Raw genomic sequence first — 144,179 nt, 5'->3', positions numbered from 1 at the left:
CAGAGGTCACGGCTCCCTAGACCTTCTCCAGAAGCTCCCCCTTTGCTGGCCCCCAAACACCTGTTCCTGTTCTGAATTGTCCATCCACACCAGCGCGTCAGGCACGCTGGTTAGTGACCTTTCCTCTGACTCTCCTGCTCCCCTACCACATCTTCATTTCCCTCAGCAACTCCACAGTTGTGGAGGTCAAAGTCCTGTAACCAGTCCCCACCCTACAGCACACAGAGTGGCTCTGCTTCCCTGACTGAATCTCGTGACTGATACTATTACAGCAACCTATGCATTTATTCGTCTTTTCCATTCTTCCTGGGGGAAGGAACTCTGTCCTTCCACACAGTGTCCTGCACAGTTCCTGACATGCAGACGTTCAATACGTGTGTGTTAAATTTTCAAATTTTTTATTAAAGTATTCCTGACATACAGTATCTTATTAGTTTCAGGTGTACATCATAGTGATTCAATATTTGCATACATTATGAAATGATCCTCATGATAAATCTAGTTACCATCTGTCACCATACAAGGTTATTACAGTCTTGTTGACTGTTTTCCCTCTGCTCTACATTACATTCTCATGACTTATTTTATAACTTGAAATTTGTACCTCTTAATCCTCTTCACACAATTTACCTGCCCCCCCCAATTCTTCCCCACTTTGGTACCAACAGTTTGTTTGTTTTGTTTTTTAGATTCCACATATAAGTGAAATACTATGGTATTTGTCTTTTGCTGTCTGACTTAGCTCATTTAGCATCATGCCCTGAAGGTCCGTCCATGTTGTTGCAAATGGCAAGATCTTATTCTTTCTCATGGTGAGCAACATTCCACTGTGTATATATGCCACATCTTCTTTATCCATTCATCTATTGATGGACACTTGAGTTGCTCTCATATCTTGGCTATCGTAAATAATGCTGCAATGAACATAGGGGTGAATATATCTTTTTGAACTGGTGTTTCCATTTTTTTCCCCCAGATACTCAGAAGTGGAAAAAATTCCTCTTTGAAGACCTAGTGAAAGCCCCTCCATTGAACTTAAGATATTAAGAAAGTCCTTCTCCAAAACTGGAAGGTTTTATTCTCCAGCTATGGCTTAATTACACCTGTGGGGTTATTGTTTATAACACCATAAGCTCTATATCCTGGGATTTCTCATGTCTTTTGAGTCTTGCAAGAAATTCTGAGAGTTACTATATTTCCTGGAACCTCTGGGGTAAGTGCATGATAAGGTAGAATAATGATGGCATGTTGGCTTAGAAGATGTTGGTGGGGGTCTCAGGACTGTAACTTGCTGGCAGCATGCTCTTAGGTAGAGGTTTCTTTAAATTTCAGTTGAGGACTACAAACACCTAGTTTATAGTTTTGATGTGAGGCTCAAAAGAGTAAACATGAAAGTTTTTATGTTAAAAATGTTACACACGCTAGTTACTAATTTACCTATACAGATATTAGGTAAATATATAAAGTACTTTGGAGTTAGTGAGTTTTATAACTAGTTAATTCCTACTATATATTTTTATATAACCAAAATACAGTTATTAATAATTACCAACTTGATACTTACTTGTCTGTAGGTTTTTACAAAATGGGCTATGCCATTACACCCCATCAAATGCCCTGCTCTCTGTCTCCACTGAGTTGACTTGACATGTACTTAGGTAATTATAAAGTTTTTACCCAGAATCACCATGAAGCTAATCAGAACACACTTTCTCCCTTTTGAAACTGGAACAGCTTCTCCCCATCTAAAGTAAGTATAGATATGTTAGGGCTCAGATCTGCCATGTTATTATTTGTATTCTTTTTGTTCCTTTGGTTTTCTGTTCCTCTGTATTTTTTTAAAAGATTTATTTATTTATTTATTTTAGAGAGAGAGAGAGTATGCAAGTGGGCAGAGGGGCAGAGAGAGAGAGAGAAGCTCAAGTAAACTCCGTACTGAGTGTACAGCCTGATGCGAAGCTCAATCCCGCCACCCGTGAGATCACGACGAGAACTGAAATCAAGAGTCAGACACTTAACTGGCTGAGCCACCCAGGTGTCCCTGTTCCTCTGTATTTTTTTCATGCTTTCATGTGGGCTGCTTAAAAATACTTAGATTCGATTTACCTGTATATTTGTGAACATACCACTTTCCATACTTTTCTTACGAATTGCTCTAGGTATTACCACGTATCTGTGCATATATATATATATATACCATTTACTTCCCTACTTTTAAAATAAAATTGTCTTAAGTATTTTCTCTATATACATTGAGCATACATCTCATCTTGTTATAATATAAATAATACAAAAATAAAATGTGATTGAAAAGATTCATGAGATGAGGATAGTCTTTTATGTTTACTTTTATTTTCACCCATTCTGTTAACCCTCTTTTATTTATGGTGGCTCCAGACTGCTTAGTAATTGTTAACTTTCTGTCGGAGAGCTTCTTTGAGCCATTCTTGAAGGGTAGGGGGACCGCCAACAAATTCTCTTACTTTTCCTTCATCTGAGAATGTCTTTCTTCCCCCTTCGTTCCTGAAGGATAGTGTTGCCAGATACAGAATTCGGGGTTGACAGTTACTTTTCTTTCCACATCTGCAAGAATGTGGAGGCACATCATCTGACTTCCATGGTTTCAGGGGAGAAATCCACCGTCATTTGAATTGGTGTTTCATTATGCATAATGTGTCTCTTCTGTCTGGTTATTTTTAAGATTTTTTTCTTTGTCTTTAGTTTTAAGAAATTTAATTATGTTGTGTCTTCATGTGAATTTATTCATGTGAATTTATCGTATGTGAAGTTCATTGAGCTTCTCGAATCTGTACGTTTGTGTCTTCTGGCAATTTTGAAACTTTTGAAGTCATGATTTTTTTAAGTGTTTTTCCAATCCCACACTCCTCCTCCTGGAATTCCACTGATACAAATATTTGATTTTTTTTCTTTGTTATTGTCCCAGAGGTCCCGGAGGCTCTGTCCATTTTTTTCAGTCTATTTTTGCCCTCTGTTCAGATTGAGTACATTCTATTGATCTGTTTGCAAGCTCACTGATTCTTTCCCCTGTTATCTTCACTCTACTAGTAAGTCCATCCAGATCATTTTAAATTTTGGTTATTTTATTATTTTAGTTATATCTTTCCATATTTGATTCCTTTTTACAGTTTTCTTGTCTTTGCTGAGATTGGCTATATTTTCCTTTATTTTTTCCAGGAGAATTTGTAATTGACTGTTAAAACATTTTTATGACAGCTGCTTTAAAATCCTTAGATAATCCTAACACCTGATTCATCTCAATGTTGGTATCCGTTGATTGTCTTCTTTTATTCACATTGTCATTTTCTTGGTTTCGTGCACAGGTAATGCTTTGTTTTATTCTGGACACTTTGGTTATTATGTTAGGAGATGCTGGATCCTATTTAAATATTCCGTTTTAGCCAGCAGTAGCTTTGTTCAGGTTTATTATTTTAAGTTCTAACTCTATTTTTATAAGCTTTATTTCCAGTGACGAACACGTCAGTGTTCAGAACACTTGCAATGTTGTCTCCTCCTCATCTTCCTTCTCTGTCGGTCCTCCCCCCCCCACTTCCCCTTCTTCTCACGCCTCCTCCCCCCTCCCACTTCCCCCTTCTTCTCACGCCTCCTCCCCCCTCCCACTTCCCCCTTCTCCTCACGCCTCCTCCCCCTCCCACTTCCCCTTCTTCTCACTCCTCCTCCCCCTCCCACTTCCCCTTCTTCTCACGCCTCCTCCCCCCTCCCACTTCCCCTTCTTCTCACGCCTCCTCCCCCCTCCCACTTCCCCTTCTTCTCACTCCTCCTCCCCCTCCCACTTCCCCTTCTTCTCACTCTTCCCCCCTCCCACTTTCCCCTTCTTCTCACTCCTCCTCCTCCTCCCACTTTCCCCTTCTTCTCACGCCTCCTCCCCCCCTCCCACTTTCCCCTTCTTCTCACTCCTCCTCCCCCCCCCACTTCCCCTTCTTCTCACGCCTCCTCCCCCCTCCCACTTCCCCCTTCTTCTCACGCCTCCTCCCCCCCCACTTCCCCTTCTTCTCACGCCTCCTCCCCCTCCCACTTTCCCCTTCTTCTCACTCCTCCTCCCCCCTCTCACTTCCCCCTTCTTCTCACTCCTCCTCCCCCCTCCCACTTTCCCCTTCTTCTCACGCCTCCTCCCCCCTCCCACTTCCCCCTTCTTCTCACGCCTCCTCCCCCCTCCCACTTCCCCCTTCTTCTCACGCCTCCTCCCCCCTCCCACTTCCCCTTCTTCTCACGCCTCCTCCCCCCTCCCACTTCCCCCTTCTTCTCACGCCTCCTCCCCCCCCCCCCCTTCTTCTCACGCCTCCTCCCCCCTCCCACTTTCCCCTTCTTCTCACGCCTCCTCCCCCCTCCCACTTCCCCTTCTTCTCACTCCTCCTCCCCCCTCCCACTTTCCCCTTCTTCTCACGCCTCCTCCCCCCTCCCACTTCCCCCTTCTTCTCACGCCTCCTCCCCCCTCCCTTTCCCCTTCTTCTCACGCCTCCTCCCCCCTCCCACTTCCCCTTCTTCTCACTCCTCCTCCCCCCTCCCACTTTCCCCTTCTTCTCACGCCTCCTCCCCCCTCCCACTTCCCCTTCTTCTCACTCCTCCTCCCCCTCCCACTTCCCCTTCTTCTCACTCCTCCTCCCCCCTCCCACTTCCCCTTCTTCTCACTCCTCCTCCCCCCCCACTTCCCCTTCTTCTCACGCCTCCTCCCCCCTCCCACTTCCCCCTTCTTCTCACTCCTCCTCCCCCCCACTTCCCCTTCTTCTCACGCCTCCTCCCCCCCCTCCCTTTCCCCTTCTTCTCACCCCTCCTCCCCCCACTTCCCCTTCTTCTCACGCCTCCTCCCCCCTCCCACTTTCCCCTTCTTCTCACTCTCCTCCCCCCTCTCACTTCCCCTTCTTCTCACTCCTCCTCCCCCCTCCCACTTTCCCCTTCTTCTCACGCCTCTTCCCCCCTCCCACTTCCCCTTCTTCTCACGCCTCCTCCCCCCCCACTTTCCCCTTCTTCTCACTCCTCCTCCCCCCTCCCACTTCCCCCTTCTTCTCACTCCTCCTCCCCCCTCCCACTTCCCCCTTCTTCTCACGCCTCCTCCCCCCCCCACTTTCCCCTTCTTCTCACGCCTCCTCCCCCCTCCCACTTCCCCCTTCTTCTCACTCCTCCTCCCCCCTCCCACTTTCCCCTTCTTCTCACGCCTCCTCCCCCCTCTCACTTTCCCCTTCTTCTCACTCCTCCTCCCCCCTCCCACTTTCCCCTTCTTCTCACGCCCTCCTCCCCCCTCTCACTTCCCCCTTCTTCTCACGCCTCCTCCCCCCCCACTTCCCCTTCTTCTCACGCCTCCTCCCCCTCCCACTTTCCCCTTCTTCTCACTCCTCCTCCCCCCTCCCACTTTCCCCTTCTTCTCACGCCTCCTCCCCCCTCCCACTTCCCCCTTCTTCTCACTCCTCCTCCCCCCTCCCACTTTCCCCTTCTTCTCACTCCTCCTCCCCCTCCCACTTTCCCCTTCTTCTCACGCCTCCTCCCCCCTCTCACTTCCCCTTCTTCTCACTCCTCCTCCCCCCTCCCACTTTCCCCTTCTTCTCACGCCTCCTCCCCCCCCACTTCCCCCTTCTTCTCACTCCTCCTCCCCCTCCCACTTTCCCCTTCTTCTCACTCCTCCCCCCCTCCCACTTCCCCCTTCTTCTCACTCCTCCTCCCCCCTCCCACTTCCCCCTTCTTCTCACGCCTCCCCCCCCCTCCCACTTCCCCCTTCTTCTCACTCCTCCTCCCCCCTCCCACTTTCCCCTTCTTCTCACGCCTCCTCCCCCCTCCCACTTCCCCTTCTTCTCACTCCTCCTCCCCCCCTCCCACTTCCCCCTTCTTCTCACTCTTCCCCCCCTCCCACTTCCCCCTTCTTCTCACTCCTCCTCCCCCCCCACTTCCCCTTCTTCTCACGCCTCCTCCCCCCTCCCACTTCCCCCTTCTTCTCACTCCTCCTCCCCCCCACTTCCCCTTCTTCTCACGCCTCCTCCCCCCTCCCACTTCCCCCTTCTTCTCACGCCTCCTCCCCCCCCACTTCCCCTTCTTCTCACGCCTCCTCCCCCTCCCACTTTCCCCTTCTTCTCACTCCTCCTCCCCCCTCTCACTTCCCCCTTCTTCTCACTCCTCCTCCCCCCTCCCACTTCCCCTTCTTCTCACGCCTCTTCCCCCCTCCCACTTCCCCTTCTTCTCACGCCTCCTCCCCCCTCCCACTTTCCCCTTCTTCTCACTCCTCCTCCCCCCTCCCACTTCCCCCTTCTTCTCACTCCTCCTCCCCCCTCCCACTTCCCCCTTCTTCTCACGCCTCCTCCCCCCTCCCACTTTCCCCTTCTTCTCACGCCTCCTCCCCCCTCCCACTTCCCCTTCTTCTCACTCCTCCTCCCCCCTCCCACTTTCCCCTTCTTCTCACGCCTCCTCCCCCCTCTCACTTTCCCCTTCTTCTCACTCCTCCTCCCCCCTCCCACTTTCCCCTTCTTCTCACGCCTCCTCCCCCCTCTCACTTCCCCCTTCTTCTCACGCCTCCTCCCCCCCCCACTTCCCCTTCTTCTCACGCCTCCTCCCCCTCCCACTTTCCCCTTCTTCTCACTCCTCCTCCCCCTCCCACTTTCCCCTTCTTCTCACGCCTCCTCCCCCCTCCCACTTCCCCCTTCTTCTCACTCCTCCTCCCCCTCCCACTTTCCCCTTCTTCTCACTCCTCCTCCCTCTCCCACTTTCCCCTTCTTCTCACGCCTCCTCCCCCCCTCTCACTCCCCCTTCTTCTCACTCCTCCTCCCCCCTCCCACTTTCCCCTTCTTCTCACGCCTCCTCCCCCCCCACTTCCCCCTTCTTCTCACTCCTCCTCCCCCTCCCACTTTCCCCTTCTTCTCACTCCTCCCCCCTCCCACTTTCCCCTTCTTCTCACTCCTCCTCCCCCCTCCCACTTTCCCCTTCTTCTCACGCCTCCTCCCCCCCTCCCACTTCCCCTTCTTCTCACGCCTCCTCCCCCTCCCACTTCCCCCTTCTTCTCACGCCTCCTCCCCCCTCCCACTTCCCCTTCTTCTCACGCCTCCTCCCCCTCCCACTTCCCCCTTCTTCTCACTCCTCCCCCCTCCTCTCCTCCTCCTCCTTCTTTTCCTGGCACTGATGGGTCTTCTGATTCAATCCCAGCTGGGGACATGTGCAGGGGGGGAAAGGCATTTACCTGAATTACCCGAGTCACTGGGCCACCTTCTGTGTGTATGTGGTGGGGGGGGAGGGCAGAAACCACTGGATCTGAGTGTCCGATGTCACTGGGTGGAGATCAGGGAGACACAGGCTTCTATGCTGATGCTGCTGTCATCTGCTCGCCAGTGCCTCGTTGTGGGTGGGAATTGGGATGGCCTGGGATTCTCCGCTCTGGTTCACATGGGTCAGACCCACTTGCTGGTTTAGAGAGAGATGGAGAAGGGCTTCTCTTTACCAGTTTGTTTGTTTGTTTTTCTCTTTGTCTGTGTGGTTCTCGGTTGTGGTCCTTCAGAGCCCACACTGGGGTATTTGGGAGACAAGACTATAACCCAGTGAACTCACCACCTTTTTGTTCCTCATTCTTAGGACTGCAAGCCAGTCCACCTTCTTCTTTCCAGTTTTCAAAGTCCTTTTATCATTGTCTGCTGAATAATTTCCAGGGTATTAAGATGAACTGAGAACAAGGAAAACTGAGTCTTATGTCATCTTTTCCCAGAACTGAAGTCTATCCAATGTACCACTTTTGATAAGAAAAAATGTTCATTATGTAATAAGTGAACTTTTAAGGTTGGAGACAACATGTATGATATGGGCCTATTTTAAAATAGGCAGGTTCTACTCACAAATATGCATAGAAACTCGTTCAAAGAAATACATAACAAAATAGTAGCTTTTTTAGAGTAATAGAGTTACTGGTGATTTTTATTATGTCTTCATGTTTATGTGGATTTTAAGATAATTTTTACAGTGAACATTTACTGATTTTATAATCCAAAAATAAAAGTTAGGTCTTATCACTTAACTGGTCATTGAAAAAAGATTATACTGACTGGCAAGTGAAACATAATCATAGGGATCAGGTTCTAATTTTGACAAGAGACAGCTAGGGGTAAGTAATACATTTGTGGTTTTTAAATCCTTAAAGAACTGTCAAAGTAAATAGGAATTACACTTGTAATATACTTCTCCCAAAGGCAAAATTTCAGAATGAGGACAAAAATTACAGGGAGGGACATTTTGGCTTAATTTAATAGAGAACTTCTGTGAAAGAAATTTTGTTCAACAATGGCACGATCACTTGTCCAGTGTACTATGGAGAGAATGTTCTGTGATAGGAAGGTCCTCCAAGGTGACAATGTCCTTTCTGCCCAGAGCATCTCTGACATTCTAATTATCTAGTATAACACGTGAGACTGCCTTGCAGGAACTTGGCTGTTGATTGGAAACCACATTTGTCTTGTTTGGAGAAAGGTAAGTCTAAGAGAGCGAACATTTAATATTATGGCCTTCCTATTTATCTTTCTTTTGAAAGGACCATATGTCTCTTTGATTTTTTTTCCTGGTGCCAATCATGCAGATCTGACCTGTATGTTGGAAGTGAGGAATGGTAGAAAAACAGCTTTTGTTTTTTTCACCTTCTCCCAGTTGTGAAAGAAGAAAAAAAATCCTCCCTGCCACATCTTACTCCTGTCTTGTCCAAATCTTTGTCATTTCGGCAACTAGATGAGGAGTCTTTTCCTGAACTTTCCTTTGTGCTTAATAATTTTAAGTTACTTAAGAAGGTACCCTAAATTTCAGAGGCGTGGAGGAGAGGTAAGGCAGTGGTACCGGAAACAACCCTTCTGGGAAGGGTGCTGTGGCCCCCTTCCTGTATGCCACGGAGTTTTCTACCCAAATCTCTCCTCAGCCAGGCCCGTGGGAGATAATCCAGCACAGGAGCCATCCAGTAGGTGTTTGGTGTAATAGCAAGTAAGTGTCTGAATCTGTAAAAGACTTGTGGTTGATCTACGCTATGGTTTTTCAAATCCCTTGCAGTGGACCTGGGGGTCCAGTAGATTGTTTCAGGATCCTTTGCAAAGAGAGCAAAGAAGCTGCAGAAAGAACTTTGGATTTAGTGCTTTGCTTAAACCGACATACAAACAGAACCACGTGGCAGAGGATCAGCTTCGGAGAACTGCACAGAGAATAGGCTTCTCTGGTTCATCCCAAACAGAGCTTTAACAACTCAGCCTGGAGAGTTTTCCATTTTGCCCCTGAACAATTTAAAACATCTCCTTTAAGAGCCAAACGGAGCCAAGGCCACATTTCAATATCAATAGAAAAAAATCACAGGCCTTGGTGAAGAGCCTGCTAAGAGCTTCCACTGTATAGACTTTGTCTGAATCAAATAAAAAGATCGAGTGTACTTTAGAGACACATGCACCTTAAAATCTTTTAGTTCTCATGATGAACTTAAAGTGTTCTTTCCGTCTGCTGGGCACTCCAAGAGCTAGAGCCAGCATCCTCATGGCTTGGATGAAGGCGCCTAGGAGAAAAGTAGAAGTTTCCTGCCCTTTTCCCAAGGCTGCTGGCCCTTTCTCTTTGCTTCAGTCCTCATGGGATCCAGCCTGCATTCCTTCTTTTGTTTCCACAAGCTTTACCCTTGTCTTTGCTTTTCTGAAGACTTTGAAAACTTTTTGACATGGAATCAACTTGTTAAATTTTCACAAAGTGACCTCATCCGTGTAATCCACACCCAGACCAAGAGAGAGCCTTTCGGAGGACCAGTGTAGCACTCGCTGGGGCCCTTCCCCTCCCAACAGCTTCCTGACTACATCCTGGACTGACCTGTGGCACAAAAGCTTAGTTTTCCCAGTGTTTGAACTTGGTATAATTAGACTCGTAGAGTAGGAACTGTTTTCTATGTGACTTCTCCTGCTCATTATGTTTGTGAGATTCATCTCTGTCTCGGTGTGTCCTTGTGGGGTTGTGTGTAGCACCTTCTCATTGCCATATGGAACGCAGCTGCATCGATATGTAAGGTTTATCTAATATCCTGCTGTGGATGCATATCTGGGTTGCTTCCACTGGGGCTGTCGTGAATAAAGTAGCTGTGAATATTCCTGGACGTGTCTTTCAGTGAATGGCTAAGAATATACCTAGGAGTGGAATTCTTAGGTCCTGGAGGAGTTAGCTTGAATCAGTCCTACTAAAGAGTTTCCAAAGTGAACTGATTTGCATTCTCATCAGCAGTGTATGAAAGTTCCTGCCCCCCTCACAACATTGGCAGCACTTGGTATGGTCTCTATTTTGTTGTAGCCATTTGGGTGTGTGTGAAATACTATTGCCTTGTGCTTTTAGTTGGTGTTTCCCTGATGATTAATAAACATGAGTCCTTTTTACTTTTATTTTTTTTTTGGCACTTGGATATTTTCTTTTGTGAATCTCCTGTTAAGTTTCATTGTCCTCCCCCTTTTTCTTCTGTGAGGTCATCTGTCTTTTAAAAAATTGTTTTACTGTAGTTCTTTTTATTTTCTGGATAGGAGTCCTTTGTATATACACACGTGCATTTTGATATATGCAAATGGGTACATTCCAGTAGTGTTTCTGTGGCTTGCCTTTTCACTCTCATGATAGAGTGTTATAAACATAAATTCTTAGTCCAGTGTGTCATTTTTTCTATGATTAGAGTTTTTTTTGATATCATATTTAGGAATATTAGCCTACCATATGGTCATAAGCATATTTCCTATGTCTTCCTCTTAAAGTTCTATTATTTTTGTTTTACCTTTAGGCCTATAATATATCTAGAGTTGATATTGTTTCTAGTATCACATGGAGTTCAAGATTCACTTGGTCCCATATGGCTATCAATTCATGCAGTACGTATCTTGTAGAGAAAAGACCACCCTACTCCCATAGCACTGAAACGTCTCCTCTGTACTAAGTCCGGTGACCATCTAAAGCTGTGCTGGTTTGGGGGAACTCTCTTTTCTTCCATTATTCTATTTGTCTCCCACCAGTTGTTTTGAAGAAATAAAATATCACAGAGACCCTTAAAATCTCATGTTTCCATATTAAACCTATTTTTTACTCCTTCTTTCCAGAGGTATCCATGATCCTGAACTTCCTTCAAATAGGTGTTGATATTTTTACCGCTCACGTACGTATCCATAAAGACATATCATATTATTTTGTATGCTTTTAAATTTTTATAAGTGGGATCATGTGGGGCATATCCTTTTGTGACTTGTTAGCTCATTTCCATATAATGTTTTGAGACATAGCCATGCTGATATACGAAACTTTGATTCATTTAAATTTTAACTTCTATATATACTGTAATGAATAAACATATCGTAGCATTGATTTATTGTTTATCTTTTTTCTTTCTAATAACTAATTGCTGTGCTTTAAACTTTTGCTTGTTATTATAACTGATGCCGTATTGAAAATTCTCCTTATGTTTACATGAGCTTTTTCCAGGGTAGATATCTAGAAATGGAAATGTTGGATTGAAAAGTATCTGGACCTTCAATTTTTCTAGATATTTCCAAGTGCTCTCCAAACAGATGCACCAATTTATGCTCCATCAGCCTGGTATAGACACTCCATCAGCTTGCTAAGTCCATGTAGACAGTGGCACTTGCCAGTGTTACATTTTCACCAATACCTGTTTCTGTTAGATGTTTTAATTTTTCTGCTCTGATTTGTGGGAAACAAGGTCCTGTTAGTGTTTCAAATTGCATTTCCTCTGGAAGAGTGAGATTAAGCAAGTTTTTAAGTATTTACTGATGATTTGGGTTTTCTCCTTCAATTGTCAGTTTGCTTGTGGTTTTTACTCTCCCGTTAGGTTGTCTCCTCAGTTTGTAGGCGTTAAAGAGCAAAGGCTCATGCTGAATGATACATTTAGCAGTTGTCAGAAGCACTTTGGCAACAACAGAACAAGAGTTCTTTTGGACACGATTATGGCCTTTTTAGTAGCTGTCTATGGAGGTGTTCTTGTTTTGTTTGTTTTTGGTTTTGGTTTTTAGTTTAATTACTATATCTTTTATTCAAAGATTGATAATGACTTTATATAATCTTTTTAAAATCTGTGTTTGTTTAGTAATTTGTTTGCTAATGGATATTATCCCTTCATTTGTCTCTGGGAGCAAACGAAAATTAACTTATTTTAAACTCTTTGGCAGATGGTTTTACAACATTGGTGTCACTTTGAATTTGTTCATTTTCATTGGTGGTTTCTGTTAGACATGTTATCTTGTATATCTGGTTTATTTTGTAATTCAGATGTGTCAACTCATTCTGAGTAGCTGGGAAACTTGGTTTTCTTTTGTGTGCTGTCTTCCCCTACTCGCCACATTCTCCCCCACCCCCATCATCCCTTCCTATAGAAAGGAAGGATGGGGTGCCTGGATGGCTCAGTTGGTTGAGCTTCTGATTCTTGGCTTCTGCTCAGGTCACGATCTCAGGGTCCTGGGATCAAGCCCTGGGTCAGGCTCCATGCTCAGCACAGAGTCTGCTTGTCCCTCTCCCTCCCCCTCTTCTCCCCTCGTTAGCTTTCTCTCCCCCAGCCCCAAATAAATAAATAAAATCTTTTTTTTAGAGGAAGGACAGGAAAGTTATTTCAGTAGGAATGGCCTTTCAATGAAGAAGACAGATACAAAGAACCCATGGTGATTAGGAAAGAGACACCAATATTATAGAACTTAGCAAGAAAAACAAACCTCTTTATCATTTATATTATAGAAACCAGACTGGGGTAAATGTAAACGCTTGTAGTACTGGGAATTTAGACTCTAACCTGATTCTTTTAGTGAATATTTAGTAGTTCTCAACAAAGGAAGAATATGAAAATAAGGTGATTATCATGTTATAAAGAATTTACAAATATATAACACTGCTCTATTCTGCTCCCCAACCACCTACTTATACTATTCTTCTTCTCCACTGGGGAAGGAATAGGCAATCTGCATATATATATATATATATATATATATATATATATATATATAACAACCTGCATATATATATGTGTATATATATATATATATTTTTTTTTTATTTTTTTTTAAAGATCCTGACCCATGAGGAAGAAAGCCCCATGCAGTAGGATGGGAACAGGATTTGGATTCCACCACACTGCGCTTGACTGCCTGCCATTCACTGACTTTTTACCTTGGGCAACAACTTCAAAGCTACAGTAGGGATTTTTAAGAGAAGCAGAAACACCAAACATCATAAGAGGACTACAGAAGATTACATTTGACAGGTGTTTGATACCCAGGTGAACAACAAATGTTACCTTTCTTATCTATGACCACACTTTGTGGGGCGATTCAGTCAATTTCTTTAGATCCTGCCATCTGCAAAAGTGGGAATCATATCTAAATTACAGACTGATGTCAGAGTTAAATAAAATAACCAGGTCTATGGAAGTGCTTTGTAAACTGGAAAATGACTGAAATATAAGAGGCACTTTCTCTCATCTAAATTAGCACGGCTGCCAGTCTGTACTCCTAGCCTGCTGTTTTTCCTCATAGTATTTATCGCTGCTGAAATTGATTGATGTATGTATTTTTATTGTCTTTTTCCAAGAGGGCAGGAGCTTTATTTATTGTTAGATCCCGGGAACCTCTTGGCACATAGTGTGTACAAGAAAAATTTGTCGAATGAATGAGTAGTATATGGTTTCTCTGCTCTTCTTGCTATTGCAAAATTGAATTATTTCTGCTCTTACTTTTACAGTGGTAATCTCCACTCTTCCTGCTACTCAGAGCCTCACAATCTACGATCTCCTTCTGCCTGTGTTTGATTCACTAATTTCTGTATTCGTTCACTATGCATTAAGTGAATGTATTAAGTGAACAAGATTCTCCTAAGTTCTTCTTTGCTCCTGTGAGGTCAGCACTTCTGGGATGCTTTCTTAACATCAGGTAATCACAAAGGCATTGAAACCCAGGCTGCTTATCTCATCATGACTATCTACCGGCCCATGAACTTGAGCAGGGAATTAAATATGGCAAATTTAACACGTAACTGCACAAGAAAGCCATTGTGATCTGTTGATTTGAATAGATATATTTGCTCTTTCATTGTTCCCAGCTCTGTTGTTATCACGTCCGAGCCATTTCCAATTCTAGGCTTTTACTTATTTGCAGGGTCTTCTGCTGACTCGGGAACTTTGGCAATAATTATATCAAATGTTATCCAGCATGGTAACCAAGAGTCTTTTTAATCAGCATTATAATTCTTATATTGAATATAACTTAAAGCAGATTTTATCTTTTATCTGAAAGAAAATGCAACTTCATAAATATTTAACCTCTTGGGAGACTTGTCCGCACTAAATAAGATAACATTGTGTGTTAATAAACTTACTGTGGAATCTGTGCTCATTTCCTCTTGGAGAGAAAAATAATTAAATTAAAAAAACTTAAAAATTGCCCTTAAAGTCAGGACTACTCACTGTTCTCCATGCATAACATGGCATTTTCTACTTCCATAACATTGCCTTGCTTTATTATTTGTGCAAGCAATTCCCTCAGCCTCAAAATGCTCTTTTTCCTTATCTTACTATAGATTGCTTACTGGTCTTTTATAGTTAAACATCATGTCCTCCATAAAAATTTCTTCAGTGCTTCAAATGGAGTTATTGTCTCCTTCCCTTATGATTATATAGCTCTTCCTTTTTTTTCCCAATAATTAAAAAGAAAAGGCTTTTCATTGAAGAATCCTTTCTAGGCAAGAGTATATAGGGAATCCATCTAGGCTAAACACATCATACATTTTAACTATTACAGTATGTGTCTCAAGGGCAGCCACAGTAACTGTGCTCATAAGACTAGTACCTGAAAGTTGATAATCATAGGAATTCATTTTTAAAGCAGTTTACTAGTCATGAGGTGACTAGCATTCTGTTTGTCCCCTGTCATTCTCAAAAGTGTCCTAGATTGGAGCTGCACCATATGGTGTTATTACTAATGCAAGAGCCTTTGCATAATGTGTATTGTTTAATTGGTTGGCAGCTTAAAGTTAGAAGTTATGTCATTTCATATTTTCTCTCCGTGTCAGATTTTCATGACTAACTGCTTTAGTCATTCTGGGTGGTAGAGCCAAGCCCCTTATTTAGCCTTGTCGGTGAGAGAAGCCCACATCTATGGATACATCAGCATCCTTGGTGGGGGGAGTTTTGACACCCCCTTGCTCTAGACACTGCACACCACATTGGCTCAGTTTCCTCAGGTGTGAAAAAACACAATAAAGGCCACCTCTCAACGCTGTGGGGAGTATTTAATGGGATAAAATGCACATGAAAGACACACTATGAACAGGGAAATACTCTCCAGTGTGGGCTACTGGTAGCACTCCAGAGTGTTCGGGTGAGTTCGTGCCCTTCTTCAGATCTCAGCGTCATTTCTGTTTAATTACACATTTTTAGAATGATCAAACCTTACCTTTGCTACCTGCTTCTTTGAGAGAAGGATGAACAGCCTCTGCATGGTCATGTGAGAAAAGATGGTTTTAGATTCAGAGGATGTTCTAGGGGAATGGATGTGATCCTGAGGGCCGGCAAGGGGCAGGAATGGAGAGCCAGGTGGGGGTTGTGGCTGCTCCATCTGGAGGGAAGGCACACGGAGGCGGGAGTGGGGTTGGGGGGGGGTGCTATGCCATGACTCCTGCTCACCTGGTAAGGTGGAGTTACTTGCTGGCTCACATGCTGATGCACGCGGCGTGGTGCCCCCCGGGGGACTAAGCTGCAGCTCGAGCCGACCCACTTGGCTCTTTAAGCAACCTTTCTCACCCAGCCCTGGATGGACACTGTACCTAGGACAAAAGCTGCCTCTGAACCTTTCATTATTGAGGGTTATTTTCCTCTCTGGGAAGAAACATAGAAGTCCCAGTTTAATCATCTCTTTGGCAGGTAGGGCCAAGCTTTCCCGTTAATTAATCTTTAATGTCATTAATTGGCTGTCTGTGGGGTGACAGGGAAAGGAGTAAACACTGTTTGCAAATCAATTGAATTCTCTTCTGAACCAGCATTTAGTTTTCAGGGTGAATAAAAACAATTTCAAGCCTTTCACTGGCTGGACTTCCGGTGCCTGGCTGATAAGATTATTGAAACCAAAAGGAGAAAAAAAAATATTCAGACAAAGATCTCTGTTGCAGATGTGCTAATTGAAGGTTTTCTTTGCCACCAGCGCCTCCTTTGGAAATTGGCTCATTGATTTTCGCCTCTGTGGTCTATTTAAATCGAAATCTCTATCCCATGCAGACTTACTGATGAGCCATTGGGTTGGGGTCACCTGCTGTCCCAACCCCCATGGCAGGGACTCAGTATGGTGGGGAATAGCAGTCCCCAAAGTGGGGGCCCTGGGCCAGCAAGGGCAGCATCACCTGTTGTCTGTTAGAAACACAAATCTTTAAGCCCCACCCCAAGCGAGCACATCAGAACCTCAGAGGTGGGGCCATGATTTGTGTTTTAATTTGTGTGGGAACCGCTGGTGTAAAGCAAGGCTGTGTCCACTTCATTTGAGCAGGAGGGCATTGTTCACTCTCCCCACTCAGGGAATCTACTCGATGAGGGGAAATGTAAGAGATGACTTGTTTAATGGGGTGACTCTACTTGTCTCCTTGATAAAATGTTGTGAGAAGTAAATTGCTTTTTCTCAGCCTCAAATACCCCTGTAACATTTGGCCTTGAGAAGTTTCCGACCTCTGGCAGTGGAAATGGCCATTGCAATTTGTTCAATTTCTGATGTAGTTCCTAGTTTACTGAGGCAAAGAATTAGGGCCAGGGAGGTGGTCTCGAAGGAGACAAGAAGCAGAGAGCAAGCTGCTCCACGTGAAGTTGAAAATTCTCCCAAATTGAAAATGGCGCTCTGCCGAGGAAAGAAGAGGGGCTGAGTGTTGACCTTGGAAAATTGTTAATACTTCCAGGTCCATGTGAGAGGTGGCAAAGATGCTGAGAACGGCACCTTGCTGGCTCGAGGTAGAGACTAGAAAGGAACAGAGCTTTTGCACCCTGGCTAGGAGGAATGAACACCTCTCTCTGGGATGATGCATGTCACCTTAGTGAGTGAAGTCCGTCTGGAAAGGAACAGATAGAAAGCCCAGTAGAATCAACTCTTCTGTCAGGTGAAGAAACCAAGTCTCAGAGTTCACCCCACTGCTCTGACTTCCCTCAGATCCTTTTCTAGGCTTGTTGAGCTGTGTTAACATTTGTATCTTTGCAAACATCCCAGCACCCAAAGCCAATGTCGTGTTTACAATTAGAAAGCAGTGACCCTTAACCAATAAGACTATTTCAGACTCCTAACAGGCAGGGACAAGAGTCACATAGTTCTCCTGATTAGAGGTAGATAAATGGAGAACCTGGGGCATTAGAATTAACTTCAGTGTTTATCTACTCCTTGTAACTTATTAAGAAGCCAAGGACTGTAGGGGTGGAGTGTGAGGGATTGTATGACAGATTGTTGAAAGGGATATATTAATAGCAAATGAGAACAGGTCATTTTGAATAGCCTTCTTATATACTGCTAAATTTAGGATCTTGAAATTTTCCTTCTTCTCTTCCTCTTTTCTCCCTCACTTCTCCCTCTTCTTCCTTCTCCTCCTCTTTTTTCTTTAATTGCCAAAGCTTTGCATGGATACAAACAGATAAAGGTAAGGCCTCTATAAAACCTCCTTCCAGGGAAATAGATTGCTCTAGCCTTATATTGGCATAGCTTATAAATATTTCTTCGTAGAACATGGAAGCCCACTTAAAGGTATGTATCCTGTGGCAGATCCTTTGATTAAATATGGGAAAATCAAATTTATTTTATGATAGCTCATATACCTTAGAAGGAGTCCTCACTTGGAGAGTACCATGTTGAATGAAATGTGTAAATGTCAGAAAGGTGTTCTTGCTTCGCATGGTCTTGTGATTGTTGATGGCACTCTGAAGCCGGAGTGAACCCTACAATAACAATACCCCAACAGTAAGTAGTTGTTGGGTGAAGTCTATACTTGAGATGGGGCATAACCTTGAATGAGCAAGCTCTCACTGGCTGAGAGTAATTCCTGGAGAATTCACACTTCAGCTGACATTAGGAAATGTACCTTGGCAGCTGGGAGAAAGTGTAACTCAGTCTTAACGAGGGTATCCTGGTGCTACACCCCAGCAACAACTACAATCCACCTCCACTGCTTGGATCCATTTGCTGTATGTAAGTTCAGCCTATCTGGGAACAGCTTCTCTAGGATTCTGGTTGATCTCCTTTTGTGGGGAAATTTCTGAAGGTAACATTGATGGCACAAATTACAGCCCCCATGGCTACGATGGTGCTTGGGGCTACAACTAACGCTCTTCATCTTCCTCCTGCATGGTCCATTGTGACCCCCCTTGTTCTCTTCTAGAACCTCCTCTATCATGGCCTCCCTGATAAGGTGACCCAGACACTCATCCCTGAGGGTTCTGAGCCATGATTACTATGTTCTTCACAGGCCATGAATGCTTCTCTTGCCCATTTAGCATTACAGTTGGACAGGAGATCATTAAAAACTCCAGTGGATCAGCTAGGTTTCCGGCATACTTCCTCCTACCTCCATTGTGTAACAATAGTCCAACATCCTCCTGAAGATCAGGGTCAATTATTCCTTTAGCATAATGAACTTTCCTTGCAACCTGGTCTCTCAGCACAAGGAACCTGAAGTGATAGGGCAGCAGCCAGAGCTTACTGTTGAATGGGACTCTCACTGCATCTCCTGGTAGAAGCATCCTCCCTGTGGGAATCAGATCTTCTAGACTCAAGAGCTACATTTGTGTGGATGAGAGAGAAAAACTCCTCAAGTGGCTCACTGGAAGTGAAAGGAAGTAGATTTGCTCCTACTTTTACTCCTTAGTTCTCAGACTTATATATTCTGCCTATTGGAGCACAGAACCAAACCATGGATGTAGGGCATATATGAGGTCTTGGAGGGTGGTACCCATCTTTGAGTGTATCATCTTCAAGCCAGCACCTTAGTTGTGTCTTCAGAGGGTTGTCCCATGGCTCTATTATGCCTGCAGTTTCTCGGTGGTGTGGTATAAGATAGACGGATCCTATGATTTCATGTCAACTGTTTCACCCCCCCTTTTTAAAAAATTTTATTTATTTGTGAGAGAGAGAGAGAGAGAGAGGGAGGAAGCAAAAGGAGTGGCAGGCAGAGGGAGAAGTAGGCTCCCCGCTGAGCAGGGAGACTGATGCAGGACTAGATCTCAGGACCCTAGGATCATGACCTGAGCCGAAGGCAAATGCTTAATTGACTGAGCCACCAAGGCGTCCCTGCCTCACCTCCTCTGCTGTAAAGTCAGACCTTTGGTCTCATGAAATGTTGAGGAGGATCCTGAATCAGTAGATCAAACATTTTTTTTTTTTAAATCATCATGTATTGGAGCTACTAGACCCTGCAGTCAGAAGGGTAAACCTACACTCAGAATGTGTCAATTTCAGTTACTATGAATGAAAGGAATTTCAACCCTCATTGGAGCTCCACTGTAATTATAGTTAATTCTTGAGCTTGATCCTCAGGCTTTTCTGCCACCTGGCTACAGGAGTGGTGCATTTTTTTATATGCTGCCAAGGAGGTCTTCTATCTTTCATTCTTTGTCTTAAATTAGTAATTACCATCAGCTTTTTCTTGTCTTTCTCAGGTTCATCAAGAGCCCCAGCAACAATCATCAAGTTTCATTGTTTATAATTGCTATCTCTCAGAAATCCTCAAACACCTGTGATACTGTACCGACCTTACATTTACCATGGACACCAGTACATTTGCTTCTGCCTGCATTCTATCCTGGCTCACCCGCAGTGAAGGTTTTAACAGTCATCTCATGACAACAAACAGAGAGAAGAGACTACTAGTTCCATTCCAACCCCCAGTGATGTTACCCTCATTACCAGCCAGCAGGAAAGCTCTGTAACTCCAAAAACCCCATTTTAGTTTCTGTTTCCCAGGACCCATCCTGGCAGCAATGCCACATATCGGCTCCCCTGGGAAAGTCTTCTCGGAGGCTTTGAAATGAACATCTATGTGCAGATGGTTTATTGGATAGTTTGCTAAGGAATATTACCTGTGAGGGAGTGAGGGATATAAGATTGGGCAAGAGAGAGGTTGAATTGCACTGTAGGTGCAACAGGTAATTTTCCAGAAGGAAAATTCAACCTTACCAACAGAAAAGGGGATTACTGCTAGGCAGCCCAAAGCAGCAAATATCTAATAACAATCTTCCCTAAGAATACTTTCCATTTCATCTTCTTGAGAAGCATCTTTTATACAGGTTATAAGTTATAGATACTTATTTACCATTAGCTCTTCCGTATCACGATAGATGGGCGTGTGTGAGTGTGTGTGTGTGTTTGTGCGTGTGCATCTGCTATTTACATGAACATCAAGCCACCTTTTGGATTTCAAACCAAGTGGAAGCAAAGCACTTTGGATTGGAGTTTTTCTATTTACTTGTGTTTGCTTGTGGGGGAAGACTCTCTAAGTTAATTACGCTTGCTTTTCCAAGAGAATAATATGCTCTCAGTCTGGGATAATTAGGCAGCTTAATTAACCTTTAAAAAAAAGCAAAACATAGCTTTATAGGAGCTATACCCCCTTCATTAGGTTAGTTTGGCTCGTCTTTACTGGCATAGTTAATATTGCTGATTTGCATATCTTTTCCCCTGGTATTTAGCACCATAACTTGTAATGAAAACACATTTTAGAGTGCACTAGAGATTGAGTTAATGGACTTGGCTATATCACAAGCAGAGATTCTTCCAGTGGCTATGGTTCTATCTTCATATTTACTACAAGGCGCTTAAAGGTATAATTTAAAGTGGGGAAAGCTTTTTGAGTAATCACCTTTTTAATAATTAGCTTAAGAATAATTTGGAAACTATCTCTTGCAGCACTTTAATAATGTAAAGTAAGCTATTTCTGGAAATGTTAACGGAAAGTAAGCTCCTTGGAGATTGCAGAGTTAAAAGATCTGTAAGAATGGCTATTAATTATGGCCCAAAGCCTTCTTTCTGTTATTAGGCAACAGTTATAAAGCAAGATAATGCAACATTCAGAATTCACAGTACCTTTCCCATTAGACACAGAGATAATCTCGGCTAACTCGGAATTCAGGCATTGGTAAAAGCAGGCCTGTCACAAATGGAAGAAATTTTTCCCTATACCCCTGCTGTATCTGCTTGCAATTTCCTTTGGCTTAATGAGGGGGCATGCAACAAATACTTAGGATTAAATTCGCAAATACACCCTATTCAATCATTCCAGTATTAAAACACTAAAATTACTATACTTTTCAGGACCTACTTTTCCTTTTACTATATCAGAGAAAAGCACACATTTCACAGTATCAGTGCAGAAATGCCTGTGAACTCTTGGATGTGCACCTGCCCACTTGTGACAAGATGGAAGTGTTCTCAGCCTCAACCCTTGTCTTTCCCCGTCCCCCATGCATCCTGGTTCCATATAATCATTCTCTCCTTGAACAGAATTCTGAGAACTGCATTTGGGATGCATCTTAAATATGCCCAATAGGTCCTGTCTTTTGTTTCCATCTCCTGCACAAACAAACTTGCGATAAGACATCAGTTCCCAGAAATCTGACGGATTCACCCACCGTGGGCTCCCCCGACCTTTTGTTTTGACTAGAAGCAGGAGTATATTCTGCTTGTGGTCACAGGGTGTTTTTGACGTTGGTCTCTCTGCATCTTGGTTTTGACATATCATTGGAATCACAGGTGGTATCTAACAGAGCTATTTTTATACAGAGCTTCCTGCCTAAGTGGGCCTTGCTCATTTCAAAGAAATGCTCCAAGTGATCTGCTAAAGCCTAAACATTGTGCAGGAAAAATATATTACGGTTTAATAGAGAGTCTGTGACAAATATAAGACAGCTGTGAAGGCAGAAAAGAGAAAGGGTCTGACAACAGCTTTCAGACTGTTCTGCTTATCTATACCTCCAACTATTTTAAAATAGTAAATCCTTCTGGACACACTTCTACCTGCCATTTGGCCTCTCCATAGGTGAGCTTTTTTTTAAACAAGAGGGCTCCTTTATGATCAACTAATATTTGTTCTTCCTTCTTCTACTTAGTGGCACAAACTCCAGAGATTCGTTATTTTAGAAAAGTTTTAATAAGTTTGTCAACAACAAAGGCATTGCCTAATCTCATTGCGGACGTATCAGTGGCTGTACATGTGTGAAATTAAGTCGATCGAGTTGATTCCTGCCAGCCTACCTATTTTTATCTTTAGACGACTTTCCCCATCATACAACCCATTAATGGCTACTATCAAGGGCTTACTGTGGTATATAAGACACCGGCAGTGTCCCTTTGATAGCTCTTCAAATGCTCTGGGCACCAGGATCAGAAAGGCAGATTTAATTGTTTATAAGATTTATCCCAAGCAAGGGAAATCTGAGTGAAAAAAACCTTGTAATCTTGGTGGAAAAGAGGCTTTATGGTATCACACCAGGAGCTCTTCCAGCACCTGCTACAGAAGCACCTGTAAATGTATAGTGTGCATTAGAATCAAGAGTGATTCAGGACAGAAATGAAAAGTGAAAAAACCAAAAATGTCAGTCCCTCAATCACCATCAAGAATTGGTTAACTGAGGAGCCCTTCTCAACTATCCTTTTGGATTGTTTGAAAACAAGTATATACGACCTTGCTGTTGTTTGAATAAAGGAGAAAGCACTAGGGGGAGGGAAAAAAAAAACACCTAAGAATCTCAGTTGTTGATAATATAGATGCACGTTTACATAGTCAACCATGCGGCACCTACTGTCTTCCAGATGCTGAAGATACTATAGCGAGTAAGACACATAGGTCTCAACTTCTGAGGAGTTTAGATTCTACTGAAAAAGAAAAACAGTAAAGCAGTAAACATTTAACTAAAGAAATGGAAATGATAAGATGCTATTAAAAAAGAAGACCTTGATATGATCAAGAGTAACTGAGGCCGAGGTGGGAAACACATCACTCGTAGCAACGCCGTGTCTACAAGAGTAGGGAGCTGCTCCTAAGGCATGCTTTCTTCATTTCATGTGCATTTATGGAGCACCAACCATAACATGAAAACAAATAAGGAGCAGTTTTGGGTTGCCGAAGAGGCCTTGATTAGCTTCAGGAACCTTCCTTTGACAAATGTTTCCATTCTTTGGTTGGGTGGGGTTGAAAATAGTCAGAAATTCCTTTAAAAACAGGCACACACAATTGGTTTTGCATGTCCAAGAAGAGTATGATCCGGTTCCTGTCTTCTAGGAGTGAATCCGGCTATGTAAATGCATAATTGCAAGAAGAACTAGTGAGAGCTGCGCACAGGAGATTTGGGAAGAATTGAACGCTCTCAAAGATTACCACTGGAACTGGGTTTTATGTGGACATGTTGTCACAACCATGGAAGCAATCTTGCCTATTTGTATAGTATTATAAACGCTCATTGCACCCTGCTCATAATGAAATTATGCACATTAATATGGAAGGCTAATTTGTCTTTCCTAGCGTATCAGAGGTCTTTTAGAGCATACCGTAATCAACAGCATCATGAAGTGCTTGTTCATGTCCTCAGGGCGGTGAAGAGCAAATGGTCCAGACTTAAGAATCCTGATCTTTCTCCACAAGAAGTTGGTGGTGCAGGCTATCTGTGAATCAAGGTAGAGTCTTTTCTAAACACTTAGGGCAAGAGAATAAGTGAAATCCCACAATCCATGTATCGACTTATGGGGAAGTTGTATATCACACTAACAAATTTGACAAATATGCCTTCACTGTGATAAAATATGTGTACAGGTATGTTTTTATTTGACTCAAAGTCAACGAAGTATCAAACAACTGAACTTCATTGTTGTATGTTTGGGTGTTGTTTTGAAGAGCCAGTGATGTTTACATAAACAACTTTTATTGTGCAAAATGTTCCTCTGCAAATTTTTTTTAAAATTTTTTTATTGTTATGTTAATCACCATACATTACATCATTAGTTTTTGATGCAGTGTTCCATGATTCATTGTTTGTTCATAACACCCAGTGCTCCACGCAGAATGTGCCCTCTTTAATACCCATCACCAGGCTAACTCAACCCCCCAACCCCCTCCCCTCTAGAACCCTCAGTTTGTTTTTCAGAGTCCATCGTCTCTCATGGTTCGTCTCCCCCTCTGACTTACTCCCCTTCATTCTTCCCCTCCTGCTATCTTCTTCTTTTTCTTTTTTCTTAAAGTATGTTGCGTTATTTGTTTCAGAAGTACAGATCCGTGATTCAACAGTCTTGCACAATTTACAGCGCTCACCGTAGCACATACGCTCCCCAATGTCTATCACCCAGCCACCCCATCCCTCCCACCCCCAACCACTCCAGTAACACTCAGTTTGTTCCTGAGATTAAGAATTCCTCATATCAATGAGGTCATATGATACATGTCTTTCTCTGATTGACTTATTTCACTCAGCATAACACCCTCCAGTTCCATCCACGTCGTTGCAAATGGCAAGATCTCATTCCTTTTGATGGCTGCATAATATTCCATTGTGTATATATACCACATCTTCTTTATCCATTCATCTGTTGATGGACATCTTGGCTCTTTCCACAGTTTGGCTCTTGTTGTTCCTCTGCAAATTTACACAGTTATTGTGTATGCTGCATTAATTCATAAAAATCTCTGAAATAAAAAATTAAAACCAAAAAGAAGCAAGAAATTGGATGCTCAACACTAGTGGCAAAAGAGAATGCATTTCATTCATTTCATTAGGGTTCATTGTGTTTCTTTTTAAAAAATATTTTATTTATTTATTTTGAGAGAGAGAGAGGAAGAGATAAATAGATTGTGGGGGGAGGGACAGAGGGAGAGGGAGAGAATCTCAAGCAGACTCCCCACTGAGTGTGGAGCCCAAGGCTGCGCTCGATCTCATGACCCTGAGATCATGACCCGAACCAAAATCAAGAGTCAGATGCTTAACCAACTGAGCCCCTCAGGCACCGCAGGTCCCATTGTATTTCTATGTGGGGAGACAGATGAGACTAGTTGTTTTGTCTTTCCTCTTACCCAGGCTTCTTGCTTGTCAAATCTTCTTTACACTCCAAAGCAGCCCATCTCCAACTTGAGAAGTGACATAACCCAAAAACTCTACAGAATTTGAATGCAGTTCTTCTTGTCTGGGCACAGGGCAAGCGATGTGGAAGAGCATTCTTCTGGGCCCAAATGATGATAGGCATATAAGCAAGCTAATTAGGGTTGTGAGTCTTTCTATGCAAATACTATACACCAGATCCACAGTGACAGACATACATATGTATTTTTTAATAAATACATTTTTTGGTGTGTTTGTAATATGTGGATCCCTCTGAAGAACAGACCACACAACAGGGGACCCTCTTGTCTGATCTAACACCACTCCTGAGGCAATTGAGTGCTATCATCATTAAGAAAATTGACAAAATATCAGCGTAATCAAAATTTGGTGTGTACTGTATGTTCTTTTTAAAAAAGATTTTATTTATTTATTTGAGAGACAGAGAGAGAAAGAGAGAGAGAGAGAGAGAATGAGCAGGTGAAGGGCAGAGGGAGAAGCAGACTCCCTGCTGAGCAGGGATTCCCAATGCAGGACTTGATCCCAGGACTTTGGAATCATGACCTGAGCCAAAGGCAGATGCTTAGCTGGCTGAGCCATCCAGGTGCTCATGTGTACTGTATATTCTTATATATAACCTAATTATTGAGTAATATGTTTTTAGAAGTGTCCAATTCTTTTTGAATCATTCTGTATAAGGAATAGTCCAGTCCAAAAGAGGCAGTGATGCCTGTGGGAAGGTAGGAGGGTTTCTCAGGGAACATGACCCTTGGACTGTTCCTTTTTTTTTTAAGATTTTATTTATTTGAGAGAGTGAGTAAGAGATAGAAAGAGAGAGAGAGCAAGGGGAGGAGCAGAAGGAGAGGGACAAGTAGACTCCAGGGTAAGCGTGGAGCCCAACATGGGGTTCAATCCTATGACTCTGAGATCATGACCTGAGCCAAAATCAAGAGTCAGTTGCTCAACAGACTGAGCCACCCAGGCGCCCCCGGACTGCTTCTTGAAGGAAGAGTAGAAGTCAGACTAGTGGAGCAAATACAGGAGGGCATTCCTGGCCAAGGGCAAACAATAAACGGAATTCCACGGAGGTACATCCGAAGAAGTGCAGGTATTTTGGTGTGGTCGAATGCACATAGATGAGCTGGAAGAGGAAGATGAAGGCTAATGGTATCCAAGTGAAAGCTGACAAATCCTGAATTGAGGCAGAGGCAGGGGGAAATGCCACAGTAGTGGCGGATGGACAGATGTTAGATATGAGGGACTTGCAGCAGGTTCTGGTTAGAAGGGCTCTGTAGTGCCCCACGCTCTTCACCTCTGGTTGAAGCCAGGATAGACTTGGCAATACTGCAGTGAACAGATTTAGGTGCATACTAGTATGACCTCACCTTAAACCCTTGTCAGTAAGATTCAGTGCAATTCAGTGTGTTAATCAGGAGAATGTACAGTCCATTCACAACACAGACCCAAGGCATGAATGGAATTTTTCAAAGGCAATAGAACTCCATACTAGGTAGCCTTCATGTGCTCATTCTGGAATGAAAAATTAATAACCTGAAATCATTCATTATCAGATTTGAGTAGAGAAAAGATGATTAAATCTCCAAGTGATAGAACTTGCTGATTTCTCAGGTTCAAAATGATTAAGATCATCTGGTCAAGGACATGAGAAGGACTCCTACCTTCCCAGAGGGAAAGTACCCCTCTGTGGCTGCCTGCCTGCCTGCTTGGCTGAGGATGTCTTTAGGGAGACTTGGAGACAAGGACCCCACCTGGCCACTCACCCTGATGTTTGCTCCACGTGGAGCACTGAGCATGGGGGTGCTTTTGACTTTAGTGTTGCTGCAATGCACCACAGCCTGGGTTCTGGGCCGTGCACTCACCATGTCTCACTTGAATGCCTTCTTTGCTTTTTTAAAGAGTAAAGTATAGGGACACCTCGATGGCTCAGTCGGTTGAGCGTCGGACTCTTGGTTTTGGCTCAGGTCATGATCTCACGGTCCTGGGATGGAGCCCTGTGTTAGGCTCTGTGCCTAGCGTGGAGTCTGCTTGACCCTCTCCTTCTACTTCTCCTTCTCTCTCTCTCAAATAAAAGAAATGAATAAAATCTTAAAAAAAAAGTAAAGTATAGCCAAAGCAAGTTGGGAACTGTATAACCACAGTGGCTGCAATTCTGAATACAAAAGAAAAAAAAAATAGCAGAATGTCAAGAATGAAACTATTGAAAAGACTCACCCATACATCTTGATTTTCTTCTAGATTCTTCCCAATCTGTGTCAAGGATTTTTGTAAAGGCTCGAACACCTTGACTCTTTTATTCCATCAATTCCAACGAGATGTTTCACTCTGAAGGCGGGGTGATCCTCTGTGTTTACTGTTGTGAAGGAGGAGGGAAAGGCCTTTTTCACTGCGAGGCTCATTTGTAGGAACAGAGGAAAATAGCATCCCCTTCCTCATTTTCCAGAAGCTCTCTTTCTTATCTCCCCCAGGTGGGTCTGCTGACATCCCCTCCTCCCACAGACCCCACTCCCTCACTTTCCCTGTCAATGTCATCACGCTTGGATGTGTTATGATGACACCCTCCCTTCCCCACAGAGAAGTGGGAGCTTAGAAGAAAACACAGACATACCCGTATTAGTTTTCTGAGGCTGCTTTAGCAAAGTGCTACAGACTGGGTGGCTGACACAACAGACATTTCTTTTCTCACAGTTCTGGAGGCTTTGAGTCAGAGATCAAAGTGTGGGCAGAGCTGGTTTCTCCTGAGGCCTCTCCCCTTGGCTTGTGGAGGGCCATCTTCCTAATGTGTCTTCACATGGTTTTCCCTCCTATCTATCTGTGTCCAAATAGCCTCTTCTTATAAGGACACCAGTCCTATTGATGAAGGCCCACCCCTATGACCTCATTTTAATTTAATCACATCTTTAAAAAAAATCTTTTTGTTATGTTAATCACCATACATTACATCATTAGTTTTTGATGTAGTGTTTCATGATTCATTGTTTGTGCGTAACACCCAGTGCTCTATGCAGAACGTGCCCTCTTTAATACCCAATACCAGGCTAACCCATCCCCCCACCCCCTCCCCTCTAGAACCCTCAGTTTGTTTTTCACAGTCCATCGTCTCTCATGGTTCGTCTCCCCCTCCGATTTACTCCCCTTCCTTCTTCCCCTCCTGCTATCTTCTTTTTTTTTTCCTTAACATATATTGCATTATTTGTTTCAGAGGTACAGATCTGTGATTCAACAGTCTTGCACAATTCACAGCACTCACCATAGCACATACCCTCCCCAATGTCTATCACCCAGCCACCCCATCCCTCCCACCCCCCACCACTCAGCAACACTCAGTTTGTTTCCTGAGATTAAGAATTCCTCACATCAGTGAGGTCATATGATACATGTCTTTCTCTGATTGACTTATTTCACTCAGCATAACACCCTCCAGTTCCATCCACGTCGTTGCCAATGGCAAGATCTCATTCCTTTTGATGGCTGCATAATATTCCACTGTGTATATATACCACTTCTTCTTTATCCATTCATCTGTCGATGGACATCTTGGCTCTTTCCACAGTGTGGCTATGGTGGACATTGCTGCTATAAACATTGGGGTGCACGTACCCCTTCGGATCCCTACATTTGTATCTTTGTGGTAACTACCCAGTAGTGCAATTTCTGGATCGTAGGGTAGCTCTATCTTCAACTGTTTGAGGAACCTCCATACTGTTTTTCCAGAGTGGCTGCACCAGCTTGCATTCCCACCAACAGTGTAGGAGGGTTCCCCTTTCTCCACATCCCCGCCAACATCTGTCGTTTCCTGACTTGTTAATTTTAGCCATTCTGACGGGTGTGAGGTGGTATCTCATGGAGGTTTTGATTTGGATTTCCCTGATGCCGAGCGATGTTGAGCACTTTTTCATGTGTCTGTTGGCCATTTGGATGTCTTCTTTGGAAAAATGTCTGTTCATGTCTTCTGCCCATTTCTTCATTGGATTATTTGTTCTTTGGGTGTTGAGTTTGTTAAGTTCTTTATAGATTTTGGATACTAGCCCTTTATCTGATATGTCATTTGCAAATATTTTCTTCCATTATGTCGGTTGTCTTTTGATTTTGTGGACTGTTTCTTTTGCTGTGCAAAAGCTTTTTATCTTGATGAAATCCCAATAGTTCATTTTTGCCCTTGCTTCCCTTGCCCCTGGCAATGTTTCTAGGACGAAGTTGCTGTGGCTGAGTTCGAAGAGGTTGCTGCCTGTGTTCTCCTTTAGGATTTTGATGAACTCCTGTCTCACGTTTAGGTCTTTCAACCATTTGGAGTCTATTTTTGTGTGTGGTGTAAGGAAATGGTCCATTTTCATTAATTTAATCACATCTCTAAAGGCCTTGCCTCCAAATACAGTCACATTCTGAGGTCCTGGGCTTAAGACCTCCACGCATGAATTTTAAGGGGACTCTTATTTCCTCCCTCTCTCTCAGGCATCTATTGATAGAAGGCTTGGAGCTGGTCCTTTGGGAGAGTTCCTTGGCCTTCAGTTTACCTTTGAGTCTCAGCCAATGGCTGTGCTTCTTTCAGCCAATCACTGTGTTCTACCAGGTCAGCAGTCTCCCTTGGACTGAGTTTTCATCCAATGGTCTTGTCTGGGATGGAAGTTTCTCTTCCGAGATGCCAACCCTTTTGACAGGTCTTTGGTGCCCAATTAATGCTCACTCTTCCCTTTTCTGGATTTGTCCCTGCATTCCCAGTCTCCTGGAGTCCCAGGCTTTAGCTTCCCATGGCCAAGTGTTCCAAAATAGCAGATCCCATCCAGTACCCCCTCACTGGTGGCCTTGGTTTCCTGGGAATTCTGTTAAGCCCACTCAACCAACTGAATGCTCTTGGCCAAATCATTTTGTAAAGGGCTGGGGCTCTAGATCTACAGAAATCTTCTTCAGAGGTTAATGTCTGTGGAAGATAAAGTCTCCCCACTCCCTCGCCTCTTTCCTTAACTCAGGGAGTAGATACTATACTTTTGCTATCAGGATCTTAGGTCTAAGATGTAGGATGAAAGCTCATAAATGTGTGTGTGTGTGTGTGTGTGTGTGTGTGTGAACAAAAGATGCATTTCAGTGGGAACTTGTCCTCTGTTTTTCTGCTTCATTATATCCTCTCTGCTGTCCTTTGCTAAAGAAGTGAGATAACTCTAGCATGCATCTCCCAGTTGGTGAAGAAGAATGCATGGATGGCTTCCTACTCATGTCGGTCTCACATTCTAGAGCTTTCTGGCAATTTGAAGAAGAGAAAATAACACAGAAGGGGTTATATGGGTTAGGCCAGTTCACTTCACCTTGGTGCTCTTCAATCTCCTCATCTGTAACGAGAGTTAGTTAATGCTTACTTTCCCCAAGTTGTTTCAAGCTCTGAATACTGTGAGTGAAAATCTCTGTAAACCATGGAGGACTGTAACAAGTCAGAGTTTTCAAAAATGTATATTTATGATTGAAACAACTGTCACCATATGGTGTGGGAAGAAAGAAAGGGTTGAAAGGGAAACACTGAATTATTATCCCCAGGAATTTTTAGCTTTGCGAGAAACACGCATTAAGAATCACAAGGGCAGACAGATTTAATCAGGAGTCCCTACAAAACCAATCAAGATCAAATGAACTGTAATTACAGTAATCAGTTCGTGAACTTTAATGCCACGTTCCTAATTTCAAATATTATGAAGTCCTGTATAGTGAATAATCTGTCATTGCAAAGATAATAAAATTTTCATGTCTGATGGGATACATTCTGTTTGACTGAAAATTTGTCATTCTTTTCATCAGAAGCCTCATTAGGGTCACTATTTTTATAATTTTAATTAAAGTGAATGAATCCTATGAATATATCTATCATCTCCCTCTCTGTCTCTTTTCTCTCTCCATCTCTTTATTTATTCACATATGCTTAAAATAATAGATTTAATATAACTCGTTATACTTATACGACTCCCCTTCAAATTTCACCTTAAAAGTTATTTTCTCCAAGAAGTCCTCCCTGGCCCCCATTAAATCAGGCTCTCTGATTATAAAACCCCACAGTGGGCCAAAGTCTTTCTCTGCAGTGTGTCCCAATCTGTAGTTTGATCTTTACTTTTGTGGTTATGTGTTTAGTGTTTGTGCTTCATGGTCCAGACTGGAAAACTCAGGAGGGAAGACAGAGTGACTGTGTCATCCACATGGCCCAGGGTGCAAATTTTAGATCAAATCAACCCCACTCCCTGTGGCCTATGAGGTGCTTTGTGGATTGATGTCTATTTCCCATGCCATCTCTTTTTCTGTTTTTCAAAATCCCCAGCATATTTCTATTCCTGGCCTGTTATACTTGAAGTTTTCTCTGCCCTGAATCTCTCTTCCTCCAGATTTTGCCTGGCTGTCTTCCATGCAAAATGTCATCCAAATGTCACTCTCTTAGCAAGACATTCTCCGATCTCACACATCAAAACTAGAGATGTGCTCCTCTGCATGCATTCTTAATCTTATTTCCTTCTTTTTTTTCTTTTGTGCACTTGCCACTGTATGAATTATCTTTCTTACATACATATCTATGTTCTTATATGTATTTTTGTGTATTTATTACCTGTGTTCCTTCTAAGATATAAGATCTCTGAATGCAAAGCTCTATTTGATTTATTTCTGAATCACTAGGGCCTAAAATGATGCTTGATCTTAGTAAATACACAAATACCTGTTGTATGGATAAATACATGATCAGTAGGTGTTCGAAGGTATATTTTGGATGAGTGAAATGATCAATCAGTAAGTGAATTTTATTATAACAAATTTATTCAGATAAGCTTTTTAGAAAAAATTACAACCCATGCTTTGTCATTCCATTAAAAATAGGGTTCTGTTAGAAACTAATTTGCCTCTGGATGTTAACTTGTAAAACCAAACAAGACTTCTCAACTAGATGTGAATTCCATTTAGAAGTAGGTGAAAGGTATTGATGCCACTGGGCCCAGGTGTTCCTCAGCTCCTTTTGGTTCCTGGCCATGCATGAGGTTGACATGGCTCCCAATTTCCTAACTGGAATCTGTCTTCAGAGTTCTGTCCTTGAGAAAAGTCTACTCTGAGCCACAGTCCACAGGATTCTCCACACATAGCTTATTTGTGAGGAGAAACAAGGATTAAAATCAATGCCTTTGAGGAATGCATGGGTGGCTTAGTCGGTTAAGCATCTGACGCTTAATTTTGGCTCAGGCATCGATCTCAGGGTCGTGAGATGGAGCCTTGTGTTGGGCTCTGTGCTCAACGCAGAGTCTGCTTGTCCCTCTCCCCCACCCTCTCTCTCTCAAATAAATAAATAAAATCTTTAAAAAAAATCAATGCCTTTGGGGCCAGATAATTGTTCCAAATGGATTCATTGTGAATCCAGGTTTCATGTTAACGCTGAGCTTTGCCCTTTGCATTCTCTTTTCTTTGATTATCTGGGGCCACTTGGTCTTTAGCTGAAGAGATGGTCCTACCTAGACTCTGGGGCAAATCCTCTGGAAGGTGTGGACATTTACACTGCTTTAGCTCATCACTCCAGACCCCAGAAGTAAGTTATATTTTCCACTATATTTCTTGACTTTGAGGTCTAGTCTGGTTATAGGATCTTCAAGGATTCCATTACTTTCCTGTGATTATTGTTGACAATTCACCACTTGACCCCATGGAAACTTCCTGAAGCCATTGCTTTGCTAGTAGCCTTTCTTGATATTCTTCCTGCAGGGCGTGCATCTCTTGTTCCACAGTTGTCTTTGTTTATCCCATAACAGCACTTCCACAGTAATTTTTTTTATTGCCAGTCATTTAAAATTTCCTTAATTTGGATGTATTTTATTAGCAGTAATATACATATATTACCCTTTTAGTAATCTTGCTAAAATTATTTAATATGAATTAAATTTCTATATTCATTTTATAGGCTATAACTGTCATGGATTGGAATTCAATGCCTCTTTCTTTTTCTCTTTCTTTCTTTCTTTCCTTCTTTCCTTTTCTTTCTTTCTTTCTTTTTTTTCTCTTTTTCTTTCTTTCTTTCTTTCTTTCTTTTTTCTTTCTTTTTCTTTCTTTTTCTTCTTTCTTTCTTTCTTTCTTTCTTTCTTTCTTTCTTTCTTTCTTTCTTTCTTCTTTCTTCTTTCTTTCTTTCTCTTTCTTTCTTTCTTTCTTTCTTTCTTTCTTTCTTTCTTTCTTCTTTCTTCTTCCTTCCTTTCTTTCTTTCCTTTCTTTCTTCTTTCTCTAACAGCAGCTTTATTGAGATGCTATTCTGTGTAGTAAGAAATTTGTCCTCTCCTAAAGAGAAGTCTGAATTTTGTCCTGGGAATTCTGGCAGGTAATTTAGAATCTCTTTTAATTTCCCCAAGGGTAAGAGTATCTTTGTTAATCAAGGTAGGTCACTTGGATCACATATGGTAGTTTATGCTAAGGGAGATGCTAAGTTATGCTAAGGAGATGACACTTGGTCATGCCAGAAGGACCAACCAAGTGAGAAGAGGATTGGGGCTTTGAATTACCTGATATCATCAGCCCGACCTTTGGGCAAGGAAGAAGGCCTGGAAATTGACTACAACCATGTGGACCATGATTCAGTAAATCATGCCTACACAGTGAAGCTTCAACAGAAGGTCTGGACTCTAAAGCTGGGTGACCTTCCTTGACTGGCAATACTTCATGTACATTGTAATATATTGGTGTTGGGAAGATAACACATCACTGAGGATGGTAGAAAGTTCACTTTTGGAAATCTTTCAGACTGCTTCTTTATTTTTTTTTAAGATTTATTTATTTACTTTAGAAAGAGAGAGTGGGGGGAGGGGCAGATGCAGAGGAAGAGATCAAATCCTCAAGCAGATTCCCTACTGAGTGCAGAACCTGACCTGGGGCTCAATCCCAGGATCCTGGATCATGACCTTGAGCTGAAGTCACACATTTAACTGACTGAGCCACCCAGGCATCCCTGTATTTGCATTGCTTTAATGGCTATTGACATTAAGTATCTTTTTGTATGTTTATTGGCCATGTGTATATCTTGTTTGGAGAAATGGTTATTCAAATCTTTACCCATTTTTAGTACAGTATTTGTCTTTCTGTTGTTGAGTTGTAGGAGTTCTTTATATATTCTAGGTACAAATCCCTTATCAGATATAAAATTTGCAAATATATTCTTACATGTAGCCTCCCATTTTGTAGGTTGTATTTTTACTTTCTCATGGTGTTCATTAAAGTATAATTTTTAAAAATAGGATGAAATCCATTATTTTACATATAAAATATATGTTCATATATATTATGTTAGTATGTAACATACATAGTTATACATAAATATATATAAACATATATGATTTTATGTGCTTTATAAATTTTATAATTTATAATATATAATCTATATGTAGTTATTGTGGTTGCTTGGCCTTTTGGTGTCCTTTCTAAGAATTCATTACCTAAGCCGAGATCATGAAGATATGCTCCTATGTTTTCTTCTAAGAGTCCTACGTTTTTAGGTATGACATTTATATCTATGATCCATTTTGTATTAATTTTTCTATGGGGGGAGGTGTGAGTTAGGGGTTCAACACCATTCTTTTACACATAGATATCTAGCTCTTCTTTACCTCATTAAATAGCCAAACTTGTCAAAAATATATTGACTATAAATGAGAGGTTTTATTTCTGGACTTTCAGTTCTGTTCCTTTGATTTATACGTCTACTTTGTGCCAGCACCATACTTGCTTGATTCCTATGGCTTTGTAGTAAGTTCTGAAATCAGAAAGTGTGAGTCCTCCAACTTTGTTTTTCTTTTTCAAGATTGTTTTGGCCATTTTGTACACTTTAAATTTCTGAGTTAGTTTTAGTATCAGCTTGTCAATTTCTGCAAAGAATTCATCTGTGATAGGGATTATGGTGAATCTGTAGATAAATCTGAGTAGTATTGCCATCTTGGTCATTTGGTCAATCTAAGTTATTTGATTCATGAACATGGGGCATCTTTCTATTTATTTAGCTCTTTAACTTCTTCCAATGATGTTTTATAATTTTCAGAGTATGAATTCTATGCTTCTTTGGATAAATTTATTCCTAAGTATTTTATTGTTTTTGATAATATTGTGAATTGAATTTTTTCTTTAGTTTTAGATTATTTATTGCCAGTGTATAGAAATATACTTGATTTTTGAATTTTGCTCTTGTATCTATAGTGAATTCTTTTTTTTTTAAGATTTCATTTATTTATTTGAGAGAGAGAGAGAGAGAGAGAGCCAGCATGAGCAGGGGTAGGGACAGAGGGAGAAGCAGCCTCCCTGCTGAGCAGGGAGCCTGATGTGGAGCTTGATCCTGGGACTCCTGGATCATGACCTGAGCCGAAGGCAGATGCTTAACCAACTGAGCCACCAATGCGCCCCTCTATAATGAATTCTAATGCCATATTTTATTGTTTGGAAACCCTATATAGACCATAAACCCTTTTTAAAAAATTTTTTATTGTTATGTTAATCACCATACATTTCATCATTAGTTTTTGATGTAGTGTTCCATGATTCATTGTTTGCATATAACACCCAGTGCTCCACGCAGAACGTGCCCTCTTTAGTACCCATCACCAGGCTAACCCATCCTCCCACCCCCTCCCCTCTAGAACCCTCTGTTTTTCAGAGTCCATCGTCTCTCATAGACCATAAACCCTTTGAAGGCAGAAAATCTTTTTGGTTTGTGATATACATTTATAAACTGGTACAGCAGTGAGCATATAGTTGGCACTATAAAAAAGTGGTAGTTGTTGAATGAACAACTTTATTTTTATTTTTGTCTCCCATTTTTATAGCATACTATGAGAGGTTAAGGGGAACATAAATAAGTATAAAAGTATAACTTCTCTCTTAAGGGTCTTAAAACTTATCTGTAGTTATATTTTGCTTAGGACAAACACTGAATAAAATTATAAAGCCTATCCAAATCCTTTTTGTGTCTCATCATTGTTCTTGTTTCCCCTTCTGGATTGCATTGGCTGTGTCTTTCCTGAGGCATTAGTAACTTTATGCAACTTTGGTTTTTTGGTCTTAGATGTTCACTAATTGACATTAGAAAACTATTTTCTTGATTTGCTACTGGTCTTGGTATCATTTGCATTTTTAGATTGGAAAGCCTATAAAAGGTAACGCTTAACTCAAAAAGTTGAATGTGGAATTAGACCCCTAAGATAACTTCACCTGTAGTCTTCCACAAATATTACAAGAATGGAATATCAGGTATGGCTGTACTTCAGCCAAGGGTGTATTTGGTTTTTAGGAAGGCTATTTATCATTTTTGGAATCATGCAGTGTAATTAACCATCTGTTTTACCTATAAACATAAATTGTATTGACCCTACTTGTCCTTTGTATAACTGTCTTTCCAAACATACCCAGAGCCAATGCAATGGAGGATTATGCTGACCTGCTCTCAGTATCGTGTTGAAAGTTTCTCCCTAGTACAGATTTGTCTCTATACATGTTTTAAAAATTTTTTTAATTTAAATTCTTTTTGTTTGTTTTTAAGTGCTTGTAGATGTATGAATGACAGATGTTTCTTTTTTTCCTTTAAATTATTTTATTGTTATGTTAATCACCATACATTACATCATTAGTTTTTGATGTAGAGTTCCATGATTCATTGTTTGTGCATAACACCCAGTGCTCCACGCAGAACATGCCCTCTTTAGTACCCATCACCAGGCTAACCCATCCCCCTCTAGAACCCTCAGTTTGTTTTTCAGAGTCCATCGTCTCTCATGGTTCGTCTCCCCCTCCGATTCCCCCCCTTCATTCTTCCCTTCCTGCTATCTTCTTCTTTTTTTTTTTCTTAACATATACTGCATTATTTGTTTCAGAAGTACAGATCTGTGATTCAACAGTCTTGCACAATTCACAGTGCTCACCATAGCACATACCCTCCCCAATGTCTATCACCCAGCCACCCCATCCCTCCCACTCCACCCCCACTCCAGCAACCCTCAGTTTGTTTCCTGAGATTAAGAATTCCTCATATCAGTGAGGTCATATGATACATGTCTTTCTCTGATTGACTTATTTCACTCAGCATAACACCTTCCAGTTCCATCCACGTTATTGCAAATGGCAAGATCTCATTCCTTTTAATGGCTGCATAATATTCCATTGTGTATATATACCACATCTTCTTTATCCATTCATCTGAATGACAGATGTTTCTGATGAAACATTTGATAAATTTGTTCTATATTCCATGAAAATGAATTAGCATTTGAATAAAAGCCTTGAAAGGCAAAGCCATCCTTATTTATTATTATTATTAAGTAAAAGGCTGATCATTGGCTTGATTAGATCTTTCCTATCACCTAGAGTTATTGAGACTAATTTTCAACTCTCCTTTTCCAGTTTGAGTATGCCCAATGCCGCATAATTTGCCATAGAAAATAAAGTCGCTGTACTAATCCAAATCAGAACAGCATTTTATTTCATGGGGGCCACAAAGAAGTATTCTGGAGGATGAATAAATGTGAGAATGAGAGAGCTGTCTGAGGGTTACGATCGCAAAAATCTGCACATCCTAAGCGAGGAGATGTGCAATACTATGAGTGAATATGTGCTGAAAGGATGTGGGAACATCTAAAACTGTAATTAAGGCTTTCTGGAAGTTATCTCAGAGAGGTAGTATGGAACGGATGCCAAAGAAACTCAGCCATCTGAAATCTCATTACTCGTGCTTCCTCTGTTTGGAGAAAGCTCATGGAAAATACATGGTTCACAGTTACAGAAGCATAAAATAAAGAGTACCAGATCGTGGGCAGCGTTGTAGGTCTGCACCAATAGATAGCTGTTCTTGGCTAAGCAGACTGATGTGTCATGCTCGTTTTGGCTGCATTATTCCTACCAAATGTGGGGCTCCCTCAAGCCTCCTTACCTGAGAAGCAATTGTTGAGAGAAGCTGATATTCTCTGCTTGAGTTTCCTATTTACTGACTAACAATGATTTTCCATTTCGTATTTTCTCCTTGTAATAAGGGAATGAGTTTCTGAGTCTTATCATCTGAGAATGGCGGTGTTTCCATCTTAAATTAATATGTTGGAATTCTGTTTATGTATTTATTTTTAAAGATGTATCTTTTAAAGATTTTATTTATTTATTTTAGAGCTAGAGAATGAGAGAGTGAGCACAAGCAGGGGGAAGAGCAGAGGGAGAGGGACAAGCAGACTCTGTGCTGAGCATAGAGCCCGACTTGGGGCTCGATCCCACCACCCTGAGATCATGACCTGAGCCAAATCAAGAGTTGGACTCTCAACTGACTGAGCCACCCATGTGCCCCTGGAATTCTGTTTAAATATGGCCTTGTTTCTGGGGCGCTTGGGTGACTCAGTCGGTGAAGCATCTGCCTTCAGCTCAGGTCATGATCCCGGGATCCTGGGATCAAGCCCCCTGTCGGGCTCTCTGCTCGGCGAGAAACTTGCTTCTCCCTCTCCCTCTGTCTGCCACTCCACCTGCTTGTGCTCTCTCTGTGTCAAATAAATAAATAAAATCATTAAAAAAATATAACCTTGTTCCTGAGAGACAGACCTGCTTTCGGTGTTCCAACAAAGCCTCCCTGATCATTAGATTTTTGACCTTGGTGAGTTCATTCTGCATGTTCTTTCTGAGCAGCTGTCTGGCCTGCCTTAGGTGACATTTGATCTTACTTTATTCACTTGAGATATACATCAAAGCACAGGCCACTGCTAGGAGAAATTAGACAGCAAGGCAGGTTTGTTTTCTGTACTTCTAATGTATCTGTTCTGTGCCCAGTTCCTCAGTCTCGAGTCCTTTTCCTTACCTGGGCATGCAACAGGTCGTTCTCATCAAGGTGTAAGTGACCGAGAGCACCATCCATCTTGCCATCTACATGCTGATGTACTCTAGACTGGAGTGAACGATGTTGGAAATTCAGACATCACCAAGCTATGTGTGTTGTGGGAGACACTTCTGGTGTTTCTTCATATCCACTCTGACTCATATTCTGGTGCATGAGAGGATGACATTTCCCTGATCTCCTCTGCAGTTGGCGTCTTATGACAAGTTCTGACAGTGGGCTGTGAGTGGAGTGATGTATGTCTCTTCTTTTTTTTTTTTTTTTTTTTTTTTTTTTTTAATTTTTTATTGTTATGTTAATCACCATATTTTTTTTTTTTTTTTTTTTTTTTTTTTTTTTTTAATTTTTTATGATGTATGTCTCTTCTGATCCCAAACATTTCGTGCTAGGGCAAGATCCCCCAGAACTCTCTCTCCCTTCTGGGCAAAAGAGAAAAATCTCATCTTTATGTCTGTGAGCAAAAGGACAGTCCCTCCAACAGCCTGGGTCCCTGAGAGACTGTGGGGAGTACAGCCCCTTCCCCCCACTGGGTTTGTATGTGCATCATGTGGTGTCATTTTTGGATATGAACCATGAATAAGAAGGTGACTTCTTATAATATTTACTACCAAAAATTCAGAGTTTAGCTGTTATCTAAGCCTCATTTGGACCAGTATGGTATACTAGAAATAGAATGTGAGCCACATAGGTAATTGTAAACTATTTAGTAGCCACATTAAAAAGTGAAAGTAAATAGATGAAACTAATTATAATATATTTTATTTACCCCAACATTTTCAAAATATTATACTTTGAACATGTAATTAATGTAAAAAATCACTAATGAGATTTTTTTTTATCATACTGAGTCTTTATTTTTTATTTATTTAATTTTTTAAAGATTTTCTTTATTTGTCAGAGAGAGAGCATGGCCAGGAGCACAAGCAGGGGGAGCTGCAGGCAGAGGGAGAAGCAGGCTCCCAGCTGAGCAAGGAGCCCCATGCGGGACTCAATCCGCAGGACCCTGGGATCATGACCTAAGCCGAAGACAGACACTTAACTGACTGAGTCACTCAGGCATCCCTATCATACTGAGTCTTTTAAAACCAGATGTATTTAGCTGTAATTCATCTTATTTCAAACCAGTTATAGTACAAGGGCTCAAACTCCACAGGTGGCTGGTATTTGGGTGGTACTATATTGGACAATGCAGATCTATACCATCTTGACTAAATATATAAATTCTGTAAGCATAAATTATAAATCAACTATGACTTAGGGTCCCGAGATTTTTATTTTCACAAAATTAAAGGATGTTTTCTTTCATTACCTTTAACTTCTGGACATTTCTCTTTGCTTTGTATATCTTCCCAACTGTTTGGGAACTTTAAGGGCTACCTTTGCTGTGTGAGTCACAAACTGTGGCTCTTCTGAGGGCTTCTTGAATTGTGCAGTACACTGTGATGTGAATATATACAGAACATTTTGCTGTGTGCATGAGACGGCCACAGGGTTATAAAGTTTTACACACTGGCAATATTGAGCTGTTTACTCTGCAGGGAAGGCCGCCAAGTAATAACATCCGATTCATGCAGACACCTGCCAAGATATTGATAATTCATCCATCTATTCTCTGGATGTTGAAAGAAGAGAGAAAACATAAACAGACCCAAATCCTTGAAGCAATACTTTCAATTTACTTTAATACCTATGTGTGTCTTAGTTCGGATTTCCCTAGAAGCCCTGAGAGCAGATTTCAGTACAAGTAGTCCATCTGGGCTGTGCAGCATTGGGTAGTGACACAGGGAAGGGCGTGTGCCCTCGTAAGCCAGCTGCCACAGTGGGCAACTAGTATTCAACTCTGAAAACAAAGTCTGGAAAGTGGTGTAGAATACAAGGTGTGAAATTAACCCAATCTAAGGACAAGCAGGCCGGGAATTTATACACCAACTGTGAGTCATGGGTCTTGGGTGTTCCTGTAGGATGTCAGTTCCCTGGTGCACCTAGGCAGCAGCACCTGCAGCCCCAGAGATTTCAAAACTGGCATTCAGAGCTCACCAAGACAAATGAAATGGTAGGTTTGACAGATATGGGCGACACATTTGCAGAGGCTGCTCTGATAGGACATTCATTTCAATATTGGAAGAAATCAGAATTATAGAGTCACACTTGACTAATGGAGCCAAGGAAGAGATTTTCTGAGGACAGATTTAATGCAGTGTCATAAGTTTGGGTTATAAGGGGGAGAATTTGAGTGCCAGTAGTATTCTTTAATGAAGAAATTGAGGTGTCAGAGATGAATGTGGCCTCAGGTCTTACTCTTGAGATACAGAAAGGCACAAGGCATTGCTAAGAGTAGACAACAGTTTTGACTGTGCAAAGATATGAGGAGGGGCCAACCACTGTTTCTGGGAATCATGGTGGAATGGCACCTTCATTGATGACCTATACACTTTGCAGAGGCTACTCAGGGGAATTGGATTCCAGAGACTGATTCATACTGTGAACATTCACCTGGCAAATTAGCCATCCTGCTAATTTGCAAAGGACATTTCCTCTTTGATGATTTTTTTCCTTGATGAATTTTATAGCTTTATCCTAATCGGTCATATTTTTCTGAAAGCACCCCATAATTAGATTAGTGTATCACTTTGATTTTTGTCAACAAAGTGTTGAGCAACAACCTGGTCCTAGCTTAACATACTCAGTAACTATCAATCTTTTTGATTATGGCAAAACTTATGCATTTTATATTTCAGACTTAATATTAAATATTGAAGTTCTGGTAACTAATCTTGTTCCCAAATTCCAAAAGTATATCTTGTTGAGGAACTGTAGCTCCCTATGTAAGGTGATGAGTGCCTTTATATTGTCAAGCCAATGGAAAGTAAGCCATTTTTTTTCCTTCGTAACTTGTGTCCTATCCAGAGAATTAAACAAAATTCAATGATCAATTATTTATTTAACACCCACTTTTTCTAAGTTTTGGACAGAAGGAAGAGGGTAAAGACAAAACAAAAATAGATAAGATTCTTATAACTCTAACTCAGAAGATATTAAAGTCATTCAATTCAAAAATATTTACTGTAACTATCCTGTGTGTCAGGTTTGGGTAGGTGTTGAGGATACCATATCAGTGAGAGAGACATGAGCCTTGAGCTGGTGGGGAACCAAGATGAGTCAGAAAGAAATTATAATGCAGTGGGATGTGTATGGTGATAGGGTAACAACAATATGTCTCGGGAGTTCAGAGTTTTTCTCTCTTTGCTGTTAGCCATTCTATGGCCAAATTGGATGAGGATTTTAATGTTAATACCCTGCAGGAAAAAAAAAGAGAGAAATCTCCTTCAGTAGCAATAGAATGATGATCTAACAACTGACTATGAGCTGCATTTTAAAAGCCCAAGGTTGGCGATTAATTCTTGCTTTGGCACTCAATTCTATTTGCCAGTAGAATTGGTGTCCAGAAACATTCTAAGAGGCTAGGTCTGTAGAAGAAGAATGTTCCCATGACTGCAACTCTGTGCTATTTTTTAATGGAAGAGGATTAAGAAAGAATAATGTGAACATATTTTTTTTTAAAGGTAAACATGCCAAATGGTTGTGGGGATGTTTTCCTGGTATTTGTAGTGGGATCTCTGGTTGGGTCTACATTGTCTCTACATCTGAGTCTGGCTGGGCAGATCGGTTGGGCTTGTGAGGCAGGTCCATCAGGAATCTGTTTGTATGAGAGTCTCCTAGTTAAGAACTTATTTCAAGGAAGGTCGGAGTCAGGCACAACCATACAGTTGGAGGGGAGTGATGAATAACATTTCAGTTAGAGTCCAGCTCAGCCACAAGGAAGGACTCCTGTTTTCATCATAAGAAGAACAACAACGTTCAAAATAAAAACTGACAATGTTATTTCACCAAAAATGTGTGAGTCAAGGTAAGCCAATATTGTCATATCAGAATATGAAGGGGAAAGGTAACGATTTTCCCCTAGACCTCTACCCAGTGTAGGCACCATAAGGGTCTGATGCGCTGGAGTGGTATTGGGAGGGAGGTGACAGAAGTTGTAGCTACCTCTGATGGAATTCTAGAATATGTGGAGGAAGATGGCAGGGATTTCTTAGCAGTGGCAGCATGGTCAAGTGTAGCAGATTCAACCACTGGTAGTGTTCAACGGATGGCAGTAGCAGGGTACCTAGCAGAGATGTTCCATGGATGCTGATGGACGTGGACCTGAGCACTTGGGAGACATCCCCTCGGAACTGCTAGGAACCATTGGTGGCAGACGGAGGCTTTATAAGGAATAGAGTTCCTTGTATGGCGCCACCATATTCTTTGAAAGACTGTCTCCTGACATTGCAAGCGAGATGCTATGGGGTCTTCATATAGTTGCAGCTTCCTCCTGTTGGTCCTTCGATTCTTTAACATTTCATTTTCCTTTCTCCCTCTCCACAAAAGCTCATGATTAAACTTGCTATTTTCTGCTGATCTCTTTCCCCACCTTTTATTGTTTGATTCCCTACCCCCACCATCGAGGGTCTCAGATAGATATTGCCCTTTCACCTTAGAATCGGGAAATTTCTCTTTCATCCTTTAATTTGTGGGCAACTCCTCCTCTGATTACTTTTACCTAAAAAAGTCAGTATAAGAGCAACAAAAATGGTTGGGCACTTCAGTCATCTCCACTAGAAAGTGAAAGTAAACACATCCGGTTATTGATTTCAAGAGGGAGGGAAGATTGTCGGCCCCACTAGAACAAAATGGAAGCCCATTTGTGCCCCCCGACCCGCCTCCCCTGGCTGCTGACTGCTTGGAATCCTTGTCTTTGAAAGAGCTACAGAATATGAATTCTTGTGACAGCTTGGGAAGTTTAGAAATTTTCTAGAGATAAAAAAAAAACTGAGTTCATTTAGCTTGACAATCATTAGCAATTTATTTCAGTAGGTCTGATTATAATAGGTGAGTGAAAATTTACGAAATAAACAGCCCTTTCAAAAAGCCTTGGGAATGAGCATGAGAATTTGTCTCTTTCTGCTGAGTGACTGATATTAAACATTCAAATCACTCCTCACATTCATTATGTGGGGTTTGAATAGATTCATATAATCCTAACCTGCTGTGTTCTTCACTTGCTAATCTATTCCAACACCAGTGGAATATTAATGACTATGGAGCCATAACACTTTCCATAACCTTTGCTATTCGTTCTGTGACAAAATTAAGTACTGTCTGTATTTAATTACTCAGCATTGGACTTCAGCAGGAAAGAATTCAATTTTGTAAAATAACAAACTTTTGGGTAATTGCATGCATAATCAACGCATACTCTGTCCATTCAGTGGCTATCTTGAGGGCAGTCATTATTTCTTGCCCTGCTTCAAGGAATGTTACACTTTTAAGGTCACTGTCCTCATTGCCTTCCTTAATTAACAGCAAGAAAAAAAAATGAATTGAACTCTGGACATTCCTTTTCTGGTTTTAAAATCACCTTTTTGCATATAGCATTAAGGTCACAGATTTTTGAGGCCAAAGCAGGGTTTTTCCCTGGATATTTTTCTTGGACCACTTCTCTGTAAGAAGTGGTAAAAGGTAGCATATTTTGTTTTTGTCAGAAAAACATATATATAACTGTGTTATTGTCCAGGGCTTAAAGCAAAATAAAAGCCCAGATGACAAAGGACAACTCCTCCTTGACACAAGAATACATTTCTCTGCTAATAAGGTGACTATTAGCTATAGGGGCGCCATCTGGTTCCTTACAAGCATTTATTTGGTGAGGAAACAATAGGTACTGGAACTTTGCTTCAGGCCCTCAGATGTTGGTGTTACCCTATGTGTCTGGTTTTGCCTCCAAATTAAAACCCGAGTTTTAGCAGTGGCCCTCCAGGTCCAACACGATAGCATTAATCTAAGAATCTTTCCTTCTCTTCATTTTTTTTACTACTCTTCATTCCCTCCTTCTCTCACTGCTCTCAAAAACAGTGTACATGTGCAGGATTCCTCTCAAGTCAGGAGGTGGCCCCTGAAAATAGAGCCTTTTCATTTTGGTTCGCTCTGGGCCTCCTCTGAAGACAAGCACACTCCCAGTTTGTCAGCTGAGAAATTGGATTAAGACCTAAAGTTGGGAAACCATGGGTGGAAGGACAAGGGGCTGGGAGAAGGAGTGTTGAAGGGGGAGTTGAAGGAAGGGTGAGCTTTGCCTTTTTCCTGACTTTTCAGCCTTGATATTTGGAGGAATGGGATCAAGGGGAAATACCTAGACCAATTCTACCAAGTTGGGAAAAGTGGAAAGCTCAGCCTCTTCTCTGTATCTCCCCAAACTTGAAAACCACTTCAGAAGCCAGAAGTGCTTCATTTTATAGAAGTAGAACCTGGCATACTTCTTTTTGTTCAGCTTCTGTGCTCAGAAATACTGGGTGACATACTCAGAGCTACAGACCTAAGAGGAAGGGGAGCTCTTTTGAGTTTTAAGTCCACATGCCAGGTGCGCACATATCCATCTACAGCAGCCAGCCCACTGCAAAGTCCGAGGCAGCCCCATATAGCTATACCATAGGCACAATCTGAAGAGAGACAGTTGGGTTTATGGCCTTTTTTTGCCTTTGCTTGAAGAGCACACAGCTGGTCAAAAGTGAACCATAGGTAACATAAAACTTGGATATCCTCAGCTGTTGGCCAGTTGTTTCGTTTCAAGGTTTATTGGTTCAAATTCCTATAAAATTAGATCCAGTCTCCACCCTTGTCCACCCCCAGCCTTCTCTAACTGCTAACCTTATTCAAGAAGGAATCTCTGTGTGCAGCTGGTTACATTCTCCTCCTGCCCCCACCTTCCACAGTGTTAAGCAAGAAACACAAAACACATGGATGCTCATGAATAATTCAAGCCCCCGAGAGAAGGCTATTCCATACTGACCCAACACAAACCTTTCCCATCAATCTGCATTTTTTAAGCTAACCCTAGGAAAGCCAACCTCCTTCAGACGTGCTAATACAAGGCAATTCTGATTTGCAAGCCTAAAAGGTCCTCAAGTAAGAAAATCAATTCAAACCCAAAGTGACATTTCACTTCTATTAAGTCAGTGTTGTCTGGCTTGCATTATTTAATAGGGTGTATCTATTATGACCTCTGAAGAGTTAAATCTCATGAACAGTGGGGCAGAATGCTATCTGTTATAATTTCAACTTTAATGATTGGAAACACAGAATTCATTATTCTGCTGAAGTAGACTCTGAAATGGTTTTCACTTTAGTTCATTCATCAAAAAGGAACGTGCCTTAGAAGATTTTATTGACCTCATTTTTAGTCGGGTGACCCATTTGTTTAAACATTTAGAATTGTCACCCAAAAGGAAGAGCATTCAGGGACATTCTGACCAGCCCTGGTTTCCAGGATTGGCAAGGTGAAGCACTACTCAAAGACAATAGCCAAAAGCCAAAAACATGAGCTAGTCTCAAGGACTTCCTTTCAAGATGGATACAGTCAGAGTCTAACAGGAAATACCGGTATGAGGAGTTGCTTGCTTGAAAGCTGTAACTGAACATTGTAACTCTTTGGGATTAAATTTAAAGCTACTGTAGTCACTGGAAAAATTCCAAATTCCAAATTCAAAAGCAGTTCTGGGGTTCAACTTACATCTGCCAATTTATGGGTTGTTTTTCTCCCCAAAATTATACTGGCTGATTGATTGGATTATCTAATACATAGTTTATTCAGAGGTAAGACACTTTCTTCATTTTGAAAGTGGATATAATAGCAAATGAAAATAAATAGATATTTATAAAATTTGAGTTGGAATATAAAAGAACAAATCAGACCAGTGTTTGACAAACTATGGCCCACAGGCATAATCCAACTCACCTCTTATTTCTATAAATAAAATTTTACTGAAACACACTTGTCCCATTCATTTTCAAATTTTCTATATCTGCTTTCACATTACAGTGACAGAGTTCAGTAGTTTGGGCAGAGTTGAGAGGTTTCAAAGGACATCATCAAGCCTGAAAAGCCAAAAATGTTTACTATTTAGCTCTTTTACACAAAATATTCATCAATCCCTAAGTTAGACTATAGTACTCATGATCCATGAGAAGCAGAATCTACAGAAGTCCTCCGAAAGAACAGGATATATATTTAAGTTCAAAAGATCTGATGGAGTTGGCCTGAAAATATAATGAAGGCTAAATTGCCAAAGAAAAATGACGGTTCATGACATTATTACAGCTGAAGAATAACTAGGTGACAGGTAAGGAGCAAAAATTTGTTTCTGGTACACTAGTGAAGGAAATCACCACATCCAGAATTTATTGACACCCTTATCTTGTCCAAGTTCACGACACTGAAATCAAGAGGGATGGAACATGTATATTTCATCAGGTTTTGCTATGGTGTAGATCAGGGGTAGGTAAAATTATTCTATAAGATCAAGATAGTAAGCATTTTAGGCTTCTCAGGCCAAGAGGCAAAGACAAGCAACTCTTCTTGGAAGGCGAATCCATTTATCTTATTGCTGGCCATACACAGACAGATGAGGCGTAGTTTGCTGACTTCTGCGTTAGAGGAAAGACTCCTTACTACTCTCACTTCTTTTTGTTCTGCTTCTGTGCTCATTAACTTTCCTTTTATTACTAAATAGTAAGTTGGTATATCCTACTGAGAGACCGAAAAAGTACTGGAAATATTGACTTCCAGCAAAGCAAAGAACTACCCCCGACACCACTAGAGTGTCAACACATTTGGATCCCCGAAGCCTAGCCCAGTGCCAGGCATGTGATGAGTATTTAATAAATATTGCCGAAAGAAGGATGATGTTGCCAAGGCAGTTCTGCCCTGTGAGGGCCCATCTGGACACACAGTCTGTTTCCATAGATAATACTTCTGCTTATAGATCTCTGACTCTAACAGACATGTGCAAACCTAATTTAGCAAATATGTGAGGTGACAACAAATTTGTTCTTTTGCGTTATTGCTGACACAAGAGGTAACCTGGTACAATTGACCTGGTTGCTGTTGGTCTTTGGGTAGCTTTTATAGCTTTCTTTAAAGTCAGTAGGTGGTTTAAATAAGGGTCTTTTCTACCACCTTATTGTTGAAGGAACTGTTTTTGACCAGATAGCACTTCCTCGAGGAGTACTCACTTTGAGAAGTATTGTCTAGATTTGAGATACTTTTTATTTTATTGGGAAAATATCTTTCCACTCTAGACCATCACTCTTCACCTTTATGGAAAAATGCAGAGGAAACCTTAACTCCCTCTTTCTTGAGGCTTAGGCTATACCCTCTTTCTAGCTTTCCTGTTTTTGTTTGTTTTCTGGCTCTGTTGTTGTCCTTCCTTGTTTATCAAAGATTTTGGCACCTGACTCCAAATATTTCTCTCTCCCCACATCCCTGCCATGATCCTGGGGGATTTCAGTTTCCACATGGATAAGTCACACCGTGATCTCTCATTACTTTGACCTCCTCAACACCAGGGTTATATCTCCACCCCTTATCACATCTTGGCACAGGTCATCATGTGAGCTCTGATTCAGTGATCCCATTATCTGCCCGAAACTTCCTTTAGCTCGGTGTCTTGTTCAACCTCCCGGCTATAGCCATTCTTCAGACACATCAGGATTCCCGGTCCTTGTATACCTCTACCTTCTCCTAATTATTGATCCTGCTTTATTTATTTAGTTATTCCTAATACATTTATTATTTATTTATTTATTCCTAATGCAACTTATATTTATTTCTTCAGCTCCTTTCACTTAAAGCCATTGATTAACATTTCTTTGGCTTTAAAAAAAAGGCCCACTGGATTCCTATTTGTCAATGTTTATATTATGACTCTTTTGAAAATTAATTTCAGAGCTTTGGCACATTCTATAATAGTAGGGTAGGGCAAAAATATGATTTTTGGAAAATTTCTTACTTTCTTTATAAAGAAGTGTCCCTTAAAAACAGCTGTTTACTCTCCTTGCTTTATCTAAAGGGTCCAGCTGTGTTTTGAACATTTCAAGATGTATCTAGATAAAGCTAGTAATATTGAATTTTCTACAAATTTTCTCCAGTAAAATCTGGCTGTGTAATTACTGTCTTTCTCAGAAATAATCACATAAATTGAATTGACCTTCTGGTATTGAAAATCTGAATTAAATGACCCAGGCCATGAAGGAAAATAAATACGGCAGGATTCCTCTTAATCTCTTGAGTGTGTTTATGCATATTATTGGACTATTCTGCTGTTAATATAATAGCAATGTGTCATTTGGTATAACTCTAAGCAATAAAAACAAATATTTTTAAGAAATAAAAGCAGACCAAATTCCATGCCTAAGGTGGTAAATAGACAAACAAACCAAAATCAAAACCAAAACCTAAAACATAGCTATTGAATCATTGGCACCTACACCTAAATATATGCATAGCAGCTTTAAATAAGAATAAATAGTCACTCATTAATTGACTTTTCTGTTTTCATGAGCGCAATAGTTTTGTTTTTATTAATTAAAATAATGCCTATGTCACAAAAGAGGAAAAATAATTTTCTTTTATTTATAAAGGGATTTTTCCTTTTAACCAATTACAAATGTTATAGAAATTACTTTTAAAAGAATGTTTTGACAATATTCTTCATTCTCCTCCACCCCATCTCCTAATTTAATAAAGTTTTTAGACCTAAGGGAGAGCTTAACTCTAAGAGTAGTTTAGTGGGAAGAATCTTTCTGCCTTTACATTTGAATTACATTTTGTCAAATAAAGAAACTTGGAGGTTAATTTTAGTAATGGAGGATTAGGTAATTGAAACCAAACATTTTACTGAGGGCAAGAAAAAAAGCTGCATAATTCTTTAAAAAAACGTTTGCTTGAAGGAGTTGACAGGAGAGTGAGGGCCAGAGCCTCAGGGGCTGAAGCCCAGAGAGCTGAGCTCATCCTTTGAGACCCCTCTCAGAAGAGCAGCTAGGAGGCTCCTTAGCGTTTTGACAACCTTGCTGGGATAAGTGATAGGATTTAATAAGATTAATAATGAGTTTAGTGCATCTGCTAAATGGAAAGTCAATACAGAAATTACATTTCTATATTATAGCAACAAACAGAAAATGAAAAATAATTATTACAAGACATAATCTATATGTATTAAAAGATTAAGTATGTTGGAATAAACCCAAAACATGATGTTCAGGATTTCTGCACAACAATGAGACACTTTTGAGAGAATTTAGAGTGATGAACTGGAATTTGCCAGGTCTTCACAATAGCTCAGCTTCTAATAGTCCCTAAACTGTGTGGATCATTGATCCTAGATCAAGGCAATCACACTTAAAATCTTACTAGGCTTTATTTTGTTTTGTTTTTCAGTGTAACTTGACAAGCCAATTCTTTCAAAGGGCTAAAACACACTTTAAGAAGAAAAATGAGTGGGAGGATTATTGTAATATATGGTAATTAAGAGATTAATATATAGGTGCAAAGATCACTGTTTGGCCGACACCATTAATAGTATAAAAAGGAGACCCATATATATATGATAAATGATTCATGATAAAAATAGCACTTCGGAACAGTGGAGAAAGGATGGTCTTTTCAATAAATGTTGTCAAAGTAATCAGATGTCCATATTGGAGGAAATGAAATGTGATTCCTATCTTAGGGCATATACAAAAATTAATTCCAGGTGGACTGTAGACTTCCAAATGGCCAGTAAATGTGTGAAAAGCTTCTTAATAGCATTAGTTATCAGGAAAACACTCATTAAAAGCATAGGATACCATTACCCAGCCTCTAGAACAGTGAACATGTAAAAGGCAGGTAACACCAAGTATTAGAAAGGACATGGAGCAAGCGGAACTCTCATGTATTGTTGGTAAGAGTTAGATTGGTATAACCATTTTGGAAAACACTGTACCACTATTTATTAGAGTTAGGATAGGCAAATCCTCTAATTCAGCAATTCTACTCCAAGATATATTCTAGAATATAAATGCATGCCTAGGTACACAAGAGACACATAAAAAAATATTTATTGCAATATTATTGTAAAAGCCCAAATGTGCAGATGACTCCAATTAATGTTCATCAACAGTAGGGTGGTAAATCATGGTATAATTCTATACATACCATATATGCATAAAATGTAATATTACAGAGTAATGAAAATAAACAAAATACAGCTTCATACAATATGAATAAAAACAAATAAAATTTTTATTAAAGAAGTTAAGTACAGAAGAATATATATTATATGAGCCCATTTTTAAAAAGATTTTATTTATTTGAGAGAGAGAGAGAGAGAGAGAGAGAACGAGTGGGGGGAGGGGCAGAGGGAGAGGGCTCTGCAGGGAGCCCTACATGGGACTCGATCCCAGGACCCTGGGATCATGACCTGGGCTGAGGGCAGATTCTCAACCAACTGAGCTACTCGGGCTCCTACTATATGAGGCCATTAAGATGAAGTTCATAAAACAGGCAACCGTATGCTTTGGGTGGTAAACTATAAAGAAACACAAGTGTTACTTAAAAAAAAGTTAAAGATATTAGTTATCATTGGAGAATATACATATTGGGCATTTATTGGGATTTGGTATATGGGGGGCTTCTGTGGTGCTGGTAACATTCTATTTCTTGATCTGGGTGCTGGTTTTATATATCACTGATCTGGATTTTTTTTTTTTTTGGTGCATTTTTCTCTGTTTTATTTTTTCATCATAGTAAAGAAATAAATTTTGATGTTTTTCTTTTTACTTATTAATTTTTTATGTAAGATGACAAGTGCCTTACCAAGAATAGTTTTCTTTTTTTTCTCCAAGTAATGATAACTTACTGTTTGAATTAAATTCTTGAACAAATAATTACTGAAATATTCATTTTTTATCTCTCTGAAAATGATTTTGTCTCTACATTAGCAAAGACTTTCATAATTTTATTAGATATTGAATTGAATTTTAATTTGCTATTGGGAACCCACCAGGAAAATGTATTTTTCATTAAGAATATAGGCTAAGTTCACCATGTGCTCACTCTTTTCCCTTTTTTTCTTCTTTCCTCCCTCACTCCTTCCCCTCAGCTCTCTCTTCTTTCCCTTCCTTTTTTCCTTTCTTCTTTCTTTTTTAAGAAAATTATTTTATTTATTTATTTGAGAGAGCGAGAGGGCACGAGTGTTGGGGGGGCAGGAAGAGGGAGAGGGAGAAGCAGATTTTTCCCTGAGCAGGAAGCCCAACACAGGGCTCCATCCTGGGACCCTGGAATCATGACCTGAGCTGAAGGCAGATGCCTAACCTACTGAGCCACCCAGGTGCCCCTCCTTCCTACCTTATAAGCACGTCTGAATTATTTTAAGAAAATCTAAATAGTGAAAATTCATGCCTAAAGTCAAAATATTAGTGATGAGTGTCACCTTGTAAATGACTAAAAATATTATTTAACATTAGAAAGTATGTTTACCTTGGTGGAAAAATTCAACAGAAATAGTCTGAAACAATACAGCCTAATAATTTCAATTAGTACATTTTTCACTGTCAAATTAGTTTTGCAAAACATGGTCCACCTATTATCATTCCACATCACTATTTTGGATGACCTGGAAGGTTCTCTATGTAAATTAGTGAATAATCAGAATTATAGGATATTCAAAAGAAATACAGTTTTAATCCTTTACAAAAATACAGTAATAATAATCCTAAATCCTAACAATGCATCCTTGATTTAATGAATAAAGAAGATTCTTTCTTAATCGGGATTTAATTATTTTTATGTAAATGAAATCTATTATAATACTTGAAAATAGTTCTCTTAAGTTGGTTAAACATTTCCCTCTGAAATTTTGTTTATATTACACCTTTGGTTAGCAAACTGTAAAAAAAAGCTAAATGCCGGGCACCTGGGTGGCTCAGTTGGTTGGGTGACTGCCTTCGGCTCGGGTCATGGTCCTGGAGTCCCGGGATCGAGTCCGGCATCGGGCTCCCTGCCCGGCGGGGAGTCTGCTTCTCCCTCTGACCCTCTTCTCTCTCGTGCTCTCATTCTCTCTCTCTCTCTCAAATAAATAAATCTTTAAAAAAACAAAAACAAAAACAAAGCTAAATGCCTTTTCAGTCCTGTTTAATTTGCACAGAGACCAAAGTAACATATCCCAATTTAGCAAAGTTTTATTATGTACATTGTGAGATTTTGGTTGACATTTTATTGGTATTTCAGTTTATTAGTTCAGATACGCAGACTTTATACAAGATATTGATTATCTAAAGTCCCACAGGAAGATTATCTTTATCAGATTTATCCACCCACATTTTACAAAACAAAGTGATCATAGTTCATAGTTTTTGAAAGGAAAGTAATCTGTGGCACTATATGTAGACTAAAGAATTTATATTTTATATATTAGGAAAGAATAATTTCCTATGTAACTGCAAATATTAAAAAAATCATGGCTGTCTTTTGCTCAGAGTATACACCTTCTTGATTCAATTAATCAACAATTGGGTTTTTTTTCTAGTTTTGTTGAGAGATAATTGACACACATCACTGAACAAGTTTAAGATATACAGCATGGTGGTTTGATTTACATATATATTGTGAAATGATTACCACAACAGGTTCAACCAATATCCATCTTCTCATGTTGATAAAATAAAAAGGAAAGAAAGAAGAATAAAGGAAAAAAAATTCTCCTGATGAGAATTCCTAGGATTTGCTCTCTCAACAACCTCCCTGTATATCCTATCCTATAGTCATCACGTAACATGTTAACAGCCCTAGCACTGACTCATCTTATAACTGGATATTATTTTCTTTTCACCTCCTTTCTCCAATTCCCTGTCCTCCCCACCATCTGTATCTGGTAACCACTAGTCTGATCTCTTTTTCTGTGAGTTTGGTTGTTTGTTTCACATTCCCCATTTAAGTGGAATCACACATTATTTGTCCTCTGACTTATTTCGCTTAGCATAATGCCTTCAAGGTCTATCCATGTTGTCAAAAGTGGTAGGATGACCTATATTTTTATGGTTGAATAATAATATATAAATATATATACTAGATATAGATACATATATATGGATAAAAAAGTGAGACATATAGTGATAAATATTATATAGATATCTATATATATAAAAAATTTGTGAGACATATATCTCTCACAACTTTTTTATCCATATATCCATTGATTTATGGATTGATCCATTTGTCCATATATCCATTGATGGCACTTCGGTTGTTTCCGTGTGTTAGCTATTGTAAATAATGCTGTTATGAACGTGGGAGTGCAAGTATCTTTTTGGATTAGTGTTTTTGTAATCTTTGGATATATTCCCAGAAGTGGGGTTGTTGGGTCATATGGCAGTTCTATGTTTAATTTTTTGATGATCCTCCACCATGGCTGCACCCATTCACATTCCCACCTCAATTTATTTATGATCACATTTTTCACTGAATAAATTGCTTCAATTGGTGAAGCCTAGTGCTTGGTGGATACTATAAACAATAGTGTGAGGTTCTTGTTTGGGACCAGCATTTACCTATTGTGTCCGGAGAAATGAATTATTTTTCACCTCTACTTTTAGATAAAAGGATAACAAAATTTGCTTTATTTTAGTTTTTCTTGTGTCTGTGTTTTAGAAGAATTAACCTGAATTCTCTGAGAACTGAGTAAGAATGAAAGATTAGCTGGGATGGTGGTTGGCAATGAGACAATAAACTGGTCTAGGACCTCTGAGTTAGTAACTGAGCTACTGATAGAAGTCAGTCTTGTGATGTGATATGAACTCAGCTACTTCCAGATATTCCCCTGAAGATTCAGTCTATAAAGAGAATAGGTTATCAATTTGGGAAGTGTATGGATGGGTTTTGGAGCCATATCCCCATCTTCACTGTCTGGTCTTGGGTGAACCACCGAAGTCTAGTGATTGTATTTGCACAGTTGACAACATTGCATCCATCCAGCAGAGTTTTTATGCAGATGTCTGGAACGCAGTCAGGTAACTAAATAAATGAAAAGATATTATCCCAAAAAAGTGCCCAAACCATTAATTTTATTGTCAAGGGACCAACACCCATGAGGACAAGGAATTTGCTCAAGATCACATAGCAGAACTGGACTAAAACTTAGGTCTTCTGAGATCTAACTAGTTGTTCTTTCCACCACCTTTTTTGCTTCCCAAATCATAATGAGCCTTGGCCCAATAACTTACAACAGGAAAAAAAAAAAGAAAAAGAAAGACAGAAAAGAAAAGAAAAACAGCTATATCGCAGCCCACTTCTCTAAAATTTCCAGGCTAATTTTATAGATTTAATTGGATTGGCATGGACAAGATTTGTCTTAATAAGAGAACGCATTCATTAAGTTGTAAAGTACAACCCCGAGCAGGAGACAGCATGTGACAAATTACAGAAATAACAAGGCTCCGAATGGTCGAGCAAGTGCACCTGCAGCCTTCCCACCTGGGGCTGTGATTTCATTACCCTCGTAAACCAAGGCAAGGTCAGGCTTAGTCAGACTTCGATTAAGAGGCCCCCAAGGAGATCCCAGGTGCAAAAGGAACCAGCATAGATGCAATGAGAGATATGTGAGAACTTCTCTTTCCTGTCCTGAAGCAGGCCCTGTTGGGACAGCTAACTGATGAGGTTTAGTCAACTAGGTGCAAAGAGCTGTCACATGGGGCGGTGGGCCAGAGGCCAGAAAACTTGGGTTAGATTCATCTTTGGCTTTTGTTAGGCATGGGGGCTGAGGTAGGTTTTCAGAACCTGCATGAGAACCTAACCTTGCAAGTTTGTTCAGGTGCAGCTGTTCCTCTTCGGGGGCAGGGAGAGTAAATCTGTTCCTTGATTTGCTGCTAAGTGGCCTGCATTCTATGAGCTGATGCCAGTTGGATGAGAGTAAAGCCAAAATCCTTGAACCTTAGGGATGGTGTATGAAGCCAGTTGACCTGGCCACATTTCAGGTCTCCCAATTAGATCTGCTTTTCTAAGTGGCTCCTACAGTTTCCAACTTTCCTTCTCAGAGTTGACCACGCAAAATGATCCTGCTTATGGAATGCCTCTTCAAACACCACTGGGCAAAATGCCTTGGGTCAGGCTTGAGGCAGAGGTTGCACGGAATGGTAGTGCCAGGCTTTCAAATGTGTTCTGTGTGAGGTTGTCTTAGGGCTTTCTTGGGAGACAATGTGGTTAATTCAGCCATGGTTGGCTTGGGGCAAAATGTTCTGTGGTCTTTAGGTTATGCATATATCCTAGCAAAGTCTGAGTTTTCCATTCCACAGTGTCCAGAAATTACAGCGGGCCTTGAGTGGGAATAAATAGAGGTACTTCTTGACTGAGAATCAGGTTCCAAAAACTAGATTTGAATATACATGATCTTACCATGCCCCCATAGGTCACTCACATAGCTTCTGGCATCTAAGGTCTATATAATATTTTAAGCAGCTTTATTCATTCCATATCATGGGTAAGTGGTAAACCAAAAGGCTGGAATGTGGCTTCACAGTGATCTGATCAGGGCACATGGATGGAAGAGGTGATCCACAGAGATTCTTGGTTTGAAGGGAGCTAGTTCAGATGGGGTAGTTACTGGAAAATACCAAAGACTGGAAAATCAGAGGATGTGTAAAAGTTACATTGAAGGAGCCTCAAGGGCTGATGGTGGGAACAGTAAATTTTGTCTTAGTAGAAAGACCAAGTTTATGGCAGGGAATGGGAGCCAAGTCCAAGAGGGTCTGAAACAATGTAGATATTACAATGATGTGGAAGGATAGGGGAGCAACCCACCAGACGCCTGAGATATTGGTTTTTTTTTGCTAGGGCTGGGGTTCTCATGCCTTTATTTCATTTCATTTTTTGTTTTGGTTGGCTCTGTGTTGCATGAATATACCCACTTCAAGTTCTTTATTAACTTTCTTGAAATCTGCTTGGATTTTGTTGTTTTTGCTAGAATCACCCAGACAAATGATTCCAAAGTACACCTTGAGGCTCAGTTATTGATTGATTTGGCAAGGTCCAAAGCCTGTTTTGTTAAACCTCAATTATCTAGTTGATTCATGTCCACAAATACAGTTGAAGATTTTTCACCAGGGGAGAATATTGTGAAAACAAAATAAACTGCTCTTCAAAAAAGAAAGGAGAAGACAGGGTGACTGCCAGAAACTTTTTGTGACCATAGCTTGGTAACACTGAACTCTCATGAACCTTAATAAAGATGATTATTTTTGTGCCAGTGTTGACCTAAAAGGGGAAGCCATTGGCACAATTCCCTGAGGATGAATGAATGTCCTCCAAATATCCAGAAAGCAGATGTCAGCTCTGCTTCTTAAGCACTTGCCCTCCTTCAGTCTAGTAAAGAAATCTCCTGGGGCACCTGGGTGGCTCAGTCAGTTAAGCAACTGCCTTTGGCTGAGCTCATGATCCCAGGGTGCTTGGGCTCGAGACCCACATTAGGCTCCCAGCTCAGTGGGGAGCCTGCTTCTCCCTCTGCCCCCTGCTCATGCTCTCTCTTTTGCTATCTCTCTTTCTCTTTCTCAAATAGTAAATAAAACCTTAAAAAAAAAAAAAAGAAATCTTGTGAACTGTGGTCTCCTTCCCTCCTTTCCATTCTCTCTCTGGGTAGGAGACTGATTCTAACTTGGCCATGAGTCTGAGATGAAGAAACCTTACTGATCTCAAGAAGCACCTGAAGCACCTGTTTCTCTATAAAGTCTGGGGGACCTGGCTAATGTGTGGTGTGGCACCTGGGGGGGTGGTCTAAGGACAGTTGGGAATCTGCCACAGAGAAGCTCCCTTCAATGTTATGCAACTGAGCCCACATCAAACATTCTCCCATTAGAGGCATCTTGCAAGGCTCTTGGAGAAAGATCTGAGGCTTCTGAGCAGTCATTTGAGAAAGCCCTCAATGGTGGAGGTGGAAGCAGACCACACTTAGGGTGATGTGGGTGGGAAAATGAGGCCCCCACTCCTGGGATCTGGGCCATCTGAGATGCTGCAGGCTGGAGGGGGATCATGACCCTCTGAGCACTCAGGTGGCAGGAATGAGGATAGACATGGAGATTTGATCCTTCTCTGGGCCTTAGGGAAATGACCATTTTGAGAATGAATTTGGACAACGTATGTGAATATGCTTTCTAAACCAAAGTGTCACTAGGTATTGTGGGCATCAAAAAGTGCTGGGGAAAATATGGGTTTTCACAGTATATAGACCTGGGTTCAGGTCTTAACTCCACCACATCTTGGGCGAGTGTTCTAATGTAAGAGTGCTTAACATTGTTTGGTATCCTCATCAGTAAAATGGGCAACATAATATGTAGCTCCTGTGCCTGAGGACTGGATGAAGTAATGACACCCAGCAGGCACTCTGCATATCTTTGTTCCTTCCCTCTCCTTCCAGCCCCTTGCTAAAGCTGTGGATTCCCTTCAGCCATCATTGTCTGGCAAGTGCCAGTGGTGATTGGCCACTGGCTTCAGTTGGGTCATGAGGAAGCTGTGTGGCCATAATGTCTTAGCTATCAGGCAACACGACCTCATTGACCTATCCACAGGGAAGAGTCAGGACTTAGCAAGTGGTTGCATCAGCAGAGAATCTGTAACATTGGTCTCACTTTTCTGTTTTCCTCTCTTCTCATGACTCCTCCTATTCTGGAAATGGTCTTAAGCAAGTATGGCACAGATGATTAATAGAAATAATAACAACTGATGTTTGCATGGCATTTTATGGTATTAAAAAAAGATTCCATAGATCTCAAATATCACGCGAATCCTATCTTATTTATTGCTTACATGTGGGCCAGGTGTTCCACTGTATGCTGAAGTATAGTGGAGAACCAAGTATTGGAGAGAAAAATCACATAACATGCAAGTGTCTGCACATGTGTGTGTAGCTATAATTACTATTATAATAGCGCTTAGTGTTGTGAATCTAGTAAATAGAGTGTTTAAAAATCAACAGGGAAGTGACAGTGAAAGCCTAAGAACTGGCAGTATGAAGAGCAGTTGAGGCCCAGGCACCACTGTGCATGATGGCATCAAGGCAGGAAAATGCAAGATGTTCAAGGAAATTGAAGGGGAGCAGTGTGTGCCTGGACCATGATGAGCAAGGGGTGAGACATTCAGGAGGAGACTGGAGAGGTGGATGGGGCCAGTCCTTGCAGGGCCTTGAAGATCATGATTAAGGCCTTACTTTGGTCAAGGTCATGGTTAGAGATTTTTATGAGCAATGTGAAACCATTGGCATGTTTTGGGTGGCAGAATGGAATTAGATGTGTATTTCTAACTGATTGCTATGGAGTAAACAGTGAGGATAGTCTAGTCTAGTTGCACCAGGGCTCTCCCTCTCTCCAAGCAATTCCAGTTACTAGGTTCCTGGCATTTCCTAGTTCTCTTATAAACATCTGGTGCAAAAGCCCATAGTACTTAACGCATAAGTCACAATGTTTATTCCTCATGCAAGACTGCTCTCACACTTGCTCCATAAAAAGGGAAGCCAGTGTGTCCAGCCACCTGAGTTCCATCGGCTTCTCAATATGCTGGGAGAATGGAGACCTGTGTGCTTTGCTGGCCCTACAGGCAGTGAGTACCAGCCTAGACCAAGTGGTGCTGGTAGGTGTTCTCCTACATGCTGTGCAACAACAATCTCACAGCTCCTGTACAGAACATGGACCAGAGAGGGGTAAGCAGATCCCCACCTGGGTAGGATGAATAATGAGTCTGAGTGAGGGACAGTTTAGGGCTGAATTGTTGTCTCCCCCAAATTCATATGTTGAAGTTCTAACCCCCAGTAGCTTGGAATGTAGGTGTATTTGGGAATAGGGCCTTTAAAGAGCCGATTAAAGTAAGATGAGGCCATTAGGGTGAGCCTTCACTCAATATGACTGGTGTCCTTATAAGAAGGGGAGTCTGGACTCACAGAGAGAGACAACAGACACATGCATTCACAGAGGGAAGACCGAGTGAAGGTACAGAGAGAAGGTAGTCATGTATAAATTAAGGACAGACACCTCAGAAGAGACTGAATCCTTGATCTTGAACTTCTAGACTCTCTCCAAGCAAGCTAATTCAGGGCTCCAAGTCAAGTAGAGCAGCAAAAGGATAAAAGCTAAGAGGCTAACATGAGCCAAGAAGGATAAAGACAAAGGCTGTGAGCTCAGTGAGGAAATCATTAATGAGGTCCACCACATTCTTCTAGTTCTTTTTTGGGGGGCACAAGCCTGGATTATATTTCCTCCACTCTTTGAAGATAGTGGTGGTCCTTTGACTTGCTTTGGCCAAAGGAATGTGAGTGAAGGTGACATGTGCCCTATCCAGACAGAAACTTCAAGTCCAGTGTTCTTCACACTCTCCTTTCTCCTCCACCATAGTAATGGACAATGTCTCCAATAGTGGCTGCTCTGTTGGCCTGGGTTAAAGAGTAGGGTGATGGGAAACAGAGCTCCTAGTGAACCTGTGAAGGATGTGTAGTATGGCAGAGAAATAAGCCTTTGTTGTTCAAGCCACTGAAAAATTGTCACCATGGTTGAACCTGACCTATCTTGAGTGATAGAGTCATACCACTGAGCTCCTCCACTAAGGTTTGAGGAAAAAGCAGAAGAAAGCCCATGCTGAGGAACTTCAGAAAACACTCCAAAGCTATGACGCACATGTCAGCAATACACTCACCCAAGCTTTGCCATGCCAATCCAAGAGGCTGGCTGAGATACACAGGGATTGTGACTCTCTTCATACTACTTACAAACACAACATTTGCCTATGTGCTAGATAATATTGTCCATTCGTGTCATGTCTCATGATAAAACTGTGATACTCCATGTTTGTTTGATATTTCAGTTATTTCAAGGAGCTCTTGGGCAAGAGCAGGAAGACCAAACTCACAGTGTTCCCTGAGCCTCGTGATGGCTGAACACGTAAGCGAAAATGCACTCACACAAATAGTATAACAAGATTAATTTGAAAGGAATAAGGTATAGAAGCAATTATAAGAAAAAAGCCCCAATAATATAATATAGCAAACCTAGGGGTCAAAGTAGTGAATGCAGTTGAAGATAACACTTGGTCGCAAGCATCCTGGCCTTTGCAAGGAGGAGGAAATTATGGTTCTTAGAACAACAGAAATAGAAGTCTAGGTTTGGATACAAACAGATCTGGATTCAAATGTGAGCATTCTTACTAACTAGTTATGTGATCCTGGACCAGTCACTCATCTCAACGAGCCTCGGTTCTTTTGTGGGAGAAATGGGGATGATAATATTGATGTCCCACGGCAACTGTGAAAGTAAATGAAATGATTTGTGTAAAACATCCGCATGCTGCCTGGATCAATTAGAGTTGGTTTCCTTCCTTCTTTCCTTCTTTCCTCTCTCCCTCCCTTCTTCTCTTCCTGAGTGGAGAAAGGGATGTACTGGGGAGAAGACGGTTCTCAGAGCAGTGAACAAAGTACTCTTCTGGTGTCGTGACTCAGTTCTTTTCCAAGAACCTCCATGTTCTCTTTCACCTTCATCTTTCAGTGTAACATGAACAAGACCTGCTCCTGGTGCCTCTTTGTTATGTTAGTAACAGATTACATAAGACCATCTTGCACGTGCCAACATTCTGGGTTATGCTCCTATTCTCTATTTTTAAAGGAAATCATTTATGAAAATCCCCAGTAATGTGCTGGCACACTCACTCCATGTGCAAGGACTGATACTCATTCCATGAAACAAGAGTTATTATTTCATTCCCATGGCATTCCTTCACCTATTTTTGCTGCCTTTTCTTTTTTAAATTTTTTTATTGTTATGTTAATCACCATATATTACATCATTAGTTTTTGGTGCAGTGTTCCATGATTCATTGTTTGTTCATAACACCCAGTGCTCCATGCAGAACGTGCCCTCTTTAATACCCATCACCGGGCTAACCCATCCCCCTACCCCCCTCCCCTCTAGAACCCTCAGTTTGTTTTTCAGAGTCCATCATCTATAGCATGCTGCTCAAGTACCCACTTCAAAGTGTCCCATCTAAAACAGAGATGGCCCTTGAACTAACTCCATGCTACATATGACAAGGGGGAGCCTCAACACAGCAGTGACATCAGCTCACACAAGATATTTAAAAGATTAAGCCTATTCTTGGAAGTGTGGATTTTTAAAAAAAAATATTTATTTATTTTAACGAGAAAGAGAGAGAAAGCACAAGCGGGAGGGGCAGAGGGAAAGGGAGAGAGAAACTCAAGCAGTCTCTACATTGAGCATGGAGCATGAGGTGGGCCTCGATCTCATAACCCTGAGATCACAACCTGAGCTGAAATCAAGAGCTGGTAGCTTAAAGGACAGTGCCGCTCAAGTGCCCTGGAAACGTGGATTTACAATGATTCTATATACTTCTCTCGAATGTAGAACGTAAAGGTGATAAATGACATTAAATAAATTCATGATCCCCTTCAAATGCTAATAAAGGCCAAATCAGAAACATGCACCTCAGCCATTACTCATGGCAACCTAATGGCTTAGATACTCATCCACGTGCCTGGTCCCCACAAGGCTGGCTCTTGCTGTTCTATTCCCAGGGCTGCTGGGCCTGATAAGAGAGAAGGGGCTACCAGGATGACTTCAGATGCACATGACATTTTGATTTATCCTTTGAATTGTTAAAGTCCCTGGGTTACCACTTACTAATCTGGCCAGACATATCAGTGGGGGCCGGAGGGAGGCAGGGATAGAAAGGAAAACTTTTAGAAAATTGGAATATGCAACAGAAAAAAATCCTTTGTGAAAAAGTAAAGAGCTATGGGAAATGTGTTGAAATATTATTTAATGAGTATTATTCCAAACAGTGGCTTGGATTTTATTTTGTATCATATTAGTGTGTCTTAAACATCCCTAGATCCTGAGAATTATAGTTGGTGCCTTGTGCTGCTGAAATTTGATTTGATTTACCCAAACTGGGTTTTGGAGATCCCCTGTGGCAACAAACTATTAGAAATACTTTTTTTCCCCCTTTGCTTTGATGGCTTTAGAAATGAAATTGTCCTTTGTGGATCAGCAGCCATGCTTTTTTACCTGGTCTGTGGGGCATGTTAACTCAAATAACACAGACTTTAAAATGGAAAATGTGGTGTGCTTTGCCTGTTTGTGTTTCTTTAATTCATTCTCCCTTATGTTTTTAATGCAATTCAGAATTCTTAATTCTGAATGATCATTATCCATGAATTTATTTGTGTATTAATTTAACTTTTTTTTAAATGAGTGACTATTTCCCATGTGCCAGGCACTGTTCTAGGTACGTGGAAGATAGTGAATAAAACAGACAGAAAATCTCAGCTCTCATGGACTTACTATCTCCAGGAGGTGACAGAAAATAAAAATAAGTACAAAATGGTAATATATGAAATGTTAAAAGTTGTAAATACTACAGGAAAGTGGAAAATCGAAACATGATAAAGGGATCAGTAGTGCCCGGTGAGAGCAGTTTCAATTTTAAGTATGATGGTCAGGTAAGGCTCACTGTGAAGATGACAGTTGACCAAATATTTGAAAGATTTGAGGATGTTAATCACATGATTATCAGAAAGAGGTGTGTTCCAGGCAGAAGAACTAGCCCGTGAAACCCCAAGTGTGTTTGCCATATTCCAGGAATAGCAAGAAGGCTCCTGTCCTTGGAGAAGAGCAAGTAGGTGGAAAATAACAGGAGTCAGGAAATACAACTGGCCCAAGTGGGCTAGAGTAGAAGACCATACAGGTTGGTCCATAGAGGATAGCGTAAAGACTTTAACTTGTACTCCATGTAAAATGGCAGGTAACTGGAGTCCTCTGAATAGAGAGCATTTACAAAAACCATGATTATTTTCTACTCTTGGATTGGCATCACTTTGCAATTCATATATATGTCAAAGGTGTCAAGTTCATCAGAGAGCAGCCACCAAGTACAAAGAATGTACTAATGGCTGAAAATGGTACTGAAGGAATACTAGCCTTTTCCTAAACAACAGGTTTGCCCCATATTAGTGGGTGCATGTTCATTCTTTCACCATGCAAAGAACACATGAAATTGTCACTTTTATTTTGTACATTTTACAGTTTGGTTTTCTATTCAGGGTAACAAAATAGGTTTGATGAAGGTGAATGTTCTCTTTATAGAAATGTTACAGCTAAACAATGAGAAAGGAATGATCGCATACAAATACCATTATTTTGCAAATTTTAATGAATTAATGGATGTAGGTGAAGATCTTGATGACTAATAACCTACTTAAGAAAAAAGATAACACATACCCTTTTGATATCAGTAAAAAGATGATGGCCTTGACAAACATTGGGAACTTTGAACTTTTATTTCTTGGAGTGGACAAAGTACATGGCTGAGGTAAATCCTGGGCTTATTCAATGTGGGGAATCTAATAAAAGACACTAGCACCAAGTTGGGATCCCAAAGGGCTAAGCCCTTATCGGAAAAATAAATAAATGGAAAAACCTGTCATGCAAAAGAAGACAGTCATGAAGCTTGACTATCTTCACCTCATTGGCAGGTGGAGAGAGAGAGAAAAAATTGTTTTTCCTGAAGAGTCAAAACCAAAATTTTAGCCCTTTTATGAGATCATGACTTGGATCCATACATAGTCAAACACATGTGGTCAAAAAACATGTGAATATAAATGTTCTCAGACAGAAAGTAAATTCGGGCTATGCTTTAAGGTTTTCTAGCAGGTAGAGTTCCAAGGAATATGAGGAGCTCACAACAAAAATCAGAAGACAGACAAGTAAATACACTGTCATGAGGCAAAGCTAGCAGAAACGACAGACTGTAGAATTATTAGTATGATCACACACACACGTACACATACACACAGAAACCATCAGCATTTCATGCTTACCTCAAAGAAAACATGAAAAAGGAACAAGGAACTATAAAATAGCAAATAAAGCAGATTTTAGAAATAATGAGACAGAATTTCCAGATAGGACAATCAAGACAAAATTAAAAGAAAAACTGATATATCAAACAGCAGATTTGACACCAGTGAAGAGAAAATTGGTAAACTGGAAGATAACTCCAGTGACATTATCTAGACTGCAGTCCACCGAGGTGTAGAGATTAAAAATGTGAAAGAGGTATTAAGATATAAAGAGAGTGGTGTAAGAAGATACATAATATTTTTGAGCTCCAGAAGGAGATAATAAAGAGAATGCAGAAAGGAAAATATTCGATGATATAATGGCTAAATATTTTTTGAAATCATGGAAAGAAAACAAACTTCAGATTTAGGTAGCCCAATGAAATCCAAGTAGAACGGAGAGGGAATATGGACCTAAATATATTATAATGAAACCACAAAAATAATGGTTAAAGAGACCCACCTATATGCTTGTTATAAAAAACATAATTGATATAAAGGCATGGAGAGGCTGAAATTAAAATAAATGAAGAGACAGACCATGCAAATACTAACCAAAAGAAAACTGATGTCTTTATATAAATATGAACCAAAACAAAGTTTAAGGCAAGAAGTGTTGTTGGAGACATTACATAAAGCTAAAGGGGTCAATTTAAGAGGAAGTTATGAAAATCTAACAGCCTGTACCTAATATCATTATTTTGATTTACATAAAGAAAAAGTTGTCAGGAATTGATGAAAGCAGGTCATTGCCCAAGTCTTCTCTTCATATACACTGAGCCAGCTCCCTCGACTTTAGAAAAAGCACTGATGCTGAAAGAGTATAGTTGGTACTTGGTATGAGACGTTGTCTGTGTGTACAAAAACTTTCCAGCACAGGGGCACCCCAGTGGCTGCGTCGGTTAAGCAGCTGCCTTTGGCTCATATCATGAACTCAGGGTCCTGGGATGGAGGCCCACATTGGGCTCCGTGCTCACCCGTGAGTCTGCTTCTTCTTATGCCTTTGCCTCCCCCCCTGCTTGTGAGCACTTTATCTCTCTCTTTATCAGATAAATAAATAAAATCTTTACAAACAAACAAAGAAAACAAAACAAAACACCTTCCAGCACAAATAGAGCTAAAATCAGAGATGAACTAAGGGGCTGTGGAATAGGACACAAAATGTGTTTCCTCCACTCACTAAGGAAAATACTAATAGATGTTTTTTAGGCAAAAGGAAAATGGTCCCACAAGGAAACATGGAGATGTGGAAAAGAATGAAGAGTGAGAGAAAGGCTAGACATACAATTCAATCTTAATGGAATATTGGCTTGTAAGTCAATAGTGGTGATGATGATGATGTTTTGTGATGACTAAACTACATACAGACAATACAGTACATAAATTGGGGTAAGGTAAATAGGGTCGAAGTGTTCTAAGTCTCTCGAATTGGTAGGATTAGATAAAAATGTTAACCTTATAGTAGACTGTAATCAACCAAGGGCATTTGTTCACATCTTCAAGGCAACTATTAAAACAGTAGTAAAATCATGCGAAACTAGCAAGATGTTAGAGGGTATAAATGGAAAATAAAAAAAAAACCACTTAATCCAGAAGGAAAAGGAAAAAGAAAAATGGAATAGATGAGACAAATTGCAACAAGAATAAGATGATACATACAAAATCAAACGTATAAACTTTCCTAAAATGAAGATTAAACTAAATATTTCACCTAAAAAGAAAAGATTTCAGACTACATTGAAACACAATCATGTGCTGCTTATAAGAAATAGTATATTATATGTTAATTGAATTTAAATTAAAAAAAAAAGAAATACATTACATTTGGAATTCAGCAAAGAAAGAGATGGAAAAATATTTTATGGAAATCCTAATCAAAAGCAAGCTGGTGCAACAATGCTAACATCAGACAATATAGATCTTAGGGAACAAATATTTTTAAAGATCAAGCGATATTTCATGATAAAAAACCTGATAAACTTTACTAGGAAGATCTACACATTCTAAATTTGTATGCTTGTAACAAAAGAGCTTCAAAATATATTAAAGATATTTATTAAGCACAACTAAACAAAACATAACAATTCATAATCATTTTCTGAGATTTTAACACAGTTCTCTCAGTAATTGGAGAAACAAGCAAGCAAACGAACAAAAAACCCCATTACTATAAAGGATATATGAACAATGTGATTATCATAAAAATCTAATTTATGTACATAATATATTGCAAGCTTAACTGCAAAATACATAGTCTTTTCAAGAACAGAGAGAATATTTATCAATAAACAATGTTGAGCCATAAAAGCAAGTCTCAACAACCGAGAATCGAATCCCTTCAGAGTATTTTACCTTATCACACTGGAAATAAGCGACAAATAAGTAATTAAAAGAAAATACCAAATTTTGTAAATTAACAAATATACTTAAAATAACCATGGATCAAAACTGAAATCGCATTGGGGTGAGAAAATATTTTGAACAAAATGATAGAAAAAGAATGGTGGGTTGCTGGAGTGGAGGGGGGTGGGAGGGATGGGGTGCCTGGGTGATGGACATTGGGAAGGGTATGTGCTATGGTGAGTGCTGTGAATTGTGTAAGACTGGTGAATCACAGAACTGTACCCCTGAAACAAATAGTATATTATATGTTAATAAAAAATAAATAAATGAACAATAAAAAATACTTTGGGAGACATTTGGAGAAGTTTTAACAGATTAAAAAAAAAAGAATGGTCGGATGCTGATAGATCTTCACATAAAGGGAAATTAAATAACATCACATATTAAAAAAAACCCTGAAAATAAGTTAGCCAAGTATCTAACTGAAGTATGTAGAAAAATATTTGCAAATCAAATCCAGTAAAAAGCAGAAAGATGAAAGTTATAAATATAGTAGAACAGAAAACAATGATACAATAAAGCAGGTCTACAAAGCCAAACAGTGGTGCTTTGAAAAAACTAATATAATCAATAACTGAGCCTGACTCTAATGGCTATCAAGAATTATTACAGGGGCGCCTGGGTGTCTCAGCTGGTTAAGCGTGGTGGGACTCTTGGTTTCAGCTCAGGTCGTGATCTCAGAGTCCTGAAAAAAAACTAGCAGCCCCGAGTCAGGCTCTGTGCTAACCACTGCCCCCCACCATCCCTCCCACCCCCACTGCGTGCACTCTCTCTCTCTCTCTCTCTCTCTCAAAATCTCTCTCTCTAAAATAAATAAATAAATCCTTAAAAAAATAATTGTAATGAAGCTACAGTGATTAAGACAAATGGAACAATTAGCGGAGTAGACTGAATTTTAGATGATGACAGGCAATTACTGTTAATTTTCTTAAGCGTTTTACATTCGTAGTACTGTTCATCGAATACTACTGATTTCTGATGCTTTTCTTGGGCACCTGGTGAGTAATGTTTTTGTTTTTTTTTTCCACTCCTTTTGAATTTAGGTATGGCCACGCGACTTTCTTTGACCACTGAAATGGAAACGTGTCATTTCCAGGGCTAAGTTTTAAGGATTAGGGCCTGATTTCTCAATCTTGACTGAGACAATACTTAGCACTTAGATTTGGACATTGCCATGACAAAAATCTGTAATTTGTGAAGCTATTTGGCTGTTGGCAAAAAACTTTATTCAAGGCTCAAAGGATGGTGAGTTGTGTAATGCAATGGTGAAATTTTTGCTGAAATCGTTGCCCTTGAAAACTTGGGGGGAAATCACATAATTTAGAAGTTGTATAAGTCTAGTGGAAGAGGTTGGAAGCTGTCCTGTGTGATGTGTACTCTTGGCTGCATTTGGCAAGTCATTATTAGAAAGGTACGAGCTCAGAGGAGGGGCAGCCAGTTTACAAGCAAGAATAAAATGGAATAGAGGTATTTCAGAGACTTGTAGGGTAGAAAGAAGCAGGTGTTTTTCATCTTGAATGGTAGGACGAGGAAAATGGTCAATTGGTCAATTAAAACTCATTCTTTTAATAAGGGACAAATCAATGGGTTAAGGTGTCTATGAGTTAAAATCCAGTCAGGAGGTGGCATACACTTAACCTTGTATCTGCACAAAATGTCTCAGATTAATGATACTAAATGTGTGCCTCTCCCATTAAGTCTTGTAAGTTCATGGTACCTGGCATTAAGAGAGAGTAAGAGCTGGTGGTGATAAAAAATAGAGTGAATATTATCTACTTACCTACCTATCTGTCTATATCATGGGTGTGGCTATTGGCACATGGAATTGATTGGAGTCCATGGAATAAAAACTCTACTATATTGTAAGTTACACTGCTATGACAGTGGACCCAAATGTTGGATTATTTGATACTGAGAACAAGTCTTGAGTACCCAAATCCCTTGACCGAGAAGCTAACTGAGAAAGATGTTTAACCCCTCGGAGTGCTAAGTCTCTAACACCTACTTCAGATGTGGTCAGGGAAGATAAGGGAAAAGAAAGAACTTTCCAGAGTGAAGAGCCAAAGGCCAGGAAGAGAAATATACTATCTATCTTATTTATTTTTAAGTTCAGCTAAGTGAAAGAGCTAAGCTTTTGTTGATGTTTTGGACAAAGGACCAGTTTCCCTTTACCAGGTTGGGTGGAACCATAACCAACGACATCCCAGTACTCTGGAGAAGGAGTCCATTGGAAGTATGTTTTCGTTTTCCAAATTCTGGCTATTACTTCTCCCACACTTTCTCAACCTCAGTAGGAGAGGGTGACAAACATTTCCAAGGATGTCACACTTTGCTATTTTCGTTAGTACGAGTAAATGTGTGTGAAGTTGCCTGTGGCCTTTATCATTTTCTCATTTTTTTAATCCCCATGTTAGGGTCTTTTGCCTTTTTTATTCATGTCTTCCCAGGCGGAAGCAGATAAGCTAATTCAGCATCACAGGACAGCTAAGTGGTATGAAGAACCAGGAATATTAGCAAGTAGGCTCAGTATGTTCTTCATTGACTGGCTTAAAGAAAAGTCAGTTACTTTTTTTTTTTTTTTGGGAGAGGCAGGTGAATAAGGGTTGAGAAAAGGACCAATGCTGGCAAAGAAGGTAAAATAGCTAAATGGAAGCTCAGTAACTTGGAAGCCACTGCCACCTCTCTATGACTTGGAAGCAAGAGGAGAAAAACGGAAATATGCTGGTCAGAACCCTGTATAACAGCAGATTTAGAGTTTTGTATATTCTGCGGTACTTCCTGTCCTTTTGCTCTAACATAGAAGAAAAGGTGAGAAAACGAAGATGCTGATTACCTATGTTAAAAAGTCAAGGATTGAGAAAAACTAGCAGCAAATGTCTGTCTCAAACATTGTCAGTTTCTTTGGCCCGGTAAGTCGGTTGTGTTTGCAAAGGACCGTTTTGCCTCCTAGTTATTAACATTATACAGGTGAAAGGAGATTCATGCAATTAGTATGCTCACTGCTGCAGCAGCTAAGTCAGAAGGAAAAAAAAGTGGTTTTAAAATTATGCCTTTGAGGCTCTGGCTTGGGTTTTCCATAATTGGATACAAATATGAAGCCCTGGAAGGGAATTACTGTGAGATTTAGCATGGGATTATTTAATCATGGATTTAAAAAGGCAGAATTCTGTGGGTGCCAAGAAACCACAGGATTATAAAGCATAGTTGTGGTTACAGAAGAATGGGCTACCACCTGTATATCTGCACCTGGCTATCGGGAGAGTAGGATTTTTTATTTAATCATTGATCCATCCATTCCCTCATCAGGACATCAGAGAGCACCTACTGCGAGTTAGTGTTTTGGGTTGAAATGTGTCCCCTAAATAAATACGTGGAAGTCCTAACCCCTGGTATCTGTGAATGTGACCTTATCTGGAAATAGAGTTTTTGTAGATGCCATTAAGATGTAGGTAGGCAGTTAAGCCAACCTGACAGGTGACCTTATAAGAAAAGGAAAAGAGAGACAGACAGGGACACACAGAGGGAAGGGTGCCTCGTGAAGATAGACAAAGATCTGGGCGAGGCAGCCGCAAGCCAGTGAATGCCAAGGAGTGCCATCAACATCAGAAGCCCTGTAGAGTTTTGGAAAGATTGTTTTCTAGAGCCTTCAGAGGAAGCATGGCCCCGCTGGTGCCATGATTTTAGATGTCTAGCTTCTAGAACTGTGACACGATAAATTTTGTTGTTTAAAGCCATCAACTTTGTGGTCCTTTGTTAGAGCAGACCTATAAAACCAAGATACTGTGCGGTATGCGGGGCACTGGGCAGACTGAAATGAACACGTTTCCAACCCCGTTCTTCAGGAACTCCTAGCCACGTGGCTGGGATAGGAACCAAGATTTCAATATCTGAGATGAGAACTCTATCGAGATATGAATTGGTACTAGCGAGGCACAAAGGAAGGGCATGAGAAAGGTTTTCAAGGAGATGCTTTTTGAGGTGCATGGTTAGGAAAGATAGAAATTTGCCAGACAAATCACAAGATAAAATGTCTCCACTTCAGAAAATATCATGCTGGAGAGAGCTGGTGGGAGGAGCAGGTAATTAGAAAAGGAATCAGCACCTTGCATGCGATACCCTTGGGTAGTAACAAAAATGAATGTTTCTCATCTTTAATGATGATGTCAATGAAGATGACGATGAATGTTTCTCATCTTTAATGTTGATGTCAATGAAGATGACGATGAAGATGATAATGTATCACCATTTGTTGAGTTTCTGTTAGGCCAGCTCCTCTTATTATCAGATATTGTCTTATTTAATTCTCTCAGCAGATCCATGTGGGAACTATGACCATCTGCATTATACCAGTGAAAAAGCTAACTCCTGAAGAGCTTAATTAACTGCCATAAAGTCTCCACAACTAGTGAATAGAAGCAATTCTTGATATGCCCTTCCTACTCCATGGCATATGTCTTTTTAAAATCGTAAGCTTGAATAAAAAAGTCACAGTGCTCTGAGTTTGGTTTATGGTCTAGCATTGATGGTAGATTTCACGTTGCGCATGAATTGTCTCACCCTTTGAAATTAAGTTCTGCTCTAGGGGGACCCTATCCACAGTCCTTTCCAACACTCTGTTCATTCATTTATATTCATCCATTCAACATATGTGCCAGGCATTGTGCTAGGCGCTGTGTTCCAGATGACACTGTATATGCAATTTCTTTTACCACATTGACCATTTGGCCGATTTCTGTTTTTTTCCTGTGGGGTGGACCCTGTCTGAATTCTTCTTGTTAAAAAGCACTGGATGTCAACCAGATGGGCTCCCCCCCCAACTAAAATTGATATAGGATGCTCATTTTTTTGTAAATAAGCTGGCAAATTTGTTTTGTTTTCTATTTTGCTTAGCACTTAGCACTTTGAATGAATATTGGTAGCTTATACACATCTTAGAGTTTCTGATCCTTCCCGGGAGTATCTAGCTATTCATACATGTGTAAGGAGTTAGAACAACATCCCTTCATCTCTTCCAGTTTTCAAAGGATTACAATGTAATTGACAGACTGTCACAGCCAAGCTGAGCCTAAAGAGACATCATGACTAACATAATATGGACCTTGGATGAGATCCTGGAACAAAACAGGACATTAAGTAAAAACCAAGGAAATCTGAATCAAGTATGGACTTTAGTTAATAATAATGAATCAATATTGATTCATTTATTATGATAAATATACCACACTGATGTAAGAGGTTAAAAACATGGGAAACTGGATGTAGGCTATGTGGGAATTCTCTGTCCCTTCTTTGCAATTTTTCTATAAATCTAAAACTATTCTAAAATTAAGAAGAATTTAAACATGATTTCTGTCACAGCTCTTTAAATTTCTATCTGGATAATTCCCTCTCTGCTCCTTAATTTGAATTCTTCTGGACTTCCCTCAGACATGTTTCTGTGATTTGAAAAGAGCTACCTTAGATGGTTTGCAAGAGCTTAGGTGAGAAGCAGCTGAATTTTTGTCTCTGAGGCATCTCTGTCAAAAATGAGAAAGTGGTAGATAGAAACAGACAAGGAAGAGTTCTGTTCAGGACTCCAAAGAAAGGTGAAAAGTATGCAAAATTCCTGCCAAGAAGCCTTGAGGAAAATTCCTCCCTAACTGAAATTTATTGACTACCGTAACTCAATCTATGTCAGGGATGATATTAAAAGCCATATCTCATGGCAGGTCTATCACAAAATCCCCAATGAGTACTTTCAGGATGAAGCTTGTCAGAAAAAAAAAAAAAATCTTCTTTCCTATTACTTTTTTTTTATTATGTTATGTTAATCACCATACGTTGAAGTTTGTTTTTATTTTTCTGTGTAAAAGTAATAAAGATTTATTTTAGAAAATGTAACATTGAAGAAAGGTGAAAAAAAAATCCATTTTTTCCCCACCCAGAGGAAAAAAAATCTACTGATGTTTTGGTGTATTCCTTCCACTTTAAGTAAGTGTCACTGAAAGCTTTTATTTTTAAAGCTTTTTCTAAGCTTTTTTCTAAAAATAGATTATCTTATATTATTTAAAAAAAAACAGGGATTCTGTTTTCCTCCGAGTTTATTTCATTTTTTAAAGTTTTTATTTAAATTCCAGTTAGTTAACATACAGTGTAATATTAGTTTCAGGTGACCAGTATAGTGATTCAACACTTCCATATGACACCCTGAATGCTCGTCCTAAGTGCCCTCCTTCATCCCATCACCTGTTTCACCCATCCCCCATTCACCTCCCCTCTGGTAACCATCAGCTTGTTCTCTAGAGCGAAGAGTCTGTTTCTTGGTTTGCCTCTCTCTCTTTTTCCTTTTGCTCATTTGTTCTGTTTCTTAAATTCCACATATGAGTGAAATCATATGGTATTTGTCTTTCTCTGACTGACTGACTTCACTTGGCATTATACTCCCTGGATCCATCTACATTGTTGCAAATGGCAAGTTGTTACCAAACTTGGAAAAGGTGGAGCTGCTTTTTTTCTCTTTTGGAAGCAAGAAAACATGTTTTAAGTTATAGACTGTTTGGGGTGTTTTAAATGCCAGCAAATTCCTTCTATACTTGCTCACCTCATCCTAGACTCCTCTCGGACTGTGCTCTGAAGAAGCATCCCTGAGGAGCAAGGGCTTCCGGGAGGACCTCAGAGATGGTGCCTGAAACACCAAAGAGGGAGAACTTGGGGGGAAATGCAGCATGCACTGGACACCTGTCCAACGCAATCTCACAGGTGAGAAGTGGAGATTGCATTTGGTGGACCTTCTCTATAAATCCTCCCCTCCCCGTGGATCACCACCGTCAGCGGAAGTAAATCCAGGTGACCCAATGATGGGGAAGCCCTGTGACACATTGAGAAAGGATAAAGACTTTCCCATCAGGCACACTTGCATTTTTGAATCTTGACCCAGCATGTACTACCTGTGAGTTATTGTGTAAATGACATCACTCCATGGTCCCCCCGACTTTTGATTTGTAATACAAAGATTAATACAATGACACGCACTTGCTGAGCAATAATTGTGTTATTTTATATGCCCTTCTCTTCGCTGTGTTTTTCCTTTAGGTTTGCTCCAAGCTTTCCTTACCTTTCTAGCCTTCCTGATAGGTTCTTTTGTTCATGTTATAAAAATAAGGCGGCAAATGCAATTTAAAATATCATTTTTGGAGGGGGGCATCATTTGGTTTTCGGTCTTTGATCATTTCATTTTCATGCTGATCACTTTCCCTTGTAGAGATTTAAAAAGTTATTGTCCTCCCCGGGACTGAGCCACTTTGAGGTCCAAGCTGGCCACTGTATGCAGGAAAAGTCAAAGTGCTTTGCAACTTGACCTTGTGTAGATGCAATAAATCAATGGATTCACTGAGTTTTTTTCTTTTTTCCTTTTATAAGCTGCTTATCTTGATGCAGTGTTACATTTCTTTGTTTTCACCCTGTTCCTAGATCAGTTTTCAGAATCAAACAAATAAGCAAACAAACATCATGGAATAATAATAAAAAAAAGGTAGAATTATTGCTTTCTAAACACCAAGCACAAAGCACAGTATCTCTGAATGTCAAACAGATCTCAGGTACTGTTGCTTATGGCCCACTATTGTTCTTTCCTGAAGCCCTAGTCATGCTGGTCCAAACATCAACGCTGAACGGAGTTTTGACAGTGAAAGATGTCCCATAACCTGTGCCCTTGGATCTCTCTACAGTCTGCTTGGAGGGTTACCTACATCACATTCAAAACCAGTTCATGCCCAGGTTTATGTCATCGCATGAGAGGTCTGGTGGCTAAGGACAAGAAGCCATGAAACTTCCTTTCTTTTTGGCTATGGGCTTTGCCACCTTACAGTGTTTACATTTTTAATAAGCGATGAGAGAATTTGTAATCTTCTATGAACATCTTGACCCAAAGATGGGATGATTTGAGGAGACTCTGGCCTTGAATGAATAGTTGCTGTTCATGCCCCTGTACCTATTCATCACTAGCAAAGTCTGAGCTCATGTCTGCTTCTTAATACACAAAGAGTCTATAAATTCAATGATGGTCGAACTTCTTCTAGATCATTAAATTATATAGTGGGATTTTATCATATGAGTCTTGGCCTTTGAAATTCATCATTTTGAAGAAAGATTATGGCTATCTGTAGCTGTAAAATGACTCCCAAATAAATATTCTACTTTGAAAGAAATATGATATTTGCTCTTAGAGAAAGCAGTGACAAAAAAATTAATTTTCTGTTGTTTGATATATGACAATAGTGTTATCTTTCATTATGAGAATAATGGTAAAGGGCTTATATTAATTAAAGTTTAGCAAGTGTATTATAGAAACTTGAGGCTGTGTTGTTAGATGGCTGATAAAATAATTAGTTGGGGAACCATAAAAGAGATCTTATTTTTGTCTTCTTCCAAGGTTCTTCAAAAGCCATGGTTTTTAAAAGAGCTATGACTGTGGACATGATTATGAAATTAAATCCTTTTATTGTTTTAGTTTTACTGCAGCAATCTATTTTTAGCTTGTCATTTCAATGCGTAGCAAGATCTCACAATCATAAAAATCCTGAGTCCTAGAGGGACTAAAGTGGTCATCCATGTTGACCTTATAGATGTAGACAAGACCAGACTGTCTCCAGGCCTTAGAACTCTGGGGATGGAGACTCTGGTATAATTGATCACGAGCCAGAACTTTTTAGTTAAAGAATAAATCTTGTTCCACAGCATGAACCCATTTTACTTATTTTAATCGCTTATTATCGAGATTGAGTATGGGTTATACTGATTAATCAAGTAATCCATGATATGCTGAATGTTCTGTTATCTATGGCTATTAACAGATTTTTTTTAAAAAAAATTCTTTTCTGGTTGATTAGAAATACTTGGAGTCTTCTAAATCCCTCTGCGAGGCACTTAATATTATTCAGAACTTGGTCTCAATCTCCAATGCCTTAGCTGTGTCAGTTGATTTCCCATTCTCTGAAGATGTTAGGTACTTTCTCACCTCTGCATTGTTGTTTTGTTCTGTGTCCTGGTTTCCATGTCCTCCTCTCCCATTAGCTGGTGAATTCCTCTTTAGCTGTCAAACTTCAAAGCACATGTTGCCTTGGCTAACCAGCCTTCTCCAATTTCTCCAACCACTTCCTTAGCCCAAGAGAACACATCTCCCTTTACCTTTCAATTCAAATTAGCCAGCATCTACTCTCTTCTATCTGCTCCCAAAGCTCTTTGTTTAGAAGGTAAACTTGAGTCCAGGATCCTTGTCTATCTTGTTTGCTGCTACAATCCGGAGGTCAAACAAAACATTTAACACATGATAGGCATGCAACAAATATTAGCCACATTGGTTAACATGGGTATTATTGCACCAATGTACAATATCTAGCATATTTATCTTGAATATTGTAAACAATGAAGATAGTTATCATTCCTGTTCAACTTTTTATTTTTGCAATGCCTATCATCTCATCATTGAATGAGAACATGAATGAAAAATTCATTTGTGAGGCACTGTATAAACATATTCTTTAAGAAAAATACTCTTCCTTCTGATCACTGGAGTCATTTAAATAAAGAAAAGAAGTGGAAAATTTAACCTTATCTATATTCAGCCTTATCTATACAACACTCAATCCAAATTAACCTTTGGGTCAATTTTCTATATTTTATAGGTGAAATTGTTGTTCTTGTAACTTGAAATATCTTGGAGGTATATTAAAGAATTGAATTTTCTATTTGGAGGTGCTGTATTACAAAATAGGGGTATCAAGGTAAATTGCCATGAATTACAGTATTTTCTAATTTGATATCATTGTATTTATCATCTTCCTGTGTTATCTCACTCTGCTTCCCTTCTTCCCCTTCACCCTACTTCTTCTCCCCTGTACTCGAACCTAGAAACGTTTACCTCTTGCTTTAATAAGAGATATTATCTAAGCAGGATGTACCTATATTCTCTGATAGCTCAAAAAAATGTCTGCAGGAATGTGGTTGTGTGAAAAGGAAGTGAACTCTCAAATCAAACAATTGAAGGGTAAAAGTTGAGGGGAGAATCCAGCCCAGCAAGAGGACGTTTTGAATAACAGGTTGTCTGGTAGATAGAACCCCTCACTTTGTTGATGCTTTTCAAGGATCTGCACTCGCTGTGGCGATTACTGAGCATTCCTCTCCTCCCTCTCTGGACCCCGTTCCACTTTCCCCTCTTTCTAGGAAGTAAGTTCCATGTCCACCTCTCCAGGCCAGACCAGCACTCTGAGTTTCCTACCTGTATTCCCAGTTGCCAAATCAATATTTCCATTTATATTTTCCACCAGCATGACAAATTCAACACACCTGAAACCAAAATCATAAACACCTCCTGAAATGTCAGTGTTCCATGTCTCAGGAGGTGGATCCATCTTCATGCTTTGCTTTCTCACATACTTCATGTCCAGTCAATTGGACAGTCCTATTCTACCTATCAAGTCAACGCTCTCTCTTGCAAGGACTCACCCCTTCTGTCTAGCCTTCCTTCCCATTGTCCTGGGTCTTGGTGCAAGTTATAGTCATCTCTTGCTTGGACCACAGCCTGGGCTCCCTCAACCGGCCTTGATTCAGTCTGATTCTATTTATTCTTCATGGTGACACCAAACTTATCCATTTAAAATGAAATCTGATACACCATCCCCTGACTTAAGAATTTTAGTGGTTTCCCACTGCTTTTATTTATTTAATTTTATTTTATTATGTAATGTTAATCACCATACATTACATCATTGGTTTTTGATGTAGTGTTCCATGATTCATTGTTTGCTATAACACCCAGTGCTCCATTCAATACATGCCCTCTTTAATACCCATCACCAGGCTAACTCTTCCCCCATCCCTGTCCCCTCTAGAACCCTCAGGTTGTTTCTCAGAATCCATAGTCTCTCATGGTTCGTCTTCCCCTCCGGTTTTGCCCCTTCATTTTTCCCTTTCTACTATCTTTTTTTTTTAAACGTATAATATATTTTATTTGTTTCAGAGGTACAGGTCTGTGATTCAAGAGTCTTACACAATTCACGGTGCTCACCATAGCACATATGCTCCCTAGCGTCCATCCCTCCCACCTCCCCCCACTCCAGCAACCCTCAGTTTGTTTCCTGAGATTAAGAATTCCTCATATCAGTGAGATCATATGATACATTTCCTTCTCTGGTTGACTTATTTCATTTAGCATAATACCCTCCAGTTCCATCCATGTAGTTCCAAATGGCAAGGTTTTGGGGTTTTGTTTTTTTTTTTTAAAGATTTTATTTATTTATTTGACAGAGAGATAGAGCCAGAGAGCACAAGCAGAGGAAATGGCAGAGGGAGAGGGAGAAGCAGGCTCTGCACTGAGCAGGGAGCCTGATGCGGGACTTGATCCCAGGACGCTGGGATCATGACCTGAGCTGAAGGCAGACGCTCAACCATCTGAGCCACCCAGGTGCCCTCGGGTTTTTTTTTTTTGATGGCTGCATAATATTCCATTGTATATATATACTGCATCTTCTTTATCCATTCATCTGTTGATGGACATCTTGGCTCTTTCCATAGTTTGGCTATTGTGGACATTGCTGCTATAAACATTAGGGTGCACATAGCCCTTCAGATCACTACATTTGTATCTTTGTGGTAAATACCCAGTAGTGCAATTGCTAGATCGTAGGGTAGCTCTATTTTCAACTGTTTGAGGAACCTCCATACTGTTTTCCAGAGTGGCTGCACCAGCTTGCATTCCCACCACCAGTGTAGGAGGGTTCTCCTTTCTCTGCATCCTCGCCAACATCTGTCGTTGAACGAAATTGAGGAAGACACAAAAAAAATGGAAAAACGTTCCAAGCTCATGGATTAGAAGAACAAATATTGTGAAGATGTCAATGCTACCTAGAGCAATCTACACATTCAGTGCAATCCCCATCAAAATACCATCCACTTTTTTCAAAGAAATGGAACAAATAATCCTAAAATTTGTATGGAAAAGACCCCGAATAGCCAGAGGGATGTTGAAAAAGAAAAGCAAAGCTGGCGGCATCACAATTCCAGACTTCCAGCTCTATTACAAAGCTGTCATCATCAAGACAGTATGGTACTGGCACAGAAACAGACACATAGATCAATGGAACAGAATAGAGAGCTCAGAAATGGACCTTCAACTCTATGGTCAACTCATCTTTGACAAAGCAGGAAAGAATGTCCAATGGAAAAAAAGACAGTCTCTTCAACAAATGGTGTTGGGAAAATTGGACAGCCACATGCAGAAGAATGAAACTGGACCATTTCCTTACACCACACACAAAAATAGACTTAAAATGGTTGAAAGACCTCAATGTGAGACAGGAATCCATCAATATCCTAAAGGAGAACACAGGCAGCAACCTCTTCGACCTCAGCCGCAGCAACTTCTTCCTAGAAACATCGCCAAAGGCAAGGGAAGCGAGGGCAAAAATGAACTATTGGGACCTCATCAAGATAAAAAACTTTTTCACAGCAAAGGAAACAGTCAACAAAACCAAAAGACACCGGACAGAATGGGAGAAGATATTTGCAAATGACATATCAGACAAAGGGCTAGTATCCAAAATCTATAAAGAACTTATCAAACTCAACACCCAAAGAACAAAGGATCCAATCAAGAAATGGGCAGAAGACATGAACAGACATTTTTCCAAAGAAGACATCCAAATGGCCAACAGACACATGAAAAAGTGCTCAACATCGCTCGGCATCAGGGAAATCCAAATCAAAACCTCAATGAGATACCACCTCACACCAGTCAGAATGGCTAAAATCAACACGTTAGGTTTCCCACTGCTTTTAAAATAATCTCTCTACTCCTCACCATGGTTGTAAATCCCTGTGTAGTATGTTTTTTGCCTGCCTATCTGCTTCATCTTCTACTGTTTGAGCCTCTCCACACTCTGGCCCATGGGACTGTGTTCAGGGCTCGAATGTGGAAGAGTCTCCACGGCCTCATGGCTCTGATACATGGTGGAATCCACTTTCATCTGTGCCCTGCACTTTGACATATAACTGCCACTCATTCTAGATCCTTAGATCTCATTTTAAACACTCTCAGTTTGGCCCTCCCTGACCTCCAGTGACAGATGTGGTCCCTCTGCTATTATGTTCTCATAACATCCTGCTCTTCCCTATCATACTCCCATCCTAAGTTACTTTCAACTTTATTTGTTCAATTTTCTATCTTCTCTCCTTGATTGTAAAATCCATGGGAAAAGAAATGGCTCTGTCTTTGTGATACCACTTTTATTTGTTTCCTATTGCTGCTAGAATGATTGTCATGAACTTGGTGTCTTCATCAACAGAAACCTATTCTTGCTGACTTCTAGAGTCCAGAAGTCTGAACTCAGTGTCACTAGGCCTAAGTTGGGGTATTATCAGGGGACTGCACTCCCTCTAGAAGCTCCAGGAGAGAATCCCTGTCTTGCCTCTTCCAGTGATTACTGGTGGCTGCCAGGATTCTTTGGTTCACAGCTGCATCATTCCAATCCTAAAGGCCAGCATCTCCAAAACTCTTTGTTCCTTTTCACATTGCCGCCTTCTCTGCTCATGTCAGATCTCTCTTTCCCTCCCTCTTGTAGGGGCACATGCGAGTGCATTTAGGATGCACCCAAATAATCTAGGATAGTCTCCCCATCTCAATATCCTTCACTCACTCACATGTGAACCCTTTCTCCAAACCAAGTACCATTGACAGAGATTAGGACATACATTTGGGGGGCTGTTCTGGAGTCTATCACACTGCTGAATTCCTAGTCCTCTCTTCTATTCTCAGTTAGATACATAGGTATGTATATACATACATACATATATATACATATATATATATATATATATATATATATATATATATTCTGTGATTTTATGGGCCAACACATTTTACTCATTTTAAACTTTTAAATGTATGTAAAAGTAGTATTTTGCTTCACAGCAGTCAATGCCTCCTTTGTCGTGAATAAGTTTCCACAAGTACACAAGCTGAAAACTCAGCTATCTTGCTTTTCCCCTATCATCAGGAGTAGGTCTAGAATCTTTTAACTCCAAGGGTTAGAAGTTAGGTCCTGCTGACTGTCCAACTCAGTCCAGTTTCTCAGCGATCAGGCCCTCTCAGAAATGGCAGAGGATTGAACTCAATAATAAGAGTATGCTAGCACAATACACAGTTTCATCATATTGACTGGAAGGCAAGAATGAGGCTCATTTTTCAGGGTTATAGTAAAAACAAATAGCCATTCATTGGTGAGAAAAGAGTTAGAGACAGGAGCAAGACCCTTTACCAGTTGTGTGAAATAATAATATTGGTGTAGATGACCTTTAGCTGTTATTCCAATAATAAAATAAAAAGATTCTATCAAACATATGTTTCGGATCAATGGTATTTTTATTGCAGGAAGTACAGGGCTATTTATGAGTCCATACCCCTCTCCTTTTAAGCTACAAATCATCTTTTCTTCTCTCTTGTCTCAGGGAGGCCGATAACTGTATCACCTTCATCATATGGATTGCAGATCACCTGATGCCATTCTGGAATCACTGTGATTGAGATTGGACCAATGATTATCGACTTTTATAGATAGAGCTATCATATTTAATCTCATTTTATAAACCTTTGAGGGTGATATTCTTATTCATTCTAATGTTAGAGAAAGTCAATTTCATTGTATATTTGATAGGCCCAAGAGTGGTATTTGAGCTTGAAGTTTGGGCATCCGGATTTATCTCAACTTCCTTAGGCTGGAAGAAGAAATAACATCTACAGAGTATTCGCTCTTTGTCCAATATCATGCTATGGACACACTAGTCTTTACAGCCACACCACCCCGCATCATTAATACCATCGTGTGGGGCTGGTAAAGAAACAAGTTTAGAGGAATTTCTCTGAAAATACAGCAGGATGACATGGCAAAGGTAAGATTTAAGCCCAAGCCTGAATATTTAAAATGTCATCTGTCTCCTACCTTGAAACAAGCCAGACCAAAAGAGACAAAGACTCTAGGATTCTACTTGTAGGAGGTACCTGAAGTAGTGCCAGACTTAGAGCGTAGACTGGCGACTGCCTGGGGCTAGAGAAAGAGGAGAATGAGGAATTAGTGTTTGATGGGTAGTTTCAATGGAGGAAGATGAGAATGTTCTGGAGGTGGGTGGTGGTGATGGTTGCAGACCATGTGAAGATACTTAATGTCACCGACCTCTACACATGAAACTGGTTAAACTGGTAGATTTTATGTGACATATATTTTACCACAATAAAAAATGTGATTTTTCTGCATAGGTTCACTTGTTAACTGAGAAATTGTTCATAGAGGCCAAGGACACAAGCCCCAAGATTTGACAGTCAGAAGGGATTAAGTAGCATTTTGCCTCAGAGAGACGGCCGAATAAGCACATTTATCTTCCTCACCTCAGATAACCGTTATTCTATTATTTTTATTGTAAAAGTTTTCCAGAGGCAATTTTTCCCTCTGAAAGGCTGGTTAAAGCTCTCCTTTTTAAAAACGAAATATTTAATTCGGAGCAAGATGGCGGAGGAGTAGGAGACCTAGATTTCGTCTGGTCTCAGGGATTCAGCTGAATAGGGATCAAACCATTCTGAACACCTACGAACTCAACAGGAGATCGAACAGGAGAGTAGCAACAACTCTCTGAACAGAGAAGCGACCACTTACTGGAAGGTAGGACGTGCGGAGAAGTGAATCCGAGGCGATATTCGGGAGGATAGACGGCGGGGGAGGGGGCCTCCGTCGGCCGCTTCTGGCAAGTGATAGAGCCGCAGAGCACAAAATCGGACCTTTTAGAAGTTGGCTCCACGGAGGGACGTCGCTGCAGTGGCTAAGAGGGGGGTGGAATCCTCCCAGGACAGTGTGGTCTCAGGACCCTTGGGGTCACAGAGAGACCGGGGGTGCCTGAGTGCGGCAGAGCTCCCAGGTATCGGAGCGGGGAAGCCGGCTGCAGACACGGAGCAGAGTCGCGGGCTCTCAGCTCGGGGTTGCCATAAACTGTGATCCGCGGCCCAGTCGGGGCACGGCTCCCCCAGCAGGGACCCAACAGGCGGCAGATCCGGGGAGACTCCCCTTCCTTCCCGGGTAGGGGCGGTGCGGGAGCGCACTGCAGGGATCTGCTGGGTTTGGAGACTCCGCGCGGGGTCGGGTGCCAGAGATAGCAACGCTCGATCACAGGCCGGGTGAGCACGGAGTGCGGCCGGAGACCGGGGACACGGGAGTGACTGCTTTTCTCTGGGGGCGCACTGAGGAGCGGGGCCCTGAATTCTCAGCTCCTCCGGGTGGAGACTGGGAGGCCACCATTTCTGCCCTGGTCCTCCAAGGCTGTACCGAGAGCTTGCAGGGAACAAAAGCTCCTGAGAGCAAACCGGAGCAGCTTCCTTAGCCCGGACCGACAAGGGAGGGGCAATTCCGCCTCCGGCAAAGACATTTGGAAACCACAGCAGCAGGCCCCTCCCCCAGAAGATCAGCACGAACAGCCAGCAAGCCAAGACCAAGTTGATCGATCAAGGAGAATGGGAGAACTCCAGCGCTAGGGGAATACTGCACATAGATTCATGGCTTTTTTTTTTTTTTTTTTACCATGATTCATTATTTCATCAAAGTTAATTTTTGTTGACTGTTTTTTTTTTATTTTTCTTTTTCCCTTTTTCAACCAACATCTTATCAATCCCTTTTAAAAAAAAAAAAAACAAAACATTTTTTATTTTTCATTTTTAGAGTCATATTTTATCCCTTCATAGTAGTAACTCTTATTTTTGGCATATATATATATAAGTTGTTCTCTCTTTAAAATTTTGAGGTACAGTTTCTTCTAACAGATCAAAAGATACCCTAAATCACTAGTGTATGGCTTTGTTCTAGTCTCCTGCCTGATCACATTCTCTCCCTTTTTCGTTTTTATTTTTCTTAAATCTTCTTTCTTTTTTCAAACAACTTATCTTACCAAGTCCTTTTATAAAATCTTTTATAATTTTCATCTTTACAGTCATCTTCCATCCCTTCATTGTATCAACCCTTATTTTGTACATATATGTCTTGCTTCCTTTAAAATTTTAGGAGGCACTTTTTTCTAACAGACCAAAATACGCCCAAAATATAGTGTGTGGCACTGATCTATGCACTAGCCTGATCATATTTGATCATATTCTGCTTTTTTTTTGTATTGTTCTGTTTTTGTTTTTATCTTTTTTTTCTTTTTTTTTTTCTCTTTCTTTTTTCTTTCTTTCCCTTTCTTTTCCCCTGGTTTCAGGTCTTTTCTGATTTGTATACAGTATATTTGCTGGGGACGTTGTAAACCTGTTAGCATTTTGTTCTCTCATTCATCTATTCTCCTCTGGACAAAATGACAAGACGAAAGAAATCACCTCAGCAAAAAGAACAAGAGGTAGTACCGTCAGCCAGGGACCTACTCAATACGGACATTAGTATGATGTCGGACCTAGAGTTCAGAATCATGACTTTAAAGATACTAGCTGGGCTTGAAAAAAGCGTGGAAGTTATTAGAGAAACCCTTTCTGGAGAAATAAAAGAACTAAAATCTAACCAAATCGAAATCAAAAAGGCTATTGATGAGGTGCAATCAAAAATGGGGGCACTAAATGCTAGGATAAATGAGGCAGAAGAGAGAATCAGCGATATAGAAGACCAAATGATGGAAAATAAAGAGGCTGAGAAAAAGAGAGAGAAACAACTACAGGATCACGAGGGCAGAATTCGAGAGATAAGTGATACGATAAGACGAAACAATATTAGAATAATTGGGATCCCAGAAGAAGAAGAGAGAGAGAGGGGCAGAAGGTATATTGGAGCAAATTATAGCAGAGAACTTCCCTAATGTGAGGAAGGAAACAGGCATCAAAATCCAGGAGGCACAGAGAACCCCTCTCAAAATCAATAATAATAGGTCAACACCCCGACATCTAATAGTAAAACTTACGAGTCTCAGAGACAAAGAGAAAATCCTGAAAGCAGCTCGGGAGAAGAGATATGTAACCTACAATGGTAGAAACATTAGATTGGCAACAGACCTATCCACAGAGACCTGGCAGGCCAGAAAGGACTGGCAAGATATCTTCAGAGCACTAAACGAGAAAAATATGCAGCCAAGAATACTATATCCAGCTAGGCTATCATTGAAAATAGAAGGAGAGATAAAAAGCTTCCAGAACAAACAAAAACTAAAGGAATTTGCAAACACGAAACCAGCCCTCCAAGAAATATTGAGAGGGGTCCTCTAAGCAAAGAGAGAACCTAAAAGCAGCAAAGAGCAGAAACAAACACAGACAACAGACAGTTAACAGTCACCTTACAGGTAATACAATGGCACTAAATTCATACCTTTCAATAGTTACCCTGAATGTAAATGGGCTAAATGCCCCAATCAAAAGACACAGGCTATCAGATTGGATTAAAAAACAAGACCCATCCATATGCTGTCTGCAAGAGACTCATTTTAGACGCAAAGACACCCCCAGATTGAAAGTGAGGGGGTGGAAAACCATTTACCATGCTAATGGACACCAAAAGAAAAGCTGGGTGGCAATCCTTATATCAGACAAACTAGATTTTAAAACAAAGACTGTAATAAGAGATGAGGAAGGACACTATATCCTACTGAAAGGGTCTATCCAACAAGAGATCTAACAATTGTAAATATCTATGCCCCGAACATGGGAGCAGCCAATTATATAAGGCAATTAATAACAAAAGCAAAGAAACACATTGACAACAGTACAATAATAGTGGGGGACTTTAACACCCCCCTCACTGAAATGGACAGATCATCTAAGCAAAAGATCAACAAGGAAATAAAGACTTTAAATGACACACTGGACCAAATGGACTTCACAGACATATTCAGAACATTCCATCCCAAAGCAACGGAATACACATTCTTCTCTAGTGCCCATGGAACATTCTCCAGAATTGATCACATCCTAGGTCACAAATCAGGTCTCAATCGGTACCAAAAGACTGGGATCATTCCCTGCATATTTTCAGACCACAATGCTTTGAAACTAGAACTCAACCACAAGAGGAAAGTCGGAAAGAACTCAAATACATGGAGGCTAAAGAGCATCCTACTAAAGAATGAATGGGTCAACCAAGAAATTAAAGAAGAATTAAAAAAATTCATGGAAACCAATGAAAATGAAAACACAACTGTTCAAAATCTTTGGGATACAGCAAAGGCAGTCCTGAGAGGAAAGTATATACCAATACAAGCCTTTCTCAAGAAACAAGAAAGGTCTCAAATACACAACCTAACCCTACACCTAAAGGAGCTGGAGAAAGAACAGTAAATAAAGCCTAAACCCAGCAGGAGAAGAGAAATCATAAAGATCAGAGCAGAAATCAATGAACTAGAAACCAAAAGAACAGTAGAACAGATCAATGAAACTAGGAGCTGGTTCTTTGAAAGAATTAACAAGATTGATAAACCCCTGGCCAGACTGATCAAAAAGAAAAGAGAAATGACACAAATCAACAAAATCATGAATGAAAGAGGAGAGATCACAACCAACACCAAAGAAATACAAACAATTATAAGAACATATTATGAGCAACTCTATGCCAGCAAATTAGATAACCTGGAAGAAATGGGTGCGTTCCTAGAGACGTATCAACTACCAAAATTGAACCAGGAAGAAATAGAAAACCTGAACAGACCTATAACCACTAAGGAAATTGAAACAGTCATCAAAAATCTCCCAAGAAACAAAAGCCCAGGGCCAGATGGCTTCCCAGGGGAATTCTATCAGACATTTCAAGAAGAATTAATACCTATTCTCCTGAAACTGTTCCAAAAAACAGAAATGGAAGGGAAACTTCCAAACTCATTTTATGAGGCCAGCATTACCTTGATCCCAAAACCAGACAAAGACCCCATCCAAAAGGAGAATTACAGACCAATATCCTTGAGGAACATGGATGCAAAAATTCTCACCAAAATACTAGCCAATAGGATCCAACAGTACATTAAAAGGATTACTCACCACGACCAAGTGGGATTTATTCCTGGGCTGCAAGGCTGGTTCAACATCCGCAAATACAATCAACGTGATACAATACATTAACAAAAGAAAGAACAAGAATCATATGATCCTCTCAATAGATGCAGAAAAAGCATTTGACAAAGTACAACATCCTTTCTTGATCAAAACTCTTCAGAGTATAGGGATAGAGGGTACATACCTCAATATCATAAAAGCCATCTATGAAAAACCTACAGCGAATATCATTCTCAATGGGGAAAGGCTGAGAGCCTTTCCCCTAAGGTCAGGAACGCGGCAGGGATGTCCACTCTCACCACTGCTATTCAACATAGTATTAGAAGTCCTAGCCACAGCAATCAGACAACAAAAAGAAATCAAAGGCATCCAAATCGGCAAAGAGGAAGTCAAACTCTCACTCTTTGCAGATGATATGATACTTTATGTGGAAAAACCAAAAGACTCCACCCCAAAACTGCTAGAACTCATACAGGAATTCAGTAAAGTAGCAGGATATAAAATCAATGCACAGAAATCATCAGAAATCAATCAAACCCGTGGCATTCCTATACACCAACAACAAGACGGAAGAGAGACAAATCAAGGAGTCTATCCCATTTACAATTGCACCCAAAACCATTAGATACCTAGGAATAAATCTAACCAAAGAGGCAAAGGATCTGTACTCAGAAAACTATAAAATACTCATGAAAGAAATTGAAGAAGACACAAAGAAATGGAAAAACATTCCACGCTCATGGATTGGGAGAATCAACATTGTGAAGATGTCAATGCTACCTAGAGCAATCTACACATTCAATGCAATCCCCATCAAAATACCATCCACTTTTTTCAAAGAAATGGAACAAATAATCCTAAAATTTGTATGGAACCAGAAGAGACCCAGAATAGCCAGAGGAATACTGAAAAAGAAAAGCAAAGCTGGCGGCATCACAATTCCGGCCTTCCAGCTCTATTACAAAGCTGTCATCATCAAGATAGTATGGTACTGGCACAAAAACAGACACATAGATCAATGGAACAGAATCGAGAGCTCAGAAATGGACCCTCAACTCTATGGTCAACTTATTTTTGACAAAGCAGGAAAGAATGTCCAATGGCAAAAAGACAGTCTCTTCAACAAATGGTGTTGGGAAAATTGGACAGCCACATGCAGAAGAATGAAACTGGACCATTTCCTTACACCACACACAAAAATAGACTCCAAATGGTTGAAAGACCTAAACATGAGACAGGAGTCCATCCAAATCCTAAAGGAGAACACAGGTAGCAACCTTTTTGACCCTAGCCGCAGCAACTTCTTCCTAGAAACATCGCCAAAGGCACGGGAAGCCAGGGCAAAAATGAACTATTGGGATTTCATCAAGATAAAAAGCTTTTGCACAGCAAAAGAAACAGTCCAGAAAACCAAAAGACAACCGACAGAATGGGAGAAAATATTTGCAAATGACACATCAGATAAAGGGCTAGTATCCAAAATCTATAAAGAACTTAACAAACTCAACACCCAAAGAACAAATAATCCAATCAAAAAATGGGCAGAAGACATGAACAGACATTTCTCCAAAGAAGACATCCAAATGGCCAACAGGCACATGAAAAAGTGCTCCACATCGCTCGGCATCAGGGAAATCCAAATCAAAACCTCAATGAGATACCACCTCACACCCGTCAGAATGGCTAAAATTAACAAGTCAGGGAACGACAGATGTTGGCGGGGATGTGGAGAAAGGGGAACCCTCCTACACTGTTGGTGGGAATGCAAGCTGGTGCAACCACTCTGGAAAACAGTATGGAGGTTCCTCAAACAGTTGAAATTAGAGCTACCGTTCGATCCAGGAATTGCACTACTGGGTATTTACCACAAAGATACAAATGTAGGGACCCGAAGGGGTACGTGTACCCCAATGTTTATAGCAGCAATGTCCACCATAGCCAAACTGTGGAAAGAGCCAAGATGCCCATCGACAGATGAATGGATAAAGAAGGTGTGGTATATATACACAATGGAATATTATGCAGCCATCAAAAGGAATGAGATCTTGCCATTTGCAACGACGTGGATGGAACTGGAGGGTGTTATGCTGAGTGAAATAAGTCAATCAGAGAAAGACATGTATCACATGACCTCACTGATATGAGGAATTCTTAATCTCAGGAAACAAACTGAGTGTTACTGGAATGGTTGGGGGTGGGAGGGATGGGGTGGCTGGGTGATAGACATTGGGGAGGGTATGTGCTACGGTGAACGCTGTGAATTGTGCAAGACTGTTGAATCACAGATCTGTACTTCTGAAACAAATAACGCAACATATTTTAAGAAAAAAGAAAAAGAAGAAGATAACAGGAGAGGAAGAAAAGGGGAGTATGTCAGAGGGGGAGACGAACCATGAGAGATGATGGACTCTGAAAAACAAACTGAGGGTTCTAGAGGGGAGGGGGTAGGGGGATGGGTTAGCCTGGTGATGGGTATTGAGGAGGGCACGTTCTGCATGGAGCACTGGGTGTTATGAACAAACAATGAATCATGGAACACTGCATCAAAAACTAATGATGTAATATATGGTGATTAACATAACAATAAAAAAATTAAAAAAAAATAAAAACGAAATATTTATCCTCCCATAACTGAAACTGAAGGTGTTGTAAGGAGCAAAATGTAAATTGTTTGGAGAAAAATAAATGTGTAGAACACAGCTTCCCTTCTTCCCTTCATGGAGTGTTCGTCATTTAAATGATCTGAAGCAACCCTGAAAGGAGATGCCAGGGACAGGACCTTCTCACTGTGCAGGTACTCCAAGAAAAGAAGAAATGGTTAACCAGAATGTAATGCAGGTAAAGAGTGAGATAAAGCCGTGAATATAAATAGAGGCATGAATACAATGTGTTGTCTATTACCTTCATACACCAAACAGCGAGGAGAGGTGATTAAGCAAATGGATATAATTCCTGTAATTTCTGCTTTCTGACTTTCCCTGGGTTTCATCTCTATAGGGGGCCATTCTGCTCCAATTAACCTCAGTTGCCAGGTCCATGATATAGAAGTCTTTTGAGTCAAGTTGGCACCAAATGGCTTTTGCTTGGTTTAGCTGAGAAAAAAATACATCTGAAGGAGCAGATTTGCTGTCTACCCCACAGATCTGGACTGTCCCCCATTAGACACATTAAGACAACTTACTGCAATCAAGTCACTGAATGGAGCAGCTTTAAGGCATTTGTATGTGGTATCTGTGAAGCCAACAAGTAAGGAGGGCTAAGTAGCTATTGCTTTGAAACTAAGTTACATATAGGATTAATTTTGTTTTATTTAAAACACTTCATTGCAAGGGAGGAGAGAGTTCACTTGAATTACGTTTTTTTTTTTTTAAGATTTTATTTATTTATTTGATAGAGAGGGACACAGCAAGAGAGGGAACACAAGCAGGGGGAGTGGGAGAGGGGGAAGCAGGCTTCCCGCCGAGCAGGGAGCCCGATGCGGGGCTCGATCCCAGGATCCTGGGATCATGACCTGAGCCAAAGGCAGAACCTTAACTACTGAGCCACCCAGGCGCCCCTTGAATTATGTTTTAAGATTAAAGAAAGGGGAAATGAGTAACAGAGGAGGAATCTTCCTGTGTGAATGTGAATCAGTTTTCATCTTGTGGGTTTATATCAAGGGTGTGTGTATGTGTGTGTGTGGTTGTATGGAAATAATGTTCAGACACTTGTGGGCTGCTGGCATTGTTAATCTGTAGGCACTATTTGCATGGATTTGTTTGCATAGTGTAGAAGGAGGAGGTCCTGCAAGGAGCTTTCTTCAAACGTGCTTGGAGACAAAGATGGGAGAGTGGAGTGAGGCGGTGCTGGGGAGTGGAGAGCCCTGCATGCTCTCTATTTTCAGGAAGATCTCATTGGCTGAGGTTGGGCCTTTTGGAGGGAAGCAAAGCAGACTGGAGACGAAGGTGAAACACTTTTCCTAGGGACTCTGTGAGACTTGGAACATAAGCAGGCCCGCTCTGTGCCCAGGAGACAAAATGTGATATGGAGTTGGGGAGGAAGCATTCCTCCCTTCCTCCCTTCCCTCCCTCCCTCCCTCTCTTCTTTCTTTCTTTCCTTCTTTCCTTCTTTCTTTCTTTCTTTTTCTTTCTTTCTTTCTTTCTTTCTTTCTTTCTTTCTTTCTTTCTTTCTTTCTTTCTTTCTTTCTTTCTTTCTTTCTTTCTTTCTTTCTTTCTTTCTTTCTTCTTTCTTTCGTTCTGTCTTTCTCTCCTTCTTTCGTTCTTTCTGTCTTTCTTTCTTTCTTTCTTTCTTTCTTTCTTTCTTTCTTTCTTCTTTATTTATCTTCTTTCTTTCTTTCTTTCTTTTTCTTCTTCTTCTTCTTACTTCCTTCCTTTTTTCTTTCTTTCTTTCTTTCTTTCTTTCTTTCTTTCTTTTTCTTTCTTTCTTTCTTCTTTCTTTCTTTCTTTCTTCTTTCTTTCTTTCTCTTCTTTCTTTCTTTCTTTCTTTTTCTTCTCTTCTTCTTCCTTCCTTCCTTTTTCTTTCTTTCTCTTTTCTTTCTTTCTTTCTTTCTTTCTTTCTTTCTTCTTTCTTTCTTTTTCTTTTTCTTTCTTTTTCTTTCTTTCTTTCTTTTTCTTTCTTTCTTTTTCTTTTTCTTTCTTTCGATTTATTTATTTGAGAGAGAGAGAGTGCACTAGCAGGAGGGGCAGAGGGAGAGGGAGAGGCAATCCTAAGCAGACTCTGGGCTGAGAGTGGAACCCCACACGGGGCTCAATCTCACAACCGTGAGACCATGACCTGAGCTGAAACCAAAAGTTTGACGCTTAACCAACTGCCACCCAGACGCCCCTCTCCCTTCTTCGGAAACATCTTGTCTCCGGTTTGGCCAAAACCAAAGGGAAGAAATTTTTATTTGGGTTGGTGACTTTGGGAGGCCCGAGGGGCTGGAACTTTTAGCATGAAAGTCAGTTTTCTCAAGAAAGACCCTAGGTTCTCAGGAAGGGACTTCAGCAAGAAGAACATGGATGGGGGGCAGAAGAACATGGAATAATGAGTTAAGTACATGTGGGACAATCTGAGAACCTCCAGGAAATAAAGGGGAGAGATTGTTAAGAGCTGATGTCCTGCCATCTGCAGGCAGGAGCCACACTCCCAGGAAGTATGAATGACTCCATTAAATCTGTCTAGGAAGGGGTGATGCCTGGGAAATACTGGCTTATTCTCTGCTTTACACCAGGACTTCATTCCACATTTCCAGTCATGGGCTTTTTCCTTTTTAAGAGAAATAAATATAGGGAACTTTATTTCTAACAAATGTCTAGACTTATAAAGGAAATAACTGACTTCATCAAGACAAAACCCAGTGTTGGTCTCTCAAATATCATCTCCACTGATCTTCACCATGTGCCTCCATGACAGTGTTGTAATTTTTGGCTTACAGGTGAAGGAAAAGGGCAAGGATATTAACATTTATTAAGACCCGAATGCGTTTGGGGTACCACATCAGGAATTTTACCTGCTTTTTCCCATTCAAGTATTGTGACCACCTTGGGAGATAGGCATTATTTCTTACCATGACCAAAAGTAGAAACAAACTCAGGAAGAACAATGGCTCTAGAACAAAGCCACTCTTTCCTCCACATTCTCCTGAACACAGTGGGGTGCTGGCCATTAAGGGGGAATCTCAAAAGGGAAAGACAGTTGCTCTTGAGGAGCTGCAGAGAGCCAAAAGGGAAGGGTCCTCGGAGAGAGTGTGAGATGAAGCCTGGGGCGTCTCTACCCAGTGCCATGTGTGGTCTTTGCACCTGCGCCCCCGTGAGGCAATACTACAGACATCTCATTTTCTCCCATGTGGTTTGGTGAACTCTCACCCGGTTCTTCAAGGATACCCATTTACCTGATCTGTCATGAGCTACCATGGCCGAGAGGCTGCTTTTCCAGCACCAGCTTCCAGTCACTGTAATAAGCTCCAAACTGTGTCTCACCCCTGTTATGTCAAGTTTTGTGCCCTTCTCCATCCTCAAACCCTCCTTCTTGGAGCTGTTAAATATTCTTGTCAAAAGCAACTATTTACAGGCCATTAACAACAAAACGGATGATTAGGCTCTTTCCAGGCCTGATGAATAATGCATGCCGCCAGGCAATGCGTTTACCATCCACTACAGGGCTCTTTGAGGAAAAGTGTCATCGAAGAGTGTGCTGTTCAGTTTCTGAGATCTGAATGATTTGAAGAAATAATTGCATTTTAGTGCGTGGAGGAAAAAGTTTTTCTTTGTGGGCTCTGTTCATTTGGGCAAAAGCAGAGGAAAGGTAAGCTTGTCCAGTTCTCTTTCTTCCAGATATTTTCTTTTTCCTTCCTTCCCTTCACTTTTCCCGTCCCCTTGCACCTTTGTGGTAACATAGCCCGCAGGTGCGTCAGCCCATAAGGCCCAGCTGTAGCTTTACACCTCATTTCTGCTACCTAATCCATGCCTAAATGCATCACTGCATTTCCATTTAAGTCCTAACCACATTTCCTCTCCGGTTTCCTTTAAAAAGTAAGGCTTATTTGAAGTCAAGTGTATTCATAGGACTAAGTACTATATGTACACCATCAGTCCTGTGGGTGGCTCTCTACTGTGTATGCTCTCTAAATACACCCATTTTCAAGATTTATCTGGGGATCTGTTTGGCAAGATCTATCAGCTTGCAGAGACTCATGGGGAAGAATTTCCTGGGTGTGGAAAAAGTGGAGATGCACAGTCCTCATCCAAAATAACACAGTTAATCATGGGGAAGGCCAGTTTTGGGGGCTTCATGGTACAAATTGTTTCAATTGTCCTATATAGTCCACTCTGGAAAGACTCCTACCTGTGTCCTAGAGATACGGGGTTATGATAAATTTGGGGAGAAAAAGAAGGAAATATCTTTCTCAAAAGCAGGTCGTTTGTCAGATGCTGGCTGGTTTCTTGATGTGGAATCATCTGCCATGTTTCATCTTTGTCACGTGAGTGTTTATGAAGAAAGGGCAGTGTTAAGGTTTCAGTGGCAGCGGGAGGGGCTTCACGTACCTGATGGAACTGGCACTGGATGGACAGAGGGACGGACTCCTCGGGAAACAAAGAGTTCAATATCTCCCAGGAACTAGAAGCATCCAACACTTGCTTGGCTTTTGAGGACCTCCGTCGCTGGGTTCCTGGACCCACTTCTTTTGGGTGTCTATCCCTTAACTCAAGTTAAGGACTTGTTAACTACCTCCCTCTTTAATGCACTTCCTAAGTATGCTGGACATATGCATCACCAGAACCATTTATGAATCTGGGTGTGGCTTAGGTTTGCTCACAAACAGGTCTTCAGCCTCCGTGGTAGGCTCTTGATATGGATTCCTTTTATCCTTACTTGGAGGATGGAATACATATATATTGGCTTTCTTTTTCCCCATTGTTTGATTATATGAGGTTTGAAAGGGATTGTCTTAAATAAAAAAAAAAATGTGTCTGCTGTTCATGATGACCACAGGGCCATGTTGGAAAGTTCTTGAAACTATGAATTGTCCCAGGTTCAACCCTATCCAGATATACAGAGGTTATAGGCGTTCAACATCATGGTTTCAATAAACACATTTTGACAGTAGGAAATTGCATGTCTCCATTTGTATTTGGACACCTCTCATGCTTAGCTTCACATTCTCTCACTCACGTTATACTCAAAACATTGCTGTAATAACCAGATTTGCCTAGTGGCCATATCCTCAGCTTCACCTCATATGTCTTGCTCTCTGCCCTCTGTAGTATGTGCGTCCTGCAGGAAGCTGCCCAGAATTCACAAATGCGAGGGAGTCAATGTCCAGACGGCAATATTGGCCAACAGGTGACTGGAGCAAGTGGATGACCACCACTGTCTTCCATCATTCAGGTGAGCAATTCTAAGGTGCATTCCGGGGAGCAACTCAAGGAGTGTATGTGAGATTGAGCCCAGTGCCCCACTGTGTAGATCCATCAGGACTACACTCTTTTTCCCTCTCCTTCTCTCTTTTACTCTTCCCTGGTCCCCAGTCTAGTTCTCTGGTCGCTTCCTCAAATGAACTAAACACACACAAGCCCTGTTCTGGACTCTGCTTTGGAGATCAGCTGGAGTCTGAGCTAAGACATCCTTTGTTTATGGTTTGATTTTATGTCTCTTTTAAATAGCATGTGATACCTCTACGGGTTATCTCTCCAGTTCCCTCCTCTGGTCTAGGTTTCTCATATCCATTCTCTCCATCTCTTTGCCTTCCATTCTCACCCCATCCTCCATGTCTGAGTCTCCCATTCTGCTACAAAGTGATTGAGGACTTTATGGGCATTGGTTTCTTGCCGAATTGTTGGACTGGGCTATCCAGAAACCATCTCTCTTGTTCAGGGTGAATTCTAGACTGAGAGTCTTGGTGGGAGGCAGAACCCTAAAGATGTCCTAATAAGGACCCCATTTCTTTGGCTGTCCCCTGGTGGCTAGAACATGGGCATATAGTCCAGGCTTGGTCAACCGGATGCGTCCATCTGGGAAAGTGATTCTTAAGCAACTGCCATAAAAACACAGTGATTATTGCCCAAATACTCATAGTAGAAGTGGTGGGATCAAGAACGTGGCCCCGACAGCACGGAGTGACCAGGTCAGTAGTGCTGGTGGCGATGTAGCCACCTGCCACGTGGCCATGCTCCTGCCACGTGGCCATGACTCTGCTTCTGATGTCCAGTCTCCACGCTCATTTTCCAAGCCTGGTCTAGCAGCCTCCCTGTCTGCCCTACAGTCTTTCATGAATTACTTTGCAGCCTGAGTTGGCCAGAACCTGTCTCTGTTGCTTATGATAAAAAACACAGGGTCTTTTTTTCCCCCCTCAAAGACCCTTTCAGCTTCAGGTTAAATTCATACCATTACATGCAGCCTGGTTCTCCGTTAGCCAATTACGAGTTAACCTCTGTTCTGGGCTTAGAGAAATGATCCTCTAGCCTCTGTCAAAATGGCCTGTTTCTCTCCGTATCCCTTTGAATGCAATACATCCTTTCAAGAGCTCCTTTATATTTTCCTCCAAGCACAGCCCGAGGAGTGCTGAACCCATGAGCAGGTTGCAGCCCACCTTCCATATTTGCCCTTGGTCACATCTCTTCCTCTGCTGCAGGGGGTTTTCTTGAATCTCAGATGATTTGAGCAAAGTCTGTTTAATCACAATCACTGGAAAACTTCTGTGGCAAACTAGTCAATTCTCTTTTATCCAGTAACGACGAATTAACAGGAGGAATAGTTGTTTTCTAAAGCTTCTACAAAGGCATCCTGAAAGCAGAGTGAGGAAATGCTTTTGAAATATATGCAATCTTTGAAAGAAATCCAGGGTATGAAGAATATACTTACACTGAATCATGCTGTGCCTCACCCATTCCATCTGATCAATGGAGCAAGTGTTCTGAGGAACAAGTCACTTGCTCCAACAGCTTTTGCCTTTGGAATAGCTTTATGTATTAGGATGTCGGGTCCCTTAATGTCATCCACAGATTACAAAACCAGACATCTATGGTGTTTTTTTCTTTTTGTTTTTGTTTTTTTTAACAATCCTTTCATTGTTCTCCGGCAATGCACACAGGTAGCGGCATTGCCGTTCCCCACCTCTAGGGAGCGCTATTCATATCCTAGTGTTTGCCAAGGCTTCTCTCCGCAATTTTGCCAATGCAGGACCAGCGCGGCCAGGGGCAGCCGCCCTTGGAGTGAGACACTTAAAAAAACACAAATTATTAGAAATGAAGGAATGATTCCCCGGTCCCTTTGATGAAACCCCCAGCGGTTGTGCAATTAATTCCCAGCAGAAGTACCGAAGTCTGGGCGGGTTTATAAGCTCCAAAGAAATGTCTCATTTATATTCCACTTTCAGAGATAAGGAAAAGGTATTTCAAGGCTCTTTAGTCACTCTTTGGCACTTGCAACTTATGGATAGCTCTGTTAAAAGTGAGGATTTAAAACGTGAATAATAAAACCACTTCAGAAGATATTATTTTTATACCTATATACTTTATACTTCTATATAGAAGATATATATATTTTTCCCCCTCTTCTTAGTTTCTAAGGTGAATGTGCAATATGAATTGTTATCAACAGACACAGGAAAGATACCAAATGATTTGCCCGGTGGGGATAAAGCTTCCCGGCTCCTAGCTTCTGCAGAACAGACTGCTGATTGCAAGACCGGATCCACCCACTGGGTTCCTCCCCGCTGTTTGGAGCTTCTGCAAGAAAGTCCATTGTTTCTACAGAAGCAGGCGTGGATTCATGATTTTTTTTTTTCTATGTGGGCGTTGCTAGTCAATGACAAACGCCATCCAAAAGGCAGATGATTTTGATCCTTTACTGGCAGAGTCACATTGGGGTCCTCAAATCATAATTCACTGAGACCGTCCCAGGTGAATTCCATTCTTGCATCCTAACTACCCAGAGAGGGCTGCCCTGGGCTGGAGAGGCTACAGATTTCAAAGGTTAGAAGCTGCTGGAAGCATTGAAACAACTGAAGATTAATAATGAATTGCACAACTGTTACTGTGAACTGAGGAAACTTAGTGGACATGAACCTGGGGCTATTTCTTTGTCAGTTCGTGGGACTTCTCTCTCCCCTGGCAATCTGGCTGTGGGTATCAAAGTATAAAAGATACATAGCCTTTGGCCAACCAGTTCAACACCTGGGATTTAAAAAAAAATTATCTTTATTTTTAAAATAGTATTTTCACATGATTCAAAATTGAAAAAAAAATTAAAGTACATAATTAAAAAATCTCTCACACTCCTGACTTCTAAAGACCCAGTGTCCCTCCATACAAGGAACCGGTATTAAGTTTCTTGTATTTTCTTCTCTCTCTCTCTCTCTCTCTCTCTCTCTCTATATATATATTATACAAACAAATCCACATATACGTTTCTCCCTCCATTTTTTAAAATAAAAATTATACCAATTTTGCTTGGATTTTTTAAATAAACATTTTGGGGGAATAATTTTAGATTTACAGAAAAAGTTATGAAGGTAACACAGAGTTTTTATATACCCTTTACCCAGTTTCATCTTATATTGATATAGCACATTTGTCAAAACAAATTAAACTCAGTGCAATATAATTAGTGAAACTACAGACTTTATTTGGACTTCGGTGTTTTCACTAATGTCTAGTCTCTGTTTCAGTATCGAAATCCAGCATAGACCATATTGCATTTATTTTATTTTTATTTATTTTTATTTATTTTTTAAAGATTTTATTTATTTAGCGGTGCCTGGGTGGCTCAGCCAGTTAAGTGTCTGCCTTCAGCTCAGGTCATGATCTCAGGGTCCTGAGATCGATCCCAGAGTCCTGCGATCGAGCCCCGCTTCGGGCTCCCTGCTCAGTGGGGAGCCTGCTTCTACCTCTTCCTCTGCTGTTCCCCCTGCTTGTGCTCTCTCTGACAAATAAATAAAATCTTTTAAAAAATTATTTATTTATTTGAGAGAGAGTACATGAATGGGGGTGGGGAAGGGGCAGAGGGAGCCAGATAGAGAGAGAGAGAAGCAGACTCTTCACTGAACAGGGAGTCCAACAAGGGGCTCGATCACAGGACCCCAAGATCATGACCTGAGCTAAAGGCAGATGCTCAACTAACTGAGCCACCCAGGTGCCCCGACTGCATTGCATTTAAAGATGTATTCTTCCTTCCCTTCTTCCCTTCCTTCCTTCCTCCCGCCTCCCTGCCTCTCTCCCTACTTCCATACCTCTATGTCTCTCTGTCTTTCCTTTTCTCTCTTTCTTCTACTTATATAGTAAAATTAACTTTGGCGTATATGGGTGTTGGGCGGACGAGTGGGGGTACAGTTTTTCACACATGTCTTGGGGAACCACCACCCTAGTGAGCAGACAGAGCAATTCCATCTCCCTGAAAATCGACCTCCTTTTCCCACCCTTTCCCCCTGGCAACCACTGTTCTGATCTCTCTCACTGGAGTTCACTCTAGTTTTGTCTTTTTCAGAATGTCATCAAAATGCAGTCATGCAGCTTGTAATCCTTTTGAGACTGATTTCTTTTACTCAGCATAACGCCCCTGAGATACAGCATGTACCAATACCCACCAGTTCCTTTTCACTATTGGGTAGTGTTCCCTGTGGATGTACCACTGATTGTTTATTTGTTCACCACTGAACATCGGTTTTGTTTTAATTACTCTATCTTGAAACCCTTAGGAGTTTATGCTGACGTTATGCAAAGATTTCCATCGAAACATTATTATTGTCATTATTTTTAAATTCAGAACTAATGTGTGATTGTTAAAAAAAAAAAAAGAAAGAAAAGAAAAAGAAAAAAAAAAGTCCAAGTGTTGTCGAAGTGAAGAAACAAAATGTGGATGCTCTCTCCTGACCCCAAATACAAATGAAGGCGATAAGAAGCTCTCAGCGGTTTTCTCTGCCTCCTTCTACAATTGTTTCATTTTTTATGCTCTTTTTTATAAGCTTTCTTAAATATCAAGCCTATGCTTTAAATGTATATTATATATTTTTTAAGTATCTGTGATATATTTCTATAGTTTGGAGAATAGTGATAAGATGATCATGGTGGTGCCCATGATGTCGGTTAAGAAAGATCAATCCGAGAACCTCTCTAGTTCTCGGCGTTCTTGTCCTTCCCAGACCAATTCCTTGCCTCCCCCACAGGCGTGACCACTGTTTTATCTCCATGTTCATCATTCCCTTTATAGTTCCTTTATAGTTTTACTGCATACATACACACATATATACCTAAGCAATACATTACTTTGTTTTGCCTATTTTTGATCTGTAATAAATGGAATCATGCTGGATGTGTTATTTTATATTTTCTCTTCCACTAAACCTGAGTTTTTGAGACCCATGTTGATATATAAAAATGTTTTATTTATTTCCACTCCTAGATGATATTTAATTGAATGAATACATCTAAATTTATATATCTGCTCCATTATTGAAAAACGTGTGTGTGTGTTTTAAAGTTTTTGGTATTACAAGAAAATGTTGCCAAGAACATTCTTGTATATGGCTTAGGAGAAAAATTGCTATGTAGACAGGAATGTGTATTCACCCTGTTTTTGGACAGTGCAACTTGTATCTAAAGTAGTTGGTCAAAGTTATATTCTGGTCAGCAGTGTATAGAGTTTCTCTCACTCCACATCCTTGTCAACACTTGATATGATAGATCTTTTTATTTTTGCCAATCTGGTGGGTATGGGTTAGAATCTGATTTGGGTTTTACTTTGCATTTTCCTGACCACTGATGGGTAGAGGCATATGGAGTTTGAGTATTTTGACAATTCTCAGTTCTTCTTTGAAATACTTATACAAGAAATGATTTTTATATCTTTCATTCATTGAAATGGGATGTTTAATCATTTCATTATTGTCTCATAAAAGTTTTTTTGAAAAAATTCAGAATACTAATCCTTTGTTGGTTATAAATGGTACATACCTCATGTCTCCATGGCATGGCTTATATTTTTATCCCTTTAAAGTATCTTTGATGAACTGAAGTTTATTGCTGGTGAATTCACTGTATTTTCCTTGATGGTATGTGCTTTTTGAATCTTGTTTAGAAATTTTTTACTACCTTAGGATCATGAAAAAAAAATATATATATATATTTACAAGGTATCAAGTTAGGTTTTTCAGTTTGAGTCCTTAATCTGTCTGGAATTGATAAAACACAGTTTGAGTAGTATTTAAGAATAAGGATTTTAAAATCAGTCCATCTGAGTTTTGAATCAAGCTCTTATCCCTTGGTAAATTTCAATATGTGCAAATTTCAACCTGAGCAAATTTAATCGTGGACAAGTTCCTTGACCTCTCTGTGTCTTAGTTCATCATATGTAAGATAAGGTTTATTTTACTTTGTTACTTTTTTTTAGTAAGCGTAATTTGAAAAAAAACCCTCATATTACATTGTAGCTCTGAGTTTAAAATGAGTTAACATCTATTAAGTGCTAGAAATCTAAAACCTTAACTATGTATGGTATAAAGTAGGAGCCCAATCTTATATCTTTATACGGATAATTTAGTTGTCCTAGCAGCATCTATTAAATAATTTATTTTTCTCCAGTGACCTCCAGTTACACTGTGTCATACATCAGATCCTGGTATGTGTGCCTGTGTATATTTTAAGGCTATTTTCCACTGGCTTATTTGCATATTCCTGCATAAATGATGCATTTTCTTTATAAGAAGTCTAACTTACTGATAGGGGAATTTCTTCTATCTCTCTCCTTCTTGGGGATATCTTGCTCATCTTGGTGCTTTGCTCTTTGAAATAAATTTGAGAATTACTAAAATCCATGAACAAGGAAAATATTGGATTATCTATTGGAATTGCATTGAATTCAATTAGGTAGATCCAATGACTTTAGGATATTGAGACTTAGCTTCCCTGTTTGGGTCTTTTAAATGTCCCTTAATACAGTTTTATAATTTTCCTTAAAAATGTCTTGCACATCTGACATTAGATTAATTCTTAATTACCTTACTTTATGTGGCTTTGATAAATGCTGCTTTATTTAAAATTGAATTTTTAAATTATTTTTTGCTATTGAATAAAATGCAGGTGACTTTTTAGTGTTAAGAAATCTGTCTAAACTCTTATGAATTTAATCATTTGTACTTACATTTTTTTAAAGGAGGTTTCCCTGTATAGTAATCACATTTTTTCTAATAATGACAGTTTTGTTTCTTCCTTTTCAATCTCTCTGTTTTATTGCATTACCTAAGACCTTCAGCATTCTGTGGAATAGGAAGGATAATATCAGCCATTTGATTTTATTTCTGATTTTATAAGGAGTGCTTTTAGTATTTCATCTATAGCTCAGCTGTTTGCTGTAGATTTATTATGGATCCTCTTCTATTCCTAAATTGTTAAGAGATTTGTCATTAGTGGTTGTCCTATTTTATCAAATGCTCCTTCTGGACCTATTAAGAGGTTAAAGGATTTTTTTATCTTTTAAAATTTTCTGAAAGATTTCATATAACATTAGAGTATATGTCTCCCTGGAGTGGTTGGGGGTGGGAGGGATGGGGTGGCTGGGTGATAGACATTGGGGAGGGTATGTGCTATGGTGAGCGCTGTGAATTGTGTAAGACTGGTGAATCACAGATCTGTACTTCTGAAACAAATACTACATTATATGTTAAAAAAATAGAGTATATGTCTCTTGAATATTTAACAGAACTTTTTCTAATATAATCTGGTTTGTATTTGTGGGAAAATCTGTAACTGATGATTCAACTTATTTAAAGGCTATAATATCATTCTGCTTTTAAATATTTTGTAAGCGGTTTCGATAAGCCATACTTTCAAGGGATTTGCCCATTTACATAAATTGTCAACTTTGTTGGTGTAGAGATTTAAAAAATGTTTTATTTTTGTAATTTGTACTGTATCTATAAATTCTATTCTTTCTAATTCTTAATTTCTTATTTGTGACTCCCCATTATTTTTTGAATCACTCTTGTAGGGGACTCATTTTTTCTTATTCTTCTGAAAGAAGTAATTTTGACTTTGTTAATCCCCTGTATCGTATTGGTATTTTCTTTTTTATTAATTTCTTCCCTCGTCTTAATTATTTTCTTTTGTCCACTTTTTTAGGGAGTTTATTTTGTTTCTCTTTTCTCTGATTCCTTCCTTGGGTCTGTCTAACTCATTAATTATCAGGACTTATTTTAATCAATCTGCTCAGGCTATCCATGTTCCTTTAAATATTGCATTAGCTCTATCCCACAAATTTTAATGTCTTTCATGCAATTAATGGCCAAGCAGCAAGCAGCACATGTATGTGTCAGGCTGTAGGAACTGTGTGCATTTGGAAGAACATCATGGGGACTGGATGGGATCAGGTGTTGTAGGTCCCTCATGGCCCCATCCCCCCTGGGGCTGCTCACAGCAGCCTGGAAAGCTCCATAGTCACACTCTGGGAGTGTATACCAAGTAGGAAAGCAATGGCTCTGGTACACAAGGGCAATATGATATGGGAGGACCTGTTCTCCAGCCCCATCCCATCTACTCTGTGTTCACAGCTGGGTAGAAACAGCTTGGGCACGTTCCTTGGGCACGATCAGGGCACCTGAAGTTCTGGGCCTGAGGAGGTTTCCTGGAAACTTGCGTAAGACTATCCCCTGTCTGGCCAGGCCAGGCTGCAGGGGATCAGTATTTTTCTGGTTAACCCTTATTTGCCAGTATTGTTTTCAGTATCATTCAAAGTATTTCTATTCCTTCATTTTCCTTTTTTTGTTAGTATTGTTACATATATGACATCTACATATGAAACAAACCCGTTGATTCATTGTTATGTGTATCACTTTATATAATTTTATGTGTTTTAAAGAAGCTGAGAGAAGAAAAGATAGCAAGAATATATTTATAAAGTTTTGTTACATTAACCTTTTCTTATTATTTCTGGTTTCCTTATTTTGTCCTGTAAATTTGAGTTACCATATGGTGTCATTACTCCAGATAAACTTATCCCTATCTGCCTTCTTTGCACTTGTTTATTATATTACATTTATATATGTTACAAGTACAATGATGCAATTATATACATATCGTTATATGTACTTATATGTATATAATTGCATAATTATGTATGTATAATTGTATAACAGTATTAATAATTATAAATATGTTATATAAACATTTTATATATTTATATTTATAAACACAAATTTAAATTAAATACATGTTTATATAAATATAAATGTTATTAAACATGTATAATTGTTATATATAGAACATACATAGGTATTATATGTTATTTAATATGCACATAGTTTAAAGTAATTGCTTTTTAAATCAAATAAGAAAAAAAGGAGAGTAAATATGCAATTATAGTGTCTTTTACAATTCTCTACACACTTACTTTAGCTTGTGTGCTTTCTGTTTTCACATGGATTCAATTGCTTGATAATTTTCTCTGGTGTCATCTGCTTTCCATCTGAAGAACTTTCTTTAGTATTTCTTATAAGATTGGTCTATTATCAATGTATTTTCTCAGTTTTTAATTTTTCTTAGAATGTCTTTATTTGGTCTTAGTTTTTTAAAATATTATTTTTCTGGATATAATTCTCCATTGGCAGTTTTTCATTTCCTTCAGCACTTTGGATATGACATCCTGCGGTGTTCTGGTCTCCATCTTTCCTGAAAAAGTCACTTGTTGGTCTCATTGGAGTTCCCTTGATGTGATGGATCCTTTTTCTTTTGCTGCTTTCAAGATAGTCTCTTTATCTTTGACTTTCAGCATTTTTACTATGATGTGTCTGAGCATGGATGTCTTCGCATTTTTCCTACTTGGAATTTATTGAACTTTTTTTGGATATGTAGACTAATACTTTCATCAGATTTGTACATGTTTCAGCCATTATTTCTTTAAATATTTTTCTGCTCTTTTCTCTCTCTCTTCTGTCTTTATGTGGGTGTTGGTGTGCCTAAGTGATGTCCTGCATTTTTTTCTGAGTCTTTGTTAATATTTGTTATTTTTTATTTCCATTTATCAGATGGCATAATCTCTATAATTTATTTTCACGTTTGCTGATATTTTCTTCATGAGGTCAAGTAATATAATGCTTATAATATCTATCTCCTATCTGAGGCTTTATTGAGGTAGGCATCCCAATGAATCATTTTACTGACCCTCAGAAATAACATATAAATGGAACCAGGGTTGCCGTAATGAATAAATAAATGTGTAGAAAATTACTGACGGCATCTGTTGCTTCAAATAATTTAGGAAGTAAATCAAGCATGTCTGGGAGAAATTGGTAAGACTTTATCCTGGTCATAAGGCTATTACGCAGAAAATCAAATTATCAGAACTTGGTTATGATTCTGTGGAATTAAAATAGATTTTTAAAAATACATGTACATATTTATATTTTTTTAAAAAGTAATATATTCTTAGGAGGAGAATCTAGTATATGAGACATTGCATATTTAGTTTTACTAGTTTCCCAAATATTAAGTTTCATTTGCCAATTTCTTTATGGAGGTATTAGACATCAGAGAAGTATTTATATTTTAGTACTAACTGAGAAGTGGGGTTTTATGACATTGTTCTTATCTTCTAGAAATAAGACTCCTACTTCTAAACCAAAAAGGATATCTGTCCCATTCCCCCCAGCGCTGCCCCCCAGCCAACCCCTGCCAGAAGCTAATCCTTCCATTTTATTTAGCTATTATTTACTTGTTTCAAACTGGATGATAGTGAGTCCTTACAGAACTATGGAAAGAGAATCTGAGATCTGACAGTGAATAAGACATTAAATACTTGACTGATATCTAAAGGACAGAGATATCTGTAGGTATTCATTTTGATAAAATATTGGTGGAGGAAAATTTAGAAACGAATTTTTGGGTGTCTAATTTATGGTAGATTCTGTGATCAATGTCTTACTTATATTTCTCCAAGTAATTCTCTCAATAACCTTGACAAATATATATTACCCGTTCCATTTTACAAAATTAAAAGAAAAAGATACAGGTAGATTCAGTAAAGAATCCTGAGACTTCTCTTTTTCTCACTCATCTGGTCCAAACCACCAATTTCCATTCTCTCCCTAACCCCAAACCCTGATCATAAGCAATTCTCCATACATTGGCCAGAACTGTCCATTTTAAAACATACATCTGAACATGTGACTGTCTTGAAAGCCTTGTAGGGGTTTACCATTGCTCTAAGAACAAAACCCCAGCTTACTGGACCCCATGGTTTTATCTATGGTCTGGTAACTGCCTCCACTCTGATCTCACCTCCTACTTAGTTCACTCATTACATTATAGCCACACTGGTGTTCTGCACAGCTGTCAAACATGTCACGCTTGCTCCCACCTCTTGCTTCTGCTTGCTTTTATCTTTGCTTAGAATGCATTTCCCAGATGGTCCCCTGGGTTGCTTCTTCTCATTATTCAGGGCTCAGTTCAAATATACCAGATCATGAGGGCAATGACTTCCTCTGCTTTAGTTAATTAATCATCCCCAGCATGTGGAATATTTTTTTTATTTTTATTGAATTGATGGACAGATAGGTGGATGGATGGACAGTGGATGAATGATTAAATAACACAGCTCATAAGCAGAGGAGCTAGAAATTATACACCAACATATCTGACTCCTAAGCCTATTTTGTTTCTGTTGCATTATATCTATCTGTGTAGCCTTTTCAAAAGTCAGGCTTATTGAATCACACTTTACCTGCAGAAGAATTTACCTTTTTAAAGTGTACAGTTCAGTGAGTTTTGACGGATGTATAAAGGCATGTACTCATAATCACCATAAAGATTGGAACAGTTCCATCACCCTAGAGCTTTCCCTCATGTCTCCTTGCTCTCAGCTTACTCCCTTTACACCCCTACCCCCTCTGACTGCTGTTCTGACTCTTACCCATTATCATAACCATGCCCTTCTTGCTTTTGACTGAGTGCCACACTTGGACCCTGTCACCCCGGCTTCCACTTCCGGGTATTCTCATTGTATTCAGGTTTCCAATTCAGTGATTGTTGTTCCCACTCTAAGGCCTGGTCTATGGAAAAGAGCAATCAGAGAACTCTTTAAGGATGCTGGGGTGGGGGGGTGGTCCTCTCACCAATTTCTTTTCCACAGTTGTGTTGAAAAGTATGTCTTCTGGATCCTTCCAGAGTGATTATGTAGGTCTTAAATGACAAATCCACTCAAACTTCCTAATCTCACTTAGTCTTTGAATCCCTACTTCTACATTGAATCAAGGCAGGCCCAGCATTTTCAGCTCCCTCCCTGTGGGCCACCTTTTGGTCCAAATTTCAGCCAGCCAGCAGCCAAACTGTTAAAGTACTTCTAACCCCACAAGCTGCAACATTAAATGCAGAATCTCTACTTAGTGGACCCATATCAATATACTTGCCTGATCCAACTTTTTGTCCTTCTACCATTATCCCACATTAGTTCACATTATCCCACACCCACACATGTTCCTCAGATTTATGTCTCTATAAATTAGAAAGCTCAATTCATACCAATAATTATCTTTATTTTTTTAACCACTTGTGGGTATTGTTAACTGTAGTCAATGAAGGCAATTTATTAGAAAAGTATCACTTGTTCAGGGATTTTTCCAATCTTATTTTGTAGGCATATTTGTGGGACTGTCCTAGAATTTCACTCACCATAAAATTGAGTTGAAGTGGTTGAGGGTTTTGAATCATAGAATCTAGGTCCTAGGTTAGAGGGGACTCAGGAATTACAAAAACTCTGAGTATTGAAATTTTGAAAGCAGATGGAGATCATAACTGGTCCTAGAAATAAAGACTAACAAAGTTGAATATATAAGAGGAAATGAGCAATTCAGGGACAGACAGGGACATGGAAAGAATTCTTAAGACAGCAGACCTGAAGGGGCACCTGGGTGGCTCAGTTGTTAAGCATCTGCCTTCGGCTCGGGTCATGATCCCAGGGTCCTGGGATCGAGCTCCGCATCGGGGTCCCTGCTCCGCGGGAGGCCTGCTTCTCCCTCTCCCACTCCCCCTGCTTGTGTTCCCTCTCTCGCTGTGTCTCTCTCTGTCAAATAAATAAATAAAATCTTTAAAAAAAAAAAGACTGCAGACCTGAAGAGTTTTTATTATTCCTGTTTGATCTAAAAGTTAAGTGCTAGTGTTTGTTGTAAGTTATAATAATAATGATATATTGGGTAATTATAGCATACTTATAAGTGAAATGAGTTACAGCAATGTCATCAGACAGAAGGAAGGGATTGGGAACATTTTGTTGTAAGGTACCTGCGCTATATGCAGAATGATATAATAATTTTGAAGGTGGAATTAGACTAGTATAAAATGTATATCTAGGGGTACCTATCTGGCTCAGTCAGTAGAGTGTGTGACTCTTGATCTCAGCATTGTGAGTTCAAGTCCCAGTGTAGAGATGACTTAAAAATAAAATATTTTAAAAAATAACAAAAAAATGAAATGTATATTTAAAATTCTAGGGTAACCATTAATTTTTAAAAATTTCCTAGCTATGTTAAAAGAAGAGATAAAATGGATCTTATAAACCCTTCAGTTAAAACCAGAGAAGGCAGACAATTAAGGGAAAGAGAAATAAAGAACAAATGTAACAAATAGAAAATAGTTACAAACATATTAGATAAAAATCCAATGGTGTCAATAATCATTTAAAGTGTGAATGGTCTGCATTCACCAATTTAGATAGAGGTTTCTAGAGTGGATCAAAAACAACTCCAACTATATGTTGTCTTCAAGAAACCCACATAACTATAAAGACACCATATGTTAAAAGTAAGGGGATAGAGGAGAATATACCATGCTAAAGATATACCATGTGAACACCAACAAAAGAAAGCCAGAGTAGCAGTATTAATTTCAGACAGAGTAAATTTCAGAATAAGGAAACTACCAGAGATAAAGAGAAGCACTGTATAATTATAAAGGAGCTAGTTCTCCAAGAAGGTATAACCAGCCTAAATGATTATGCACCTAACAACAGAGCATCAAAATATGTGAGGCAAAAAAATGATAGAACTATGAGAAACACACAAATTCACTGTTATAGCTCTGGACCTCAACATCCTTCTTTCAGGAATTGATAGATCAAGCAGGCAAAAAAAAAAAAAAAATCAGTAAGGATATTGTTGACCTTAACATTACTATCAATCAACTTCATCTGATTGACATTTATAAAATACTCCATGTAAATACAACAGAATACACATTCTTCTCAAGTTTACATGGATAATTCACCAAAATAGATCACCTTCTAGGCCATAAAACCCACATTATTTTTTTTTAAAGCAGAAATCATATCAAGTATGTTCTCAGATGATGAAGGAATTAAACTAGAAATCAAAAACAGAAATCATCATTTATCATCAGGAAACTGTGAATTAAAACAACAGTGAGCTACTAGTACATACTTCTTAAACTGGCTAAAATAAATTTTAAAAAAAGACATTACCAAATGCTGTAAAAGAACACAAGGCAAGAGGAAATATTATTCATTGTTATTGGAAATGCAAAATGATGCAGCCCCTTTGGAGGAGAGTTTGGCAGTTTCTTATAAAACTAAAGGTCATCTCACTATATGATCCAGCAATCCCATTCTTCGGTATTTGCCCAACTGATCTGAAAACTTATTGCACACAAATACCTGCATGCAAACATGTGTGGCAGCATTATTCACAAGTGCCTGAAATGAAAGCAATGAAAATGTTCTCCATAGGTGAATGGATAAACAAACTGTGGTACATCTGTACAATGGAATATTATTTAGCAATAAAAAGAAAAAGAGCTATTAAGCCATAAGAGAGCCACATGGAGGGATCTTAAATACATTCAGCTAAGTGAAAGTAGTCAGTGAAAAAAGGACTTTGTGATTACAATTATATGGCAATCTGAAAAAGCAGTATCACAGTGAGAGTTAAAAGATCAGTGACTTCCACTGTCTGCAAGAGACTCATTTTAGACCCAAAGACACCCCCACATTGAAAGTGAGGGGGTGGAAAACCATTTACCATGCTAATGGACACCAAAAGAAAGCTGGGGTGGCAATCCTTATATCAGACAAATTAGATTTTAAAACAAAGACTGTAATAAGAGATGAGGAAGGACACTATATCCTACTGAAAGGGTCTATCCAACAAGAAGAACTAACAATTGTAAATATCTATGCCCCTAACAAGGGAGCAGCCAATTATATAAGGCAATTAATAACAAAAGCAAAGAAACACATTGACAACAATACAATAATAGTGGGGGACTTTAACACCCCCCTGACTGAAATGGACAGATCATCTAAGCAAAAGATCAACAAGGAAATAAAGACTTTAAATGACACACTGGACCAAATGGACTTCACAGACATATTCAGAACATCCCATCCCAAAGCAACAGAATACACATTCTTCTCTAGTGCCCATGGAACATTCTCCAGAATAGATCACATCCTAGGTCACAAATCAGGTCTCAACCGGTACCAAAAGATTGGGATCATTCCCTGCATATTTTCAGACCACAATGCTTTGAAACTAGAACTCAATCACAAGAGGAAAGTCAGAAAGAACTCAAATACATGGAGGCTAAAGAGCATCCTACTAAAGAATGAATGGGTCAACCAGGAAATTAAAGAAGAATTTAAAAAATTCATGGAACCAATGAAAATGAAAACACAACTGTTCAAAATCTTTGGGATGCAGTAATGGCAGTCCTAAGAGGAAAGTATATAGCAATACAAGCTTTTCTCAAGAAACAAGAAAGTTCTCAAATACACAACCTAACCTTACACCTAAAGGAGCTAGAGAAAAAAACAGCAAATAAAGCCTAAACCCAGCAGGAGAAGAGAAATCATAAAGATCAGAGCAGAAATCAATGAAATAGAAACCAAAAGAACAGTAGAACAGATCAATGAAATGAGGAGCTGATTCTTTGAAAGAATTAACAAGATTGATAAACCCCTGGCCAGACTTATCAAAAAGAAAAGAGAAATGACCCAAATCAACAAAATCATGAATGAAAGAGGAGAGATCACAACCAACATCAAAGAAATACATACAATTATAAGAACATATTATGAGCAACTCTATGCCAGCAAATTAGATAACCTGGAAGAAATGAGTGCATTCCTAGAGATGTATCAACTACCAAAACTGAACCAGGAAGAAATAGAATACCTGAACAGACCATAACCATTAGGGAAATTGAAGCGGTCATCAAAAATCACCCAACAACAAAAGCCCAGGGCCAGATGGCTTCCCAGGGGAATTCTATCAAACATTTAAAGAAGAATTAATACCTATTCTCCTGAAACTGTTCCAAAAAATAGAAATGGAGGGACAACTTCCAAACTCATTTTATGAGGCCACCATTACCTTGATCCCCAAACCAGACAAAGACCCCATCCAAAAGGAGAATTACAGACCAATATCCTTGATGAACATGGATGCAAAAATTCTCACCAAAATACTAGCCAATAGGATCCAACAGTACATTAAAAGGATTATTCACCACGACCAAGTGGGATTTATCCCTGGGCTGCAAGGTTGGTTCGACATCCGCAAATCAATCAACGTGATACAATACATTAACAAAAGAAAGAACAAGGATCATATGATCCTCTCAATAGATGCAGAAAAAGCATTTGACAAAGTACAGCATCCTTTCTTTTTTTTTTTAAAGATTTTTATTTTTCCATTTGTCAGAGAGAGAGAGCACAAGCAGGGGGAGCAGCAGAGGGAGAGGGAGAAGCAGGCTGCTCACCGAGCAAGGAGCCCGATGTGGGACTCGATCCCAGGACCCTGGGATCATGACCCGAGCCGAAGGCAGACACCAAACGACTGAGTCACCCAGGCGTCCCTACAGCATCCTTTCTTGATCAAAACTCTTCAGAGTATAGGGATAGAGGGTACATACCTCAATATCATAAAAGCCATCTATGAAAAACCTACAGTGAATATCATTCTCAATAGGGAAAAACTGAGATCTTTCCCCTTAAGATCCGGAACGCAGCAGGGATGTCCACTATCACCAGTGCTATTCAACATAGTATTAGAAGTCCTAGCCACAGCAATCAGACAACAAAAGAAATCAAAGGCATCCAAATCGGCAAAGAAGTCAAACTCTTACTCTTTGCAGATGATATGATACTTTATGTGGAAAACCCAAAAGACTCCACCCCAAAACTGCTAGAACTCATACAGGAATTCAGTCAAGTGGCAGGATATAAAATCAATGCACAGAAATCAGTGGCATTCCTATACACCAACAATAAGACAGAAGACAGAGAAATTAAGGAGTCGATCCCATTTACAATTGCACCCAAAACCATAAGATACCTAGCAATAAATCTAACCAAAGAAGCAAAGGATCTGTGCTCAGAAAACTATAAAATACTCATGAAAGAAATTGAGGGAGACACAAAGAAATGGAAAAATGCTCATGGATTGGAAGAACAAACATTGTGAAGATGTCAGTGCTACCTAGAGAAATCTACACATTCAATGCAATCCCCATCAAAATACCATCCACTTTTTTTCAAAGAAATGGAACAAATAATCCTCAAATTTGTATGGAACCAGAAAAGACCCCGAGTAGCCAGAGGAATGTTGACAAAGAAAAGCAAAGCTGGCGGCATCACAATTCCGGACTTCCAGCTCTATTACAAAGCTGTCATCATCAAGACAGTATGGTGCTGGCACAGAAACAGACACATAGACCAATGGAACAGAATAGAGAGCTCAGAAATGGACCCTCAACTCTATGGTCAACTCATCTTTGACAAAGCAGGAAAGAATGTCCAATGGAAAAAAGACAGTCTCTTCAACAAATGGTGTTGGGAAAATTGGACAGCCACATGCAGAAGAATGAAACTGGACCATTTTCTTACACCACACACAAAAATAGACTCCAAATGGTTGCAAGACCTAAACGTGAGACAGGAATCCATCAAAATCCTAAAGGAGAACACAGACAGCAACCTCTTCGACCTCAGCCGCAGCAACTTCTTCCTAGAGACATCGCCAAAGGCAAGGGAAGCGAGGGCAAAAATGAACTATTGGGATGTCATCAAGATAAAAAGCTTTTGCACAGCAAAAGAAACAGTCCACAAAACCAAAAGACAACCGACAGAATGGGAGAAGATATTTGCAAATGACATATTGGATAAAGGGCTAATATCCAAAATCTATAAAGAACTTATCAAACTCAACACCCAAAGAACAAATAATCCAATCAAGAAATGGGCAGAACAGATGAACAGACATTTTCCAAAGAAGACATCCAAATGGCCAACAGACACCTGAAAAAGTGCTCAACATCACTCTGCATCAGGGAAATCCAAATCAAAACCTCAATGAGATACCACCTCACACCAGTCAGAATGGCTAAAATTAACAAGTCAGGAAACGACAGATGTTGGCGAGCATGTGGAGAAAGGGGAACCCTCCTACACTCTGGTGGGAATGCAAGCTGGTGCAACCACTCTGGAAAACAGTATGGAGGTTCCTCAAACAGTTGAAAATAGAGCTACCATACGATCCAGCAATTGCACTACTGGGTATTTACCCCAAAGATACAAATGTAGGGATCCGAAGGGGTACGTGCACCCCGATGTTTATAGCAGCAATGTCCACAATAGCCAAACTGTGGAAAGAGCCAAGATATCCATCAACAGATGAATGGATAAAGAAGGTGTGGTATATATACACAATGGAATATTATGCAGCCATCAAAAGGAATGAGATCTTGCCATTTGCAACAATGTGGGTGGAACTGGAGGGTGTTATGCTGAGCAAAATAAGTCAATCAGAGAAAGACATGCATCATATGATCTCACGGATATGAGGCATTCTTAATCTCAGGAAACAAACTGAGGGTTGCTGGAGTGGGGGTGGGGTGGGAGGGATGGAATGGCTGGGTGATAGACACTGGTGAGAGTATGAGCTATGATGAGCGCTATGAATTGTGCAAGATTGTTGAATCACAGATCTGTACCTCTGAAACAAATATGTTAAGAAAAAGGAAGAAGAAGAAAATAGGAGGGGAAGAATGAAGGCGGGTAAATCGGAGGGGGAGACGAACCATGAGAGACGATGGACTCTGAAAAACAAATTAAGGGTTCTAGAGGGGAGGGGGTGGGGGGATGGGTTAGCCTGGTCATGGGTATTAAAGAGGGCATGTTCTGCGTGGAGCACTGGGTGTTATGCACAAACAATGAATCACGGAACACTACATCAAAAACTAATGATGATGGTGATTAACATAATAATAAAAAGATAAAAAAGATCAGTGATATCCAGGGGTTCAGGAGAGGAAAGTGGGGAGCAGATGGTGATGTGGAGTGGGGTGTTCAACAGAGGAAGCACAAGAGATATTTTAGGGAGGCAAAACCACACTACACTTCTGTCAAAACCATAGTACTTTATAGCACAAGGAATGAGCCTTCATGTATGTAACTTAAAAATAAGTCATCTAGGAGACCAGAGGATCTCAGGATGGAACTTGGAAAGTGGTAAAAAATTCTAACTTTATTACAAGTGTGTGAAACAACATCACTGAAGGTGGTGAGAGATAAGGTGTTATCCTAAATAAGTTTGTAAATGAGTAAGATTAAGGGCAAAATAAACTGTACGTAATGTTTTCCATATGGGTAGATATTAACAATTCCCATACCGCTATACATGTATTCTGGATTGGAACAATTAAGTAAATGAGTGGTGGATGGTGGGAATCAGGTTTCTCACTGTTCAAATGGGAGTTTACAGACCAGCAAGGGAAGAATGCTAGAACGAATCCTGTCGTAATGGACACAGACATGGGTTGGAGCCGAAGAAGTCAATCTGAGCTCATGTCTAACTTGATATAGATACAGGTTGGTCATATATAGAAATATTTATAGATATGTATATCTGCCGAAGTTATTATATACCCACTATCCAGATATTGGTCTCTAATATCATTTTCCATAGAAGGGAACCAGTGTTTCAGGTAGAAATGGCAGATTCTAGTACTGGGGCAGGAAATATATAAGATGAGCCTAGAACATCTCGTAGTGTCAGAGAGTAAGAAAATTCCCCAAAAGAAAACAAAGCAAAAAAACAACACAATGTCAGGAGTCTGTTAAAAAAAACAGGTAAGCCAAATAAAAGAGCTTCCCATGGCAAAAGCTGGAATGACTTGAACAATAAAATAAGTAAAGAAGTATTGGATTATAACCCTAAATATAAAGTTAATACCCATGACTTCATAATGATATAAATGATTGCATACATAAATAAATGGGTATGAATACACAAATGTCCTATGTAGAATTCCAGATAATTTGTATAGATATTCCACCCTCAAGGAAGTGGAGCTTAAATTTCCACCTCTTAAGTATAGGTTGCACATATTTACTTCTCCCCAAAGAAAACCATATGGAATGGGGGTAAAAGAACAACTCTACAGTAAAGAGACATGACAAGTATTACCTCAACCAGGTGACTAACACCAACATCAGCAATAATACATAAAACTGATAGTCAGCACCCTTGATATGACTTGCCAAAAATGGCATATCTCTTGTGTGGTCTTCCTCTGCAAAACCCATAAACCCATTATAATCATTAGAAAACCATAAGACAAATCCCAAGAAGACACATTCTACAAACTGCCTTATCATTGCCTCTCACTCTTGTCAGGGTCATCAAAAATTAGGAAGTTCTGGAAACTGTCTCATCCAGGAAGGTTCTAAAGAGACATGATGACGAAAACACTAGCAATAGCCATCTCATGTTTTGGCCAGCCCTTCCAAAAATGGTGTCTCTGTTCATTGATCGTAAGAATAGGGAAGAACAAAGTAATCTGTAGGTGTGGAAACAAATACCGAGTAAACTTGTATCATATTCGAAAAATCTTAGGCGAATTTTTTAACCGTCTCTGAATGCAATCTTATCATCTGCAAAAGAGAGGTAATGATGTATATCTCAGAAAGTTGTCCTGGGGATTGGGTGAAATGTGTACATGGAGTGGTCAGCATCCTGAAGGCCATTCTCTTTCTCTATTTATAGTTCGCTTACAGCAATATGCTGAAATAGAGTGAGGCTAGAGGAATAATAGAGTCTCATGTCATGTGCATTTGCCTTGCAGATAGTCTGAAATACATGCTCATGGGTACAGGGCCTAACATGCCATTTAGACATTCACAAGTTTCCATTCTAACCTAGTACTCTCGTGATGGTCCCCGATCTAAGAACACGGTGGAAGTTTTTGGCTTGCTTGTTTTTGTTTGTTTGTTTTAAGACTTATTTTTTAGAACAGTTTTAAATTTATAGGAAAACTGAAAAGAGAGTACAGAGTTCCCATATATGCCCTACACCCAGTCTCCTCTGTTATTAATGTCTTATGTTTAGTATGATGCATTTATCACAATTAATGAACAAATATTGATACATTAGTATTTAATTGAAGTCCATATTTTATTCATATTTCCTTAGTTTTTGCCTAATGTCCCTTTTCATTTTATATTTATAATGAAATTAAGGGAAATAACACTTTATCCTCTTAAAATATCCATCAACATGTTAGCTTTTCTCATAATTAATATTTATCTAACTGTGAACCCTATGATCTTCCTGGGCTTCATGGAAATTAGTGAAAAATAGCAAATATCTTGCTAGAGTTTAACACAGGGTTTAACTCCTGTACATTTTCTTCTTTTTCTTTTAAAGATTTTATTTATTTTTTTTGAGAGAGAGAGAGAGCTAGCGGGGGGTGGGGGTGGGCAGAGGAAGAGGGGGAGAGAGAATCTCAAGCAGACCCATGCTGAGCATGGAGCGTGATGCTGGACTCAGTCTCATAACCCTGAGATCATGACCAGAGCCGAAACCAAGAGTTGGATGTTCAACCGACTGAGCCACCCAGGCACCCCATCCTGTACATTTGTTTTTAATCTTCACCCTCCACCCCCACTTGTGTTACTACTGTATTTATCAGGAATTTGCAATTCCTTGGCTCAATGGGATTGATTACATTTGGATTTTTACACTGGGTTTTTCATTGACTTGATGATTATTTTGAAGAACTCTAATTGCAGGGGAAAGCGGAGCTGTTTCTAGGAGGCTGGAGTTGAGATTTTCTTCTGACTCTGTTGTTTAGCGAGCCATGGGACCTTGGGGGAGTCACGACCCCTCTCTCTGTGTGGGTTTTTCTCATATGTAGGGATAAGAAGGATCAAATTTCTCTGAGCATCTTTTTTCTTACAGCTCTACAATGGTTAGAATGTGGACTCATTTCTGCAATCCAGTTGAGTTTTCAAACCAGTAAGAGTTTGTGAATTAAAACTGCAGTTTGAAATTTGGGTTCCTCAATCCAAGGAAAGGAGTCTTCTGTAGTTTGGGTGGGAAGAGAGACTCAGAATTTTCTCTAGAAAGAGAAGATGTTTTCCCGTCAGGTGTAGAAAGCTGAGTGGTATGTCTTGCCCACCAGGAAGCAGAAAATAAGGTTGATGATAATTTGTTAATTGGAATAACTTCCCAGGAGAGATGAGAGAGAAGTAAAAGGCAGAAGGGATGACTAACCTTTGCCTTGCCCTAGCAGAAAAGCTGGTGAAATTTAGAAATATATTCATGTCTTTATTCACCCAGGCTCTCTACCTGAACCAACAACTATTCATGAAACTTTCCACATTAAACTTTCAATTCCAGTAAAGTTCATTGCAGCTTCTAACACTGCACTGAGAGATGACAACCATAACATTCCTTTGGGTCTGATGCATAGGGGTACAGTGTGAAGGCTGAACACATTTAAAAGGGGGAAGGAACATACAACTGTGTTTCTACCATGTGCCCAACACATAACCTGCACTAATGACCTGGGCTAGATGCTTTGTGTGTGTTATTTCTAGTCCTTCTAAGAATACTGCAAATTGGGTGGTTTACAGAGGAAGAAACTGAGGCTCCATGCAGGGTCATTAACCTATTTCATTTGGCTGTAAGGTGCTGGTTTGAGTTTTTGACTCAAATCTGACTCCTCTTCTTCAATTGTACTCACATCAATTAAACCCAGACTTGCTTCCAAACCCCCTCTCAGAAGCCTTCTTGGACCCTCTGGAGACTATAAATTATTCCCCTTTCTATGACTGTTTTGTTGTGTGGATCACATAGCATTTGATTTCTGTGTTCACATAATTTTCTTTCCTACAAGTCTGTGAATGTCTGGAGGACAGGGAAAGTGTTTTATTAGCCTCCCTGAATCCTCAGTACCTGGCAAGTGGTCGGTGCCCAGAAAATATGTGGTCAGCCCAAGTCACACAATTAATTAGTTATAGAGCCAGAACTCAATCCAGACCTCTTGACTCCTGGTCCAGAACTATTTCACCACCACATTATTACTTTTAGATTTTTTTAAATCACATCCAATTTCCAAATTATTCTCCCTATAAAACCTCCTAGTTCCCTCATCCCAAACCCTGTGCATTATTTCCTTGGGAAGAGAGAAGGTTTTTTGTTTTTGTTTTTTAACCACAATCGCAAAGGCTTGTATTTATTGAAGACTTACTATGTGCTGGGTGCGGCCTCAGTATGTGCTAAGCTCTTTCATGTGAATTCTCTCATGTGATGTCGACAACTTCATTAGTGGATGCTGTTATTAACCCCATTTTACCCACAAGGAAGCTGAGAAATAAAATAGTATCTAGAACAAATTCCCAGAGCTGGGAAGGAAGCCCGCCAAGTGTAGGCATCTTCAGAAAGATAGAGCTCCCTGCCTCAGGGTGGGAATAGAGAGGAAGGAAGGTCCGCATACTAAACGATTGGTTTTTTAGGGAAATAACTACAATATCTTGATCCTTGAGGAATATGGGGAGCACAAGTTTCTAGGGTGATTTCACTGAAATCACTCACTCTTCATAAGCCCTGAAAAGTTCTATCCCAGGCTTTTGAAACAGGTTGCCTAGCACTCCCTATGTTGAATTTGTGCATACTTCGCTTTCTTACAAGGTCATGTGGAGGATAAGATTCAGAGCATTCCAGGGAGATTACGCTCAAGCTGCAAAAACCTGAAAAAGCATTGATAAAGCCTTAGCTGCGTTACTCTGAAGACGGTGTGTGGTGGGATAATCGTACACAGCGAAGCTCTCAAGGCTTATATCATTTTATATGCCCTTTTATTTCCTGGAGCTTCTGAATCCTTCCTGGAGATTAAAATGTAATGATACAATGAATCGAAATGGAATAGCATCAAAAATCATACTTTGAGGCATTTTAGGATACATATGACATTATGCAAAAACACAGAAGGGGATTTGAAGTCAACAAACAACTCCGGATGCATACATACATTTATATTTGTATAAATTTTTAAATAAGAGGATTGGAGGCAGCAAACTCCTAAACAGAGGAAGTGGGAGAAAAGCCCATGGTGGGCACATGGGCCAAACTAAGGGGGTGACTGTGAGGCAGAAGAGGGTGGGCAGGGAAGGGGTGGGTATCAGTCTCTGAATGCAGGATTATCAAAACAGTTAAAGGTGCCATGGAAAGGTACAAGTTCATCACTGGGGACTTTCAGTAGCTCATTCATCCTACAAATGTTGAGCATTCTTCTTAGCACTGGGGTAGATGTATCAACACGGGCAAAGCCCCTGCCAGCTCCAAGCTAATGTTGTCCTCAAATTTAGTCATTTTGTCATATCCACAATCTTAGCATTTTTGTTCAGTCTAAAACAACAATAACAAATGTGGAGTTGTAAAATGATGAAAAGATACACATAGAAAACAATTTAGAGGATTTATTTGGGATACAGGAGATCAAAAATCATGATGTCTAACAAAACAGAGCAGTAACACAACCAGGCAAATGCATCCCCAGGTCAGTTTAAAGCTCAAATGGAAACATTAACAGGGAAGGTTGTTGCCTGTAAGGACTTTCAGGGGAAGGCTGGGAAGCATAGGGCGGTGGTGGAACAGGAAAGGAGGGATCCCTAGAGCCCCAAGCAGGGAGAAGGTCCTGGAGGGGAAGGAGGACCAGCTTGGCTCTCTCTCCTACAGAACTTACAGGGAGGCCCACCAGTGGTGAGGGCCAGCCTTCTTTAAAAGCCGTGAATGCCAGCTCTATGGGGGATAGACCCAGCCTTGGCCAATTTCTTTAACATCAGATGGCCTTCCCATTTTGCTTGTTTATTTATTTTCTGTATCTACCACAAAACTACTCCACTGCACTTGTTTTTGCCCTGGAACAGAAATATAATTGGGGATGAATGTGGTGAGAAGCATTTTCAGGGGCTTTGCTCAGTTTGGGTGCCATCTGAGCATTCTAAATCTGGCCCTACCTGGACCATGACCTCGCATGGCTCTTCACCCCATTGCTTGTAATATTTTTTCCACATATGTGGGTGACTGTATTAGCTAAATTTGATTAAAAGGGATATTTTGCCTTTGCTCAGGCTGCTATTACAAAATACCATAGACTGGATGACTGAAACAGTAGAGACTGATCTCTCACAATTCTGGAGACTGGAAGTCCAAGATGAAAGTGCTAGCCTATTTGGCTCCTGGTGGGAGCCTGCTTCCTGGATTGTAGATGGCCAACTTCTAGCTGGGTCCTCGCTTGAACTTTCTTCACTGTGTGCACATGGAGAGATCTCTCTCTTTCTCTTCTTATTAGTCAATAATCTCATAGTGAAGGTCTCACCTACATGGGCTAATGTAAACCCTATTTGCCTCCCCAAAATCCCAGCTCCAAATTCCATCACACCGGAGGTTAGGGTTTCCACACATTAATTTTTTTGGGGTGGGGAACACAACTATTCAGTGCATAACAATGATATATGATAAAGGACTTCTTTGCAAAAGGGATCACATGGTAATTCGCACTTCCACGGGAAATGACAAGGCCTGGGAATAGTTTTAGGCATAATGTAACAAAATCTCTGGCTGTTTTGATTTCATAAGCCAGTTGCTAATAGGTAGCCATTTACACAACCCACATTTCTGGGGGTAATTGTGAGTGTATCTCTCTATTACCAGGGTATTCTCATTTAGATGCAGTGCTGTCTTATTTAACTCAAGTATCTTATTTAACTCAAATATCTTATTTAACTCAAATATCTTATTTAACTCAAATATCAAGTCAATATTCTATTATGCTGTCTACTTTGAAAAATGTAAGCTTACAGCCTGATTATTGAGAAATATTTCTGAGCGTAGGTAAAAGGCTAGGTGGGAAAGTGGTCTGTAAGAGTGTGGTCTTCTGCACCTTCTCCTTCCTGAGCTGGCAGCACTTCCAGGAAGATGAATGTCTCCGAGCGTATCCCATTGGGGTGATGTTATTTTCAATGTGTCCGTTCAGTGCAGTTCAACGGGCAGTATACCTCCAGGCGGGGAGGGCCCCAGCTCAGAGTAGAAGCACCCGCCTTTGTCGTAACCATCGGGAATTGATATTGATTGAAAAACGTTTCTGGAAGAGAGAAGAACATGGATGACACATTGGTTTGTCATGGCTGATTTACTTGCGAAGTGAGAAAAATGCTGACCTGGGAGAGCAATGACCCTTGGAACTAAATACATGTGTGGCAGATACACGGTGAGCTCGCGTTGCCCCTGGGGGAATTGGTGCCTCTGTTGAGGGGAGTGTCATGCAGCAGGATGACCCAGCTGTGCAGAGGAGGTGAAACATAATTGAGGTTGTTGATGAGCATCACTTGCTAACTCAGCTCTTGCCAACACCGGGGATGATGACCTCTTTTCCCCAAAGTCTGTCTTGTTTTCATATTTCTTCTTTCTTGTTTTGGCAACTCCCGAAACTGGAGGTAGTAGTTCTGAGATTAAAAGCTTGTCCATCAGCAATGTTTGATGTGATTCCTCTTCCCTAAAGAGGTTCTGTTGTAGGAAACTGGTGGCTACAGGGTTGGCAGCCTAAACTGACCTTCTTTCCATGGAGAAAGAGGGGTCAGGCACGACCAGGGACACAGAGGAGTGCGGATGTTAATGGAGAATTGAGCATATTGTAATTTTCACTCTCCCAAATAAAAACACTCTTTGTGAAACATAGGTTTATTTTTTAAAAACTATTTCCAGGAGCACCTGTGTGGCTCAGTCCGTTGAGAGTCCGACTGGTGATTTCGGCTCAGGTCATGGTCTCAGGGTTGTGAGATCGAGCCCCGGGTCAGGCTCCACACTGGGCGTGGAGTCTGCTTGAGATTCTCTCTCTCCTTCTGCCCTTCCCGCTCATGCTGGCTCTCTCTCAAATAAATCAGTATTAAAAAAAATAGAACTATCTCTGCAGCAGATTCCCTGGAATGCCATCAGGGAAAACAAAATACTGACAGCTATTTGGGGGGTCCTTTGTCCATATGAAATGAAGTATGCTAGTTCTGAGAGGTAGCCTAGTGGATTAGAAAGAAGTGGGCGGTGCAGAGTTGAACATGTCTGTTTGAGCCCTGATTCTGCCCCTTCTAGTGTGACATTTGACAAGTTCCATGACATTGCTCAACCTCCCCTTTTTAGCTGTGAAAGGGTACAGTAATCCTTATCTCCAACAGCTGTTGCAAGGATGAAATCACGTGATGGATGGAAAATGCCAAGCCCAGAGTTGCTGCCCTAGCAACACTGGTCATCATTTGCGCTTTTCAAAACAGAGGGATTGATCACCCCTGAGTCATGTGCTGTGATCTCATTATTTACCTTAACTCCAGACAGCAAATTGAAATAAGTTGATAAAGAAGAAATGGAAGCTTCAGTGCCCACTTTGTGATTTAGAAACTGAGAGGAGCCCATGCTTACCATCACCCTTAACGGAAAGCAAACAATGTCACAGTGGCTTGCACAGAGAAGGTGGTTTAACTAGGTCGAAACCTGAGGCTCTGACCAAGATGTCAGTGGGGGTCTAATGCAGTATTATCAAAATAATACATTTTCCTCCATAGTCAATTATTTCAAAGATACTATTCCATGACCGCTAGGCTGGATGGGAAATAGCTCAGTAGGGAAAAGACCCTACTAGCTCACTATGACTCCACAAAGATTTAACTGCATTTTTTTTTTTTTTTTACTCGATGATTTCTCTCTTACGATTATGACTGAATACCTGTATAAGATGCCTTCATCTTTGGTCTGACTCCCCCCCGCCACCTCCCGACGGCTCCCTTCTTTGATAATGTTATATTTGTTACACCATGACGATGTGGCCCAAGGCAAGCTCATTTTAAGAAGGTAAATAAGAACAATTGATCTAATAAGAAAAAATGGGATGTATTTGGAATAAAGAGCAATTTTCAGGCATGGTGGAGAAACCATTATAACAAAGAAACATCCCAGAATATTTTCCTCTAATCTAAGCAGAGAAAATTGCTCTATCAGGAGAGGCTCCTGGATGTATATGCTTTCTGCCCCAGTCCCAGATAGCTTTGATTTTCCGCTTACATGCTGTATAAATATTGATGGCATTTATAAAGTTCTGTGCAGTAGGGAATTATATTTAATATATTTTCCATTACATTTGTTGTTATTTTGCTACCATGGTGAAACCATTTTCTTGAAATTAAGTATCATAAAATATTTTAGCCTATGTTTGCAGCTGAGCAATTGAAATAGATATAATGAAATTAAAGAAGGATCCAGAGCAAACCCACAGGGGCACCGATTTAGAAAACACCAGTTTCTTTGGTAGAAAAAGGGACTTGGTGCAAAGCTTTGAGTTTTTATTTAGCCATCTCTCTTACCTCCTCAATCTCTGTTTACACGAAATGTGGGAGTCACTAATCACTGCTTCCTGATACAACAACAGCCACAACCAGACATTAAGTCAGTGATCGATGGCATTCTGGATAAGTGGTATGAGACACCAATTGAAGCCGTGATTTTCCCTTTTGTTACTTAACAGGGGTAAATTATTGGAATGTTTACAAAACTAGAGTAATAAACCCCTCTGGCATCATCTGAACACCATCAAATTCACCGCTGAGAAGAAAGGAGAAATTAATGACATTTTATTCCACACCTACTATGTGCCAGGCATGGCACAAAGCCCTTTGACACCACTTCGTCTCCCTTCATCCTCACCACCATCTTGGGAACCGGGTATTCTTTTGCCCTTTGTATAGAGAAAAAACCAGAGGCATCAAGGTTCTCTCCCAAAGTCTCACCTCTTCGATTTGATTCCAGGTTCATCAGATCCCAAACTTCAGAGCCTTTGCCGAAGTTATTACTGAACCGTCAGTGAAAATAGGTGTGGGATATAGATTTTGGTTATCACAGACTTGCACATCTGGCAAGGGGTGGGGCACTTTGCAATTTGCAACCTCTCGTTTAGAAACAGTCCCACCACGACACAACCTCTTAGAGTTACAGGCACAGACTTTAATGTAAAAATCGAATCGTCCCCTGTCATGAGGTAGCAGGTCCCTTCAGTGTCACCACAGGAATGCAGTCCTGGCGAGGGTCCTGGCAGCTGCCTCTTGGAAGGAACAGGGAATAGACACGAGGGAAATGGAGATGGACCCTCCCCTTGGCCAACTGTACGTGCATCTGAAAACCTTTGATTTAAGAGCAAACTGATACTAAAAGGAGGCTCTGAAACACAAGGTCATTGTCTGTGGGAAATTATGCACGTACTTACAGAATTAAAAGTGGCTGAGGTTGAAATTCCACCCTCTTTCATAATTCCTCTATTTCTTCTTAAGACAGTTAAGACGGGGAGGGCTTGGTCCCATATCAGTGTTCGGCGCAGGGATTCATTTGCAAAGTCAGTGCAACTTCTCATTCACCTTTCTCCCCTTGCAAATGTCCCAGAGTCTTGCTCAGCTTAAGATTTTCAGCATGATGAAAATTCATCCCACTGGATGGGCAGGTAATGCAACCCCTTTTCACAACAGAATTCTTTCTTTGGGGTATTGTATCCTGGCCATTCAGGTGCAGGAAGTATGCAGAGGCGGGCGGGTCGGATTTCAAGTTTCAGCCATGGCTTGGCTGTAATCCCTCCAGGTAGATATTTAATTAAGCTGAGAAAGTCAGCGTAACATTCATTAGGCAGCATGTTCTAGCATAAACCATTTAGTATCTGGGCCGTAATGTACCGAAAGTCTAAATAAAATGTTTTAAGATGAAGTGGAATGGCATAAATTGAAAGTAGACCCAACGCTGAGTCAGCAAGTCCTTCTGATTATAAGAAGTCTGGTTTTCAAAATTCCCTCGAAAAGAACAAGTGGTCCCCCTTCCAGGCATCAAACACTGTATTTGAATCACTGTGCCTAACTGAACCTGCCACTGAAATGTCACACACCCCTCCCGATTACCAGTCAGAGCAGGTACATGCCCTGCAGACGCAGCCACCTCTGAAGACGCCTTGCAAAGGCTTGGCTTATGGGATCTGAGTTGACTTGCACTGTGCGTGTGTGTTGAATAACAATTGGAATCTGACTCACGCAAGAAGCAAAGGGTGCATTTGAAGAATTGTCTTTCACAAGTTCTGGAAGATGATATATAATGACAGCTTTATTCGGCATCCTTCATGTGCAGTGAACATCAGAGGTGCAAATATCCTGTGGGCCAGGGGCCCGGCCTTCGTGGTGTCTACAGGCTAGTGGGGAGAGTAGCCTGAGCCCCGTAGTGGATGCTTCACAGGGAAAGGCAGTTGGGGAGGATGCGCGAGTTCTCTAGACCTTAAGAGCCAATGACTTCAGGCTAGAGGAATCTAGAAAGATTTGTGAATGGGGTGAGATTCAAATCTTGCTTTGTAAGATAAGTGGGATTTCATTAGGAAAAGAGAAGGAAAGGAAGAATGAAGGCACCAAGAAAGCACAGACGTGATGGGTGAGGGCAGAGGCAGAATTTGCTGGAATAGTGAGTGGCTCTTGGAGAGTGGTAAGATACAGGACTTCCCAGGGCCGGTTTGGGAATGGCCTCCAATGGAAGGCTATGGAATGTAAGCCTTATCCTGTCTATAATGGGTAGCCCCTGGGTTTTCCAAGCAGGGGGTTAGAAAGCTGAGCTTGTGCAGGACAGACTGGGGGCGTGGTCACAGGCATTACTGACGGCTTAGAGATTGCCAGATACTTGGGAGGCAAAGAGGAATCGCAGCGGTCCCTGTCTGGGACCGTTCACAGAATAGTAAGAGAGACGCATGTGAACACGGTATTAGCAGGGACTATAGAAGGAACCAGAAGGAGGAGCTATTAAGGGACCATTGTCGTCCAGGTGGGAGGGAATTCTGACTTGAACAAAACTGGGGAAACAGGAATAGGAAAGGAGGGGCCGCTCACAGGTGTGACTCAAAGTCAGGACTACTATTTCAGCAAATCAGGAGGCAGGGGTCAAGGCTGAAGAGTGGTTGGGAGGTCACTTGGCTAGAGCTGAACCAAGGTGGTTGCTTGAGGTTTCCAGAGAACATCCGTGTGAAGAGCAGAGTCAGGCCGGGGGAGCCCCCAGGGCAGAGGCCAGAGGAACAGGGAAGGAGACCAAGGTGGTTGAAGGAAGTGACAACCACAGGAGAGGGAGCTTGGGGGAGGGGAGTGTGCTCACTGACTCCCATTCCTCCTCTGCCCTGGGGCGCTCCCCTGTCTCTCCTGGACCCCTTCCAAGCTGGAGGCTGGGCTGGGTCTGGAGGGGAGACAAGTGCCCCTTCTCACCAGCGTCTCTGCCACATTAAAGAGAACATGGGCCGGATGCAGAGAAGGTCACTGCTGTCTGCCCTGAGCAGCCCTGCGTTTGCCTTGTCTTCACTCTGTCTAATGTTTGCTTTTATATCTTGTTCCTTTCAGTACTCAGTTCAACACCACTTCCTCAGAGAAGCTGTTTCTTTGCATGCCTACCTGCTACCCCCTCCGAACCCTACATCCCACCTGGCTTCCCACTCACTGCCCATCCCCCTCTTCCTCACTCGGAGCAGCCAGAGGACCCGGGTTTTCAATTCTGATCTCTCCTTACTGCCAAGATTTCTGTGAACCTCAGCTTTTTTATCCCCCAAAATGGAGATAAGCATATTTACAAGGATAAAGTGAGAAAAATCTTGTGCAAATGCCTAACATATTATCTGGACCATAATAAGTGCTCACCAAGTATTAGGGACCTTTCTTGCTTTTTTTCCCTGTTAGACTCTCAGTAGCTAGGCAGGGAGCATACAAAAGGCACTTGAAACGTTTTGGATTCATCCTCCCTCCTGTCTCTATTAGAAATCAAACATTTTAAGGACAGGTCCTCTCTGGGTCTGGCATGTACACTCTTGTGCATGGTGTCTACTAATTAAATATTTGTCGAATAAATGAGAAAAGTGGTAAGGAAGGAAAGCAAAATCACTCCGAAGCGAGAGCTGATTGTGGTTTCACACTGTGTGTCTAGGGAGGAATTGAATCTGACGACCCTCCACCTCTTCCAGACTGGGATCTGGGCCCAGACTCCCCCCCCCCCACTATCTCCAAACTGGGTCTCCGCTTTTATATTTTAATGAAATGTCACAATGACCTCAGGAACACAGGAGGAAGTCATTAATCAGGGACACATATGCCACTCCTTTGGAACCTGTCAAACAGGTGCCTGAAAAATTATCTGTGTATTTTCCACAGTGACAAAAACAACACATTCTAATCTCCTACGGAGTATTAAATCCCACCAGCCAAACAAATGCCTCCTGACAGGTGATTGCTAGGTATTTCCCTGATGGCCCCTGGTACAGAAATCTCCCCTCAGATCCGTCTCTAAAGGAGATGAGAAGAAAGGTTGAGTTAGCCAACCGGCTCCCTCCCCACACCAAGCTGTGCCGCATCTTCGCACACCACACATAATACACGTAGCATTCAATTGACCTTTTGCTTATCTATAAACACAGAGTGAGCTGCGCGGACCCCGATCCACCAAGGAGCCATTTCGGGAGAATTTATATCCTTTTTACTATCCATAAAAATAAATTGCTCTCCACAAAGAAGATACAAAAACCCCACTCTCTTCCCCTAATAAGATTATTATGAAAGGGATGTTTTTCTCAGAGCAATCACAACTAGGTGGCACACTCATTTTTTTTTTTTTTTTTTTTTTTTTTTTATCAAGCTTGGTTACCGCATTCAGATTGTCTGGGGCTCCAGAGAGAGGGCATGCTGTAGGCTGGCCTTACCTGCTGAGGTTATTTTTGCTGAGGTTGTGATGGGGTCAAATGTTTCTGACGTAGGTGAACTTTTCTTATCCTTGCCCACCCCCTTCCCCCAAATTGTCCTCTTTATAGGGCAAAAGCTGAGGGCAAATGTGGAAGCGGCTTTAGAACAGGGAGAGTGTGTGCTTGGGAATAAATGTGCAAACACACACACGCCGCAAGTGCATGCATACACACGTCTTGTGCGCGCGCACGCCCACCCCCCCAACACACACACCAGGTAGTGTTCCATGCACTGCTGGTCCACAAAAGTGGGAAAGAAGTTCTGCCATCGGGAGAAGAAAAAAATATCTTCTCCAGCTTCAGTAATTCTCAATAGCCTTTACTTTACTGTCTGTGACACCCCGCTCAGCTGACCGTTGGTCACAGTGGCTTTGCTAAATGTTCTGCCATGGCCCTTTGAAGCCCCTTCGAAGAATGAAATGAACTACGGTGTAGTTTGTGTCTACTTTGTGCCAGGAAAGAAGACTGATTGCTTTACAGAAAACCCCGTCCTTAACCTTCACGATGGGTTGCTGTCTGCTTTTGAAAAATGAGTTAACAGGTTTGGACAAGAGCAGAACAGAGCTAGGGTCCCACCGCGGATGAAGAACAGTGGGAGAGTCGCCTTCTCCAGGCTTAGTGGGGACCAAACTCCCTGGTAAGGGGCAACGTGAAGGGGAAGACCAGCAGGGCCAGGACAGAGGTCTAGGTCCCTAAGACAAGTGAAGAACAGAGACTTGCGTGAAGTGGGGCAGTCTTGTCAGACAGTAATTTCTGTGTGGTGGAGGCTCTAGGAGAAACAAAAAACAAAAAACAAAACAAACAAACAAAAAGAAACAAAAATATCTTTCTAGTGGATAGGCTGTTGTGACCAGAACCCTAGAATGCTAAGAAAAGACAAGGAACAAAATTCAATCTAAAAATGGGTCTTTAAAAAATTACTTGTGTTATTTTGGTTTGTTTATTTTTGACTACGTATATATGTATATATATGTACACATATTTGACTACTATATATATATATATATATACACTTACATATATGTGAAATGTATATTAGAAAAACGCTTCTAAGCAAAGAGAAGCATATAAAACTGACTCCAGATCTTACTGTGTGTAGGTTAACAATCTATATTTTAAGGTATACCCTTATTTTTTGAATTAAATAGCTGGTTTTTGACTATACAAAATGTGTTTTTAATCTATTTAAGGTTTTTAAAAAAAATTAGAGTCAATTTTGGTAAATTATAATTTACTAAAGTATTACTGGCATAAAATTGTTTAGAATATCTCACATGGTATTTTAAAAATATCCCTTATAAAAAACATCTCTTATGCCTGTAGTTATGTCCCTGTTTTCTTCCTGATTTTGTGTGTGTGCGTGCACGCATGCACACATGCCCTTAGGTTTTGTTATTCTTAATCAGCTGTTATCCAAGGAGCCCTGGTTCCTTATTTAGAGACCACAGTTGAAGAACAAGGGTTCTCTTTGCTACTGGGTTGGTCATGGTTTTCTAGGCCCTTCCAGTGAACCGAGCTAGGAAATGTTTTTAAGATTTAAGATACGTCATGGATTCATACTGATGCTGCCAACTCAAATTCAGGACCACAAATGCTTTTCTTAACCTCATCAATATGCGAGTGTGCAAACATACTGAAAATTCCATTTATCAAGGAAACCGACATAATTTCTCATCTGTTTTCTCCAAAGAGGCACTCACAACAGTCTCAAAATTACAATATAAACACTACCATCAATAATATTTTTGGAAAACATATTAAGACTTTTTTTTATCAGTTCTTATTTTGTTGGGTACGAATAGTCAAATAATGAAATTAATCTATTTTGTTGGGCATGAATAGTCAAATAATGAAATTAATCTCTGGGTGATTATATCTCCAAATTGATACACAATTTTGCTTACATTATTTATAATTATACAAGATATGAAATGATTCCAAAGTCAAGTCTGCAAAGCAAAGTATATTCAGAGAAGTCTAGTTTTTTTTCTTCCTGTTCCCTTTCCCTATTTCTCTACCTCCCCAAAGGTAGTAACTTGCTAATTTTTTATCCTTTTATTATTGTATACTTAAGGTTAAAATATGTTTTTGTTAATACAAAAAATATGTGTATATGTATTTTGAGTTTGCTGTAAAAAATATAATTTATCAACTATGTTAGTATAAGAAAATATGTGTGTGCACGTATCTTTTCATCACCTTTTTTAGAAAAATAATTTCATACTATAATATTTTTGCTCACCTTGTTTCTCCATTGAGCAATATGTTGCAGACATTATTTCCCACAAGGGTATAGAGAGAGAGTCCATTCCTTTTTACACCGGCAGAGAACTTTATCTGTGACTGTGTCACGGCTTATTGCCCGCTATTTAGGGACATTTGAGAAGTTCTCAGTCTTTCATTATTACAAATATGCTGCAATGGATACCCGTGTGTGTATTTCTTTCCATGTTCTAGGCGGCGGATTTTTGGGGTCTATTCCCGCAATGGGGACGGCTAGGTCAAAGTGTTCACATCTACACAATTCCGCTAACAGCACTTGGCCGGACATGCCAAATTCCCAGGAATCGGGGTTGTATTGCTTTGCGTTACTGTCAGCAACACGTGAGTCCCTGTCTCCTCACAGACATGGCACAAAAAATATGCTGCCAGACTTCTAAACTTTGGATGATTCCACCGATCAGGTGGGAGATGGTATCTCATAGTTTTAACTTGTATTTCTCTTGTTGTGATTGATACTGAACATCTCTCCATATAATTCAGGGCTTGATCATATATCTGTATTTTTCTGCGAAACTTCCCTTCATAGCCCCTCCCCATTTTCCTTTGTAGTCAAAATTTGTCATTGGTACAACCTCAACTGCCCGGGTTACATGTAGACTCATAGACAGAGATGGGCAGAAGAGAAAGACTGAGTGAAGCAGAAGAATCATTATTAACATGAATATTAAGATAGGGCAGCTTGAGATATGACCGGAAAGAACTCTTGTTTGACTCTGACATAGGTTTCTAACTCTTCATCTGAATACATAAGTCCATGAAGATCTGGTCTCTGCTACCCCTCCAACCTCATTTCTCTTTATAAACTGTATTGTCTTACATTCTAGAGTCATTTATGGAGTGGCTGTTAAAAATACGGGCACCATTGGTAACTCTCTGGGGTGATAGGTATATTCTAGATCTTGAATGAGTGGTGGGTATCAGGGGTGTTTATAGTTTCCAAAACTCGTTGAATGAAATATGTCCCTGTTACTGCATGTAAATTCTATTGGATACCTAGTAATATCCAGGCAGTATCCTACTGTGCCAGAATTTCTGGGTAGATACACTGGGAACCTGCACTTCTAGCAAGTTCCACCAGAGATGCTTTTTCATAATAAAGTTTGAGAACATTTAACTGCTTATATTTCCTTAAAATATCATGATGTTTGGGTTCCTATGCCTGCTTCTTCTTTTTGCTGGGTTGCCCCCAAGTACATGAGGAATGTCCATGCATCCTCAAGACAGAGTTAGCTATCATGTGATCTGCTTTCTCCTCTTCTTGGGTTAATGTGGGACCTAACCTCCTTTGATCTCTACTGTGTGTACGAAATTATGATACTTTCATAGTTATCTCATAATTTTATTATGTATATATGTATATATACATACACATACACAATGGACTGAATGTTTCTGTCCCTCCCAAATTCCCATTTTGAAATCATTACCCCCTATGTGTTGGTATTTGGAGGTGGGTCTTTGGGAGGAAATAAGGTCATAGGGTACAGTCCTCATGAAATGGGTTAATGCCCTTATCAAAGGGACCTCAGAGAGCTCTCTCCCTCTCCTGCCGCCATATGAAGATACAACAAGATGTCCGTCTGCAAACGCAAAGAGGACCTTGACCACTCTAGCACCCTGATCTTGGACTTCCGGCCTTCAGAACTGTGACAAATACATTTCTCTTGTTTGTAAGCCACCTGGTCTATGGTAACTTGTTATAACAGCCTCACTTAAGACTACATTGATATATTTATCTATGACCGTGGTTAAGGAACTGTGGAAGAAGAGACTGGGGGTAAAGGTTAAGAGTTTATTTTTGAAGGTCAGAAAATATCAGACTGAAAGTTGGTTTTTAATTCATTAGCTATCATTTACAGAGTGCTTGTTTTATACTAGGAAGTGTGCTAAACACAATGTAACTTTCCTTGCACTGCTTTCTGACGTAGTGAGTAGTATTTTATTTTAAAGTTGAAAATCTGAGATTTAGAGAGGTCAAGCCCCTGGCTCAAAGCCACTGAGCTTCAGGTCAAGCCTGGTCCCACTGACCTCAAAGCATGCATTCTTAAATACGATCTGAGTCCCTCTGAACTTGTTAAAGGACAGGGACGCTTTCCATCAGAGAAGTGAAGATGTTTTGGGATCTTTGAGGGGATACCTAGTAAGTAAAATCCCACTTTTATGTTCAGGTTCTATGCAAATTAGAAAAATAAAACAGAGAAGGCATACTGGAGATTTAAAAAATACCTTTCTTTCTAATTACGGCTTCATTCGGAGAATATAGCTTTGTATGAGAAGCAGGTGGCTGCTAATCAGCAATATTGGCTGGACTTGAATTGGCAGAGCGGGAGCAGGACAGGTGCCCCCTACAGAGGTGGAACAAGCCTCAGAGGCTCCCTGAAGAAGGAGCTCACTTTCCTAAGAAAGAAGATCTGGATGCAGCCATACAAGCCTGGGTATTCTTCCCAAAGGTACGCAATCATCAAGGTCATTCCACATGCCCAGGGAGAGGCAGTAAAAGGGGCAGAGAGAGCCTGAGATGTTAGCAACTCCCATTCCTCCTGGAATCCAGAGAAGCCAGAAAAAAATGGTCTCTCCTCTCCCAGGGGACACAATCAGAGGCATTACCGTGTCCTGAGCCAAGGAAAGGAAAGGTGTTGGAGACTTATGTCCACCAGATTTGGCAGCTTTGTGGGTGTTGGGGGCAACAAGAAGCACTCACAATTTGTGTCTGTGTGACTGCAAATGTGGACTGCTAGGAGCAGCCAATAGCTAGGAGGAGAACCATATTCTGGAAAGGAAATGATGAGCTTCATTTTTGCAATTAGCCACAAACTTAGAAAGAAGTAATGTCTACTCCTTTATGATATCGAGTGTTTACAAAGGGATAAATGAAACTTCAGCAAGTTTGCATAATGTTTGCAGGTTTGCATTGCTTCCAGAATATATCAAAGTAATATAGCCCTTGGGCCAATACCAGTATTAAAGTGTTAAACTTTAAAATTAATATTCATTGACGGCATGTATCACTTAATCTTTCCTTGGATGCTACACGTGGAAATCTTGTTGAAAGTGAAAGGGAGTCTCCCTTTACAACATTTTCCTTTGGTCCCTGGGTCTACAGTTACCTGTGTTAACATCCTCTCCTTCTGTCTTGAGTAGTCCGAATCCTCTTTGCTTTGCAGATTAATAAATGAAAAACATTTTCCTATGCACTCACACCATTTCTGATACCAAATGTGTGGGGTTTTTTTCCCGCCACACCAAACAATTCTCAAATGCTCTGTGACACCTGCTAGGTGTATTACAATTCAATTTAGTTCAACTCGGACACTATCTACCTGGGGGTTAATGCCAGACTCCCTAGGTTAAGGGCTCAGTCCCACAAAACTGCTTTCCCTTGAGATGCCAATTGCCAAGTCCCATGTGATTACCTGTGATTCTGACCAACTGGCTATAAATCAGGGCTCCCACAAAACCTCCTCCTGAATTTGGATAATTTGCTGTACTAGCTCACAAAACTCAGGGAAACATTTACCTCTTTTTTTACCACTTTATTATAAAGGATATTACAAAAGATACATATGAACATCTTGAGACACGAGGGTGAAGCCCAGAAGCATCCTAAGCACAGAAGCTTCTGTCCCTATGGAGTTGGGGTGCACCCTCCTCACAACACATGGATGTGTTCACCAATGCAGAAGCTCTCCAAACCCTGTAGTTTTGGGATATTTATGAAGGGCCTCATTACGTAGGCGTGAATGATTCATAATTCAATATCCAGACCTTTTACCCTCCCTGGGGGATCGGGGTTGGGGCTGAAAGTTCTAAGTTTCTCATCGTGGGTTGGTCTTTCTGTTGACCTGTCCCCATCCATAATCCCACCAAGAGTTGCCTCATTTGATCACGTGCTCCCATCACCTGGAAAATTCCAAGGGGCTTAGGAGTTCTGTGTCAGGAACTGGGGTCAAAGACTAATGTTAGAACAAAGATATTCCTACTACCCCTATCGCTCTGGAAATTACAAGGGTTTTAGAAGCTCTGTGCCAGGAACCAGGAACAGGGACCAAATATGTATTTCTTAACGTGTCACATTTAGTAGACCTAACATTCTCCGACCTAATTGCACTTAGATGGTATGTTTTCCTGATTTGAGTTATCCATTGCAAACATATTGGAGATGAAACTATTATGCAAATCAAGTTAACCAATTATAAGTGTTAAATACCAAAAACTTTAGGCCTTGATTCAGTAGCCTATTTAAACGTTAAACATGTATCTGAACGTTTTGACTTTGTTTTTATGCAATATTGATCCTTGAGCGTGCATTCAAGAAGGAGCACATCACAGGTATCCATTCACTGGAAGGAGGTGAGAGAGCATATAGTGCGTATTGGCTTTGGCGTCAGGCCAAAGTTCAAGTCCTGAATCTGGTGGTAACCATCTGCATGATCTTAAACAAGGGTCTTTTTAAAAAAAACAAGAGAGCTGTGCCATGCTGGTAAAATAATGCATGCAAAAATATTATTATTGATTCTAGCCCCTAATAATGTAAATGGTAATAGTATTCTATTAAAGAAGGTGCTTTTTAAGATGATTTTTTCTTTAGTTTCTTCAAAGTATAAAAGTAGCTGTGGTGTAAACACACACCGGTAGGATACGTGAGGTCAGGTAGGCGCATATGTGAGTTCATTTGTTCTGGAACATTCACCTCGATTTAACGTGCTTTAAGCACTAGGTATCACACTGAAAGATGTGTAGGTTGGACCAGCTATTTTGGAGATTTAGACTTCCCCGAAGTTGCCCTTTTTTTTATTCAAGGACCAGATTTTCATCCTGTCACACTTCAGAGATTTAACGTAACGTCAATTCTACCTGTAAGACTCCTTTCCGGACTGCTGCATTTCCGCTTATAGCTCCTCCCTTGTCTGTTTCCACTAATCCAACTATTTGGTGTTCCAATGTCCTGGTTTTTTAACCGGTTTCCTGCTATCCTGGCACCTGACAGGATCTGAATCATTCATTGCTGTTTCCCTAGTGTCTGGCAGAGAGCCTGACACTTAACAGCAACCCCCCCAAATACTTTTTAAATGAATAAATGATATGTAGTTTCAGTTTCTCTTTTTGAAAATAGTAATATTTTTTAAATAATTCCTGGGAGAACAGTAATAATACCCCCCAAAATAATTTATAAAGCATTTTACTTAATAAAAGTAATAATTTGGGGTGTCTGGGTGGCTCAGTCAGTTAAGCGTCTCCCTTCGGCTCAGGTCATGATCCCAGGATTCTGGGATTGAGCCCCACATCGGGCTCCCTGCTCAGTGGGGAGCCTGCTTCTCCTTCTCCCTCTCCCTCTGCTGCTCCCCCTGCTTGTGCTCTCTCTCCCTCTGTCAAATAAGTAAATAAAATCTTTTTTAAAAAAGTAATAATTAAATTTGGAATCAATAATCTAATTGATAATATAGTCTTTGTAAAATACATTTTACAGGGCGCATTATCTTATGTATCATCTCTTTTCTATTCAAATTAATGGTTTACATAGTGCTGTGTTTTAAAATTTCTCATTTTATAAGTGACCAAGACATACACTAAGCTTCACAAGAGTGAAATTCCTCTTCTCTCGACCAACATGTATACAATAAACTCTGATGTAAAGTAGCCACTAAGAGACTATTAAGTGTCTCATATTCACCCCTTAGACCCAGTGAAGGGAGAGATTCAAGAAAAAAAATCAAGGATTATTCCAGATCCTCAAAGTGATAGCGTTGTATTTGGTAAGACATGGTCTGTTCTCGCAGACAGCACTTTCCAGAAGGTAACAGAAATATGCAAACAGAGGCATGCTGTGTCATAGGTGTGGGGTTGGAAGCTCAGTCAACTCACCAAGAGAAGTCAGGGACATCTTAGTAGTGCGTGTGGATAGATAACCTGGTGCCGTGAACCCGGTTCACCAGGCATCATGAACACAGTGGACTATTCCGAGACTGTCCAGGCCTGCAGGGGTGGAATGGCTGAGCAAGGAACAGGAAAAGCACCTACAATGGGAGATAGGACCAAACCCTGTTGTATCCAACTAAGGGACTAGAGAAGGATGAGTGCATTCAGATTCGAGGGGAAGGTCATAATTTCAGTTTGGGATTTCTCAAGAGTGAGATGCCTTGGCACCAGGAGATATGCCATTGGTGGGGAAAGCCTTCGGTTCCTGAGAGGGGTGAGCTTCCTAGCAGTGCTCTAGCAGAAAGAGTGAGGACTTTCCAGAAGCCTCACCAGGGTGGGTAAGGGAGCATCCACAGAACCACAAGTGTGAACAGTGGGGGTGCCCAATCCACCAGGTGAGTCAAGTCTGAAAAATCCATGGGAGCCATCTTGAAGTATCTTGGTTATTAGACTTGAGAGTTAACAGCCCAAACTGATAACCTTGAATAACCCTGAGGTTATTCAATAAATTTTTTAAATATTACTTGATTTATCTTGTAGACTGTATAATAGTGGACAACATGTTTAGTGCTTTCTAAGCCAACGTCAACTAAAGATAAAGGACTGTGTGTATGTGTGTGTGTGTGTGTGTGTGTGTGTGTGTGAGAGAGAGAGAGGTGTTCATAAGACTCCCTGACCCCCGCAGATAAAAAGGGGAGAAGGACACCATCTTCAAAAGCAAGAAGCCATATTTACTTAACTCCTGCAAAGAGCAAGAGCTCTACCAAAGCTAGAAGAAAAAAAAAGAATGTATGCCCTACCAAGAACCTGACATACAGTAAAAATAAGAAGGGGACATAATAAATGGAAAAAGATTATAAAAAAAGAATACCGCCGTTTTTTCCCAAAACTCCAATCAATTAGGAGCATAGTTCCCTAACTTTTTTCCAAATAAGAATGCCCTCTGTGTCATCAGATTGGCAGCATATTTGTTCCTCAGTTATTAGGTTTTTTTTCTTTTTTCTGTTAATTAATCAGTGTGAGGCTTCTATAAGCCACGTGTGATGCTTTAATCTAGCCTCTCCGTGTGTCTCTGGGGTTCTTCTCACATTCCATACTGAGACTTAAATGAGGACACCATATGCCCCCCAGCCAGCCGTACTTCTCAGCAAGCCCGCCACGTGACGCCGCTCCCCAGCGTGGGCCACATGCCCTCCCAGCGTGTCATGCGAGTGACCTGGGTACCACGTGGAGGACTCGCTGACCACGGCTGGCGTGCTGTCGTGTGTTTTATTAAAGTCGTATTTTATGAAGCATGTGGACGCAGTATTACAGAAAGAAAAGCAACCGATTCCCTCGCATTTTGTGGTGCTTTGCATAGCGTGCTGAGGAAATTAATTGCCCCTTCTAAAGCTGCGAGACACCCCGTGAAGTGAGCCTCCAGGACGTGCAGGCTCTGCCGGAGGCCCCCAGCCACGCACTCCACATCTGGTTCCTTTTAAAGTGGTTTGTGCCTGTGAGTGTAGGATGAGTGAGCAGGGACCATGCTTTCCTGAAATATTAGAGCGCCAAGGTGCCTCTCTGTTGACTAGTTATCAACAGGTCTTTAGTACAAGAGGGGCAACCAGGAAATTGAGTTAATATTTATTACTCGTTCCCATAACTCGAATGACCTTTAGCACAAATATGGATTCCAACTACAAAGCTAAGTCCCTGGAGAATCAAAATTCAGCATTGAATTGGTATGAGCATGACTATGATTTGTGTATTTATACATGGGTTATATATATATATATACACACATATATATACATATATATATATGTCAGAGCTAAAATTCAAGTGGCAATTGGTGTACACAGTAGGAAAGAATAACTTGCAAATTCACACATGTGGTTTTGATTAAAATTTCTATTTCAAATAATGGTCACAATGACTTAATGTGCTTATTAACGGCTATAACTTTTTTGGGTCCATATGCTTTTTCTGTAAATATGTTTGAAAATATGAAATCTTCATTATTAAGCAGTCAAGATTTTGGAGAGCTAAGACTGCCAATCAATGCATGAGAACTTCTTTACAATAAATTTTTATATTGGACCTATAAGTCAAACCAAATAGGAATATGTTTTTTTTTAATACAGAGAAATATTAGCATTAAAACATTTATGTCATAATTAATTTATTTAGACAGGTTTCATATAACCAGAAAAGTAAATTTCTAATATCTATGAAGGGAAACAGTATTTTATAAATTGCATAAGGTGGTACAACCTTTATGTTTATGCCAGATGATTTGGCAATATGTTTCAAATACTTGAACTCTGTGAATACTCTTAGCAATTCTATTTCTAGAAATTTAGCTTAAAAAATAATATAGTGGGAGCAAAGTTTCAGATACGTGAGAATTAATGACAGCTTAATCTATTACACTAAAAATTTGAATACAACATAAATGTATCTCAATATGAATTTGCTAAAAAGTATATGTATATTCCATATATTCTCTCTCTCTCTCTCTATATATATATATACATGATTATATTATTGCATACATATTAGTGTCTATATTTATAGTGTTTTTAAAATAATTCTGGATTCTCTAATTTATTTATTTATTTATTTTAAAGATTTTATTTATTTATTTGAGAGATGCAGAGACAGAGAGCATAAGCAGGGAGAGGGGCAAAGGGAGAGGGAGAAGCAAACTCCGCACGGAGCAGGGAGCCTGATAACAGGGCTCCATCCCAGGACCCTGAGATCATGACCTGAGCTGAAGGCAGACGCTTAACCCACTGAGCCACTCAGACCCCCTTGGGTTCTCTAATTTAAAAATGCACTTGTGATACATTTTTAGTTGGAAAAATAAGCTTTCCATTATAAAAAATTCTCTAATGTAAAATTGTTTGAGCTAACTATTTTAGACAGTGGGTAATCGGTGGGATCTTATTTAACCAGTCATTCAAGAAATACTTGAGCTTCTACTTGTGCATTGTCAAAGGAAGACTCAGACAGAAGCATGGATGAAGGAAATCAAATGTAAGGGAGTCATACTCCAGAAGGAATGGCTCACCAAATAAAAACCGCAAGCAGAAATTAAAAGAAAAAAAAAAAACACACCATGGTTTCCAAGTTATATTTATCTGTGCCAGGTAAAAAAAACAAACAGAAAAACACACCAGTAAAACAAACAAACAAAAAACCCCAGTTTTCTCACACACTTTTTTTTTTTAAAGATTTTATTTATTTATTTAAGAGAGAGAGAGAGAGCACGAGCGGGGGTTGGGGGGCAGAGGGATGGGGGAGAAGCAGACTTCCCCCGAGCAGGGAGCCTGGGATGCAGGGCTGGATCCCAGGAGCCTGGGATCATGACCTGAGCCAAAGGCAGACGCTTAACAACTGAGCAACCCAGGCGCCCCTTCTCACACAAATTATCTTATTCAAAAGTGTCAATACATATCTTCAGATATCAGCAGAGCAATCATGAGGAACAAAACTGCTTTTGTAAAGGAGTTCACATTTACAGGAAATAATGAAGGTTTTATTATTTAGGATCCAGACCAAGTCAGGGTGATTCTGCTATCTTTGGTTTATCTCAGGTACAAAATATAATTTTTGTCTACCTGTGGTTTATGAATTTCTTAGTCATATTAGAAGTGGTAAAGCATCACTTTTTCCCCCCCTACAATTTCTTCTTATAATTTCCTCTGATATTGGAACCAGGGAAGAGCATCATTTTTTTTTTAATGGATTTGGCCACAAAACTTGCTTAGAAATTTTCTGATCTTGCATCATTTTATTTGACACTGTGGTTTTTAAATAGTTGTTAAAATATAGGTGTAACCAGAGATGGTTATGTGCTTTTTTTATATTGTTAACAAACTAGGGACATATGATCTTATACTTAAAAGTTAATTCCTGCCTGAGAGTTTAAAAAGACCTTAGATGTATAATTTACTTTTATGTGTCAGAAGTATTTTACTGTCTGTAATAGCTTTATTGAGATTAGGGACGAAGGAACATCTCATTGACCCCTGCAGGCTGCATCTGCATACCCCTGGGCTCAGGGATGTCCTTTTTCTCTGGGAGGTTCATGTTTGCTAATTTTCCTGGACTGCTAGGGTACGGCACCACCGGTAAAGAGATTTTTTAAGCATGGGATTGTAGTAGTCGATTTTTCCTGGAAGTACTTCGTAGATATAACTTCTATATGTGAAGTGTATTCCTATTCCTCAATAGAACGCATGCCTGAAATTTGGGGCTAGCATATATTTACAAATTATATGTATCCAATTATATTCTGATAGGAAAGAGGATAAATTATTACGGGTTGGACTGTATTTCAGTGGGACCTCCAAGAATCGCTGTAAAAGGAAGCCTCAGATTCAGAAATATTAAGAAAGCTTATTTTCAGTGTCTGAAAGTAAGACTTTGGAAAAGGCCAGAATCTTCCATCGCCAAATAAAAATACAAGTATTTAGAGGTAAAAATTTTCATTCCTAAGGTTATTTTATCTATATTAGTTTGTTCACAGTCAAAAAAAGAGCAACTGATTTATATGATGACCGAGTTTGGGTGAATGGGACATAATCAAGGGTGTATTATTCGGGATAATGTAATGGTAACTGTGTTATTTTTAGTTTATTTCAGTGTTCTCAGAAGGCAAAGTGGTTTTGTTTTTTTGTTTTTGTTTTTTCCTGATTGTAGTATGTGAAGCATTTAGTGTTACTGGAACCAGGTCAGGGCATCTTTTTTTTTTTTTTTTTTTTCTAAAATACAAAATGATTGCCCTGAATCCCTTAGAGCAAAATATTATATGTATCTTAGATATGGTGTGTAGACTTTAAACATACAATCACGTACACTGCTCTCCATTTGCTCAGCGGGGAACATTTTTCCATCTCAGTACTGACTGTAATCTCCTAAAAAACACTCCACTGAGAAGCAGAAAGGTGCCTTTCAAATCTCCTAGGATTTACTCAGAGTGAACTGGTCAACCCAGGTACATTGCTTGAACAATAGGTTCATTTCCTGCTCCTTTGTGAGAAAACTTGCCTGAAGAACGGTCCTTCCATTTTATTTTTGTTTCCTGTGTTGAGATGAACCAGTAAATAAAATCTTGTCGCAGTGGGCATGTGTGTGAATGGAGAGTTGGGTTTCCACATTGTGGGGAAGCCTCTGATGCAGCCCTGCCTGTGGCTCGTCGCTCAGGTCGCAGGTCTTGGCTTGCCCTGGTCAGTTACACAGGAGGTGAGGAAATCTCTGGTTCATGTCGATGAATCTCCAGCACAGCAAAATTAGACAATTTATTATATCAAAATATATAGTATCTTTTTAAATTTTAGTCATTTTTGAATTTGGAAAGAAATGTAAACCTTTCACCTGAATATTTGCCTTGTATACACATCACAATTGTTTTTCTTTTTTAAAGATCTTATTTATTTATTTGAGAGAGAGAGAGAGAGAGAGAGTACGAGTGGGGCCAGGGGAGGCAGAGGGAGAAGGACAAGCAGACTTCCAACTGAGCTCAGAACCCGACAGGAAGCTCTGTCACAGGACCCTGAGATCGTGACCTGAGCTGAAACCAAGAGTTGGATGCTTAATGGGCTGATACACCCAGGCACCCCCACCATTGTTTTTCTTAATGAAACAATGTCCATTTTGAAAAAAAATTCTAGATATTTCTTCATTTGCCTTTTTAATTTTGCTCCCCAAGGGAAAATTATTGAATAATTTTCTTGAAAATAAAGAAACCTGGAGAGGAATTTTAAGGTGTCTCTGTCATTTTATCTTAGTTCCTTATTTAAGTGGATAGGAAAGATGATGTATACTGGGGATCAGTCTTTGGTCAATCTCCTTTCTGACTGCATGAAGCTCCAGAATTAAGAGCACAACTCATCATGACTAGAGTCCATTTATCAAGAACCTTCCGTAGGGGTAATTGCATGCCCCTCCTTGAATTTGTTAATCCCTTTACTAGGTGTGTTCTGTTCCTTCTCAGGCATCTGAATGCCGGTATCAAAGCTGACATAAGGCTTTCTCTCCCAAGAGACCATTTTGACTGCTCTTCCCAAGCCTGGCTTCCCCTTTTAAAACTCATCTGAGCTTCCACTACACACTTAGAATTGTGTACTGTGCAAGGCACAGGGGAATACATAAAGAAATCAAATTGCTGTCTCTGACTTCATAAAGCGCATGGCCCAAGAACCCAGAAAACCTGAAATTCTCCATCAAGTGTTATAGACAGGAAGTGGGAGACTCAATTTACACAAGGCAGCTCAGATATTTAAGAAGAAATCCATTCTGTTCATTTCTGCATCTGAGCCGAGAGGCTGATGCTGATTTTGTGGAGCCCACTTGAAGAAAAAGAATGTAAGATGACAAGCACAAAATGAAACAGAAGGCCTTGGTGGGGCCCATGCTGGTGAGGCCCTGAGGGTTTCACCTCATTGGCTTCCTGGTAAATCTCCTCTTCCTGAGCTTGAGCTTACCCTGGAGCCCTCCGCATGTCTGTCGTTGAGCAAGACAAGCTGATCTACCCCATTCTGGTTCATTCTGATTGATAGACTGATTCCTTAACAATTTTAAACGTTATTAACACATCTACTGTCTAGTTCTGGTTTTGGTCACTTTTAAGAAATATTCAATTTCAAGATTCCTTCTGTTTTCCTGACTTTTTCCCTCAGAATCACCCAAGTTCTTGGATATCAGAAAAAAGACTTCTGGTCCTACTAGCCTCCAATTGAAGTGCTTTATTCCCTCTTCATTTTTAGCCTTCAACCTGTCCTTGCTCTGTCTGCTGGATGTGTAGCTGGGCATCGTGTAGGTGACTTTTATCAGTGACCGCCATACTTGTTACTGTCTCTGGTTGCAAAATCCCTACATTCTGGTCTCTCCAGCCAATGCTAGCCCTCTCCCAGTCCATGAGTCTGCTTAGTTTTCTGTGTTTTCTTTTCTTGGGGTCTCAGTAGCTCCAAGAGACTTTTTTTTTTTTTTTGTATTACAGAGAAACAAGCAGTCCCCTATGTTGCTGCCTCAGGCCCACCAGGCGAAGAAACTCCATTAGCCGTTGCCATGTTGCCACTGGGAACCATATTGGAGGTGGAACCATGCCTTCTCAGGAAGTCTCTCTGTCTTCACTGGCAGCACATACCCAAAGAAATCAGGCCCTTGTTTGCTGTGCTTGAATTCTAAGGAGGACGTCAGCACACTCAGTTTGGAACCATGGCCCTCTTCCTTCTCTCCTGAATCTTGAGTTTTTCCTTGAGCATCAGGGTTTTTCCCAAAATGGCAGGATTTTAATATCTCATTCCTCAAATTTTTAAATTTATTAATATAATAATGTTAATAAAATGATTAATAATATATACTATAATTATGTGATAATATATATTATAATATATAATAAATATATTAATATAATATTATATAAATACATACACGTTTGTATACATGTATACACACACATAAAAACTTTTTGTTCCAGTTTTCTAGCTTCATTCCTAATATTAAAAAAGTCTCAGAAGTACTAAAAAAACCCATTTCTCCCTCAACAAAACTAAGTGTTTGCAAGTGGTAAGTGTCAATATTAGATTATTTTCTATGTCTGGGGCCAATTTATTATCTTGACATCAAAGAAGTGGGAAAGAGGGGCACCTGGGTGGCTCAGTCAGTTAAGTATCTGCCTTAGGCTCAGGTCATGATTCCAGGGTCCTGAGATGTAGCCCCGCGTGGGTATCCCTGCTCAGCGGGGAGTCTGCTTCTCCATCTCTCTCTGCCTCTCCCCGCTGGCTTGTGTTCTCTCTCTCTCTCTCTCTCAGATAAATAAATAAAATCTTTAAAAAAAAAGTGGGAAAGATCCCTGGCTATTAGACAGGAGAGGAGAAATGGGTCCATTTGTAAACCATAAATAAACGCATTTGGAAGAGACTCACTGAGGTGGAGGGGTCAGGGTCAACAGGAGTAAGGAACGGTTTCAGACACGGGTGAGTAAAACCGTAGGGGCCTCAGTGAGGAGGGTGAATTTCACTCCTGGGACCAAGGGGACAAATTAGGTACACCAGCCATCAAGAGTCCAGACATCTAGATCCTAATCCGCATGTGCTAATTTCCTGTAAGTGGCAAAACCCACTAAATTCTTTTATTTTTTCTGGCTTTTTTTTTTTTTTAATTTTGTTACGTTATGTTAATCACTATACATTACATCATTAGTTTTTGATGTAGTGTTCCATGATTCATTGTTTGTGCATAACACCCAGTGCTC

The sequence above is a fragment of the Zalophus californianus genome, chromosome 6 (genome assembly GCF_009762305.2).
Source record: "Zalophus californianus isolate mZalCal1 chromosome 6, mZalCal1.pri.v2, whole genome shotgun sequence".
NCBI classification, from domain to species: Eukaryota; Metazoa; Chordata; class Mammalia; order Carnivora; family Otariidae; genus Zalophus; species Zalophus californianus.
The sequence above is the reverse complement of the archived record's forward strand: the minus strand, read 5'-3'. Positions refer to the sequence as shown.